This window comes from Diceros bicornis, chromosome 19, assembly GCF_020826845.1.
Source record: "Diceros bicornis minor isolate mBicDic1 chromosome 19, mDicBic1.mat.cur, whole genome shotgun sequence".
Lineage (NCBI taxonomy): Eukaryota > Metazoa > Chordata > Mammalia > Perissodactyla > Rhinocerotidae > Diceros > Diceros bicornis.
Window position 1 is genome coordinate 31200792 of NC_080758.1, and position 130093 is coordinate 31330884.

The window sequence follows — 130093 nt, forward strand, 5'->3', positions numbered from 1 at the left end:
GGCATGGAACCAGTAGACACCTGAAGTAAGGAGACTGAGATGTCAGTGATTTTGAGCATCTGGCTGAGATCAGCAAGTCTGAGGATACAGTGCACAGGCCTAGGGACCAGTCCAAAGCAGCCATGTTACAGCAGAGATTAATGGGGTCCCAGACACAGCACTAGAACCTGAGCACAAAGACCCGAGATATCCCCCCGCCCCTTCCCCCTACAACTAGGCTGTGAGAGCGCTCTCACATAAACCCTGGTGCCATTTTGAAAAGAGCAGAAGAAGACAGAGGAAATCTAAAAGACTTAGCAACATTGTTTAAAACAGAAACAACTGAGATACCAATAACTGTCAAGTTTACACACTGAGTATATTTTCCAGGTTCCAACATTAAATCAGGGTGACAGTAAACTGTCGATCTACTGCCACTGGAAATTGAAAAGTGGAATGCACAACTGTTTTACCATGTGAAACTAAGCTGTGTTTAGAGACGATCTGCCTACATGTGTAAGTTAATGGCTAAAGTGATAGAAATGAATCAGGGTAGCTGGGTGTATCAAATTGGGGTTCTAGTAGGTTCTATGGGAGGTGATAGGAGAACTGGAACGAAACCGAGAATAGGTAAAATGAAATGTTGTTGTGCTACTTATTGATAAAGGGGACAAAAGAACAAGATGAAAGACCACTAACATTTGTTGAGTTCCTACTACATGCCAGGTACCACACCTGTGTCACACCTGGTAGATGTTCAATAAAATGTTTGTTGCAGAGATGAAGAATCCTCACTCTTCATTCTGCAGAAGAAATGAAAGCTCAGGAAGATTAGGTGATTAACTTAAGGTCACCTGAACCCAGGTTTGCTGACTCTGATTCATGTTTACCACTGCTTAACAAATCATCCTGAAATTTAGTGACTTAAAACCACAATATTTATATTTCTCACAATGCTGTGGGTAGATGGGGCTCAACTAGGTGGTTCTTCTGCTAGTCTTATTTGGGGTCACTCATGTGGCTGTAGTCCGATGGTGGCAAGGGCTGGAACACACAAAATGCCTTTACCCAGGTCTTCTTTCTTGACAGGGACAGCTGGAAAGCCGGACCTCTCCATCAAGTCTCAGGGCCTTTCCTTCTCTATGTGGTCTGTCCAGCAGAGTAGCTGAACTTCTTATAAGGCAACTCGAGGGCTCCCAAGAATGCAAAAGGCTGAGGCCTGGAAATGGCACAGAATCACTTCTGTCGCGTTCTATTGGCAAAAAAGAGTCACAGGCCCAGCCCAGTTCATTGTGGGAGGAGACTATACAAGGACCTAATACCAGGAGGAAGGGGTCATTGGTGGTCATCTTTGGAGACTAGCTACCGCAGGTGATCCTGGGACACCAAGCCCTTAATCTTCCCATTACTTCATGCCACGATGAACACCCACAAATAGAACATGACTAGATACTCTGCCTTAGAGAGATCATTCTGGCAGTGGAGAGAAAGGTGTTTTGGAGAAGGGGAAACCAAAGGTTTTGCAAAAGTCCTGAATTAGGTAGGATGGTGGTGGTGGTGGTGGTCAAGACCTGAACCTAGGCAGGAAAAGTGAACCTAGCAAATAGGCCAAAAAGAAGGAAGATATGGTCTCTAACACGACGCACTACAGATGGCCCATTCTGGGCAGGCAGGATTATGAAGTATCGGGGAGACAGTTTAGTCAAGAGATGGAGGTGAGGAAGCCAAAGGAATATTTTTAGTGTTTACACCATGTCCCTATCTAATCATAAGTGTTTGTATCTCACTAACTGAAGTGCACTTTTCTTCGGCCACCCCTCTAAGCTAGCAAACTGCTTCAGCACAGCTCCTTTATAACCAGAAGACTCAAATCTACTCAAAGTACCACTGTGGTGACTCTCAGGCTTTTTGTATTTAATCCACAAAAATCTGCATTTACATAATTTACTTATATACTACATATATTTGTATCCATATTTCTCCATGTATACATGTGTATATTTATACATACATGTATACATATGTAAGTTTGGCTGAGACAAAAGTTTCACAAATCAATACCCCTCCTCACTCTATGTGACATATTATTATTTCCTATTCTCTTTCATCCTATGTTTTTAATGCCAGCCAAGAATGTCTAAAGTCACTCTACAAGCCATTAATAGACTCCAACTTCTCCTTTGAAAACTGCTATCTTAGTAGATAAGCCCCTGTAATCCCAGGAATATTTAAGATTAAGTATAGAAATAATGAAGTAAATCAAAGTCACAGCATTAATATTTTCCATTACATTTTGGAATCACCTAATTTGGTATTTATAAAACAGAATTTAACATACTGATGTATATAATAGATTAGTTTTGCAATTCAATTTTAAAATGTGGAGTAACTGATTCAGACTCAAGGTTATAAGTGGATATATGTAACAGAATGTAACCACATTTGTAAGCAATACTCAGATTATGCGTTTAAGATTTACCAACCATCTTTTTTAAGATATTATGTTTTAAAAGTGAGCTCAGTACTTGGATTTTGTTTGTCAAGTAACTTAATTGCTTAAGAAAATAAAATATATTAAATTTATAAATGCACTTCAGTTATGGGAATTTAAGTTTAAAACCACCCCCTTAAAATGACTTTAATTTACCAGCATGTATACTACTTTAGGATAACCAAGTTTTGGATTTGCAAAGGTAATTTCAAAATAGTCGCCTGAGTGCCCAAAAGCCTCCCTCTAGGACATGGAAGCAGCTCCGATCCATTCGGAGCCAACTGGGTGTTAAGAGGCGAGCAACACGTGGCCCCGCAAAGGAGCTGGGTTCTGCTGAAGCAGGGGAACGAGAAACCGACCTGGGAGGAGGCGGGATCGTCTTCCTTTTCTACTTTGTCTCCGGCCACCCTCAGTTTTAAAAATAAGTAAAATACAATGTAACAGTACGAAGCCAGCCACCAAGAGTCACGATTCCTCAGGGTCTGCGCCAGAGCGCCCCAGGCTCCGCTTCCGTCCCAGAGAGGAAGAAAAAGCGCGCGGCCACAGGGCTCCTGGGAGGGTCGTCCCCGACTGGGAAGCGGGGACAAAGGGGTTCCGGGAGCGTGGGGAGGATGGAGGGGTCTGGGGCCCCAGGTCACAGCTCTGCGGAAAGCCGGGTGGGCAACAGTTTCTGCCGGGGGATGGTCGCCGCGGCCAGCGCGGGGCCTCCCGCCCGGGTGTCACCGAGCTCTGCTGCCCGTAATTTATATGACGAAAACATGAGGGATTGGACTATTATTCAGAAAAGCGCCTTTCCAAACCATTCTGCGGCCTGCAGGAAGAGACCAGTCCCGCGCGTCCCCGGTAAGCGCGCCCACGCCGCAGCAGAGGCCGGAAGAGGCCAGCCCGCGCGCCCGCCACCCCCGCTCCGGGCCATACCACCCCGGCGGATTCCCCCTCCGAAGGCCCGGAAAGGTATCGCCCCCGGCCTCTGATTGGCCGACGGCGCGGGGGCGTGGCCTACGGAGCCTGGTTCCGCGCGCCAGAGCCCGCTCGCCGCATTGCGAGCCGGGCCAGGAGCAGGCGCCATGGTGAGGAGTGGTTGCGCGTTTTGGGGGAGGCGAAGGCCGCGGTGCGGGCCTGGTTGCGGGCCAGGGCCGGGTCCTACCCTGCGAGCGGGGCCAGGTGAACGGGGAGGCCGCGCTGACGCTCGCGCCCCGGCTCCGGTTCCAGGTACTGCTGCACGTGCTGTTCGAGCACGCGGTCGGCTACGCGCTGCTGGCACTGAAGGAGGTGGAGGAGATCAGCCTGCTGTTGCCGCAGGTGGGTGAAGTGGGGGCCTCGCCGTCCGCGCTGCAGCCCCTCCGGCCGCGGGTACCCCAGCATGCACCGCGCGCTCCCACGTGGCTGGCCGCGCGTTGTGGGTGCTCTGGGCCAGACAACTCCAGAGCAGGGGGTAGTTAGCTGCAGTCGTGATTAGAATCTCGTTAGGAGCGCTTAGAAGTAAGTCTCCCCAACTCCACTCCGTACCGATGAAGCAGAACCGGGACTTAGGGCCCATGATCGGTTCATTTTTAAAGAGTTCCGTTGGTTCTGATGTGCGTTCAAGGCTGAGAACCGCTGCTTTACTGCGCCCTAGAGGCAACAGCGAGGGAAGGAGACCATTCATCCTTTCTCCCCCCAGGTGGAGGAGTGCGTGCTCAACTTGGGCAAGTTCCACAACATCGTTCGTCTCGTGGCCTTTTGTCCCTTTGCCTCATCCCAGGTTGCCTTGGAAAATGCCAACGCTGTGTCTGAAGGTGAGTAGGCCACCACCAAGTATTGTTTCGGAGATAAAGTCAAGATAAGGGATCCTGCTACTGTTTTCCTAGGGGAGCTTGTGATGATATTTGCTTTCCTTGGCTGGATTGTTCTAAATCTGACATGTGCTGGGCGGTATTTAATGTGTACAGAATGTATTTGAATCTTCACAGAGCTCAAGGTCTGGGGAATATGGTAGGCTAAATGTAATAATTAAAGCGCACAATCCAGGGTGAAGGCTTTATTTCCCTGTGGGCGCTGTAGTGATAAATGATACTTAAATGAAATCTGGTAAGTGAGGCTGGTTTAATGCTAAACCCAATCAACTGTGGTTTTCTGCTACTTTGTTCAGTTGATTGGAAAGGGCAATTCTGATACATAAAAGCCAAGAAAAAGAGGTTGGTCCCAGAAGGCAAATCAGGTATTACTTTCATAGTGCTCCAGGGTGTTTTAAGCTTTCAGTTATGTATTTCACTGAGCTGTTGAACCTGAGTCCTGTTCCTCCCATAGTTGATGAAGGCTTTGCAGTGATGACTTGAGTCTGTCAATCCCCTGAGTGCAATCACTGATGTCTCCATGTCTCTGAGCAAAGCCTGAAGGGGAGGGGTCTAGGCAGGCCATCCCAGCATGCTCTGGGAGACTACTGTAGGATCAGTCTGTCACTTAAATCAATTGAGGGGACAGGATCCCTTTTATGATTCAAGCATCCTTCAGCTTGGTAGTGGGAGCTCTGTTCTTTGCCCTGAGGTGTTGTTCATGAGGATCTCCGCCTGCTCTTGGAGACTCACCTACCATCCAAAAAGAAGAAAGTTCTCTTGGGGGTTGGGGACCCCAAGATTGGTGCTGCTATACAAGAAGAGTTAGGATACAACTGCCAGACTGGAGGCGTGATAGCCGAGATCCTGCGAGGTGAGACCGTCATCTGTTAGCATTCATGCCATTGTTCACATCTTTGAGGGGGGTTCTGGAAATTTATTTTAGGGTGCTTATGGTTGCTTCTGGGAAGCCCTCCTGCTTGGCTGGTGCCCGTGGGTGCAGAAGCTAGCTGAGAGCCCTTTTTTGCTCACAGTCTTGCCCTCCTCCAGGAGTTCGTCTGCACTTCCACAACCTGGTGAAGGGTCTGACTGATGTGTCTGCTTGTAAAGCCCAGCTGGGCCTGGGACACAGCTATTCTCGTGCCAAAGTTAAGTTTAATGTGAACCGGGTGGACAATATGATTATCCAGTCCATTAGTCTCCTGGACCAATTGGATAAGGACATCAATACCTTCTCCATGCGTGTCAGGTAAAGTGCAGGGGCACCTCCTGAGAATGGGGTCTTTGGCTTGTGGTTTAGCTAATTTGGAATCCTGAGATCAGGACTGGCTCCTGTGGGTGTAACCATGTGGGGTGGGGCTGGGCCTCCTGATGCTTACCACAGGCTGTGTTCTTACACTGACTGTATAGAAAGAGGAGGCAGAGTGAACCCACCCCATATACACCTCAGCCCAGGCCCTTTGCTTGGTCTGTATTGTGAATGGGGGGACAAGGAGTTGAGGTTTTGAATCTTGACTTCTTCCCCATTTCCTCCAGGCAAAGAGTAGATGTGGAGAGGGCTAAGGCTGTAGCTTTATTTGAGATGGCAGCTGAGCCAGGGAGTGATTGTGGTTCTCTGCAGGGAGTGGTATGGGTATCACTTTCCTGAGCTGGTGAAGATCATCAATGACAATGCTACGTACTGCCGCCTTGCTCAGTTCATTGGAAACCGAAGGGAGTTGAATGAAGAAAAGCTGGAGAAGCTGGAGGAGCTGACAATGGATGGGGCCAAAGCTAAGGCTATTCTGGATGCCTCACGGTCCTCCATGGGTCAGTATAGGGTCTGGCAGCCAAAATAAGGTATGGGGCTCTGAGTATCTGACTCCTGCATTCACACTTGGTGTCCCTTAGGCATGGACATATCGGCCATTGACTTGATAAACATCGAGAGCTTCTCCAGTCGTGTGGTGTCTTTGTCAGAGTACCGCCAGAGCCTACACACTTACCTGCGATCCAAGATGAGCCAAGTAGCCCCCAGCCTGTCAGCCCTCATTGGGGAAGCGGTGCGTCACGGGGAATGCAAAAATGGGGGATTGAGGAATATTACCGTGTATATCCAAACCTGCTGTATTTCCTGACCCACCATAACTTCCCCTGATTGCACTTGATGGGAAGAGGTGAAGCAGGGTTATGCAGTTGGTGGGCTGGCAATTCTAGCTTCTCTAATTCCTTGAATCCTTCTCCAGGTAGGTGCACGTCTCATTGCTCATGCTGGCAGCCTCACCAACCTGGCCAAGTATCCAGCGTCCACAGTACAGATCCTTGGGGCTGAAAAGGCCCTGTTCAGGTACCAGTGAGGGCACCTGCCCACACTCAGGTGCCACTTCTGGTGCCCACTGCTTGTTTGGGGATCACAGTGATGGCTGACCAGGGCTCCCTGACCTATACAGGCCTCTGCTATGGGGGTGATGGCCAGTCCTGGTGTCTGAGTGATTCCCAGGGCCCAGCAAAGGGACCAAGTTTCCAGGTCAGCGACATTGGATGCCTTCCCTTTGCCTCTGGGAGCTGTGGGTTGGCATGAGGTGGGGTGAAGACCCGGCCTGGCCTGAGGCTTACTCTGGAAACTGGGGGAAGAGGGGAGGGAAGGAGTTGCCGTGGCTAATGAGGTTGAAATTTCTGATCTTAAAGTCTCCACTGAATATTTTTCTCCCAGAGCCCTGAAGACAAGGGGTAACACCCCAAAATATGGACTCATTTTCCACTCTACCTTCATTGGCCGAGCAGCTGCCAAGAACAAAGGCCGCATCTCCCGATACCTGGCAAACAAATGCAGTATTGCCTCACGAATTGATTGTTTCTCGGGTATGGGTGGGGCGTTGGCAATTGTGAGGAGAAGGGGCTGGGAGGGAGGGGAGGCTGGCTACCTTAGCAGCTTCTACAATGATGGCAGTATTTTTCGTCAACAGCAGTTCACCTAGTGAGTGTTGAGACTTTGGGTCTGAGTGAAGCTGAGGGTAGAGGGAACGGGTAGGGAGTAGTTTGTCCTTGTAGGGGCTGACAGGCTTTGTTTACCCATATACACACACATCCAGAGGTGCCCACAAGTGTATTTGGGGAGAAGCTTCGAGAACAAGTCGAGGAGCGGCTGTCCTTTTATGAGACTGGAGAGATTCCACGAAAGAATCTGGATGTCATGAAGGAGGCAATGGTTCAGGTCAGTTTGGGCTTTGCTAGGTGGGGGAGAACAACAGCTGGCTGTTGGAGGTGATGAACTATCTTAGCCTGACCTGGTAGAGTGGAGGCAAAAAACTGATTTAATGAGCCTGATCCAATAAAGCCAGAAGGGGGACCTAGAGAGCCAGAGGTCTTGAGAACCTTTTTAGCACTTTTCTTTGGCCAGGCAGAGGAAGCGGCTGCTGAGATTACTAGGAAGCTGGAGAAACAGGAGAAGAAACGCTTGAAGAAGGAAAAGAAACGGCTGGCTGCAATTGCTGCCCTCGCGTCTTCAGAAAACAGCAGTAGTACTCCGGAGGAGTGTGAGGTCAGTAGGCAGGTCAGCCCTCAGGCCTAGGCATGAAGATCCTAGGTTATATTTCAACAGAACAGAGGATGTGCTACCACAGGTCATGGTCAGGTCCAGACTTTTGGACTGAAATAGGGACCTGAAACATCAAAAACGACCTCTTGATTCTATAGGAAGGAGATAGGTGCTGAGAGAACTTGCTCAAGAGCCCAGAGAGCTGGTTGTAGTACACACCAGTTCCCTGGGCAAGTGTGTTCTGTCCTCGGCTGCCTCCCAGGAGTCTTCAACAGGGGGTAGTGTAAATTCCTGCTCTGCTTGTCAGACGACGTGGCCAGACGTAGCATTTCATAGTGGGGATTGGGGCAAGGAGGTCTCCAATGTCCTAGGTTAGAATCACTCTCCCTGGGATCTTCTCATAGTGCTCAATTTGCCAAATAGTGTTTCAGGGTCCCTTCTGGAACTTGGCATGGCAGTTATCTAGTGACCAGTATGGTGGGGAACTTTTGTAAGTTATTCAGTGGGCTTAGATAACCACATGATCTCCCCACGTTCTAAGTGGGAGTTGTCTTTGGGGTAGATTTCCAGAGTTATATCCATATAGTTAACCATCCCAGAAACACTGGCCAATTTTAACAGCATTTCCACCAGTCTTTCTGCCCTACTTAATTGCCGGAATTTTAAGGAGGTATGTGTGTGTTCACACAATGATGGATGACACTGTTCCATGCCCCTTTGCCCCTTTAGGAGACAACTGGGAGACCCAAAAAGAAGAAAAAGCAAAAGTTCCAGGAGGCTCCTCAGGAGAATGGAATGGAAGAACCAGCTGTCTCTTTCTCCAAACCCAAGAAAAAGAAATCTTTTTCCAAGGAGGAGCTCATTACTAGTGATCTTGAAGAGACAGCTGGCAGTGGAAGTCTTCCCAAGAGGAAGAAATCGTCCCCCAAAGAGGAAGCAGTTAGCGACCCTGAAGAGGCAGGAAATAGGAGTGTCCCCAAGAAAAAGAGAAAATTCTCTTCCAAGGAGGAGCCACTCAGCAGTGGACCTGAGGAGGCTGCTGGCAGCAAAAGCAGCAGCTCTAAAAAAAAGAAAAAGCTCCAAAAGCTATCCCAGGAAGATTAGAATGGACATCCCCTGGGGTGGCATAACCCACAGTGACATTTCCCAACAACCCAACCATCCCCTATACCCCAATAAAAACAAATTCATAAGAGTCAACATAACATGTTTTATTTGACACCTTACAAAGGTGTAGGTGGGACCTATGGGCGGGACAGGGCATCAATGACAGCCTCAGTGAAGTCTTGGCAGGTAGCATAGCCACCCATGTCAGAAGTTCGAACCTGTGGGGGAGAATTGTCATCATCCCTGTGGCCTGGGCCCCATCCCTAACCACCCCCCAACCACCACCTAATAAACAGTTGCCTAAGGAAGCCAGCCCCAGGACAACCTAGGCTCTGCCCAGAAGGTGATTATGGTCAGGTTAAGGGCTCTTCTCTGGTCCACTGTACTGAAGGGAGATGTAGGTAGTATGGTCCTTGTGAGGTTGGAGGGACTAAAGGGCTCTAGCCCCCATAAGGGTGCAGGTGGCCGATGACAGACTTGATGAAGTCGGTTGTGGTGCTGTAGCCGCCCATGTCTCGAGTCCGCACCTACAGCCACCACCGGCAAGAGCCGTGGGGGAGAAGAGAAGAGAGCCCATGAAGGGGGGTAGGGCAACGTGATGGCAGTGGGATCCAAGAAGGGGTGACACAGCAGAGAGGCAAGGCCAGAAAGAAGAGGCAACGCAGCAGAGATGCAAGGAGGCGGCCAGGTTTGGAAGAGCCTGGGCCCATCCACTCCTGTCTTCTGAGAGCCAGAGCCACTATTAGAGGTGTGCTGCAGCCTGGGCAGGATGGGAGGCTGAGCATGAAGTGAGATGGGAAATGCAGATCAGAGACAGGATGAGGATGCCTTAAAGGAAATGAGACAGAGACCAGGTGGGAGGAAAGATGAGGGCAGGGGAATGCAGATGAGGATGGGCTTTCAGGTGTGGAGAAGGTACTACCAGTGCCTCATCCTGCTTGCTACCGCCCTCTGCTCCTCCATCCTCCATCCTCTCCCCCAGACAGACAGCTGCAAGTTCTGCATGAAGATGGCCCATAAAAGAGCCAAGGGATGGAGCAGGAAAGAGGGAAGAGCAGATGGGAACTAAGAGACAAAGGAGATCAAGAGGATGCAACAGCCAAGAGAAGGGTGAAGAACAGCCCTGAGAGGGACGGGGGAAGACCAGATAGCAGATGTTCTGGGGACCTGGAGGGAAAGGAGGCCCCAATTCAGGTTCCCCAGAGAATAGCGACAAGGCCCTGAACCCCACAGCCTTTCCAAACTCACCTTGCCAACTTTGATCACCTTCTTCACAGCATCGGCAATCAGGTTGGAGTGATACTCGAGACTGTCAGTGTGGACAGGAGGAAACTGAGATTCCCTCACATCGTCCCCGACTTCCCCACCTGTGCTCCCCGTTACAACACCCGTCCTCCTCCCCAAGCCCGCCACGACCTACTTAAGATGCCGAAGCATGTTGGAAGCCGACAGCAGCATGGCTGTGGGGTTGGCTATGTTCCTGCCCACTGCCTGGGCAAATGGGTGCCGGGCGCCCTGTGGAGAGAGGGGCAGACCAGTCACTGGGAGCAGACGTTATGCAGAGGCTGAGGTCAGGGAAGGGCATTAGAGGAGAGGTCAGGCCAGGGACACTAAGAAAAGCCATGGAGGGATGGGGAGCGGGAGCAGGCCAGGGTCACTGAGGAGAGGGATGTAGTGGGGGGAACTATCAGGGAAGACCTGAGGTCAGAAGGGCATGCAGAGAGGGCTGAGGGAGGAGAGGACCTCACTCACCGTCTCAAAGACTGCATACTCTGCACTGTAGCTCTCACCAGGGACAACACCAGCTCCCCCAACCAAGCCAGCAGCCAAATTGTCGATAATGTTCCCATAGAGATTGGGCATCACCAGCACATCAAACTGGTAAGGGTTCTGCACCAGCTAGGCGGCAAAATGTGGGCATGGGGAAGAGAACTAAATCCCACTCCTGCCCTCCCTCAGCACAGTGAGAGTGGAGACATAGGGAAGGCCTCACCTGCATGCAACAGTTGTCTATGATCATTGTCTCAAACTTGATTTTGGGGTACAGTTCAGCAACTTCCTCACAGCACTGCAGGAACAAACCATCCCCAAGTTTCCTGTCCATGGGCCAAAGGAAACAAATTCAGCCAAGAGTGCAGGGGGCTACTTTCCCAGGATCCTACCCCAGGCAAAGCCATGTCCCTCACATGATGTTGGCCTTGTGGACAGCCGTGACCTTGCTCCGCCCCTTCTTAGTGGCATAGTCGAAGGCGAACTTTGCAATCCGCTGAGATTTGGTTCGAGTGACAATCTTCAAGCACTCAATCACGCCCCTTGCACTCTGGGTAAGAAGAGAGAAGCATCTGGGTGACACTGGAAACAAGGGAAGGAGGAGCTATGCCTCTCTCCCACCTTCACCCCTGCCCTCCCCAATTTCTAGGTCCTAACCTCATGTTCCAGAGAGCTGTACTCCCCTTCTGTCTGCTCTCGAATGATCACCAGATCTAGGTTGTTGTGTCGAGTCTTGTACCCAGGAAGTGACTTCACGTGGACTACATTGGCAAACAAGTCCAACTTACGCCTGGGGGTGGGGCAAAGCCATCAGCACTATGCCTGGTGCCCCAGTACCCCTCTGACCCACGGCCCCTCACCACCTACCTCAGCCGCATATCATAGGAGGCTAGTTCCCCCTTATACTCCATCGGGGTGTGGATCTTTCCTGCATAAACAAAGGGGGAGGGGGTATCAGGCACAGGCCAAGCCTAAGGGAACTCATACTGGGATCCAATCCTCTCAGTGACATAATGCAACCCAGACTACCAACTCCCACTCCCAAATCAGTGACCCTTAAATGCCTGTGGAAACAAGGGGCAAAGAAGAAAAATGTAGTTAAAACCAGAAACATCTGTCCACTGTTTTCATTTTAGTCACCATGTTTAATTTATGTTGAAACTTCAAAATGTCTTAAAAAGGGAACAGATGATTTTTTTCCTGTTATCAAAGAGCCTGGGTTTAATAGGTTGAGAAACAATGCTAGGAGATCTGTGACCTTTCTTGATGTTTCTGTGTCTTCCTATTTGACATTTTTTCAACCAAGACTTATTGAATATCAACCATGTGTCAGGCACTAGGGCTATCAACCAAAAAATACAACACACAACTCCTGTCCTCAAAGGGCAAACAATGCATTGGGGAAGACAGATAATATGAAAGACATGATAAACACCATGGGAGAGGTATTAACGATGTGCAAAGGAACATAGAGAAGACATTCCCTTTGGTAATATCAAGAAGTGTCACAGAACAGCTGGCACTTCAGCCAGACCTTAGGTTAAATGAGCTTAGTAGGTTGAATAGTGACTCCCAAAATGATATGTCCAAACCCTAACCCCAGACCCTGTAAATGTGACCTTATTTGAGAAAATAGTGTTTGCAAATATAATTAAGGATCTTGAGAAGAAATCATCCTGGATTAGGATGGGCCCTAAATCCAATGACAAGTCCTTATTTGTCACTGAAAGAAAGGGCGAAACAGATACACAGAACAGAGGAGAGAAAGCCATATGAAGACAGAGGCAGAGACTGGAGTGATGCATCTACAAGCCAAAAATACCAAGGAACACCAGGAGCCACCAGAAGCCACCAGTAGCTGGAAGACGCAAGGAAGGATTCTCCCCTAAGCCTTCAGAGACAGCCCTGCTAACACATTAATTTCAGAAGTCTGGCCTCCAGAACTGAGAGAGAATAAATTTCTGTTATTTTAAGCCACCAGGTTTACGGTAATTTGTTACAGCAGCTCTAGGAAACTAATAGTGAGTAAAAAGGATTCTGACAGGTAGCATCAAATGAAGAACATTCCAGACAGAAAGAACAGCAAAAGTTAAGATAGTACGTGTATCTGTAAACTAACACAGTCTAGTGTGACCAAAGCACAGAACAAGTGTTGTGGAAACAAAGACAGAAAAGCTGAGTGTCAGCTTATAAAGAACCTACTTTCCTATGCTAAGGCTGGGCCTGGCAAAGTCATGCTGGTCTTTCCAAGCGAAGAGATGTAGAAGATGGACTGTAGGGGCAGAATTGGAAACCAAAAAATCTAATGAAGGGAAGCTGAAAGGAAGACAGAAAAAAAGAGGCAGCTAGAAGTGGTATTCTAGAAACACAATTAACAAGACTTGATGACCCATAATGTAGTCCCATGACAGACCCCCAACTCTTGGAGCCTTCCTGCATAGACGGCTCACATGACCTCGCAACTCTTGGGTTCCCAACAGGAAGGAACAAATGGCCACCAATCAGTGGTGGGAGCTCAGGAGAGTTAATGTATTAGTATGTGCGGAGAGAAGCTTAATGACCATTTATTTGTTCACTTGATTTTAAATAACACATGGGCGGGACAGCAAGGGAGTACACGTACCAATGATGGCCACCTTGTTCTCTTTCATGGAACTCAGCACCTGCTCCAGCTTCTCCTCAGACGCCATATTCTGCACCTCGCTTAGGTGATGCTCCTGGAACTCCACTGGGACAGAGGCAGCCTTCAGGAACAGGTCCCCAAAATCGCAAGGTCAGAATCGAGTAAGTCTTTTCCAACCCACTCCATCGTCCCTTGCTGGCTGATTCCCCCAGGCCACTCACCTTGAACACCTCCTTGACAGCGTGCATCAGCTCAGGCCCCACGCCGTCTCCTGGCAGCATAGTCACGGGAAAGGCGCCCTCCACCCTTACATCCTCGGCCTGCAAGCGGGGCCATCAGAGCTAGAGCTGGGGCGGGAACAGGGGTCCTGGGGGGAAAGAAGGAAGGGGGAAGCCCGGGGAGGAGGGGACAGGGACATGGGCGAGACCGGAACCTGACTTGAGTTCACCTGGCTCCGCGAGGCGGCGTGCGCCACGGCCGAGGCACTGAGGCTCCTCCATGCCCCGGGGTTCGGGGCGGCAACCAGCGCCTGCCACAGAGACACACAGAGACACCCGACCTGTGAGGTCGGGTCTGGGACCCCCGGACCCCGAATACGGCAGTGAGCCGGGTACAAACCCGCTGCTCCCCCGCCCGCCCCCGGCCCGGCCTGCCCCCGGGCCTCACTCGGGTCAGCCAGCGGACACCACTGAGAGCCGCCATGTTCCCCGCAGGAGGTCGCGAGGGAAGTGACGCCGGAAGCCGGCGCGGCCCGGCACGCTGACTTCCGGTCCGTCATGGGCTGCCGGGGGTTCTCTTTCTTCCTCCAACCAACGTTTCATGTCCGGTGCTTTTCATCCTTGTCGTTCATCCTGCCTTACTCACCTCTTCCCCTGGAGGCTCACGGGAGACACAACCAGTTTGTCCGTTGTTTTATTTTCAGTCACCATATTTATGTTGAAACTTCAAAATAACGGTAAAGAAGAATATGAGATTGTATGTTTATCAAATGAGGATCTGATAACAAGTTGAGAAACAATACTGGGGAATCTGTCTCTATGTTTTTGTGTCTACGTGTTTCTTATTATTTTAACAGATTCTCACTGACCATTCATATGTCAGGCACGAAAGGGGTTAATGAACACAACACAGCCCATGGGAGCAGCTGTATGCCTGGTTTCCCCTTCAGTCTCCTAGCCTGCCCCCTTACTCTGAATTAACCAAGTTTCCTCATTGTTTTTTCCTATGTGGTCTTGTTCTTTGGTCTGACATTTGTTTCCCTAATGGTGTGTCCCAGGCCTGAACTCCCCTGAGCAGGACCAAAAGTGGAGACAGAAATTACTTTGAGCATGTAAGTGTAACTAAAGGGGAATTTTAGACTGATTTTTTAAATTCCAATCACATGCTGTTTACAAGTGATAGCCTAAAAACAAAATGGCACAGGAGGATTTGCCTAAGCCAGTATTCTGGAAGTGTGGTTTGGGTCACATGTCCCAGTGGACCAGGGGCACTTGTTAAAAATGCAGACTTACGGGTCCTACCCCAGACTTGCTGAATGTGAATCTCAGGATTGGGGCCCCAGAAAGTACATTTTTAGTGGGCTCCCCTAGATGATACACACTGAAATTTAAGAACAACCAGCTAGGTTCTCTGTGATTCGTGTACCTCATCCATCCCAAAAGGTGCAGGGCAGTCTCCCAGCCCAAGGGAGGGAATGCAGTGGTTCTAATCTTGGGGACCAAGCACAGGCTTTGTGCCTCCTTCCCTCCATTCCTTTAGGCAGGGGATTCTCTACAGTAGTAGGATGAAAAGATTTATAGATTTAAAGATTAAATAACAAATATGTAAGAGTCTTGAACAAATGAAAAGTGCTGTGCAAATATAAGGCTACTATAAGTATTATAGTTAATATAACACATTAATATATAATATTTATATAAGATACTCCTCAATCTCCACTTATATATCCCATGAAATATCAAAACCAGAGAGCATCACCATCTTGTTCCCGTAGAGACCCTAGTCGCAACTTGCACACTGCCATTGCCATCCACTACCATTTTTCTCTTCCAAATATGGCTCTTTCTGATGAAGAAAAAGTGGGAGATTTACTCTTTTTAAAAACCGTATTTCATGTTACTTTAGGAAATTTAGAGTGAGAAAGAAGAGTGATGTGCCATCTTGATCCAATCTCTTATAATAATCTAATTTTCATCTCAGAAATTATCAATTTTCCTAAGGGTCACTACAACATTATTTCCATCTCTAAATTCTGCACAGACATGAGCCCAGCCTGACACTCAGACAATATCTGCAAACTGATATAATGCTATGTGGCTGTCAGCATGGTAAAAAAGACAGATGAAGGGTACCAATTGACCCAGGAGAAGACGAGATGAGACCATTATTGTCTAAAGGCCATTGTGTTCTCCCTGTGAGCTCGGCAAGCTCTTCTGGCCTTGAAGTCCCCATGAACGCACCTCTCATACTGCCTGAGAATGAGGACGTTCAGTCAGGACCCTTGAAAAGTTTCTTAACCAGTCTCTTGGGCAGGAGAGGGAAGTTAAATCATTTTGTTCCTTTTAACTGTTATGGAGCATACATGAGTGTTTGGTGTGAGGCTGGGTGAATTGAATGTCAGTTTCCTAGGCCTACAAATCCTCCAGTTCAGGGGTCCACAGAGCCTCCAGGTGTCCATGAGTTTAAATCAGTGCCATGAACTTGAATGGAGAAAATCCAAAAGTCACATCTTTATTCTCACTAACCTCTAACTGAGATTTAGCATTTTCTTACCTTGTGAATATAGAATGAAATTACAGTGCTACCTGTGTACCCTTGACTTTGTCACTAAAAAAATTATATTTCATATCACATTTCCTTTGTGGCAGATATCTTGGAATATCATTTCAAATATCACTCTCATTCCTACTTTGACATTATTTGACCCAATGCTAGATTTTGTTATTTGATACATTAATAAAGCAGCACACATAGTACTATATTACAAGGTTGCTTTGTTATTATTATATATCAGTATAATCAGTTTCATCTGTAATCCTGTTTGTTTTATTTTATGCATTTAAAAGCCTTTCCTAAGAAGAGGGCAGGGAAAGGAGCTCAGCGAGATGTGGCCTCAGCTGGAGTCTACCTCAGCTTGATCTGGGGAACTCTGGAGCACAAATGATGTCTCAGGGTTGTACCAATTTGAGGCAAAGCTTAATAACCCTGCTTCAGACCTGCATGGCCTGATCTCCCAGGCATCTCTGGCTCTTGGAGGCTCCATCTGGCCATGGACAAGCCTCCAGAGAAGGGAGTAGCTGTGAGCAGTTAATGACCAACACCTGAAGCAGTTGGGGCACTGGATGCACCAGCTGGGAAAGAGGATCTGGGCAAGGCAGCTCCTACCCTGCGGAGGTGAGAATGAACGTGGTGCGCTGGGACACAGTGAGGAGAGCAGACGTGTTTAAGGAGATGAGGTACAGTCAGGAGTAGTGAGTAAGAATGGTGCAAGTTCTAGGGCTGAGAGAAATGGAGAGGGATTTATGAGCAATACTAAGGACCCCTTGGGGATGGTGACCATGAACTTATCATGGTACAATTGTGTGTGATTTCATGGAGAGAACCAACACTTAGTTTCATCCAAAAGTAGTATTTTGCCAGAGAGAGGTACAAGGGAGTTGAGGGTGTTGGCAAAGTGGGATCAAGAGGGAGATGAAGAGAGTCAAAAGAGACCTAATGGATGAGCAGGTGAGAAAAGGATCAAAGACCCCAAAGTATTCAAAGAGTAGTGCTCATGGGAGTCATTGAGCAAGTAAGATGGAAGGAGAGGAGGGTGTCTCCACCCGCAGTGTTGGAAGTGGAGAGAATGCCAGTGATAAAGAAGTCTCAGATAGGACTGTGGGAGTGGATGCCAAAGAGAGCTCAAGGAGAGCCCTGCAGAGGAGGACTCAGATCCACAATATTGGGTGGGTCATCTATGTCACCATGGGAGTCACCCAGGATAGTGTCATTAGCTGAGGCAGGGGAAAGACTACAATCCGAGCACCAGAGTCTTCTCTCTTTTTTTTTTTTGTGAGGAAGATCAGCCCTGAGCTAACATCCATGCCAATCCTCCTCCTTTTTTTTTTTTTTTGTCTTTTTCTCCTCAAAGCCCCAGTAGATAGCTGTATGTCATAGTTGCACATCCTTCTAGTTGCTGTATGTGGGACACCACCTCAGCATGGCCAGACAAGCAGTGCATGGGTGCGCGCCGGGGATCCGAACCCGGGCCGCCAGTAGCGGAGCACACGCACTTAACCACTAAGCCACAGGGCCGGCCCCGCCAGAGTCTTCTCTTGATGAGCAAGAGAGACCAGGAGGTCAGAGATGTCAGAGAAGGAGAAAGGTGATCTCAGTGAATGGGAAGAGCCCCCCAAAAGTAGAACTTCTTTTTTAGTATAAATTTTAATTATATTTATATTACATTTTTTATAATTATATATTTATATAATTGTATTTATATTAGTTTTAATATAAAGCTTTGCTTGGGTTTTGTGTGTGTGTGTGTGTGTGTGTGTGTGTGAGGAAGATTGGCCCTGAGCTAACATCTGTTGCCAGTCTTCCTCTTTTTTTTTTTTTGCTGAGGAAGATTAGCCCTGAGGCAACGTCTGTGCCCATCTTCCTCTACTTTGTAAATGGGACGCCACCACAGCATGGCTTGATGAGCGGCACGTAGATCAGCACCCAGGATCTGAACCTGGGCCGCTGAATCAGAGCATGAGATCTTAACCTCTATGCCACTGGGCTGGCCCCTGCTTGGGTATTTTTAATTAGACAGTAAGTAAATGATTACATTCCTTTTTTAAAAAAATATTATAAATAGGGCCAAAGTTTATTACCACTTCAATCATAACCCCCAATCCTTCTGCCCTGTCCCCAGAGGCAGTTATTCATCTCCTTCAAAACCTTCTTCCTCTGCATGTACACCCTCCTACACACACAGAGAATGTATAGTATTGTATTTAGTGTATGAGTGTGTGCTTCAGAATAAATGGTTTCATACTCTATATACTTACTATCCTATAATTTATTTTTTTCACTCAATACTATGTCTTAGAGATCTAAGATACCATGTCTTAGAGAATGAGCAGACTCATTGCTTTATTTTGCTGCACAGTATTTTATAATATGAATTTACTAAATTTATTGAGCCTTTCTTAAGTTGATGGACACTTGGGTGGTCTCTAGTTAGGGCCATTGCCAGCAATATTTCTGTGTCTATCCCTGTACGATTTTCTTTGTACACAGGATAAATGTCACAAAGTGCCCCCAAAGCACCTGTACCCATGTATATGTTTCAGTTACGAATGTGTTCTGCTGCAACAAACAGAAAACCATTAAGCCAGTAAGGGTTGTTTTTTCCTCCTCACTTCTGAAGGTAAGGAGTTACTCAGATTGGTTGAGTTGCTTGGACCCCCTGGGATCCAGGCTCTGTTAACTTTCCACTCTGCCATTGTGTTGTCTGATAGCTTCATCCTTGGTGCCTCATACTCACAATGTTACTGCTGCAGTTCTAGACATCACTTCTGCATTCAGAGCTTGAGAGGGGGAGAAAGAACAGTCCCAGCCATATCCAGTCCTTATCAGAAATGTAAAATCTTCCCCAGAAACACTCTCAGCAGATTTCCATTTAGGAATCACAGGCCAGAACTAGGTCCCTGACCACTCATACTGCAAGGGAGACTGGAAGGAAGGGAAGAGGTTTGTCCTGACTGGATTAGACTAATTCTTCACACTCTGGCTGCACATTAAAATCACCTGGGGAGCTTTTAAAAATTACCTGTTTGGGCTCTACTACCAGAGGTTTTGATGTATTTGGCTGGGGTGGGGTCCAGATACTGGTGTTTTGGTAAAGCTCCCTGGATGACTCTTAAAGTCGAGCAGAGTCAAGAACCAGTGGCTTACACCAATCATGATCCTTCACCTGGGGCTGGGCAGGTGTATCAATAGGATTAGATTCAGCTGCAGTGACAACACACAACATACCCTCGGCCTAAATGAGAGAGGGGTTTCTTTCTTGCTCACATAAAAGTTCAGTGAGAGTTTGTTCAGGGCTGGATCGGCCCTCCACGGTGGCAGAGGCTCAGACCTGGTTATCCTGTTGGTCTGCCTCGCAAGGCCTCCATTCCCAAGGTCATTCAAGATCCAAGACAGTTATTCCAGCTCCAGCCATCATGTATGCATTCCAGCTATCAAGAAGGAGGACAGGGAAGAAGAGCAGAGGCCCCCAGCCCTGTAATGACGTCCTGGAAGTTGCACGTACCATTTCTGCTTACGTCTCATGTGATATGGAAATGTGTTCATCTTTTCCTTCAAAGCTCTAGCTTTTGCTTCAGAAGGCCTCCTCTTCCTTAAGATGATGAGCATATTCTCCAATATTTCTTCTAATGCTGTTATGGTTTTCTGTGTTTATATGGTTTAGGTCATTAATTTATCTGAAATGTAGTTTTGTAAAAGGTGAAAGATAAATACCTAACTTTATTTTTTCCAAAAGGTTAGTTAACTGCCCCAGTATCATTTGTTATCTTTCATCCAGATAAGAAATTCTACCTTTATCAAATACTAAATTCCCACATATATTAAATCAAACCATGTGAAACTGCTGATGTCTGTCACCTCACCCAGCTTTATTTTCTCAATTATACCAGTGGTCACTACTGGATGTCTTATTATGTATTTGTGGCTTTTTTTTTTTCCTTTGGTGAGGAAGATTGTCCCTGAGCTAAGATCTGTGCCAATCTTCCTCTACTTTGTATATGGGATGCCACTACAGCATGGCCTGATGAGTGGTGTGTAGGTCCACACCCAGAATCCGAACCTGGGAACCCCAGGCTGCCAAAGCAGAGTGCACTGAACTTAATCACTATGCCCCGGGACGGACCTGTTTTTTCTTTTTCTTTCTTTCTTTCTTTCTTTCTGTCTTTCTGTCTTTCTTTCTTATTGGCCCTGAGCTAACGTCTGTTGCCAGTCTTATTCTTTTTGCTGAGGAAGATTGGCCCTGAGCTAACATCTGTGCCCATCTTCCTCTGTTTTGTATATGGGACGCCGCCACAGCATGGCTTGACCAGTGGTGCGTATGTCCGCGCCCGGGATCTGAACCTGCGAACCCCGGGCTGCTGAAGCAGAGCACGTGAACTTAACCACTACACCACCAGGCCAGCCCCCCTTATTATGTATTTTTTGGTTTATTGTCTTTGTCTCTCACTTAAATCTAAGTTCAAAGAAGGCTGGGATTTTGTCATTTTCGTCAACCGCTGGCTCATATGTATCTGCTGGTTGAATGGATAAAATTTATCCTTGAGTATGTTAATATATATTGATAAAACTTCTAATATTGAGCCATCCTTATGTTAGAAAAGCCAGGTTGGTTATGACATATTATTCTTTAAGTATACTGGCCTATTTCATCTGTTAACATCTATTTAAGACTTTTACATCTGTGATCTTAAAAGAGCTTGGATTTCTCTTTTCTTTGCTTATGTTGCCATCCTCCAGTTTGGACGTCAGGACTGAGAAGCAGGACTTTTAAAAAAGAGACAGATGCAGGCATAGCCTGGAAGTGGACATGGGGGAGGAATATTGGGAGAGGCAATTGGCCACAAGCCCTGAGTGTCCCCGCACCTTCTTTCTGGGTATGCCAAGAAGGTCAAGGCCTACCTGCTCTTTGCCCATGCCATTTCTCAGGCTTGTCTATGCAGTGAGCAACCTTGAGGAATGAGATATCTCCCTCTAGGACAAAGAGCAGCCTTGCTTATTTCCTGCTGTAAAAGAGGTGGGTTCCCCGAGCTCAGTGTTCCTCAAATGCAACACAAACCCACTGCATGCACAGCATCTACTGGGGCCCTCCACATTGCCCCCGTGGGACATGGGGGGCAAGGAAGCCAATGTAAACACTATGCATATGCTGCTTGCTGTGCCATAATGAAGTCCTTTGTCTCTGACCCAGGAGTCTCATCTTGGCCAGTATCCATGAAACAGTAAGAGGTTATTCACCTATCAGCAAGGTAGATTCGAATACTAGACCCTGACAGTTTTAGCAATGAGAATGGGGTGCTGACAGAGACCTAGCTTTGTGTAAGAGGAAGGACAGGATCCCTGGACCAGATTAGGGGATACGAAAAGACTCCCTGGCATATGTTAGTGAATCCTTTCACTCAAATGGTGGGCAGCAGGGCAAGGATGGCTAGGGCGAGGGTCTCACACTGTCCTACCTGTTAATGAGGCTAAGCAGTGAGAGGCAGGGTTGAAACAAGCCACCTGAATGGTGCTTTGGTTCTTCCACGCAGGAGGTGGAAGGGATGGTATGACAATGGGGCAGCAAGCCCCACAGCCCCACCCAAAAGGCAATATGAATGTGGCTGCTGAATCCGAGTCCAGAGCTGAAATACATGGTATCAGCCATGATGTCTGAAATAGAGCTTTAAGTGAACCAAAAACATTTCAAGTTTATTAGGTTGAGCCCCACAAGGGGCCACTCAAACCCAAAGTGAATGAAAAGTCTTGCTTACTGGCACAGACCTGCCCTCTCCCCTCACTACTCCCCCTCAGCTGCTCTGATGAAAAAGTGGAGTATGCTGGGACCTTCACGGGGGCAAGGGCCTCAAAGGTTTGTAGCTCTGTTGGACCCAAGCACCTCTGATGAACCCATGTCACCATCTTACCCCTTCAACACGCAGGGGTGGCTGAAGGCACCAAGCAATGCAGTGAGGAGCAGGGGGCAAAGTGACCCCGGGCTCTGGTGCCCCCTGGACTGACGCTGGAGGTATACGGGGGAGGAAGCGGCAGCATGCCAACCCTGAAGCCAGAGGCCAAGAGAAAATAAAAGCTTCCCAGCTGCCCTTGGGGCCTAGCCTCCCCCACCATCCAGCACTCCCCCCCCCCGCCTCCCACTCCCTGCTGGAATAGCCTGATCTCCTGTAGCTGTTGGGATAGTTCCTCATCCACACACTGAACTCCTTGGTCTGTTTTCCCATAAGGTAAAAATAATCATCCAATTTCAACAAATGGGTTTTGAGCAAAGTTTGCAGTGGGGAAGGGGAATTAAAGTGACTCTGTAGGTGGGTCCTTTGGGCCAATTCAATGTACTTTTGGAGTTTCTACTGCTGAATGTATAACGGTATTGATGTTTGTACAGGCTTGTATTGGGAATGCCCATAAGTATCAGAGAGGGTTCGCCATTTCAGAGACTGCTGCGTGTAGAGAGATGATTCCTGAACCCCCTGGAATGGTCCAGAAGGAACTGCCTAGGTTTGCTAAAGGAGAAAGGGAAACCGGAGAAATACTCAATGGCTCCCAGATTTTTGAGAGGCCATTTTCCAGCACAACAGCGCCACCTGCCCGACACAGTCACCAAGCACATCCCCCTTTATTTATTTATTTATTTATTTATTTGTGAGGAAGATCAGCCCTGAGCTAACATCTATTGCCAATCCTCCTCCTTTTTTTCCCCTTTTTCTCCCCAAAGTCCCAGTACATAGTTGTATACCATAGTTGCACATCCTTCTAGTTGCTGTATGTGGGACGCCGCCTCAGCATGGCCAGGACAAGCGGTGCGTAGGTGCGTGCTGGGGATCCAAACCCCGGCTGCCAGTAGCGGAGTGCGCGCACTTAACCGCTAAGTAAAAGAAACCTACTAACTCATTACAGACCCATAGAGGTCCTGACACTTCTCCAACCTGATGTTCTAATTTTGGGATGGGTCAGCTTGGATTTGGTGGCTATCGAGGGAAGGGCACAAAAGGCCTGTTACTCAAATGGAAATGCTATATTCAAGAGCACAGCTGGCCTAGCCCTAACATTATCTGGGTTTTATGTGAAAGAATGGCAGCAATCCCTTTGAGGGACATTCCATTCCTCACTTCATCCCCTGAAGCAAATCTGCTAGCTCAATGGGGCCCTCAAATCACAGAGGGTCCCCTAAGTGCCTGCCTGGTTTGCTGGTGGTTCAGTAAGCTGACACCTGATGGTATCCACATTCAACTTCAGTGCCAACTATGCAGAATCAAAAGCAGGCATGGTCGTTCTTCTCAATGGGCAGAACTCAAGACAGTGCTGAGTCCTGGCCAACACTTCCCCTGATGAACTTGCTACATTTTTACCACCTTTTGTGCTTTGCCAATGTCTTAGCAGTTTTGTCTGCAAGACTAGCAGATTAAAGATTCTTCGGAGCTGCAAACTGTGGAAACAAATTCAGCTGCCAATCAGACAGCGTGGATCACTCATGTAGATGCCCATGGTAAGGGCCCTTCTCTAATAAGACCAACTGGAATCAAGCTGCTGATACAACCTGCACTGCCCATACAACCGCCATCACTGCCTGGATCCATCATCGCGCCAGACATGGCAACATATCCATCATCATGAACTGGGCACAAAGTAAGGAACTGTACGTTTCTGATGCAGAAGCCACCACTACATACCAGACTTGTGACGCCTCCCAAAAGTGGAACTGTTTGTCTTACAGTAAACAGGCCACATTGCACGGGGCATTGCTCCTGATGGCTCCTGGATGATTGACTACATCAGACCTTTGACCCCGTCTCTGGACAATAGTCCTCACTGCTGTGGGCACATTTTCAGGTTACAGTGTTGCTGTTCTAGTCTGAGCAGGCAACTCTGGCCACACCATTGTGGCCCTTGAAACTAAGCCATGTCAAGTTTTTGGCTTTTCAGACCATCTGTAGTCTGACAATGATGCACCCTTTGTTGCAAAAGCCACCCAACAATGGGCCAATACCCGATGGCCATGCCATGCTCTCTGCCATCTGCAGGCATCCGGTGTTATTGAGCACTGGAATGGCCTCCTCAAAAATAACTAAAAAAATTTCTGACTATCTCCTTCATCTCCTTTTGGTCCACACACCTCAGTGAGGCAGTGTGGTCACTGAATGCAGCCACCCCCAGACAAGGATCATCTCCTCTCTGCCATTTCCTGGGTAATGATCAGGACAAAAGGGGCGGAGGGCTATACAGACCTATTCTGAAGATTTGGGACTCTGACCTTTCCTGGGCATGGTGCTTCTTTTTTCTCTCCTAACAACAACCCCAGGCCAGCCTCAGGTAGTGGGTGTTGGCCCGGCAAAAGTAGGCCTAGGGGATTCAAGATGAATTCTGATCTAGACACCTACATTCTCCTAATGTATTAACATGATCCTAGATCATAAAGGTGATGACCATGTGGTTCAGTACACTGTTTGCCAAGTTCCTCTACACTGGCCCACAAAGGCCAAGATGGGAGATAGAATGGGTCTCTGTAAATTTTGTCCCACTCACACCTGGCCCCTTCAGACAAAAGGTCAGGGTATGAGTAGGGAAACACTGGAGAAAAGATGAAGATATAGCTACTGGAATGCAACATGCTGCTCTCGTGGCTATGGAGGCTCAGTGGGAAGACACTTTAGATGCCAGCAGGTGCAAGGAGGGGGGACCGATTAATGTTTCCTTTGTCCTCTGGATCTAGCACTACAGCCTGGCAAAACCATCACCCAGTTCATCTGAGTCAAGCAACAGCTGCAGCTGGCAACTGACCCCTTTGGGTTTGTCATCCTGTTCACGAGCTATGGAAACAGAACTCATGTGGGCATAGCCAGTCCCAAACTATTTGGTTGTGCCCTTTGCCATCAATGGCAGCTCCTGAATATGGAACCTCCCCCTGCCCGATACTTGTACAAACACACCATCCAGAACAACCTTGTTTCAATCTGACTGGTGCACATACATGTACTTTTCCCATCACTGAATAGCCTTGGTTCATGTACGGTAAATGAGGTTGCAACTATTTGATGACACTGCCCACGTGACTTAACCAAACCATCGTAATGATGATGCAAATCAGATTTAACACCAAATCTTGAACTCGAGTGACATGTGACCCTTCGGGGTATATGTTTGTATGTGGGCCGTGGAATGTCTCTCCGTTAGGGGTGGAGATTGCTTTTTGGCCCATCTGTTGCCTCCTATAATTATTGGCAATGACATCAAAGATCAGCAGATTTGTCTAAAACTCACCTGTGAGAATTTTAATGGATAATAACCTGGCTTTAGACTATATCCTGTCTGTCTGAGATAAGACCTACTGATCCCCTTGAGACTTATTCACAACTGACTAAGTGTGGGACCCTGGGGGGCATGTCGAAACCAACACTTCATCTTGCTGCTTGAAGTTCTATGGATAGTAGCAGAGACTGGAGATGGGAGCTCAACTTTCCTGCCAAAGTGCCCCCCATTGGCTCCCATTGTGTCATTATTCAAGATTGAATAGCTCAGCCTAGATTTGGGGAATGGGATGGATCCTGAGGTAAAACTAACGCCTGTAGTGTGGGTTTTTCTTGAAGCAGTTGAAGAGACCTTAGGAGTCAATGGGAAGGAAGGCTAAGAGCTGAGGCATACCCACCAGGAAACCTTCAGGGATGGCCCTCACCTTTTTTTTCTTCATGGTACGGTGCAAACAGCCATATTCAGTGCATGCTTTAATTTTTCAATTCTTCCTATATACTTTAATTCCCTCAGAGGTCTCGACAAGAAGTGGATCCAAGTACCTGCCTGGCTCTCTGGGACCTCCAGGGGGCGCTACGGCCCAACACACAGTCTGACCAAAGGACCCTCTGCCTAATGCACCAACTTGGGTCTGTTTTCTAGGCTGTTGCACCTCTTTTTAGAGAAAAAAAGTGAGAGAGGGAGGAGCACTGCTGATTTTTAAAGTATCACTTTAAGGCCCAGGTCTATAGGAAAAATTCCAAGCTCCTCAGCATGGCATGCTAGGCACGAGCATGATGCTCCGGGTGCTAAAACCTTCCCCCTTGAAGCAAGCGCAGTAAGCCCGCTCATTCAGCTCTACTAGTCTTCACGTATGCTGATCCTCCTGCCCAAGACACCCTTCGCCCCCTCTCAGGCTCAGGCCCTTCTTCTGTGCTGGTCCTGATACTCGCCCCTGCCTCTTTAACAGCCAGGTCACTCTGGAGTGACACTGAGTGTTTACAAGTCCCCCACACCACACTGTGGAGCCCATAAGGGCATGGCCTGTGTTTTAGTCTTTGCTTATTCACTAGCACTGTGCACACGACAAGAGCCCTTCCTGTGGATTTGAGCACGAATGTCCATGACGGAGAAGGGTGAGGTCAGAGGCTCTGGGCTGGTGGGCCAGGGTGACCCTCTGCTTGGGCCAGATGGACTCGCATTCTCTGCGTGTTTGGACCCAGCCTCCTCTATCTGTCACTACCACCCCTCCAGCTCTCTGTGGCCACAGCCACAGCAGGCCCCCAAATCCTTTTCTCACGGAGAAGCCGCAGCAGTTTGAAAGGAGAAATTTACCAAAGGAACCAAAATAAATAATGCAAAATAAAAACTCACATAGAGTTCCAAGAAACAGACTTGCTGAGTCTAAAGCAGAGATACTTAACCTCTGACCCCAAAGACTGACGGAGAATTGGCTCCCTGGCCTTCTACCTGCTGGGTCCAGTTGGTGTCCTCAGCACCCAGAGGCCTTGCCCCTTGGCTCAGCAGCTCTAACCCAGAAGCCCTTCTCTGGGGCTTTGGGCCCTGGGAAGCCTCAAACACCAGCCTGGGTGGTTTCTTTCTAGTCCATGTGGTTAATATAGAATAGAAACCCATACAGGTCAGGAGCCCGTCCAGCCTGGCCTTAGCTCAGTGCCACTTTCCTGGGTTGACTGACTCTCCTTTCTGCCCCAGGTTAATTCTGAGCACCTGTCCCCCAAATCTACCTTGGGAAGGGTCTTCTTGAACCATGAAGATTGCAACACCAAAACCCTTCAACTATCATGAAAAGGAATGTGGACCCCGTTTCCTCCTAGAGAAGAAAGGTGTTGTAGAAGTGAGGGCACTGCAGCTGGAGGGGACAGCTACAGCAAAGGCATGGAGCTGAGCTGTGTTTGGGAAATAGCAAGATCTTCTGTGTCAGGCAAGCAAAGGACTCACACAGCAAGGGAATGGAGGGCAGGCTGGCAAGAGACATTTGGATCAGGCACCAAAGGGCCTAGAATGTCCCTAAACTGAATCCCTAAATGTCTACTTGGGGAGCCATGAGAGACGTTTGGAAGTTTCTAAGCAGGTGATGGCCTGCTTTTAAGAACCATGGCAGGAGGATGGAGGGTGGTCGGGGGTGGGCAGCTGGGGGCAGGGAGATAGCTAAGGAGGCTGTGATCAGATTGGGGCAGATCTCTCCTCCAAGCAAAGGTGGAGTCCGGTAGAGGCCAAGTAAGTTTCACAGTTAAAGATACACACTGTGGGCCCAGGATTAGGGAGAACGACATGAAGGGAGAATCCTTAAGTCCTGACAGAGAGGTGGCTGCAGACAGGGCGAGGAAAGTATCTGAGATGAACTCCTGGGCCCCAAGCCTGGAGGGCATCAGGAGGAGGTACCATGGACAAACAGGGAGCCAGGAGGAAGAGCTGGTTTGTGAGGAGTGGGCATGAGTGGGGCAGGGGCATGTGGAACTCAAGCAGCCCCACCCCCAGCCCAGGGGCAGAGCTCTTTGTGACAGGGACCCTCCCTGGAGGCAGGTGCTCCCCTCCTCCTCGAGGGTCAAGCCCAGCTCTGTCCTCAGCAGTTGATGTTCAGGACTGACACAGCAGGACAGAGGCCCACACTAGGAAATCACTTCCCCAAAGACGGCCTCTGAGACTGCAGAGGAGCAGGAGTTCTCTGAGGGGAAAAAGGGAGAAGGAGCATGGCACAGGAGACCGGGGCGCTCAGGGGGGCAAGAGGAGAGACAGTGTGCTCTGGTCGTCAGGATGGCCTTCCCAGATGTGTGTGGGAGGAGGAGGGGAGAGCCTGATGCTGCAAGGTCAGAGGGCCTGAGGTGGAGAGAAGTGCAAACAGCGGCATAGCTGGAAGGGAGCCAGACCACTGGGGCTTCGGGAGCGGCTTACTGGGGGCTGGCAAGTCATCCTTGGTGGAGCGTGCCTGTGGACTTTCTCAGAAACAGGGCGGGCATAAGTTGGAGGAGGAGGCGGGGACAAGAGGAGGGTTCTTTTAAGAATGAGGACGTCTAAGCAGAGGAAACACGGAGGATCAAGACACTGAACAGATCAGATGGGGCAACACCAGGAGGTGCAGAAGATGGGACTGTGCAAAGAGGGCCTGAGTCCACATGCTTCTCCAGGTTGCAAGGAGAGAGAAGAGAATGGGTGAAGAGACCAAGAAAGGACCAACAACACGGACAGCTGAGAGAGACAGCAGGCTTCTGCCAAGATTCCCTGTATTCTCTCCATCAAGTAGGTAGGGTGTCTGCTGGAAATTTAGAGCCAGGGGCAGGTTTGAGGCTGAAGAGAGGGGTAGAGCAAGAATGGAACAGCTTTGGGGGGTTTCTCCAGAGCAATGCTTCCCAAATGTAATGTGTACACAAATCACTTGGGATCTAGTTACAAGACAGGTTCTGATTCAGCAGGTCTGGGCAAGGCCTAAGATTCTGCATTTCTAACAAGCCCCCAAGTAATGCTGATGCTGCTGGTCCAGGGACCACACTGGGAGAAGCAAGGATTTAGAGAGTCAGATAAGGAGATGGAGAAAGAGAGTGGCATAAGAATTCACCTTGAAGAGAGACCTACCTTTGATCATCTCACCTGAGTTAAAAGCTGAGCCCTTGAGAAGTCTGGGTGGGAGTGACAGCCCCCTGCAGGTGATGGGAAGGGGGGCATGGAGAGGGAGGGATGGTAACAGAGGTCAGGAGAGGAGTGGGGGGACCTCTGGCCCAGCAGTGCCCCTGGGAACCCTCAGCTGGGTCCATGTGGGGTAGACCACGAACTGCACACTTGGAGGCCCCCAAAAGAGGATGGGAGTCAGTCAGTGCAAGAAAGTGATATTCCGGGGGTATCTGAGAGTGAACAGCAGGGAGGGCAGGCCACCTCGGTGCTGTTCTGCAGGAAACTGCTGGACTCATTCTGGGCTTGTTCAAAGCCTGGCCAGGACACACCAGGCCAAAATGTGGAGAGAGAGGCAGATATGACTCTGCCCCCGGGGTCAAGGGCCAGATAATTTCTGTGCCAGGAACTAATAAAAGAGGAATGAAATCTGAAAGGGAAGATTCTCTGGCTGGGGAGAAGGAAGTGAGTTGGGCTCTGAGCCCTAACTCCAAGCCCTAAGTATGCAACTTGCAATCAAAAATCGAGAGGTTTCTGAAAGGCACAGGTTGGAAACGAAAAAGCTTTAGGTTTAGGCAACCCAGGGACGGGGACTAGGGATGGGGGTGCAGGGACGGGGCTCAGCGTATCCGGGGCCCAGTTTGAGAGAGAGGTTTGAGTCCTAGGTTGAGGTTAAACCGAGGGCAAGATCGCCAGGAGAAATGCGGGAGGGCAGCCGGGGCGAGCAAAGAACATCAAGAGTAAAAGCTTGGAGGCGTCAAAAAAGAGCAGCAATTGCAGCAACAGGGCTTCGGCGGGGAGAGGACGGCGGGTACTTGGGAGAGGGAGAGGGGGCCGAGAAGAAGCCAGAGCTTCGTCCGGTGGCGACCCGGAGGCGGTGGCGGTTCTTGAGCTTCAGCTGGGCGCGCCCGCCGCGCATCCCCGTCTGCTCCCTGCCCGGGCCTCCCAGCCGCCGCTGGTCCCTCCTGTTCCTTCCCGCGGCCTCTGCCAGGCCGCAGCCCCCAGCCCCGGCGACCGACTCGCCAGGGTCCGCCCCGCCGCGGCAGCCCGGGCCCGGCCGCTCCTCCCCCGATGATGTCACGTCCCCGGCCGCCCCTCGGCCGGCCGCGCCGCCCCGCCCCCGCCTCCCCCGGCCCCCAGTCCCCTGGGCCCGCCCGCTCCCGCCATCCCTCCTCCCGCCTGCGCTCCCTCCCTTCGGCTCCCGCTCCCCCGGGAGCGGCGGCGGCGGCGGCGGGATGGCCCGGGCCCGCGGCCAGGCCCCGGGGAGCGGCGGTCGGCGGCGGCCGCGGCGGGGCGGCGCGGGAACCGGGCCCCGGGGGGAGTCGGCCGGGCTGCTGCTGCTGCTGCTCCAGGTGCTGCCGCCCGGGGCTGCGGCAGGGCCGGGGCGCCGGGGCACGCGGGGCGCCGGCGGCGGCGGCGGCGGCGTCTGCTGGCCCGGCGCTGCCCCTGCCTTTCCCCGGGACGCGCGGCTGCTTCTGCTCCTGCCGCCGCTGCCGCCCCTGTCGCCGCCGCCGCCGCCGAGCTCCGCGCCCGCCGCCTCCGCCTCCCGGATGGTAATCAGCGCCCCGCGCCGGCGCCGCGGGCGGGCGGGAGGTGGGGGCGGCGAGGGGGAAAGGGCGGGCAGCCCCGCGCCCCCGCCTTGCCGAAGGCAGCTCCCGGGGCGCTCGGGCCCCCCCTCCGACGACCGCGGCCCTGGGCAGCCGCCAGAGCGCGCCTCTGGGGCGCCTCCGCGCGGACCGGGTGCCGGGTCCTCTCCCGCCCTCCCCGCCCCGCTCGCAGTCCGCCCGCTGGCGCTCAGGCCGCGGGGGAATCCCTCCATCTCCCCGCCCCGCGCCCCGGGAGGGGAGGGGACAGCGCCGGCGCTCGCGGACCCGCTTTCTCCGAGGGAGCGCCCAAGAAGCTAGCGCGCACTGAGCCGCCGGGACTCGGCAGCGCGCTGCGCTCCTGGAGGCGCCCGGTGCCGTCGGGTCCCGCGGAGCTGAGACGCTCGCAGCCTCAGCGGGACCGGATCCCCGGCGGGGAGGGCGCCCACCGACTGCGCGCCCTTATGTTCCCTGCGCAGGACGCTCTGCCCCGCGGCGGGCTCAACCTGAAGGAGGAGCCGCTGCTGCCCGCCGGTCTGGGCTCGGTGCGCTCCTGGATGCAGGGAGCGGGCATCCTGGACGCCAGCACCGCGGCGCAGAGGTAAGCGCTCGGACGGGAGCCGGCGCGCTCGGGTTGGACGGCTCCGCACCGCCTTCTCTCAGCTTGCTGAGCTGCTGGGGCGAGGGGTGGAAGGAGCCCTAAGTCTGGACAGTCCCGGCGAGCTCTCCCGCCCACCCTGCCCTGAGCGCCTATGCTTCCTCCTGAGGATGTGGGGCGGGCCGGGGCGGGGCTTCTGCCTCCACTCCCTACTGTCCGGGCTCTTATTTCCGACTGGCTCACCGGCCTGGCCGTCTGCGGCTCTAGAGGAGGAGGTGTCCCAGCTGCCCAAAGTCCCTGAGCCGTGACCCACAACCACCAGCTGTCAAGAAGAGCCAACCCCTCCTTCCTGGGCAGTCCCAGTGCCTCTCCCTGTCCAATTCCGCTGCTATCTGCCAGGAAAGACACGAAATCCAGCCCCCTTTGTGCTTTCCCACGCCCCTCGGTGTTGGAGGATGGGGGGTGTGCAGAGCCGGAGGGGAGAATCAGCTGGGGACTGAAGAGTGGGGAAGAGATGAGCTGGGCAGTTGGCTTGGCTTGAATGATGGGGGCTGAGACAGGGGAGGGCCGCTCAGGGCCGCCTCTCCTCGAGGTGTTTTTCTGATGGGTCCTGCGGGAGGCAGGGGGTCCCTGGGAACCCAGCACCCACGCCCATCTCCTCCGACTCCTTTAAAGGAGTCTGGGCAGGGGCCTGGGTGGGGGATGGACTCCCAGATTTGGAAAGGAAGTTTAAAGGTTTGTTGATCTGTCTGCCCTAATACCTGGGCCCTGGGCTTTTTGTACCCTCAGTTGTGAGCATGGGGGGAGGTTAAGACAGCCTACAGGGAGTTCTCAGTGGTCAGGACTAGAGAGGTGCTGCCTCTGCAGACAGCTGGGACAGGAGGAGCTGGGCTTCCCAGAGGTCTGAGCAGCTGCTTGTCCAGCAGCCTGAAGGGATTCTGGTGGGGGGTTGCCGGGACAGACCAGGTGCAGCAGCCGGGTCACACCTTCACATCCCTAGTCCTGTTCAGGGGACACCACTCATAGTCCAACCCCAACTTCACCCCTTAAAAGACACATACTTCATTCCATATGTAAAGCTAACCAGTGTTTCTGCGGTCCTGTCCTTCCACGACTGTCAGGAGGGAGCACTGGGGGCTCTCTCTGGAGCTCATCTCTTCAGGAAGAGAAAGGGTCTTGCCTGTGAATTAATTTACACAAGTTTTACTCATGATATAACTATATTCCAGGAAAACTGGAAAATAGAAAACAAAATCCCACCTCTCTAATACAACTACTGTGAACATTTTCGTGTATTTCCTTCCCATCTTTCTGCCCATTACCATGTTTTTTCTTGTGCTATGCATACAGTTCTGTATCCTGCCTGTTTTTCTGTTGGTTCTGTTTTTTTTTTATTTAACTTGAGGTGGTCAGTTTCTTAATGGGCCCCATCTTCTCTACCACGGTGGTGAGAGCTCCTGGTAAGAGTGGGTCGGGAGTTCCAGTGGGGTCTCTGGGGTTTAAGGTTCCTATTTCTCTCCCACCCTCGCCTGTGTCCCTGCCCCGAGTTAGCAGGTTTGATGAGGGGGAAGCAGATGTGAAGGAGGCAAGTGCCCTTGTAGCCTGTGTGGGTGCAGAAAATGTGGGGATGAGGCTCCTCCCAGAGGATCAGGCCACCAGCAGTGTTGTCTGCACATGGGGGGATCTTTAGTGAGGTTGGGGTGTCCAGTCTGAGTCCCCAGGGCCACATCACTGGGACTCAGAAGGCTTCTCCAATTGGAGGAGGGGCATTTCTTCAAGCCTGGGCTGCTTCTCTCCAAGTCTGGAGACTTCTCTGTCTCAGGACACAAGTTGGGAGCCCCCCAACATTTGGTTACCTCTGGGCCACCTCCTTCCATAAGGGAGCAGGCTAATCCTTTCTCCTCATTCTTCCCGAGGTTGCCCGTCATCTCCCCCGTTTGTATCTTGATCCTTAGTCGGTTCTCTGCCCAGGTCTTCCCATCCTCCAACAGCAACAACAAAAATGCTTTTCCCTGTCCCCACCTCCCTCTTCATCCTCTGCCTGGTTTCTCTCCCTCTGTTCTCTGAGAAACTTGCCCAGGAGCACTCCCCACCCCCCCACCCCGCAAGGCAGTTGTCTTTGATGCCTTCCTCGCCTTTGCCCCAAGGCCACCTGGTTATCAAGGCTTCTGGACGTTCTCTTTGGGTCCTACTCCTCATCTCAGTGCCCAGGGCCAACCTTTAACAATGACACACCCTTGCCCTCCACCACTTTCCTCCCTGGCTTGAAGGTTAATCTACCCCGATTGACCACCTCAGCCTCCTAGCCCGCTGCCCCAGCCCCAGCCTCTGACCACTCCCCCAGAACCATCTGACATGCACCGGGGACCACAGCAATATTTCCAAAGAACTCTTCTCTGATCATGTCCCTCCCTAATTAAAAACTTCAGCGACCCCCCCGCCCCCACTTCCTCCCAGATATTCAGCATTTAAGGCCCATCACAGTCTGACCCCGAACTTCCTTCCAGCCTCTGTATGATACTTGGCATCCAGCAATGTTGGAGAATTAGCTGTTTCTCTTGAAACAGTTCCTCTGCCTCCAGCACCCACACACCCACTGAATAAAGTCTTATAGCCTCCGGGACCCACTCCAACCAGCACCATCTCTCTTTGTGCCCTCCCACCCGTCCCCGGGGAACGGTTCTTAGTACTGCCTGAGGATGCTCGCCACAGGCCAGAGTCAGCTGTGCCCTGCCTGTCCTGGGCTTCCTTGCCCAGCCAACCTGCACCTTCCCTTAGGGCAAGGATGGTGGCTCATTCATCCTTGTTAGCACAGCACCAGGATAGGCTTGAGCAGTCAGCAAGGGGGCAATGAGTATCTGCTCAAGGAAGCAGGAGTGCATGTTAGATGTTTCCCGAATCCCTTTCTGTTGGACTCCCCTTTCCACGTTAGTGGTCTCCAGGACCTACCTGACCCCAGGAACCAGATACTGGAGCAGCTACTGCTCCCTAGCTTTACAATGCCAAGGTTTTACAGAAGAGGGAGAAGAAGGAGAAGGCTCAGAGCCTGCTAAGACCAGTGAGGGAGGCCCTGCCAACAGGAAGGAAAGTTCTGAGCAAAAGAGGAGTAGGGAGAAAAGAGGGGCTGCATACCCTTACATTGGAGGCAGCAGGGAAGAGAAGAGGCTGGTGTAGATGCAGGCTGGGTCGCCCTAGTAGGGAACTCTGCACAGGACCCCTGGCCAAGCTGTGACTGTCCCTACCCTGGGCCAACAGGACTTTATCTCTGAGACCCATATCCCAACCCCAGCCCACCTTCCCCAGACCCCCTGCAAACCTGCATCCTCTTGCTAGGGTGCTCAGCACAGAAGTAGCTCCCCTCTCCTTCTGGTGGGATTCTCAGCCTGGGAAGACCCCTGGAGGACCCAGGCCAGCCCTCCCCCTTGAGCTGGTCCCAGCGCACTAGCAGGGCCCTGAGAGGGAAGCCAGCTGGGGCTGCCTTTCCTGTAAGCAGCTGCAGGCTAGCCTCCCTGCTAGGAAATGCTTTTGTTTGCTTTAATAATTAATGGCGGCTCCTCAGCCTGGGACCTGGCAGGCAGGCCTGTGGGTGGGTGGCGAGGGGGTGGGCAGAGAGAAGCAGGGTGGGCAGTCTATAGGTAGAATTGAGGGCAAGGGGAAGAGTGGGAGAGCTAGCTAGTGAGACACCCCCCCCCCCCCCATTCAGGGACCTTGATGGCTGAGACAAGTTCCTGAGGCAGGTGAGCAGAGCAGCTGCTGGGGCCGTGGGAGCAGGGGATATGAAGCAGCCCCAAAGCCTCCTCCAGCAGGCTCCTCTGGACACAGGTTCTTGGCAGCTGCATTGTTAAAGGGTGTGTAACCCTGTGAGCTGCTGCTTTTATCTTTCCTGGTCTGTGGCACAGCCAGGCTCTGGGCAGAGCTGGGCCGATAGATCTTGGCTGGGGCCAGGAATGCCAGACCCAGCTTGATGATTATCAGCAGTCCCAGGGGCCCAGGGGATGCCTGCAGGGAGAGCAGGGACCAGTGGGATGCTTGGAGGAAGAGAGGAGGCGGAGGAAAGGAAGTGGGAACTGATGCAGCCATGCCAGGATGGGGAAAAGAAGAGCTGGATTTAGCAGAGACTTTAGGAAAATCTGAGACAAGGGATGAGATGCAGGAGACATACACTTTTTGCTCCTTCCACCTCCTGAGAGGGTCAACAAAGAGCCTCCTCCCATTGCTAATGACCTCAGGGCTTGTCCCCATTTCCCCAGCGTCTCAGACTCCAAGACGGATCAGGCCCAGGCCAAGGCACTGCTCAGAACCTTGGGCTGTCAAGGTAGGCAAGAGTTAGGGTTTGGTGGGGGCTGGAGGAGGCAGAAGGCCTGTGGGTGCCTCTGGAGGGAGACCAAAGCTCCAGCCTCAGCCGCTGTCCTCTGTGGGGTTGGGATGCTTGTTTTAAATTGCTCATAGTTATAACAAGCACGTAGCAAGGATTTAAGGAGCCACAAGCGGCCTTCTGAGCAGAGAGCAGAGACCGTGAGGGGGGTATTGTCTCCACTAGACAGCTGTGGCAGGGTCTAGGGGTTGCTGCGTGAAACGCCCTGGGGCATCCTGCTCAGCCTCGCAAAGGAGCATCTCCAGGGACCCGCTGGGTGGCCCCAGCAATAGCAGCCAGACAACTCTGCGGCCCCAGCATGTCCCCACATGCATCCCGCTGTACTCTGGAGCACAGGCCACCTGAATGGCCCAGGCTGTGAAGGTCAGGTGGTCCTTGGTGTCGACTTTAATCTGGATTCCCAGCTCAGTCCTCAGGAAACCCATGCACACCGTGCTTGCTACAAGGCCGGTGTCCTCCAACCAAAAAGTAGCTGTACAAACCGAAGCTTTTCTGTCACCAACAGTCTCCTTTAACTTTTGGGCTATTTCAGAGCAGAAGATGGGGAGGGGGTGAGTGAGCCATGGTGGATATATGAAAATGAGCATTGCCTCCTCCCACATCCGGGTTCTTTGGTACAGGAGCAAATGCCCCACCACCTCAGCACACTCCGGAGTTGATAGGAAAGTGTTTTGAACATTTTGTTGAAAACAATCTTTTTAAGAAAGCAAAGAGATGTGTTATTCATTTTGGAGTCATACAAAAGTGGTTAATGTGGCTGTTGTCATCACTCAGCTGCATTTACCTGAAAAAGGCGTTTATGTGGCATACTTTGTGCACTAATGATGCTAAATGAATGAGATGTTTCTGAATTATAGGCTCCAGTAATCCATGTACCAGGTGAGGCAGTTCTTATGCATGTCTGCCAAGCTGCACTCAGGCCCTGGGCTGTAGCCGTGCTGGCTTCCATCACACCACAGGCCTCTGGATGGCTGGTGGTTGGTACCCCACCCTCATCCACTCAGGACTTGGTAAAGGGTCTGCTTCCCCTGCCGGCATCTGCTTCCTAAGACTTTGTGTGTGTGTGTGTGTGTGTGTGTGTCAGGAAGATCAGCCCTGAGCTAACATCCGTTGCCAATCTTCGTTTTGCTGAGGACGATTGGCCCTGGGCTAACATCCGTACCCATCTTCCTCTACTTTATAACCCACAGCATGGCTTGACAAGCGGTGCGTTGGTTGCACCAGGGTTCCAAACCTGCGAACCCTGGGCTGCCAAAGCGGAGCACACGAACTTAACCACTCTGCCACCAGTCTGACCCCCCAAGACTTTCTTAGGCTGCCAGAGCCAGCTCTGCCCACTTGCACACCAGGCCAGAAGTACCTGAGAAATGAAGCCCCAGAACCGATGACTGACTGGAGTTGGTGGATAAATTCCCCAGCTCCCTCCCCCAGCCCTCTGGGTGGATAACTCTGAAGCACATGTCCTAGACTGTTTCCTGAGCTCCCCGTGGGATTGAACTGCTGTTGCCCACAGTGGTAACTTGTTGATAACACACCCTTTATGAACTGCCTTTCCTTTCTCCTTCTCTCTCCCTTCCCACCCCCACCAGTGTTTCCTGGAATCACCTCCCACATAAACTGTTTGCATTTGCAACCTTGTCTCAGGATCCACTTCTAGGGAAACCCAAATAAAATCCTTGCCTCTCCAGACTTCAGGGCCTCTACTCCTGCTTCCCTTCTTTCTTTTAGATGAAGGATTCATATCAGTAGACATCCTTGCAGTTTCTCCCCACACCCCAGTGGTTGTCTTGGGCAACCCCACCTTGGAGACCACAGAATCAGAGACATCAGCCTTCATCCCCATCTCTCAGTCTCTAAGCTGGTGTGAGAGCAGACTGTGCCCCAGCTCCCACCTGCATCCCATACATCTGCGCCCGGGTGTGCCCAGCAGGGGCTTCCAGAGCCCTGGGCATCCCCTGTGTCTATGTCCTGAGTTGTTTGTGCGCATCTCTATGTTCCTTTCTTTCTGTTCTTTAATGTTGGTTTGTTTTCTCATTATAAGACTGTCAGCTATTCCCAAGGGGAAAGTTCCCCCCCCCGCAACTTTGGGGCTTACAGTTCCATCCAGGGATGTCACTGGGCACCTACTGCACGTTGTGGGTAGGTGCCTGGGGGAACCAGGAGAAGGAAGGCATAGTCCAGACCTGCCTCCGGGCTCTCGACAATGTGCTGATCCTTCTCTCATCCTCTGTCTCTCGTTCACAGGAAATATTATGTGTCTTTAAAGCTATGCCTTTTCTCATTTCACCTTGATTGTCTCACATGTCCGGCAGGGGTATGAACTGGGTAAACTGGCGATATTCACAGACCAGGAGCAGCCCTGGTGTGCCCAGCATGGGTCTTACCTGTTCTGCAGTCCTCTCCTGGTCTGTATGGGGCTAGGGCTCTTATTCATATCGTTCTGTTGTTATTCATGATAGTGGTCGTGTCCAGGAGCTGTAAACTAGCCACCTCTATCCCATTGCCTTATGTGGATGGGTGTGAGCCTAGGAGGATGGTTGTGCCTCAGACCCACTAAGCAAGTTGGGGAAGGGAGGATGATGCTGGGCTGCCTCAGGGGAAGTGGAACTGAGCCTGACTCCACTGCTGGGTAGGGCACAGGCATGGGAGGCAGTGCAGCCCCTTCATGCCCCCCAACTGGCAGCACTAGATACTGGTCCACAGACCTAGGCAGGGATACCTGCTCTCTTTCCCCTCCCTGTGTGCCCTGACCTGTCTCCTCAGGAATCCCCTCCTGCAGGGAGGGCAGGCCCTGTGAAGGGAGCTTGGCTTGGGGCTTAGGCTAGACTTCCCAGGTCTGGTCCTTAGGAGCCTGGTAGGAGCCAGGAGGCAGCCAGGACCCAGGACTGACTGATACTTGCCAAGAGGGATGGGTGGGAGAGAAAGCTCGGGTCAGCATCACTGATTTACTCTTGGCCTGGGAGTACAGGGGTGTGTGTAGAAAGGGTATGTTGAGTGGTCTAGGGGATTGTGTTATTGCTCAGCGTCCACCCCTCCTCTGCTAAGTCCTCTTCCTTTCTCTGTACCCTCCAACCTTGCTGTCTGAGAGCCTTCCAGGCGCCTTTCCTGGGTTTGATGGCAGAATAAAGGGCAGAGTGATCTGGGATGGTTCCATAAGCCCGCCCGCTTCTGGCTTTCTTTCCCCCCAGGTGGTCCTGGAACCTGTCCCTGGGAGTTTCTGTTCCCCTCTAAGTTGGTCCTGGGGGCAAGAGGGAGGAGTTAGAATTGCTGCCTCATTATCATATTCATCAGCAGTAATCAGGGACCTGCTGTGATCAAAACCCTCTGCAGGCCTCCCAGTCTCTTGGCAAATGGGAAGCAGAAGGGTCAAGGCCTGGACTTGAAAGGACCCTAACCTGAGGGGGAGGGGAGGGGCGGGGAGAGGAGGGAATATGGAGGGAGGATGGACGTCCCTGGAGAAAGGGACATACGTAGAAAGGACCTTTGGTAGAGAAGAAAAGGTGTTGGTTGCCCCCCTCCTCCTCTTGATCAGGGACAAGCAAGACTCATCACTTCTGCCTGTGAAATCAGCATTTCACATGGACCACTGAGGCTCCCAAGCAGGCTTTCAGGACGAGGAACAATGTTCATTTTATTGTTTATGTATTTACTGTAATCTGTGTAAGCAAAAACACAACAAGCCTCTCAAGCCCATGACATCCCAGATATTATAGCTTCACATGAAATCAAGTAAGTATAAATTGATTTAAAATTATATGGAAAAAAATATTAAGTAGTGATGAATATGGCAGATGTTGTCACAATGGCATGTCCATGATGGGACTCTGGTCTAAATGGCTCTCAAGGCAGTTCCACCATCCTCATCCTCTCCTCTGCATCCCTGCAGCAGCCTCTCACTGTTCCACCACGCTGCGCACTCCCCGCCTGCAGCATCTTCTAAGCCCGGCCTGGCTTCAGAACCTTCTGCAGGCCTTTAGTCGTGTTATCCAAACCATGTCCCTCAACAAAAGTGCTCTTTAATATAATAAGCATGGTGTATTATTTATCTATTGCCACATAAAAATTACCCCAAAACTCAGCAGTGAAAAACAGCAAACATTCATTATCTCACACAGTTTTGTGAGTCAGAAATCAGGGAGCAGCATAGCTGGGTGGTTCTGGCTCAGGGTTTCTTATGAGGCTGCAGTCATCTGAAGGCTTGACTGGGGCTAGTGGGTCTGCTTCCAAGGTGGCTCACTCACACAGCTGGCAAGTTAGTGCTGGCTATTGGCAGGCCTTAGTTCTTCTCCGTGTGGACCTTCCATAGGGCTGCATGAGTGTCCTCACAACATGGCAGCCAGCTTCCATGAGAGAGAACAAGGCAGAAACCACAATGTCTTTTATGACTTAAGCTTGGAAATCATATGCTATGATTTTTGCCATATTCTATTGGCCACACAGACCAATCCTGATACAATATGGGAGGGGACCACACAAGGGCATGACTAGCAGGAGGCGGGGATCATGGGGAACCATCTTGGAGGCTGGCTACTACCCATGGGGAGGACCAACCTGAGCCAGGTCTACCGGTGTCCACTCCTGGAGGGTGTCCCAGGGCCCCCATATACACTCATGGATGCTAGGAAGCCACATTTCCCAGCAATTGTGGCCGTAGCACTCTTTTGTAGAGGGAGGATCTGGAGCCATGAGAGATCTAAGGAATACACTTTGGAAGACCTTTGCCCAGGGAAGAAAGTCTAAACTCTGGTTTTTATGTCCCTGCATAGTCTGGCACTTCCCATACAACCTTTTCTCTCCTCACTTCACTTTTTGAAATCTGTGACACTGACCCTCACACCTATGGCCATTTCTTATGCTGTTTCTTCTGCCCTTTGCCTACTGCACTCATTGAACTCCTATTCCTTCCTCAAGGACCAGGGAAAAAGCCACCATCTCCATCAAGTCTTCCCCTCATCTCTCACAGAAAGAATTCATTTCTTCCTTTGCTTCTACAGCTTTTTCTATAGTAATATCTTTTGGGGGCCCCCACCACTTTGCCTTGTGTTACAGCTCCCTGTGTGTGTCTCCCCTCCCCTTCCAGGCATTTGACTCTGGCCCCACTTGGTGCCATGTGTCCAGTGCTTGGTACATCACTGGGGCTCAGGAAAGATTCGGTGAATAGGACCTTGGTTCTTCTCTTCCCCCTGCTCTTGCCCTGGCCTTGCTTCTGGGAATCATTCCTGCTAAGCCAGGAGAAAGCCCTGGGCAAGGCCAGACCAGAAGGTCCTCCTGCCCAAGAGAGCCAGTGGCTGTCTTTCCCAAAGTGTGGAGGCAGGTCCCTCTACACCTTGGGAGGGCATCCCCTGCCTTCAGCCCTGGCCCAGGGTCCAGTCTGGGCAGACTAATGGCTCTGAGCCAGTTTGATGTGTCTGAAAGTTTGATGGACATCATCATCTCCCAGGCAACGCCGCAGGGTCACGTACACAACCATGAGCTGGGGTACAATGAGATATTTGTTCCAGAGCCTCCCAGCTGCCCCTAGATCCCTAAAGGGCAGTCACAGGAGCATCTGGTCAGTAAGATGGGCTGTTTGTACATTTGGGTTTGGACATCACCCTTTCGAAATGTGGGGCCCAGGGAAAAGCCTGGGAGGGAGTCTGGCAGGGATGCCTCTGTTGCCACCTGCTGTGCCACTTGTTCCCAAGGGAGCAGGCTGGGGTGACCTTGGTCCTGAGAGGCCTCTGTCTGGAACTGAGATGGCCCTGGCAAGGGTGGAATGGGCCCATCTAATTTGATTTCTTGTCCAAACTCTTGCTATGTCAGAGCCAAGTCCTGACCAGCCCACCGACCTGGTCAGAGGCAATGGGGTCTTTCTCTCTGGAGGGCATATCTGGTAGTTTCCAGCTCCTTTCCTTCCCACAGTGGCGTGGGCCTGGCACGAGCACATTTTGAGAAGCAGCCCCCCTCCAACCTCAGGAAATCCAACTTCTTCCACTTTGTGCTGGCCATGTACGACCGGCAGGGGCAGCCCGTGGAGGTGGAGCGCACAGCCTTCATCGACTTTGTGGAAAAGGACCGAGTGAGAGGCTTATGGGCTCACTGGGATGGAGCATGGGGTGGGGCAGGAGGGCTTCAGAGACCCCCCTTCCACTGGGGCAGATGAATGGATAGATGGAGGAGTACAGAAGGGGGGAGGGGAATGGATGGAAGGGTGGGAGGAGGGTGAGGTCAGGGAAGAGGGTTGGGTGGGGGTGGCTAGAGGATCCCTAGCATTATTGAGCATCCTCCCCATCCTGTCCCTGCAGGAGCCTGGGGCTGAAAAGACGAACAACGGGATCCATTACCGCCTCCGCTTGGTCTATAATAATGGTGAGTGAAGCCCACTGCCCACTGGGTACCACAGCACCATGCAACACATAATGCCCCACTCTCAGGGCTGAGGAGGCCCCTGGCTGCAGGTGGGGAGGGTGTGAAGCATGGTCCAGTCATCAGAGGCCACAGGTGCTCCCCATACAGCAAGCCCCTCTCCACCTTCCCACCCTTAGGTCTTCGGACGGAGCAGGACCTCTACGTGCGGCTCATTGACTCCATGTCCAAGCAGGTGAGCCAGCCCAGGGCATGCTCAGGCCTGTCCTACCCTCCTCTCAGACCCATCTCCCCCATGGTCTGAGCGAGCCTCCGCATCTCTGCCCTTGTCTCCCCAGTGCCGTCATCTCTACTGGTCCAGCTCCCCCAGTTCTCACCCACCTAGGGATGTGTGGCCCTTGACCTCTGGTCTAGAAAAAGACAATATTTGTAAAAAGGCCTGTCTTAGGTCACTTTCCCTAGAAGCCCAGCCTAGATGGGGATTCAGGTGTATGAGGTTTATTGGGGTGACAGGGAAGGGGTTCTCAGGAGAAGCGGGGAGGGAGGGAAACGGGACAGGGCAGGGGATGCTCAGCAAGAATGGGGTTTCAGCTGGAGCCTAGCCTCAGCCTGATCCACAGGGAGCTCTAGAGAAGGAATGGTATCAGAGTTGTCCCCTTGAGGCAAGGAGGCCAAGATTCATACCCTGTATCAGTCAGTCAATGGCTGGAGACCACTCCCAAGGGGAGAGTGTGACTTTCCAGACATTTTTAGGGGTGGCAGCTCCTATCTGTTGAAAGCAATTCTCAAGAGAAAGCCCTTAGCAGCCAACGCTAACCACAGCTGGGGGGATAGGTGCACTGGTCCAGTAAAGGGGTCTGGGTGGGCCCCCAGGAGCTTCTACTGCAGACACTCAGCACCTTGCTGAAGTGGAAGATCACAGGAAGGAGGCTCAGAGGCCAGCATAAGGAGCTCAGGGAGACTGAAACCTGAATAAGCCCTAATGGATCCTGAGGAGGCAGGGCCACGAGCCTCAGGGCTTTTCAGAGAAGTTGTACTTGCTGGTAAGGAGGGAGCTGAGTCTCAAATGTGCCCATCAGTGGCCTGGAATGCAAGGTGGAGACTTGGGCTTTCCCACCCAGGCAGGGTCTTCTGGCAGCCTCTACCCCATCCCAGGGCAGAGGAAGAAATGGGTTGTTTCTAGAAAGCCTGTGGTCACCGCAGTGTGGGATGTAGACCAGGCAGTGGCAAAGTGGGATTGTGTCGGGGACAAGTGTGGAAGGGGTGGGAGGAAGTCCAGAGAGAGAGGGACCCCACCAATGAGGGATGGCTGAGAGGCCAGCCAGGGGGTTATCAAGTGGGAAGCCAGATTTGCAGTTTAGGTAGCTCACTCCTTGCTTCAGGGCAGAGAGTGGAGGCTGGGGGACTGGTGGGGAGGCTGATCCAACAATCCAAGGGGGAGAAGCTGGCCTGGGCTGGGGAGGCGGTAGAGATGGGGAGAGAAGCTGATTAGCTGGTAGTGATAGCCTAGAGGGACCATGCTTGTGAGCAGGAGGCAGAGGTCCACTAGGGGCGTGGGAACAGTAGAGATAGGAGTGTGCCTACCCCACCGGCAGCCTGGCCTTGGTCCTTGTGGTCTTGGGCACCTCCTTGGCCCCAAGTAGAACTGGCTGTGGACAAACAGAATCTGTAGACCTCATGCCACTCTTGCCCACCCTGGGAGTGGTCGTGGTTTGGGGAGCCAGTCTCCCAGCTCCTGCTTTGCACTCCTGGGCCTCCCAAAGAAAGCTGGAGGGCATGATCTTCCCTGGGGGCAGGACCATCTCTCCCCCTACCCTTGGGCTTGAGAGGAGCCTCCTTCCCCTGAGCTGTGAATTTCCCCCTCCCCCAGGCTATCATTTATGAGGGGCAGGACAAGAACCCCGAAATGTGCCGAGTGCTGCTCACCCACGAGATCATGTGCAGGTGAGAAGGGCTGGGTCACTTGCACCTTGTCCCTTGGCCAAGAGGTTGCCAAGGACTCTCTCCCACCAGGCCCTGCCTCCTTGTGCTGCCACCCCATCCCCCTCCCTGCTGCTCCCTGGGGAAGCCTGGTGGGGGAGGCAGGCAGGGAGGAGGGTGGCCCCTGGGCACAGTGCTGGCTGAGGAGAGGGTCCTTGAGGCCCCATTAGCCTGGCCTGTTTATGTGGCTTCTCCAAGTGTTTCTGTTAGAGGCCTCCTGCTGCTACTGGGAAGCCTAACTAATAAAGCCCCGGGGGAGGGCTGGCTGGGGAGGTGGGGGCAGGGTCTGGGCCTCCTGGAGTGGCTCTGAAGCAGGAGGGAGGAAACTTTGCTGCCTGCTAGTGAACCTCAGGCCAGCTCCCTCGGTGGGGCGGCGCGGGATGAGGAGGGGTGGAGTGGGATGAGGTGGAGTCTGGGGAAGACAGCTCTTGGCTCCCTTTCCCCATTACCTGAGAGCTTGGCATTTCTAGGTAAGGTCTCCCCAGGAGATGCCAGACAGACAGGGTCCTCGGAGGTAGTTCCTCATGCATTGAAAAGAGAATAGTGTTCAAAAATCTGGTTGGGACAGTTCCTACCTTTGGGAAAGGTAGTGACAAGGAGGGGGCACAAGGGGGCTTCTCGGGTGCTGGTTATGTGGTATTTCTTGGTCTGGGTGCCGGTTACATGAGTGGGTTCACTTTGTGATAATTCATGAGCTGCCTGCTTACCCAATTGAGCTGTACAGAGAGCGGAAGAGACCGTGTAAGTGGCCAGTACCTGCCCCTTCCTGGATCCTCCAGGAGCAGCATGCCTTTGGGACAAGGGATTCCTGGCCAACCTTATCCCCACCAGCCCTGGGGGATAAGGTTGGGGGATAAGGCTCTCCAGGTCCCTGCAAAGGACCCCACTGCCTTTCTCCCCAGACCCCTGGGAGTGAGCCCTTCTGGCCCAGGGACTCCATACCCAGAGACAGAACATCAGCATCCTCACCCCGGAGCTACACACACACACACACACACACACACACACACACACACTCACACACATGCTGTAGTCTCCCTCTCCTTCACTCCCTTCAGGGACTCCATACCCAGAGACAGGACATCAGCATCCTCACCCCGGAGCTACACACACACACACACACACACACACACACACACACACACTCACACACATGCTGTAGTCTCCCTCTCCTTCACTCCCTTCCTCCGTCCCTCCCTCCTTATCTTCCAGCCGGTGCTGTGACCGGAAGAGCTGTGGCAACCGGAACGAGACGCCCTCAGACCCAGTCATTATTGACAGGTACGGGCTGCGGGAGCGGGCCTGGGAGCTGCAAGGCCAGGGCGGCTGGGTTCAGTCCCAGAGCGCTGGTGGTGGCTCCAGGGAGGAACGGAGCAGCCCACCCCGCCCCCCACCCCCATGTTGGTGGCTCTGAGCAGAGAGAGAAACTGTCAGACACCAGGGAGCCGCCAGCCAGGGCCCCCTGAGTGAAGCCCCTCGGGGCAGACTGTCGGGGGCTGGGCTTAGGAGCTGTGTTCGCCGACAGAAGGGGCCGGGAAGGGCCGGGGAATGGGGCGGGTAGAGGGGAGTTGTCGGAGTAGGAAGTGCGCCAGCGCCCAGAGAGAGGCTGCGGAGGATGGAGGGCTGGCGGGGCGTGGCGGGGAACGTGGGGTTCTGGTCTCGGGTCCACCTCTGCTCTGTTCGACTGGACTTCTCTGAACGTCTGTTTCCTTCGTGTGAAAACTGGGGAAATACTTGGCAGATTTCAGTCAAAGGATTGTCAAGGTGATGCAGGTGAAAATGCATTCTCCCACCATGATTTTTTTAAGTTCTTTTATTTCTTTTTGCATAGGAAATGCATATATAAGGTACACAATTCAAAAGATACCAGAGAGTAAATAATGAAAAGGAAGCCTGCCCCCACCCCTGTATAGCATACTGTACACACTTTTTTGTACTTTCCCTTTATTTTTATTTGTAACAGTATATCTTAGAGATCATTCCGTATTGGAACATAAACCCTGCCTTATTCTCCTTTTAATAGATAAAACATTCACAAGGTGCAGAAATTCAAGAAGTTTAAAAGGGTTTACAGCAAAGTTGACCACCTCTGCCTCTGACCTATCCATTGCCCTCCAAATAAGCAGCCATTGTTAACAGTCTCTTGACTATCCTGAGACAGCCTGTGCATAGGCGAGAAAATACAGATATATATTCTTTTTGCACCTTTCCCTTTATTTTTATAAAAATGTTGGCATACTAAATGTACTTCTCAGCACCTTTCTTTTTCTCTAAAAAATACCTATCTGGGAGCTTATATGAGGACACAAGAAGACTCCTTATTGTTTTTTGCTACTGCAAAATATTCCATTGTATGGACGGACTGTAATTTCTTTAAAGTCTCTATTGCTGGACATTTGGGCGGTTTTACTCTTTTTCAGGGATAAAATACACTGCAGTGAATTGCTTTGTCCGTGCGTTATTTTGCACACGTGTGAATTCATATGAAAGGTATTACTAGAAATAGAATTGGTGGGTCAAAAGATATGTGCGTTTGTAATTTTGATAGTTATTGCCAATTTACCCTCGTAGAGATTATACCAATTAACATTCGTAGCAGCAATTTTAGGAATGCCTGTTCCCCACACTGTGGCCAATTAAGTATGTTGTTTATTCATTCAACAAATAATTTTTTAATATCTTCTGTGTGCCAGGGCCTCTTCTATATGCTGTGGATTAACCAGTGACCAAAATAGACAAAACACCTTGTGTTTATGGGCTTACAATCTAGTAGAGGAGAGAGACATAAAGTAACTGAATGAATAAAATGTGTGGCATGTTAGACGGTCATAAGGGCTAAGGATAAAAAGAGCCATCAGGGAAGATCAGAGAGTGCCCAGGAAGGGGTGTTGCAATGTAGAGTATTTAAGGAAGACCTCACTGATAACATTTGAGCCAAGACCTGAAGGAAGTAAGGGAGTGAGCCATGCATGAATTTGGGAGAAGAATGTTCTTGGCAGTCATGTACCTGGTGTGCTTAAGGAACAGCAAGAAGGCCCAGGTGATTGGAGTAAGGGGGATAGAAGGGGAGATGACATCAGAGAACTAACAGGTGAGGCAGGAGGAAGGCAAGATCGTGCAGGGCCTTGTAGGCTGCATGTAAGCCATGCTTGTGGGCCATTGTAAAGACTTTGGCTTTTATTCTGAATGACATGGAAACCACTTGGGGGTTTTGAGAAGAATGATGTGACTTGGTTTATATTTTAGCAAGATCGCTCTAGATCCTGTGTAGGAGGCAAGGGTAGAAGGGAGATGAGTAAGGAAGCCATGACAGTTATCTAAGTGAGAGATGATGGAGGCTGAGACAGGGATGTTAGAGAGGAGATGGTAAGAAGTGGTTGGATTCTAGATACACTTCATAGGAAGAACTGACAGGATTTGTTATGGAAGGAGAAACAAAGTGACAGAGAGAGAAGTCAAAGACATCGCCAAGGTTTCTGGCCTGAGCAACTTAGAACGATGGAGTTGCTGTTCACTGAGAAGGGGGAGGAGCAGCTTTGGGAGGAGGGAGATTGTGAGTTTGGTTTTGGACGTATTATATTTAAGATGCTTACTAAACATCCAAGTGGGGATGTTGAAAAGGCAGCTGAAAACATGAGTATGGATCTCAAGTGAAAGGTCCAGGCTGCAGATATAAATCCGAATGAATGAAATCATCGAGGGAATGAGTGTTGATAGAAAATAGAAGAGGTTCAAGAACTGAATCCTGGGGTGTGCAGTATTTAGAAGTCATGGAGATGTGGGACCAGCAGAGGTGAATGAGAAGGAGCAGACAATGAAGTAAGAGGGAAATCAGGGGAGTGAGGTGTCCTGGAGGCCTAGATAAGAAAATATTCCCCAAAGGAGGCAATAGTCAACTGCATCAAATGCTGCTCATGGATATGATAAGAAGACTAAGAATTGACCATTAGATTTAGCAACGTGGGGGATATTGGTGACCTCAACAAGAGCTAGTTCAGTGGAGTAGAGGGGCAGAAGTCTGATAGGAGTAGGTTTGAGAGAGAACAGGAGAGAGATTAGAAAAATGACTAGAGAGACTCTTGAATTTTGCTCAAAAAGAGGTCAAAGAAATGCGGTGGTTGCTGGAGCACGGTGTAAGGCCAAGAAAAAAAGATAGCTGTTCACGTGCTGATGAGAAAAACTAGTCAGAACTGCAAAAATGATGATGCAAGAGATAGAAGGGAGAATTGCTAAAGCCATGTCCTTTAGTCGGCAAAGGATACAGGATCTTGGGCACAGGACTGATTTTAGCTGGGAGCATAGACACTTAGCCATGGAAACAGCAGGCAAGACAGAGAACCTGGGCACAGACGTGGGTAAATGGGTGTCTCCAGCGTGGAGCTTGCAGACATTCTCTTCTGATTGCTTTGTTTTCCCAGTGAATTAGGAAGCAAGGTCAACAGTTGAGGATGAGGATGGAGAGGGCGACAGTAGGGCATGAAGTAGTTGTCCTGGAGAGTGAATGACCATGGGAAGCTCGTGTGATTGCCAGGCAGCACTAAGGGCCCATCTGGGGTTTGTGGTCATAGATTTCAAGTGAGAACTTTCTCCAGCCATGCAGAGCTGCACAAATGCAGGTGCAGAACAGGTGAGTGGTGGCATATTACCAGAGTTAGGGATTTGCCAGGTGAGTACAATGAAACATGAGAAGGCAGGAGAGTGAAAATAGTATGCAAGGGGAGTTACAAAAATGGAACAAGGGGTTTAAGCCAGGTAAGGAGAGGAGTGTGGGAGAGTGAAGAGAAGGCAGGATGAATGAAACATAGATTCTCATGGGGCCAAAGGGACTAGAAGGGAGTTGAGCTGGAGGTTAGAAGGTGGTTAGAGAGTGGGTTGCTTGTAGATAGGATTATTCAGGAATTTATTGGTAATGTGTGGCCAAGGGAGGGTGGAGACAAGGTCAGTGGAGGAGAGATGCTCAGGGAATGGAGAGGAGAATGTGTTGGAAGAATCATCCATCTATATTGGTATTGAAATCACCAAGAATTATGACAGGACCAATGTTAAAGAGCACATATAGTGATCCAGGAGTGAAATCTTCAAGGAGTAAAGGCAAGTGATCTCAGGGTTGAGAAATGACTGCGACAAGCAGTGATTGCTATAGGTTTTTTTTTCCATCTTTCTCCATCGTATAAATGAACTGTGATATCACAGTGAATTCCATTTCTCTTACGCTGAGGTTGAGCACACTTTCATGAATTTAAAGTCTATTTGTATTTCCTTTTCTGTGAAGTGTCTGTTCATATCTTTTGCTTATTTTTCTATAAAGAATTGGCTTTTGTTATTAATTTGTAGGACTATATATGTATTAGGGAAATTAGCCATTTGTCATGAGTTGTACATATTTTTTCCTAGTTGGTTGTTGTCTTTTAACTTTTCTTATGGTGAAACTTGCCCGATTCCTCCATCTTTTAAGTACTCTGGATTTTTATCATATTTAGAAAGGCCTTTCTCATGCCAAGATTATTTTTAAATATTTATCCTGAGGTTTCTTCTAGTGCTTTTATGGTTTCACTGTTTACATTTAAATATTTGATCCATTAGAACAAAATTTCATTATATGTCCAATATGATACATACAAAAGAAAAATATAACAAAATAGAAATAATGAAGCATAATAATCAATGTACTCCTGTGAACCTACCAACAAACTTAAAATTCCACTGAAGCCACCTCTATGTTCCTTCCTGGTCTCATACCACCGCCTACCCCTCTCCTAAGGTAGTAAGTAAATTGAGCTGTGTGTTTATCATGACCTTTCTCTTTAAAAAATAATTTACTACAGATTGTATAATCTTAAACAATATGTTGTTTAATTGTGTTTAACTCTATAAAAATGATATCACATAGTAGTAGTCTTCTAAAATGTTTCAATTCTGTGTTACATCTCTAAGATTTTTCTATGTTGCTATATTTAGCTGTAGTTTGTTGTATTGCATTTTTGCTGTGATAAGCAAAGCTGCTGTGAACATTCTTGTTTGTCTCTCCTAATTTGAATAGGTACAAGAGTTTGCTTAGGATATAAACCTGGGACTGAAATTGCCAGGTCATAGGGTATGGTCATGGTCAACTTTACGAGTCATTGTCAAACTGTTTCCCAAGGTAGTTGTGCTGAGGAACACCCCCACCCACACTTATTGAGTTCCTGTTGCTGCACATCCTCACCAACCCTTACTATGTCAAATTTGTTAATGTGTGCCAGTCTAGTGGGTGTACAGGGAATTTTCTGGTGGACTTAATTTGCATTTTCCTGGTTACTAATGAAGTTAAACATTTTTTTTATCTGTTTATTGGTTTTTGCATTACCTTTGTTCAGTAGATGCTAAAGTCTTTTCCCCATTTTTCTTTGGGTTGTTTGGGTTTTTTCATATTGATTTTAATGGTTCTTGTAGATCGTAGATACTGATCCTTTGTCAGGGAAGTATATTTCAAGTATCTCAATGTAGTTGAATTTATAATATTTTCCTCCTGGTTTTTACTCTTTATTTTATTTAAGAAATCTTTCGCTATGCCAACTCATAAAGATATTCTCCTATATGTTCTTCTAAAGCTTTCATAGTTTTTCCCGTTTACATTTAGGTTTGTAATCCATGTGGAACTAATTTGGGGGCATTGTGTGAATTAAGTAATCAGTGTAATTATTTTTACTTATATATCACTAATTATTTCAGTATCATTTATTAAAATGTTCATCCTTTCCCACTGAGCTGCAATACCATCTATGTCATAAATCAAGTTTCCTTCTATTTGTGGGTCTGTTTCTGGAATCTTTACTTTTATTCCTTTGATCTATTGTTAATTCTTGTGCTAATATCACATTGTTTTGATCACTATAGCTTTATAATAACAATATAGACAAGTATATAGGGCAAGTCTCCCACCTTCTCTTGTTCTTCAGGGGAGTATTGGCCTTTTTGGCCTTTTGTGTTTCCATATAAATTTTAGAATTCACTTATAAAGTGCCACACCAACTCACACAGACACACATATCTTTGGGGACTTTGATTAATATTACAATTAACTTGTATGTCAATTTGGAGGAGAATTTACATCTTTATGCTACTGAGTCTTCCTATCCGTGAATATGGTGTATCTCTCCATTTATATAGATCTTCTTTAATGCCTTTCAATAAAGTTTTATAATTTTCTCAATAAAGGCCACATACACTTACCATTTTCATTCATTCATTCATATTTATTGAACATCTACTATGTACCAGGCACTGTTCTAGACTCTAGAAATACCAGAGTAAACAAAGCAGACAAAAATATCTGTACTCATGGTGGGAGAAGACATAGGGGAGATGGGCAATAAAAAATAATTGCAAGTATGTTAGAAGGTGATAAGTGGAAAAAATAGAGAAAAATAAAACTGATCAGGAATTTGAAGGTGGGGGAAGTGCAGTTTTAAATGGAGCAGTCACAGTAGGCCAAATTGAGAAGGTGAAGTTTGAGGAAAGACTTGAAGAGGTGAGGAAATGAGCCATTCTGATATATGGTATGGGTAGCTTATTTCTAGGTACAATTTATATTTTGTTGCTATTGTAAATTATATCTTTTGGTATGTTTTCTCTTTGTTGATAGTATAGAGAAATGCAGTTGATATTTACATGCGGATCTTTGTCTTTAGATTTGTTTTGTTTTGTTTTTTAGTATATAGACAGGCATCTTATGCAAATAATGACTTTTGTTTTTCCTATCCAATCCTTATGTATTTCTTTTCTTGCTTTATTGCACTGACTAGAACTTCAAGTACAGCCTTGAATATAAGCAGTGGTAATGGGCATTCTTGTCTTGTTTTTGATTTTAGAGAAAATGCTTCCATTAAAACCATTGTTAACTGTAGCCATTTGGTAGCTATACTTCATTGAGTTAAAAAAGTTTGGTGAGAGTTTTTAGGTTTTTGTTTTTTTTAAATCATGAATGGATGTTGAATTTCACGTGTTGCCTTTCTCTACAAGCATCAAGTTGACCATTCGGTTTTTCTCCTTTAAACTATTAATGTACTGGATTTCATTAATGGATTCTCTAATACTAAATTACTTCTGGTATAAACCTAACTTGATGATTTACTATCTTCTTTAAATGCTGCAGGATTTGCTCTGTTAATAATATGTTTAGGGTTTTTACCTTTATGTTCAACCATAATTGACTTGTAATTTTCTTTTCTTATAATGTCCTGGTATGATTTTGACAATCAGTGATATACCAGCCTCAAATAATTAGATGGGGCATGTTTTTTCTTTTAATATTTGCTGAATGAGTTTGTATGAGTTTGGAATGATTTGTTCCTTGAAAATTTGTTATAATTTGCCTTGAGTTTTTGGGGAATGAGGAGGAGAACATTTTTAAACCATTGATTCAATTTTTTTAATGGTCATAGAACTATTTAGGCCTTCTATTTATTTTTTGCTCTGTTTTGGTTAGTTATATTTTTTAAGGAATTTGTACATTGTACCTAAGTTTTCAAATTTGTTTCCAAAAAGTTGTTCGTAATGTTCTCTTATCTTTTTGATCTCTGCTGTATCTTTAGCCGTGAACTTTTTCCATTCCTGATATTAATTGTTTGTATCATATCTTTCTCCTTGATAAGTTTGACAGCAATTTGTCGCTTTTATTAGTCTTTTCTAAAAACTAGCTTTTAGCTTCATCAATCTTTTCCTAGTGTGTGTTTGTTTTGCATTACATTCATTCTGCATTTATCTTTGTTATCTCCCTTCTTTCATTGGGTTTATTTTGTTGTTTTTTTCTAATTTCTTAAGTTGGATGCTTAGCTCATTAATTCTTGGCCGCCTTCTTTACTAGTATAATCATTTAAGGCTATGACATTTCCTTAAAATACTACTTTTCCTGTATCTCACATTTCCATATCTCATATTTTCATTATCATTCAGTTCCAAAGGTTGTTAAATTTCTCTCATGATTTCTCTTTAATACATGGGCTATTTAGAAGTGTGTTTCCCTGTTCTTTATTTTTTAATTAACTTTATGAAGTATAATTGATATACAATAAAATGTGCATAAAGTATACAATTTGAAAAGTTTTGACATATGTATACACTGATAAAATGATCACCACAATTGAGATACTGAACATATCCTTCATCCGCAAAAGTTTCTTCATGACCTCTAGGAATCTCTCCCTCTCTCCCCTTACCTCCATCTTCAGGTGACCACTGATCTGCTTTCTGTCATTATAGATTTGTTTGCATTTTCTAGAGTTTTATATAAATGGAATTATACAGTATCTGCTTTTTTTGTCTAGCTTCTTTTGCTCAGCATAATTATTTTTTTGAGTTTCATCCATGTTGTTGTGTGTATTTATAGTTCATTTCCTTTTATTGCTGAGTAGAATTCCATTGTATGAATATAGCAAAATGTGTTTGTGCCTTCATCGCTGGATAGACGTTTAGGTTGTTTCCAGTTTTTGGCTATTACAAATAAAGCTTTATAAACATTTATGTGCAAGTCCTTGTGTGTACAAATGCTTTCATTTCTCTTGGATAAAATACCTAGGAGTGGAATGGTTGTATCATATGGTAAGTGTATGTTTAACTTCATAAGTAATTGCCTGTTTTCCAAAGTGGTTGTACCGTTTTACATTCCCATTAGCATGAGAATGGTCTTTTTAATATTAGTCATTCTAATAGGTGTGTAGGGGTATCTCAATGTGGTTTTAATTTGCATGTCCCTAATGACTAATGATGTTGAACATCTTTTCAGGGGCTTATTTGCCATCTATATATTTTCTTTGGTGAAGTGTCTGTTCAAATCTTCCAACAGCACCCTTCTTCTTTTCTGGATTGTGGGAGTTCTTTATATACATACTGTGGATAAAAGTCAGATATATATTTTGCAAAAAATTTTTCCCAGTCAGTGGCTTGTCTTTTCATTCTCTTTAACAGTATTTTTTGAAGCGCACAAGTTTTTAATTTTCATAAAGTCCAATTTATAAATTTTTTCTTTTGTGTATTGTGCTTTTGGTGTCATAGCTTAAAAATCTTTGCCTAACTCAAGGTCATGGAAAAGTTTCCCTTCTATAAATTTTGTAGTTTTAGGTTTACAATCCATTTTGAGTTAATTTTTGTAGATGATGAGGGGTATGAATTCAAGGTGCTTTGTTTTGTTTTGTTTTGCAATATTCATTTGTTCCAGCACCATTTCTTAAGCTAGCCTTTCTCCATTGCATTGCCTTTGCTCCTTGGTAAAAAAAAATCTGTTGTTTATATATGTATGGGGTTATTTCTGGACTCACTATTCTCTTCCGTTGATCCATTAGTCTAGGTTTATGCCAATACCACACTGTTTTGATTACTGTTGCTTTATAAGAATTCTTGAAATCTTCCAACTTTGTTTCTTCATTGCAACTTTGTTCTTTGCATTTCCATATGAATTTGGGGATCAGCTTGTCAATTTCTACAAAAAAAGCCCATTGAGGTCTGATTGGGATTACTTTGAATCTATAGATCAATTGGGAAAATTGATATCTTAACAATATTGAGTCTTCCAACCCATGAACAAGGTATATATCTCCATTTATATCAATTTTCTTAATCTCTCTCACCAATATTTTGTAGTTTTTAGACTTCAGATCTTTCACATCCTTTGTTCAAATTTATCCCTTAGTGTTTCATTGTTTTGATGCTATTTTAAATTTTAATTTCCAATTGTTTGTTTCTGTATATAAATATGAAAGGTTTTTGTATATGGATCTTGTAGCCTCCTTAAACTCACTTATTAGTTCTAGTAGCTTTTTAAAGAATCCATTGGATTTTCCTTATAGACAATCATGTCATCTGCAAATAAAGACATTTTATGTATTCCTTTCCAATCTGGATGTGTTTTACTTCTTTTTCTTGCCTGATTGTACTGCTAGACTTTCCAGCACAATGTTGAATAGTAGTGGTGAGAATGGATGTCTGTCTTCCTCCTGATCGTAAGTGGAAAGTACTTAATCTTTCACCATTATGTATGTATGTATGTATTTATGTATGTCTGTAGCTATAGGTTTTTCATAGATGCCTTTTATCAGGTTGAGGAAGTTCCTACTATTTTTAGTTACTGAGAGCTTTTATCAGAAGTAGATGTTAGATTTTGTCAAATGCTTTTTCTGCATCTATTGAGATGATCATTTTTTGTTTTCTTTTTTGATTTAATATTATGCATTACATAAATTGGTTTTCCAATGTTAAACCAACCCTACATTTCCCAGATAAACCTCACTTGGTCATCATGTATTATCTTTTTAATATACTATTGGGTTCAATTTAATAAAATTTTGTTTAGAATTTTTGCATCTATGTTCATGATGAATATTTGTCTATAGTTTTCTTGTGATTTCTTTTTCTGGTTTTGGTATGAGGTATGCTGGTTCTATGAGGCCACAGAATGAATTGGGAGGTATTTCCTCCTCTTCAATTTTTGGGAAGAGTTTGTGTAGAATTGGTATTACTTCTTCCTTAAGTGTTTGGTAGAATTAACCAATGAAGCCATCTGGGTGGGCCTGGAGTTTTCCTTGTGGCAAGTATTTTAACTATAATTTTAACATCTCTAATAGAATAGGTTATCTACTTCTGGAATAAGCTTTGATAATTTGTGTCTTTCAAGGAATTTGTCCATTTCTCATAAGTTGTTGACTTTGTTGGCATTAAATTGTTCATAATATTCCCTATCCATTTACTATCTCTAGAATCTGTAGTGATATCACCACTCTCATTTCTGATTTTGGGAAATTGTGTCTTGTCTCTTTTTTTTCCTGATCAGTCGGGCTACAGGTTTATCCATTTTATTGATCATCTAAAAGAACCAGCTTTTGGTTTCATTGATTTTCTCCATTGTTTATCTGTTTCCTATTTGATATTTATTAGTTCTTTTCTTCTGCTTACTTTGGGTTTAATTTCCTCTCCTTTTTCTGATTTCCTAGAGTGGAAGTTAGGGTCATTGATTCAAGATCTTTTTTTCTGTCTAAAATAGACTTTTAGTGCTGTATATTCCTCCCTAAGTACTGCTTTAGGGGCATACTACAAATTCTGATATGTTATATTTTTATTTCCATCCAGTTAAAAATACTTTTGGGGCCGGCCCAGTGGCATAGCAGTTAAGTTTGTGAGCTCCGCTTTGTCGGCCGAGGGTTCACAGGTTCAGATCCCGGGCTCGGACCGACACACTGCTTATGAAGCCATGCTGTGGCAGCGTCCCATATAAAGTGGAGGAAGATGGGCACAGATGTTAGCCCAGGGTCAATCTTCCTAAGCAAAAAAGAGGAGGATTGGCAATGGATGTTAGTTCAGGGCTAATCTTCCTCAAAAAAAAGAAAAAAATCTTCCTAATTTCCCTTTTGAGTTTTCTTCCCATGTGTTATTTAGTTTCTAAAAATTTGGGGATTCTTCTAGGACTTTTCCATTTTGGCTTTATAATTTAATTCAGTTGCAGAGAACATATGCTTTGTATGACTTGAATCCTTTTGAATTTATTGAGACTTGTTTTATGGCCCAGAATATAGCCTACCTTGGTAAATGTTTTGTGTGCACTTGGGAAGAGTGTGTATTCTGTTGTTATTGGATGGAGTATTCAATTAATATCACACAGGTTAGTTGATAGTATTGGTTGACTCTAGTATAACCTGGCTGATTCTCTGCCTATTTATTCTGTTATTGAGAGAAGGGTATTAAAATCACCAACTATTATGTTGGATTTGTATATTTCCCCCTGAGGTTCTATCAGTTTTGCTTCATATAATTTTAAAAACTGTTATCAGGTGCATAAATTTTAGGATTATTGTGTCCTTTTGTTTAATTGACTCCTCTATCATGAATCCATGACATCTACTTTGATAATAATATAGCCATTCCAGCTTTCTTTTTTTTTTTTTTTGTGAGGAAGATCGGCCCTGAGCTAACATCCATGCCAATCCTCCTCTTTTTTGCTGAGGAAGACTGGCCCTGGGCTAACATCTGTGCCTATCTTTCTCCACTTTATATGGGACGCTGCCACAGCGTGGCCTGACAAGCAGTGCATCGGTGTGTGCTCAGGATCCGAACCCGGGCTGCCAGCAGCGGAGCACACGCACTTAACTGCTACGTGACAGGGCCGGCCCCCCATCTTTCTTTTGACTAGTATTAGTGTTAAATCTTTTTCCATTTTTTTACTTTTAATCTATTTGTGTCTTTATATTTAACATGCATTTCTTGTAGACAGCATAGAGTTCAGTCTTTTTTTTAATCCAATCTGATAATCTCTGTCTTTTAATTGGGATATTTAGACCATTTACATTTAATGTGATTATTGATATGGTTAGGTTTGAGTCTGTCATTTTGATATTTGCTTTGTATTCATTCTGTCTCTTCTTTGTTCTCTTTTTCTTTTTTTTTTTTTCATTCCTTTAGACTATTCAGGTATTTTTTTATTTTTCCATTTTATCCTCTTTGTTGGCTTATTAGCAAAACTCTATTTTGGGGGCCAGCCCAGTGGCGTAGCAGTTAAGTTCACATGTTCTGCTTCAGTGGCCTCGGGTTCACCAGTTCAGATGCTGGGTGCAGATCTACTCACCACTCATCATGCTGAGGTGGCGTCCCACATAGAAGAACTAGAAGGACCTACAGCTAGGATATACAATTATGTACTGGAGCTTTGGGGAGAAAAAAAGAAAGAGGAAGATTGGCAACAGATGCTAGCTCAGGGCCAATCTTCCTCAAAAAAAAAAAGTGTCATCAGATTAAAAAAGAAAAACTCTTTTGTTATTTTAGTGATCATTTTAGGACTTAAAGTACACGTCTTTAACTTATTGCAGTCAACCTTCAATTATTACCACTTCGTGTGTAATATGCTATTATTGTCCTGAATTTTATTTTTACATGTTATAAAATCCACAATACATTGATATTATTTTTGTTTAAACAGTCAATTATTTTTAAAGAGATTTAAATAATATGAGGGCCGGCCCCATGGCTTAGCGGTTAAGTGCACACACTCTGCTGCTGGTGGCCCGGGTTCGGATCCCGGGCGCGCACCGACGCACCGCTTCTCCGGCCATGCTGAGGCCGCGTCCCACGTACAGCGACTGGAAGGATGTGCATCTGTGACATACAACTATCTACTGGGGCTTTGGGGGAAAAATAAATAAATAAAAAAAATTAAAAAAAAACTTTTAAATAATATGAAAAATATCATCTATATTTGCCCTTATAGTTACCATTTCTAGTGCTTTTCATTCTTTTCTGTAGATCCATATTTCCATCAGGTATCGTTTTTGTGATGCCTGCTTGAAGGGTGTCTTTTAATATTTCTCGTATTTTTTGAAAGACATTTTCCCTGGGTATAGAATTCTAGATTGACAGTTGTTATTGTTGTTGTTTTAAGATGTTTCTCCACTGTCTTCTCTCTTGCATTCCTGATAAGAAATCTGATGCTATCATTATCTTTGTTCTTCTGTACATAACATGTCTTTTATCTCTGGCTTCTTTTAAGATTTTCTCTTTATTCATTTTTAGCATCTTGATTATGATGTGCCTTGGTGTAGTTTTTCTTCATGTTTCTTGTGCTTGGGGTTCATTGATCTTTTTGGATCTATGAGTTTACAATTTTCATTACATTTAGAAAGTTTTTCACCGTTATTTCTTCAAATATTTTTTCTGCCCTTCCCTCCTTTGGGGACTCCAGTTACCCAAATACTAAACTGCTAGAGGTTGTCCTGCAGCTCACTGATGATCCTTTCATTTGGGTTTTTTTTTCTTCTGTTTTTCATTTTGGATAGCTTCTACCACTATGCCTTCAAGTTCACTAATCTTTTCTTCCGCAATGTTTCATCTGTTGTTAATTCCTTCAAATATGTTTTTTGTCTCAGACATTGTAGTTTTCATCTCCATGAGTTTGATTTGTATCTTTTTTATATCTTCCTTGTCTCTACTTAAAATTTTTTAACATACCAAATACAATCATAGTAACTCTTTTAATGTCCTTTTCTGCTAATTCTAACATCTGTGGCTATTCTGTGTCAGTTTCTATTGATTAATTATTCTCCTCATTATGGGCCATATTTTTTTGCATCTTGGCATGCCTGGTAATCTGTGATTGGATGCCACACATTGTGAATTTTTCCTTGTTGGGTGGTGGATATTTTTGTGTTCCTGTAAATCGTCTTGAGCTTTGTTCTGGGATGCAGTTATGTTACTTGGAAACAGTTTGGTCTTTTTGAGTCTGGCTTTCATGATTTATTAGATGGTTTCACAGCAATACTCAGTCTGGGATAATTATTCCCTACTACTAAAGGAAGACCTTCCTGAGTACTCTACCCAATGTCCCAGGAATTATGAGTTTTTCCAGTATAGCTAGTAGAAACAGGCACTATTCCTATTTCTATGTGAGCACCAGGACTATTCACTCTACTCCTTTTGGGTGATGCTTTCCTTGGCCTTGGGTAGTTTCCTCACATGCATGCATGATCAGTACTCTACTAAGTACTCAAGGGGAACCCTCCACAAGTTTCTGGTTTCTCTTTCTATGCACCTCTCTCCTCTTTGAGACTCTGTCCTATGAAGTCTAGCTACCTTGGTTTCCCTGGACCGTCAGTTTCGTCTTCTCAACACTGGGAGTCTGCTGAGTTCTGCCTCAGTTTCCCCTCCCTGTGCTGCAGCCTGGAAACTCTCAACGCAGTATGCTGGGACATTTGTCAGGTTCACCTCATTTATTTCTCATCTTTCAGGGATCGTTATCCTTTCTCGTCTGATGTCTATTGTCTTGAAAAATGTTGTGTGTATTTTGTCTGGTTTGTTTGTTTTATTTTGTTTTGTTTTCAGGCTGCAGGTAAACATGGCCTCTGTGAATCCATCTTGGCTGGAAGCAAAAGTGTGCTTCCTAATTTCCAAACATGTGGTATTTTTCTAGTTATTTTTGTCACTAATTTCTAACCTAATTGTGTGTCTAATAGGGTCTACCACTTTATATATGTCCATTAAATCAAGATTGTTAATTGTGTTGTTCAGATCTGTCTTTATTCATCTTTATCTTCTTGACCTATTATCTTCTTGAGACATGAGGTTATAATCTTACACGTGAACCTTCAGCTTATCTTTGTCAGTTTCATCAATATTGATATATATATTATCAATATGTTAACATTTATAATTAATATATAATTAGTAATATATATATTAGTGACTTTTATGAAGTTGGACAAGTTTTAAAATCTTATAGCTTTCTTCTGAGTCAAAACTTTATTGTTTATTGACCCTTTATTTCTAATATTTTTGCTTTAAAGTCTACTTTATCTGATATTATTTAGAGACTCTCCCAACTTGCTTTTGATTATATTTGCCTCATATACCTGTTTCCATTCTTTTATTTTTTTTGTGAGTAAGATCGGCCCTGAGCTAACATCTGCCAATCCTCCTCTTTTTGCTGAGGAAGACTGGCCCTGGGCTAACATCCGTGCCCATCTTCCTCCATTTTATATGGGACGCTGCCACAGCATGGCTTGCCAAGTGGTGAGTTGGTGCACACCCGGGATCTGAACCAACAAAGCTCGGGCCGCCGCAGTGGAGCATGCGCACTTAACTGCTTGCGCCACTGTGCCGGCCCCTGTTTCCATCCTTTTATTTTGAACCATCATGTGTCCTTATGTTTCAGATATTTCTCTTTTAACAGCACATTACTGATTTATTTTTAAAAGTGTAGTGTATTTTTTAACTGGCAAGTTTAGTCCATTTACTTTATTGAGATTATTAATTTATTTTAACTATTTTATACCATCTTACTTTGTACTTTCTATTTGTTCCACTTCTATGTTTCTTTGTTTTCCTTTCTTATTATTTAAAAAATTGAGTATTTTGTTTGGTGTAATGTATGTGTTTCTGATTCCATTTTTCGCTTTACTGGTTTAGAAGTTTATTCACTTCATTTCTATTATTTTAGTTGTTACCCTCAAAATTTACTGTATAGTCTTAACAAAGTCATAATTCCTTTCCTGACTAGTATTAGAATCTTTGACAGTGGTGTGCTGGAGCTGGCTCATACCGGTTTGTGAGAGCTCATTGTTAGCATCTCTTCTCAACTCCATGTTCACTGACATCACATTGGTAGCTTGAAATCAGCCATGAGCAGACATACATATAAGCATAGAAATCAACAAACATTATAAATCAGGGGTTTTCCCTCTCTGAAAATGGTAGTTAAACATTTACCACTGCACCACTGATCATAGACCATCCTATTACTCCTGCCCTATTTATAAGCCGTGTAGTCCAGAATTTTAATTCTTTTAAAATTCCACACACATACATTGCCATTATTCTTTTTATTATATGTGAACAATTTTTCTTTAGATTTACCAAATTTTTGCTCATGTTTTCCTTCTTGCGTCTCACAACTTCCTGTGGGGTCATTTTCTCTCTTTCTGAAGTACATCTTTTAGAAGTTCCTACTTTAGTGAAGGTGTATGGTAGTAAACAGCATGCTCACTTTTACTATAATGTCTTTATATCACTCTCTTTCTTGGAAGATGGTTTTCTTGGGAACACAACTCTAGATTGATAGTTATTTTTTACTTAGCACTTTGAAGATATTTCTATTGTTGCTGTTGAAAAGTGCTGCATAGTTGTCATTCTTTTGTGGGTAAACTCTCTTTCCTCTCTGGCTGTATGTAAGAGCTTCTCTTTGTCTTTGGAGTTCTTCAGTTTCACTCTAATGTGCCTAGGTGTGGCTTTTTTTTTATCTTCCTTAGAATTTGTTGACCTACTTGTATCTATGGATTTATCTCTTTCATCACTTCTGGAAATTTCTCAGCCTTTGTCTAATGTTACATCTCATTCATATCCTCTCTTTTCTCCTCTGGCACTCCAAATGACACTCCAATTTAGACCTTTCATTTTATCCTTCATATATCCTAAACAATTTTATATTTCTGACCTATTTTTCCCTTTGTACTGCATTCTGGGTAATTATTTTTTTATTCATCTTCCAGCTCACTAATTCTCTCTTCAGTTGTATCTAAACTATTGTTTAATTCATCCAGTGAGCTTCTAATTTCAGTGATTTCATTTTTCATTTCTAAAAGTTTTATTTAGTTCTTTTTCAAATATGTCTGGTTACTTGGGTGGTCTCTTGTTGCTTACTCATTTTCTTTTAATTAACTTTTTTATTTCTTTAGAGTTTTTATGGTTATTTCACATTCTGTATTTGATAATTCCAATATCTGAAGTTCTTGGGGTTCTAAATCTGTTGTTCATTATTTCTGCTGACTCTCATTCATGATGACTTGTTTCTTTGTTTGCTGTTTTTGTTGTTATTGTTGTGGTAGTGATGATTTTAGCTCATATTTGGTTCAACCAAATCTGGGCCAAAATGGGGTATGCTTTCCTCTGGAAGCATTTGTGTTTGATTCTACCAGGAATAAGGCATGCTGTCAACCTGGGACCATTCTAGATTTCTCAGAAGATTCAAGGCCCTCGTCTGAGGTGAGGTGGTCCCTATTCTTCATCCCAGTGTTTATATTGGCATTTGCCACCAGTACAACCCTAATATTTATGTTAGCTCATAACTCATGGCTCTCACTCAGATTTCAACTCACTTTTTTTTGTTTTTTAATGTCCTTAGAGATTTTCCTTACTTTTTAGATAAAAGCTCAGGATCTAGTTGTATTGGGAAGGCACTTCAGGACATGTAGTCTGCCATAATACTGGCAGAGGAAATCATCCATTTGGAATTTACCCTGGTGAAAGGTAGGAAATATGGGTCCGCCTATATTTTTTTCTGATAGCTGCCAGTTGTCCTAACAGCAATTATTAAATAATTCATCTTTCCCCACCAGTTGTATATGTCACCCATGCTATATTATAAATGTAATCATGTGTATTTCTGGACTTTACATTCCTTTTTCATTATTCCATCTATTTATTCATGTGGAAATATGATGCTGTTTCAATTTTTGAAGATTTATAACATGTTTTAGTAACTGGTACATCTAATAATCCCTCCCCATTACTCTTAGGTTTTAGATTTTTTCCAGCTATTTTAAATTTTTTTTCATACTAACTTTACAATTAAATTGTCTAGGTCACCAAAAAACTACTTCCTGATGTCATTTTAAATAGTGGTAAAAAACACATAACATAAAATTTACCATTTTTACCACTTTTTAATGTACAGTTCAGTAGAGTTAAGTATATTCACATTGTGGTACAACATATCTCCAGAACTTTTTCTTCTTGTAAAACTGAAACTCCATACCTATTAAACACCACTCCTCATTCTCCCCTCTCCCCAGTCTTGGTGGCCACCATTCTACTTTCTGTTTCTATGAATTTGGCTACTTTGGATACTTCATGTAAGTGGAATCATACAGTATTTGTCTTTTTGTGACTGGCTTATTTCACTTAGCATGCTGTCCTCAAGGTTCATCCATGTTGTAGCATGTAATAGGATGTCCTTCCTTTTTAAGGCTGAATAATATTCCATTTTATGTATATACCATATTCATCCATCAGTGGACATTGGGATGCTTCCATCTCTTGGCTATTATGAATAATACTGCTATGAATCTGAGTGTGAAAATATCTCTTTGGAACTCTACTTTCAATTCTTTTGGATATATACCCAGAAGTGAGATTGCTAGATCATATGATAGTTTTTAAAAATTTTTTGAGGAGCGCCATACTGTTTTCCATAGCAGTTGCACTATTTTACAATCTCACCAACAGTGCACAAGGGTTCTGATTTCTTCACTTCCTCCCCAACACTTATTTTCTTTATAGTAGCCATCCTAATGAGTGTGAGATGATATCTCATTGTGGTTTTGATTTGCATTTCTCTGATAATAATTGAGGTTGAGCATCCTTTCAGATGCTTGTTGGCCATTTGTACATCATCTTTGGAGAAATGTCTGTTGAAGTCCTTTGCCCATTTTTTAATTGGGCTGTTTGTTTTGTTTTTGTTGTTGAGTTCTGGGAGTTCTTTATATATTCTGGATACTAACCCCCTATCAAATAATAATTTGCAAATCTTTTCTCCCATTCTGTAGGTTTCTTTTCCACTTTATTGATTGTGTGTCATTTTTATTCAGATTATGTTTAATTCAGATTAACCTGGTGGAAATGTAATCTTTATGATGCTAAGTCTTGAAAGTGCTGTGTAAAATGTAATTCATTTATTGTATGAGCTGCAATAGGGAGAGTTTTTCAAATCTTCTACTTCCTCGTTGATCTTCTGCCTAGAAGTTCTATCCATTATTGAAAGTAGGACATTGAAGTCTTCAACTATTATTGTTTATCTATTTCTTCCTGCAATTCTGTCATTTTTTGCTTCATGTATTTTGGAGCTCTCTTATCAGGTGCATGTATGTTTATAATTGTTATTTCTTCCTAATAGATTGACATTTTATCATTATAAAATGTCCTTCTTTGTCTCTTGTAACAATTTTAACTTAAAGTCTATTTTGTATAATATTAATAAAGCTTCTCCAGCTCTCTTTTGGCTAGAATTTGCTTGATATACCTTTTCCAACCCTTTTATTTTCAACTTATTTCTATCTTTGAATCTAAACTATGTCTCACATAGACAGCATATAGTTAGATTATGTTTTTTAAATCTATTCTGCCAATCTCTGCCTTTTAATTGGAGTGTTTGATCCATTTACATTTAATGTAATTACTGACAAAGTAGGATTTATGTCTACCATTTTGCTATGTGTTTTCTATCTGTCTTCTGTATTTTTTTTCCCTCTATTCCTCTATTACTGGGTTTTTTGTGTTAAATGGGTATTTTCCAGTATACTGTTTTAATTCCATTGTTGTTGGTGGTGGTGGTTTTACTATATTTTTGAGTAATTTTCTTAGTGGTTTCCCTGAGAATTACAATTAATATCTTAATTTAAAACAACCTAATTTAGATGAATATCAACTTAATTTCAATGATCTAAAAACAATGCTCCAGTGTAGCTTCATTAATTCTCCTCTTATTTGTTATATCATTGTCAATCATATTATGTCTTTACATATTATAAGCCCATCAACACAGTTTTATGATTACTGATTTATGCAGTTTTCTTTAATAGATTTCATTTTGTGTGTGTGTGTGAGGAAGATCAGCCCTGAGCTAACATCCATGCCAATCCTCCTCTTTTTGCTGAGGAAGACCGGCCCTGAGCTAACATCTATTGCCAATCCTCCTCCTTTTTTTCCCCCTTTTCTCCCCAAGGCCCCAGTAGATAGTTGTACATCATAGTTGCACATCTTTCTAGTTGCTGTATGTGGGACGCCACCTCAGCATGGCCGGACAAGCGGTGCGTCAGTGCACGCCCAGGATCCAAGCCTTGGCTGCCAGTAGCAGAGCGCACACACTTAACTGCTAAGCCACAGGGCCAGCCCCTAATAGATTTCATTTTTTAGAGCAGTTTTAGGTTTACAGCAAAAGTGAGTGGAAAGTAGAGAGTTCCCATATACCCCCTGCTCCCACACATGTGCGTTTTTTTTTTTTATTAGGTAGGAAAGCAAAACAGTTATAAGCAAAAATACATTTATAATGTCTTTTATATTTAACCACATAGTTACTTTTACCAGTACTCTTTATTTCTTCATGTGGATTCAAATTACTGTCTTGTGTCCTTTCATTTCAGACTAAAGGACTCCTGTTAATATTTCTTGTAGTAAAGATCTGTGGGTGATGAATTCTCTCAGTTTTTGTTTATCTATAAATGTCTTAATTTATCCTTCATATTTATTTAATTTTGCTTAATTTATCCTTCAGGTTTGAAGGATAGTTTCCTGGATGTAGAATTTTCTGTTGACAGTCATTTTCTTTCAGCACTTTGAATATGTCATTCCACTGTCTTCTCACTTCCATGGTGTCTGATAAGAAGTCACCTGTTAATCTTATTGAGGATCCCTTGTATGTGATGAGTTACTTCTCTCTCTTGTTTTTTCTCATATTTTTTCTTTGTCTTTGGCTTTCGACAGTTTGAGTATCATGTGTCTATGTTTGGATCTCTTTGAGTTCATACTACTTGGAGTTCATTAAGCTTCTTGGATATGCATAATAAGGTTTTTCATCAAATTTGGGATGTTTTTGGCCACTATTTTTTCATTCTTTCTGCCGCTTTCCCTTTCTTCTCTCCTACTAGGACTGCCATTTTGCGTATGTTGATATGCTTGGTAGTGTCCCACAACATCTTAGACTCTTTTCATTTTTCTTCATTCTTTTTTCTTTCTGCTCCAGAACTGGATGATTTCAATTGACTTGTCTTTAAGTTCACTGATTTTTTCTTCTGTCAACTCAGTTATGCTGTTGAGTTCCTCTAGAAAATTTTTGTTTTAGTTATTGTACTTTTCAACTCCAGATTTAAATTTGGTTCTGTTTTATATTTGTATCCCTTTACTGATATTCTCTATTTGGTGAAATATCATTATCATACTTTTCTTCAGTTCTTTAGACATGGTTTCCTGTAGTTCTTTAAATATATTTATAATAGCTGATTTAACGTGTTTGTCTAGTAAGTCTAACATGTGGGCTTTCTCAGAGACAGTTTCTATTGACCGCTTTATTTGTCACATATGGGCCATACTTTCCTGTTACTTTGCATGTCTCATAATTATTTGTTGAAGACTGTATATTTTAAAAATATAATGTAGTAACTCTGGAAATCAGATTCCTCTTCCCAATGGTTTTTGCTTTTCCTGTTGCTATTTGTTTGTTTAGTGCCTTTCCTGGACTAATTCTATAAAGTCTGTATTCCTTGTCATATGTGGCCACTGAAGTTTCTGTTTAGTTAGCTTAGTGGTCAGCTCATGATTGGACAGGTATTTCCTTAAATACCTTGAACCAGTAAATCTTCAACTTTTTGCCAAAGGTTCTTTGTGTGTTGGGGCATGCCTTTAATACTGCAGCAATTTACAACTCTGCCTTAACTTTTACTTCCTGCTTATGCAGGGTTTCTAGGTCAGCCAGAGATGAGAGGATAGGGCCTTCTGAGATCTTTCCTGGGCATATGCTCTTCCCTGCACATACACATGGCCTTCTAGATCTCCAGGAATATATAAGAGCTTTTCAGAGCCCCCATGAATGTCTCATTCCCACATTGTCCTTTAAAATGTTTGGCCAAACTCTTGTTGGCCCCAACTGGTATCACTGCATCAAGCAAAAGCAATGTTAAATAATTGCCACTGGTTGTTTTCAACCAGCACCCTGAAGATAGGGCTTTTCTCCCACTAAACAAGCTCTGAGTCAGGTCAAATAACAACAATTCCTGTGAATGGGGCCGTCAGGCAGCTGCCAGACAGATCAAAAATTGACGATTGTCTGGGGATACAGCTTGTTGAGAACCTCCAAACCCAATCTGTCCCTTCTAGTAGCTGCTAGGCTGCTAGTTTTCACAACTACCATGGTTGCAAGGCTGCTGGTTTTCAAGGCTACTGCAGAGCTGGGGAGAGGGGGATGGGAATAGGGCAAATTAAAACACTGCAAAGCTCTCTGTTCTTACTAAGATTCAGCCATTTTTCTTGAATAAATACTCCTTGGGATTGTTGCAAACTTTTTGTTAATTTTCAGAGTTCTGAAAAAGTTGATTTTGACAGTTTTTGCCTATGTTCCTGTTGCTTTATGGCAGAACAGATTTTCAGAGGTCTTGCTCTGCAATTCTCAAAGTTCCATCCTTGCAATTGATATTTTTAATCTAAGTACAGGATTTTACATTGTTTCCTGTTAAAAGTGATTTGGGGGCTTTGGTCCAGCATTCATCCTGTCACAGTAATTTTGACTCTTTGATTCCATTATGAATCAGTGAGCGCCTGCTGTGGGACAGGTACTGTGGTGGGTGCTTGGGAGAAGACAGAGAAGTTTAAACAAGGATTCCTGCCCTCTGAGAGCTTACAGAGCAGTTGAGGAGACAAAACATAAGTATGTAAGCCTTTACATAATGATAAGAGGAAATAGAGAACAATGTAAGGCTTTAAGACAACACTATCCAATAGAACTTTCTGCAGTGATGGAAATGTTCTGCACTGACAAATATGGAAGCCAATAGCCACATGTATCTATTGGGCACTTGAAATAGAGCTACCGTGACTGAGGAATTTTACCGTGACTATTTTACTGTGACTATAGCTACTATGACTGAGAATTTTTATTTAATTTTAATGAATTTAAACTTAAGTAACCACATGTGGCTACCTTATTGGACGTAACAGCTCTAAGACTAAATATTTGCTTGATTGGCCAGGATGATCCTGGTATAGGAGTGAGTGGGGAACATTCCCTCCCATAGGAGGCCTACAGCTCTCCTTCTCTGGGGTGGACAGGAGCTGTGAGCTATGGACACTCTCTGGCATTAGTTGTGCCTGGTGCACAGTGGATGTTGTGCAGTGACACTGTTGAAACAGATTGTATCTGAGCCACCTGGCAGAGGTAAGCTCTAGTCTACCCTGTTGTGGACAAACTTAAACCCCAGTCCCTAGGTCAGGCATAACCTGACAAATACACTTTGATGAGAAGGGGTTGTGGAGCTGCAAAAGAATCAGCCCCACTTCCTAACCCAGTGGTCAATGCAACATTCACTATTTTTCTCCACAGCCACACAACAAGCTCACGATAGTGTCCGTCTCCTTCCCGCCTTTCCAGTAGGGTCTCTTTGTTCCTGCACTGATGCTGTAAGCACAGGCTTCTGTTTAGGGCCCATTCCGGCAATTGCCTTTGAGGTCCTGCAACATCCCTGCTGGGTCAATGCTGAAGTGAGACTGAGGTTTTCTCTGTTGTTTGTAGAATGAACTGCACTTCCTTCCCCTACCCCACCCCATGCCAGCTTTCAGAGCTGGGAAAATTTGAGGGAGGGAGAAACAGAAGGGGTTAATGAGAGATACCCTCACGTGCCCTGGGAATCATGTGGGCTGAGATGCCAGTTACAAGGACAGGGTCCCCAAGCCTCTCTTAATTCAAAGCAAGGACTCAAAGGAAGACCTCTGAGCAACTGAAGCCAAGCTCAGGGTCAGAGTGGCCTCCATGCTGAGGCAGGAGTGGAGCTGAGGACAATGTCCCCAGAGGATATTGGAGGAGAGGGGGAGTGCAGGCACAAGGAAGCCTGGAGACCATAATAGGTGGAGTGGGAGATGGCTAGTGAATGAACTGTCTGCAATTTGAATGATGAATTCTCTCCATAAAGTGAAGGGCTCTTCAGGGTTTGAGGACTCAAGCCAACCTGGAGTGTCTGACTATATGACTCGGAGCAAGGCCTCACCTCCCTCAGCTTCAGTTTCCTCATTTGTAAAATGGAGCTGACTCTTAACCCTAGCTAGTAGGGATGCTGTGAAGTTAAGTAAGATATGTTTATGTAGTGCTCAGCACAGTGCCTACCACAATATCATTTCATACCCCACCCCGCCTCACCCTGATTGACCATCTTAGAGGGCAAGTGCAACTGAGCCTAGACAGCAGCAGAAAGTCAGTTAGAGCCAAGGAAGAACTTCCTGACTCTGACCACCGCCAGATGAGCAGGAGAGGAGTGTGAGCCTGTGCCAGGGGCCCTAGGAGGTCTGGGCTGGGAATGGGTCCTTCTCTGGCCTGAATAGGAAGAGGGCTACACTCAGCCTTCTGTCTGTTCTCTCTGCCCTGGATCGCTTGGCACACTGTGGAAGGTGCCGGGCCTTACCAACCCCCCACCTCTGCCTCTCTCATGATTCATAAATAGGAGATGCCAAGGTCTCTGGCTTTGGAGCCTGATTCATCCGCCCAAGGCCAGAGGAGCATACAACTTCTTCTTCCCTTCAGTCTTGGGACCCCCGTCTTCTCCTTTATATCCCCAAATTACTCACAAGCACACCTTCCTCCTCTGTGGCTGTCTGCCCATCTATCCCCCAGTCCCCCATCCTATCTTTTCTCCATCCCTCCTCCTCTTCTCTTCTTCCCATGGAGTGCGATATTCTGCATTCACAGAAGACTCCCTGGGCTGGGGGGACATGCAGGGATGTGTGTTCAAATGGGCACAAATGGACTTCATGCTTAGGTGACCCACTGTCACCACTCCAGCCTGTCCCTGACACTCCACATGGGGTGCCCAGAGGCCTCCCATTAGCAGCCCCTTCACCCTCCTCTCCTCCCCTCAGGCCCCGTAGGGCAAAGTGGAGTCACCACCACTCTTCATGGGCAGCTGGGGGCCCCTTAGCAGTCTCTCCACCTCCTCTCTCCCTCTCCTCAGGCCCCATGCCCAGCCCCGAGGTTTGGAGAGCCTAGTAAGTGCCCTATCAACATGTTAATCAAATTACTTAGGAGCTAAAATTGACGCTGTTCATTAATTATACAAGATTATGCTAATTGTGCATGCAAATGCATGCAGGGGAACAGAAGGTGTTCAGGCGCATGGTGGGCCATTAGCATAGAGGATGGGGTGCCGGTGCATTGGCATGCTAATGTATGCGCCCTGGCTATTTATAGTCCCCTAGCCCATCTGCACTGCAGCCACCTCTGTCCCAAGTGGGGATCATGGTGGGGAGGCCAGGGCCAGGCCTGGCAGGTGGCTATGGCCCAGGGAACACTGGGCCTTGGCTGCTGTCCCAGACCAAAACCAGGAAGTAGCGTGCGCCACCCTCACCGGGACCACCCCTACCTGAACCTGGTCTATTGCACCAGCTCCCCATTCACCATCCCTTCTCTGGCCTAGACCCTTTGGTGCCTGCTTTTCCCTGGAGGCAAAATGACTCTTCCAAATGACACAGCCAATAAGGCACCTCCTGCTGACTCCCCATCACCCACAGGGTGCAGATCCGCATGATTTGGTACCAACCCCCCCAGGCCCTGGTCCACAGCTGCCCTCCTCAGTCTTGTCAGGCACCACTGGGAAAGTGTACTGCGCATGCCACCTGCCCCTTGGTAGGGCTGTTACTCCCTTCGCATGAAGAGCCCCTGCCTCCTACTTCTCTTTGAGGGAAAATGCCCCTGATCCTCCAAGACCCAAAATACCCAAGATCACATGCGACCTCTAGGAACGCTTCCACCTGTCCCAGGCCGAGTGGCTGCTGCAGATTACACTTGGCAAGTTATCTTGCCGTGCCCACCACTCTATCTTACGGGTTGTACTTGGAGTTTCTCTCTTTCCTGCTGGATTGTAATTTCCTTAAGATTTTGCTCATCTCTAGATTCCACTGCCTGACACATAGGAAGTGTTTAACACATCTTCTTAAATGGGTGTATTGAATGAATGAGGCATGAATGGTCCAGCCATCTGTACCCTCCTCTGTCCTTGAGCTGGAGGCAGGGAGCAGCAGACAATGAAAACAGCGAAGAGCACAGATCCTGCCCCAAAAGATGTTCTATTTCTTCGGAGCCTCATGAGCTCAAAGGCAAGCCCTTTGGGGTGAAAATTAGCAGAAGATACCCCCTCCCCACCATTTCCCCATCCTAGGCTGCAATGCCAACTTTGGACTTGGAAACAAATATCTAGTTTTATTCTGCCCTTTGCTCTCAATCTGCTTTCTTTCCCAAGGCATTCGTTCACAAGATACTCTTGTTTTGAACACCCTGTGCCAACCCACATATCCATTCGCATCACTTCCTCTTTCTAGATCTGCACTGTCCGATACAGTAGCCATGAGCCACATGACTATTTAATTTTAAATTAATTAAAATGAAATGAAATTGGAAATTTAGTTTCTCAGTCACACTAGCCACATTTCAAGTGCTCAATAGCCACATGCGGCTGGTGGATATCATTTCGGGAAAAGTTCTATCGCACAGCACTTGTAATCTAGACATTCATTTCCTTGCTCCTGACAGTCTGTAGTTGCAAGCACTCTTGGGCTCAGTCCAGCTCTTTCAGTTACTAACAGCTTTCTCTTTGGAAGTGGGAACATAATTTCAGCTCTAAGTAGGTATCTCATGGGGATGTGGGGAAGAAAAAGCTGGTGAAAAGCTCTGTGACCTGGTTTTTTAGGATGAGATTCCTAGAAGCAGAGCTGGAGATGGGATCCTTGTGAAGTGATTTATTGGAGGAGAGCTCTCGGGAGAAAAGGAGTGAGGGAAGCAGGATAGTCAGGAGAAGGAGCTTAGCAAGGAAATGGTTTCAGGGCCGGCCCCGTGGCTTAGCGGTTAAGTGCACGCGCTCCGCTGCTGGCGGCCCGGGTTCGGATCCCGGGCGCGCACTGACGCACCACTTCTCCGGCCATGCTGAGGCCGTGTCCCACATGCAGCAACTAGAAGGATGTGCAGCTATGACATGCAACTATCTACTGGGGCTTTGGGGGGAATAAATAAATAAATAATTTAAAAAAGAAATGGTTTCAGCTGGAGTCTAGCGTCAGCCTGATCCTTTGGGAGTCCTGGAGCATGAATAGAGTTGATCCTCCTTGTGGTGTCAGTGTATCTTGGGCTGTGTGTTGCTGGTGGAGAGTATATGATTAGCTGAGGATAATTCTCGGGTAGTGGGGGCAGCTGGGAGCCTTTTAACAGGCAACACTCACAGCAGCTGGGGTGTAGGGGAATCCTGGCAGGCACCAACCCACCGTATGATACCTGGACACTGGCTTCCAAGGAGCAGCTCCATCCCATTCTTCTCTCCATCCCCTGAGAAGCCAGAGTTTAACAGTGGACTCACATCAGTCACCTCCACATTTCCCTTATCTGTTGTCTCTTTTGAGTAAAACACTGTACTAGGGGAGCTTTCCTTATGCAATGGTGTCACCTCTGAGAAGTTATGTATAAGTCAAATGTTTGTACTTAAGTCATATTCAATCCAGCACTTGCTTCTTTGATAGGAAATATTCCATTGATAAGGAAGATTCATTTTAATTTCATCTTGAGTTGTTTTTAAAGATTTTATTTATTTATTTTTTCCCCCCAAAGCCCCAGTAGATAGTTGTGTGTCATAGCTGCACATCCTTCTAGTTGCTGTATGTGGGACACGGCCTCAGCATGGCCAGAGAAGCAGCGCGTCAGTGCGAGCCCGGGATCCGAACCCGGGTCGCCAGCAGTGGAGCGCGCTCACTTAACCACTAAGCCACGGGGCCGGCCCTTGAGTTGTTTTTATAGAGTGGAATAAAAAGCATTTATAGAAGTGATTAGGAAGGCTAGACTAAGTTCAGGATGTGGTAAAGGTAGGTGTGCGGGTGAACTGCTCTTACCTTTCATTTAAATCATAGGCATCAGGCGCCGGCTCCATGGCTTCATGGTTGGGTGTGCACACTCCGATACCAGTGGCCCGGGTTCGGATCCCGGGCGCACACCGACGCACGGCTTGTCCGGCCATGCTGAGGCCGCGTCCCACATACAGCAACTAGAAGGATGTGCAGCTATGACATACAACTATCTACTGGGGCTTTGGGGAGAAAAAGAGAAAAAAAAAAAGGAGGATTGGCAAAAGATGTTGGCTCAGGGCCTGTCTTCCTCAGCAAAAAAAGAGGAGGATTGGCATGGATGTTAGCTCAGGGCTGATCTTCCTCACACACACACAAAAAAATCATAGGCATCAGAGTCATGATTCATAACTACCACACTTTAATTACTTTATTAGCTGGATGGCCACTGTTCACAGCTCTTCATCTGGTCTTTTGTTAAACGTTTTATTATGGAGAATGTTGAACATGTAGACAGAATAGAATAATGAACCACATGTACCCTCCACTGAGCTTCAACAGTTACCAACTCTTGGCTCATCTTGTGCAGCTAATCTTTAATACCGAATATCTCAGACTGAGACCAGCAGTCACAACAGCCAAAGGCCCAAAACTGGAAGCAAGGGGACCTGAGTCTCCTTTGCAACCCTGATGAATTTGTAACCTTGAGGAAATCCCCATGAAATAGCTGACCTGATCCCTGCACAGCAGGCTTCTCAGGGCTGCTTTGGAAGGAGGGCTTGCTCTACAGTCCTGCAGCACCAGCCTTGTGGCTGGGGCAAGGTTGGACTCTGAGAACCCCACTTAGATGGACTTTTCCATGACTCTTATCAGTAACAGTGATTCATAAAGTCCTAAGTTCATATCTTGACTTTGGCATTTACTGTGACTTTGTAGCTTATTCTTGCTTATCCTCGGTTTTCTCATCTGTAAGGTGGGGATGATTGCAGACCTACACCACCTCAGTATTATGAGGTGATTAAATAAGATAATGCAAGTGACAAGCTCAGCAGAGTTCCAGGCACTTTCGTGATAGATTAGTGCTTGATAGATTAGACCCAGATCACTCTTTAAATTTTTTTGCCTTGTTTTGTATTTTATTTGTAACTCATGCTTATAGTTATGGTGTTTTCTTCCAGTCATTCTAACAGCAGCTCCTGGACTTGACCCTTGTCTTACCATCCTTTCTGTGAGGCCCAGATGAGGAGACCATGCCCCCAAAGAGCCTCATGGCCACAGTGGGGATGGCACTGGGCACAGGTCCTGCTCTGACCCAGGGGGCATCCTAAAATGCTCACCCTCCATAGGGGTCTCAGGTCAGCCGGGGCTGTGGGCTTGGCCTCCTCTTGCTTCCCCCAGCCTGTGGCCCTGCCCAGCCAGGGAAAAGGAGCTTCCCCAGGCTCCCTCCCAGCCCCATAGGGCAACAGAGGTGGGGGGATTGCTCAGAACCCCCCATCGCCTACACACCCCAACCCCCCATCCCCCACCCCCACCCTCTGCTCCTCCAGGGTTGGGGGGAGTGCTTCCCTGGTGACAAGCAGGACTTCACAGACCCTCAAAAAAAGTGCACATCCCTTCCTGCCTCAGGTCCCTGTAAGGTGTCCTGGGCCCCTCACTTACCCAGACCCTGCCCAGGCTCTTTTCTTTCCAGGGGAGCACAGTCCCTCAGTTTCCACATCCACATGTGTATTTGTCTCTCTCCGGCTCCCTTCCCACCAGGTTTGCTGACCCTCCCCAGTTCCCAGCCCCCACATCTGGCCTCCCTGCAGATATGGCTTGGAGGATCTGCTGCCCCTCCTTTCTCCTCCCTGACTCCACTCTCATCCTTCCCCAACTGCTCTGGGTTCTCCTCTACCCCTCAGGGTGGAACAGAGTGTCACCCCACAGGTGCCAGCCTATGGAGAAGTCTCCTGGGCTTTCCTCACGTTATTCCCCCAACCCCAGCCCTCCAGCCTCTAGGAGTATGGATGCTGTGTCTGTCTCCCAGTGATGGGGAAAGAGAGGCCCAGAGCCCTGCCCCAAGGCTGAGGGTAGCCAGGCACTGTTGGGACAGGGGAGAGTTTGGGCACTACTTCCGGTTCTCCTAGACCAGAATGGAAGTCCCACAACTCCAGGCCCTGTGACGCAGCTTCTAACACTAGCCTTGGAGGCAGTGGATGCCAGTCACCCTTGTTAAAGCATAATCTTCAAAATGTTAGAAACATAATTCTCATACAAATTGTTACTGAGCATGTGTTGAAGTTTTCTATAACTTATTAATGAGAGAACCAGCAGGATGACATAGCTGCGTCAAAGAAGGCTAAGAAACACTGACATATACATTAGAGAGAGAGAGAGAAAGAGAGAGAGAGGTGAGGAGGGGAGAGGGAGGGAAGGAGAGGAAATGGGATATGTGAAAAATACCTGAATATGATTGCCAAGTTACAATCATAACTAGATAGAAAGCTAGTTAATGTTACAATAAAATGGTAACCTTTAGGGCTAATTCCTCTACCAAACAGAAATTATTTACTTCTCCTCCCCAAAAATTAACACCTAACTTTACCGAGTCTGGGCCCCAATCAATAGCAAATACAAGTCAAAGTTACTTTCTCCTAGAGACTCAGATAACTTGTAGGTGGCTCTGTTAACACTCTAGAGCACCGTTGTCAATATAAATATAATGCAAGACACATATGTAATTTTAAATTTTGTAGTAGCTACATTTTAAAAAACAAAAAGAAACTGGTAAAATTGTGACAATATATTTTATTTAACCCAATATATCCAAAATATTATCATTTCAGCATGTAATAAATACAAAAAATTATTAATGAGATATTTTTACATTCTTTTTTTTCTAACTAAGTCTTTGAAATCCGATGTGTATTTTACACTTCCAGCACGTCTCAGTTCAGAATAACCAGATTTCAGGTGCTCAATGCCACACAGGGCTGGTGGCCACCGTGTCGGATAGTGCAGCTCTAGAGCACTGGTTCTCAGACCAGCATCACCCAGAGGGCTTATGAAAACACAGATGGCTGGGCCCCACCCCAAGAGTTTCTGATTCAGTGGGTCTGAGGTGGGGCCTGAGATTCTGAATTTCTAGCAAGTTCTCAGTTGATGTTGATGCTACTGGTCTGGGCACCACACTTGGAAACTACTGTTCCAGGATGACTTTGAAAGGACTCACGGTCATCTTTTTGCCTTATTTTCAAGTTGTGGATAATTTTTCTTAATACCCCTGAGGCTTTGGCGGGTAGCAGTAGCAGTAGGCTCTCTGGAGAGTGTTTGCATTGGTTTGGCCTTGGACTGAGTGGGCCGCCAGCTGGGAGAAGCTCGTGGACTACCAGCTGGCAGAGGGTGAGATTTCAGCAGCTCTACCAGTGATGCCATGACTGTGTGTGGCTCTGAGCTAGAGGTTCAGAAGGAAGAGAAAAGGGGACTGACCCTAAACACCCCCATGGAGGGCCCAGGCCTTGTGTGCTGCTTCTTACTCAACACCACTCTGCCAACCAGGCTCAAAAACTGAGATGTTCTGGGGCAGGTCCCCATAGATGGAGGTGCTGGCAGGGCCCTGGGGCTCTCAGGAAGGGGTGGGCCCCGAAGCCTAGAGTGGCTAGAAAGGCTGGCCAGACAGAAGGTGGTAATTGGTGTAGACGCAAAAGACAAATAACCTATAACTTATTTCTGCAAATAAGTTATGCTGGAAAGGGAAAAGGTGAGAAGACCTGCTGAGCAAGAGCTATGGAAAGGATGGAGGCGGCTCCCCCAGGGGGAGCCAGGACCCTGTAGGAAACAGCAGCCTGAGGCCTTGGGAGGTCGGAAATAAAGGATGTCCTAGAGGCAGCACTGGAAGGCACCACGGCAGCCATGACCATTGCTGGTTCATGGATGAAGATGGATGCCAGAGATGCAAGATCTACCCCAGGTCTCACAGTGAGTCAGTGCCTGGGCCAGAGCCTACATCTCCAGCCCCATCTCAGGAACCCTTCCTCTGGATTCTGTAGGTTTAGGAGTGGGGTTGGGTGCAATGGGGTTGTGTGTGGATGTAAGGGAAGTGCGTGTCATCTATGGACGTTCCCGTGCTTGGTGCATCATCAGTGATAGCCAAGGGTTAGCATTAATCCCCTTCAGGACAGGGTCTGTGTCCTATCCCGGTGCTTTGCCCTCCTCCTTCCAGCACCTTGTAAAAGACTGAGCACATGAATATGGAATTTAAATGAACTTGTATGCACCGTGTGTGATTAGGGTGTCTATACTCTATGTCATATAAATGTGGGACGTGCATGAGGTGACTATTGTGGGCATAGGGGTGTCTACACCATAGGTGTCTTATCCCATGTCTTATTGTATCTTATAAGTCATACTGGCATATAATGCAAGATGAATGGAGTGTCTACACTGTGCAGGTGTACTGTTTGGGAGCATTTGCAGTGTCTACACCTTGAGGTGACCTATAGGGGTATATAGGGCATCTCTACTGTGGTGACTACCGTTTGGGACATATAAGCTGCCTGCACTGCAGGGTGTCCTATAGGGGTGTATGGAGTGTGTACATGGTGGCTGTGTACTGTTTGAGGTCATACAAAATGTCTGCACCTCAGAGTGCTCCGCAGGGGTGTACAGAAGGTCTACACTACAGGAAAGTATTTTGGGGGGAGTGTCCTCTGTGGATGGAAATGCGTGCTGATGTAATGTCTCTATGGAAAAGAAACTAAAGGGGGTTCCCAGAGGGGCACCTATTGTGTGGGGGAATATGACAGATGCTGAAGGGTCAGCACAGGGACAGAGGCAGGGCCCATGGGGAGGTGCATCTCCAGGAAAGTGACTGGTGGCAGCACCCAACGAGGGACTTCCCCCCTCGGACACTTCTGTTCCAGGTGTCCCAACACTTGGAGACCTCCTCTTTGGGGACTAGCTTTCAGAGCCTGTAACAAATCTTCCTATGAATGTGAATTTCATGTTTATAGACTTGGAAGGCAACTCTAATGAGCTAAATAGATGTTCAAATTTGGGGTTCTAAACCAGAGGGGAGTGGTAAAATGAGGAAGCTGACCAGAGGAGCTCATAGAGTGGCCTAGAAGGCTGTGCCACATGCCCGGACCCTTGCAGACTTGAGCTCTGCACACTACAGTTTGTAAAGGGCATCTCCCCAGATGCTCATAGAGTCCTGTAGGGGCTAAGACAGATATTGATAGTACCCTGAGTTTACTAAGAGTATAAAACTAGAGCATCGGGGCCGGCCTGGTGGCACAGCAGTTAAGTTCGCGAGCTCCACTTCCACGGGCCCAGGGTTCGCTGATTCAGATCATGTGCATGGACCTACCCGCCGCTCATCAAGCATGCTAAGGCGACGTCCCACATGGAGCAACTAGAAGGATGTACAACTATGACATACAACTATCTAGTGGGGCTTTGGGGAGAAAAAAGAAAGGAGAAAAGTAGGAAGATTGGCAACAGGTAGCTCAGAGCCAATCTTCCTCAAAAAAAATAAATAAAAATAATAAAAAAATAAAACTAGAGCATTGTCCAGGGTTACCTCACTGGTGCATGGCAGGACCGAGGTCCACCATCCCAGCCAACTGCCTAGAAGGACTGGAGGACCAAGTGCTCACGCGTCTGTCTAAACAGCAGTCTCATCACTGCATATACTGCTTTTTCCTAATTCCTGTATGTGAAAAGGAAGGTCTTCCCTGTGTATCTGTACAGCGTGTCTGACAGGTACACCTGTCAGATGTGTGTCTACGTGTGTCTATGAGGGGTATCCACTCTGTGTGATTAGGTTTGTGCTCTGTGTGTAATGGATACAAAATGTGTGGAGATCTGTTTCAGGGGGGATGTGCTGGGCCAGGGCATCTGCTATGTGTGAGCGAGATCTGCTGCGTGCGAGGGGGATCTGCTGTGTGCAAGGGGGATTTGTTGGGGGGATATCCTTGCTTTATGTGATGACTATACAGTATTTGCGATGACCATATTGTGGGTGATCATAGACAATATAAAATGGTGTATTCATATATATACTCTGTGTGTTCCATATTCTTTCAGTGCATATATTATGTAGGATAGGCACACACTGCACATGAGGGACACAGACTCTGTGTGTGAGTAGTGTGCCATGTGTGTGATGAGTACAGGCTGTGTGTGGAGCACATATTGTATATGCTCCTGTGAAGGCTATGCCCTGAGTGTAGTGGGTACACACTGTGTGTTATGGCTATATTTTGTGAATAACAGAATATAAGGCATATGCAGTGTATATAATGGATATACTGTTTATGACAAGTATGCATTGTGGGGGTGATGGGTAAACTCTGAGGGAGGGATATGCTATGGGATATGAATGCACTATGTGTGATGGGCATATACTATGACAAATATGCAGGGTGTGGGATGTTTACAAGTAAGTGTGAGTTCCTGCTACATATGGAGTATACATTGTGTGATGGGCATAACTCATGAGTAATAGGTATACACAGTACGTATAATGGACATACTCTTTATGATGAGTACAGTTGTGTGGATGTGATGAGTATATACTTTGTGGGACAAATAAGCACTGTGTGATCTGTACACCATGGGGGCGTATCTGTGTAGTGAAGTAGTCACTAGGACTGGTCTACTCAGTGTATATCAGACACCCAGTGTGTATGCATCTCGTGATGGGAATATGGGGTGTGAGCCTGTGTGTGAGCAGGCAGAGGGGAGACACCCTGCTAGGAGGGGGCATGGCAGGAAGCAGTTGGATCTTCATCTGTTTCCAGAATCCCCAGACCCTTGAGCCCACCGACCACACTGTTTCAGGTTCTTCCTCAAGTTCTTCCTCAAATGCAACCAGAACTGCCTAAAGAATGCGGGGAATCCCCGAGACATGCGCCGCTTCCAGGTGGGTCTGGGGAGAGGGTTCCCCCCTGCAAACCCACCCTTTCCTGATAGTGGGGGGAGGGGAAGACTGTCGCCCCCCACCCTGGTAAAGGCCCAGGGCAGATCTCTGCCTGGCCCTCTGCTTCAGGGCCTGGTGCCTGCTGGGGGTGGGGCAGCTCCATCTCAACTTATGCTGGCTGCCAGGGGAGGCTTCATTAGAGTCCCACTTAAGGAGATGCTAATTGTGACATTTTTACATGATTAACGACCCAGCTAATTTGCATAGCGTGAAGCAGAGAGCAGCTGCCCTTCGCACATCCCCAACCTGTACACCCCTCCCAGTGAAGAGTGGGGGCGGTGGGGGGGAGGCAGCCCCAATTTCCTCCCAAGGGTGGGGGCTCCCACTGATGGGTTCCCAGGCTAATGCTGCCCCCACATCAAAACTCTCAATCCTGCTTACCTAAGACCAATTCCTGCCTTGGAGTCCCAGGGATACAGCCTGGGGGGTGTGTGTACAAAAACAGTAGCCACTCTTTGCCCAAGGAGCCAGAGTTTTTTCCAGGATTCTTGATTTTTCTAGCTCCTGGGGGTCAGTTCCCCTGGGGAGCGGGAGATTGTGCATCTGTGGGTGTCACCTGATCCAGCTGACCCCCTTCCACCAGCTCAGTCCCTGAGGGGCTGAAGCTCTTCCTGTGCCAGTGACCCTGAATTCCAGCATGCAGCCACCGGCCTCAAGTTGCTGGTGCCCCACATCAGTCCCCTCTCGGGAGCCCCCGAGGGCCCCAGCCAGGCTGGCCTCGGCTCTCCCCGCAGGTGGTGGTGTCCACGACGGTGAGCGTGGACGGACACGTGCTGGCCGTGTCCGACAACATGTTTGTGCACAACAACTCCAAGCACGGCCGCAGGGCGCGCCGCCTGGACCCCTCCGAAGGTCAGGACGCCCGGCCCAGCCCCACCTTGGCGCGGGCCCAGCCAGCCCCCGGTCCCCACCTTGGCGCGGGCCACTGACCTGGCTCCTCTCCTGCCTCCCAGCTGCCACCCCCTGCATTAAGGCCATCAGCCCCGGGGAGGGCTGGACCACAGGCGGCGCCACCGTCATTGTCATCGGCGACAACTTCTTCGACGGGTTGCAGGTCGTGTTTGGGAACGTGCTTGTGTGGAGCGAGGTGGGCCACCCCCGCCAGTCTCCCCCCGGGCCTCGCGGCTGGGCCCTCCCGTCACGGCTGGGCCCTCCGCTCGCCGGGTGGGAACAGCAGGCCTCCCCTCTCCCCTCACAGCTCATCACGCCCCACGCGATACGGGTGCAGACGCCCCCGCGGCACATTCCCGGGGTGGTAGAGGTGACCCTCTCCTACAAGTCCAAGCAATTTTGCAAAGGAGCCCCGGGCCGCTTTGTCTACACAGGTAAGGAGTTGGGTTGGAGGAAGTAGCCCCACTGCGCAGGAGCCCAGGCTCTGAGTTAGCTGTATCTACCTTGTGGCCACGCCCCCTAAGCAGCTGCTCCCCCCTATCCCGAAGCCTATACCCTGTGACGACTCCTCCTCTCGCGGAACCTTCTTTCCCTGTGTTCTTCTCCGTTCCCCTCCCTGCCCAGACCGCTCTCTCATTCTTGGGCCTTCTTGCCAGGGCGTCCTCCCTATCCCCCTCATTCCCCAGGGTCTAGAATATCTCCATGGGGATGTTTATTTCAAAGATGCCCCCAAATAGGCTCGCTGCTCCCCAAATCTTCCCTGGGCCTCTGGGTTCCCCTAAGCCACCCAGGCTCACTCTGCATGCACACGAACATACACACGCACACCCCTTGCACGAAGCCGGGGCGAGAAGTTAACACAAGACATGAGTGAAAGGCATTCTCTGAAGATGCGGCATAAGAATCCCCCATCCTGGCTCTATTTGGCCATTGGCGAGGACTCTCTCCACCTCCGCCCTCCGCCTTGCCCCAGCCCAAGCCACTCACTTCTCCCCAACCCCAGCCCACCCAACAAATATTTACTGAGCCCTTCGGGGGGGCGCTGGACACTCAGTAATGACCCTATTTACTGTCAGGGAATTCCAGTCTAAAGGGGGGAAGCTGAGCAGTGAACAGGGTGGGGTGGGTGGAGTTACAGGTGGAGAGGCTGGCTGTCAGAGAAAACCTCCAGGAGGGCATGTGGGCTAAACTGGGCTAAGGTGGGTCAGAGGGATGAATAGGGAGATAGAGATGGGGGAGGAAAGGTGTTCCGGGAGAAGGAATCCAAGTGCAAAGACTCGGAATAAAGAAAATTCTCTACACTGGGAGTTGGAGAAGATAGGTAAGGCTTTGAGGCTGATGAGTTAGGTCGATGGGCCAGGCTGCCGGAGCAGGGAGAGGAGGAGAGGGGCAGGAGGGCTTCTGGGGGGCCTGGTCAGGAGGCTGCCAAGTCCTCCCGAGAGGCTTGGGTGTGGGCCAGTCCCTTCCTTGAGGAAACACACAAACCTCCAGTGGTCAGATGCTGCTGAAGGTCCACATGAGCTGTGATAAATGGAGACTGTTGAGTTTTTTCTTTTTTACAATAAATAATTTGCTCCTGATAAGACCAAATGCAGACAGAAAACTCTCCCTCCAGTCCTGCCCCTAGGAATATAGACGCTAATATGTACATACAGTTTCCTTTTTTCCTAATCACAAGTGGGATCCTATAATGCATGTGTGTTAACGCCAAGCTCCTGACACAGGGCTTGGCTCAGTAAATGAATGAGCAAAGAAAGGAACTGAGGAAACTTCCCAAAGCTCGCTGACCCGTGTGCCCGGAGTTTTCCGAGAGGTTTGGGCTGGGCTTGGTGGAAGGGATCTGCAGCGAGGCCCCTGTGCTGGTTGCTTGCGGTCTTGCCCTGGGCGCCTGGCGCTGGGAGGGGGCTCCTCCCAACGCAGCCCCTCTCCCCAGCCCTGAATGAGCCCACCATTGACTATGGATTCCAGAGACTACAGAAAGTCATTCCCAGACACCCTGGAGATCCTGAGCGGCTGCCCAAGGTACTCAGAGGGGCACGGCGGGGCGGGGATGAGGGTGTTGTGTGGCCGAGGGGGCTGGGAGGAGGATGCTCCCTGCCCCTCCGCCGCCCCCGGGGGCTGCCCCTCCGTCCCGCTGTCTCCTCCCCTGCCCCCAGGAAGTGCTGTTGAAGCGGGCGGCCGACTTAGCCGAGGCTCTGTACGGAGTGCCCAGCAGTAACCAGGTATGGCGCTTCCGCCCGCCTCCTGGCGCCGCCAGGCCCGGGGCTGTCCCCCTCCCGGCGCCTGCGGCTGCCTCGGCCGTGCCCTGCTCTTGTCTTCGCAGGAGCTCCTCCTGAAGCGCGCGGCGGACGTGGCCGAGGCTCTGTACAGCGCCCCCCGCGCGCCCGCGCCGCTCGGACCCCTGACCCCAAGCCACCCGCACCCCGCCGTCATGGGCATCAACGCCTTCAGCAGCCCACTGGCCATCGCCGTCGGGGACGCCACGCCGGGGCCGGAGTCGGGTGCGTCCCGCCGCCCCCTCCCTGCGGTCCCCGGCGCCCAGACGGCCCCTTCCCCGCCGGCGCTGCGCCCCTGACCGCCGCTCTCTCGCAGGCTATGCGCGCAGCTGCAGCAGCGCGTCCCCCCGCGGGTTCGCGCCCAGCCCCGGCTCGCAGCAGAGCAGCTACGGCAGCGGCCTCGGAGCTGGCCTCGGCGGCTACGGGGCACCAGGCGTGGCCGGCCTCGGCGTGCCCGGGTCCCCTAGCTTCCTCAATGGCTCCACGGCCACCTCACCCTTTGCCAGTGAGTGTCCCCTGCCCGCGCACGGAGGGTGGGACCGGGGCCCCGGGGAGCAGACTGGGGCTCAGCCCTGCCCCCTCTCAGCTCTTGGGGGAGGCGGAGGGTTTCTGGCGCCTGTCCCTTCAGGGTCAACCCTGGCCTTGCCCTCGGGAGCCAGATCAGCCCTCTCTGCCTGTGACCTCTCCCTGCGTTGGGCACCTGCGCCTCAACCCCACCCCAGCTGCACATCCCGGGGCCTTGGGGCCGGAGCAGTTCTTGCCCCTTTAGCTCTCTTTGCTGACTCCAGTGGTACACATCGCTTCTAGTACTTCCCTCCCCCTGAAACGGGCTTTAATGAGCGGACGTCCGGCTGAAGCCTGGCGGACCGCCGCCGTTCCATCTTATGCCAGGACTTCTCGAGGAGGCTGGTGCCCCCTGCCGGAAGCCTGAGGGAACTCAGGGCTCGAGAAAAGTGAGCTTCCACCTGGCTCCAGGCCCTGCAGGAGCCTTGGTCGGCGAGGCAGGGGTCGCAGGAGGGAAGATGTGGCCCCCAGCGATCTGGCTGGCCGGAGCGAGCGAATTTTGTGTGCTCAGACAGCTGGGTTCACAGTTTGGGTGTCCAAATCAGGAGCTGTCTGACATTCAGCAAGTTGCTTTACTTCTTTGAACTTCAGTTTCCTCTCTGTAAAATGCGATCAGTATCACCCCCTGCCTAAGGTTGTTCTCAGATCTGAGTGTTCCGCTGTGCATAAAGAGCCCAGGCACAATTCAGAAAGAGTGTATGATTTCCCAGTCTCAGCACTGACTGTAGGCACTAACCATCCTCTGGCTTCTTGAGGTGGGCAGCTCAGAGCTGGGTGGATGGGCACAGAGCTTTTATGCTTTTAGCGTTTTGCGCTGCCCTCAAGTCCCTCCTTCCAATACCAAATTCCAGAACAGCCTGTTTACAGCTCCTTATAGCTTAGCTATTCAGCAGACATTTATAAAGCACCTACTGTGTGCCAAGCATCAGGCTTGGGGTTAACTCCACCCCAGCTCGCCTGCAGGGAGCCTCCCTATCAGTTGGAAGAAAGGTTGTACCTCGAGTCTTGGGAGACACTGCTGAGCCAGAGGAATGAGGAAGGCTGCCCAAGAGGAGCTGGTTGTGGCTTTTCCTGGATTCCCTTGCCTGTGCCCTGTCTTATGTCTGCTATTGCTGAGGATCAAAATATCTGGCCCATGCCTAGCCTTCCTGAGTACTGTTCTTTCTGGCTGTGGGCGTGAGACTGGCTCTCTCCTCGTGGCCTGTGATCCACTTCTAGGACTCGAAGCCTCATATGCCAGTGTCCACACAGGTCATGACCCTCTCGTGTCCCTGCCAAGACCCGATCTCTCCTGGCCCTTTGCTCAGGCCAGGCTCCACTGCTCCCACTTCCCTTCAGTTCTGGGAAAGCACTCTTACAACCTCTCTCTGGGTGCCCCTCGGATTTGAAACTGGTTGGGGCTGGAATACCAGCCCCTCCCCACCACACACAGTGCTGTCAGTGGAGGAGCACACTACCCCAGTGGACAGAAGCCAGCCCAGCTGGGGTTTCCCCATGCAGCCAGAGGATTGAGAATTCTAGAGCTGCTTAAGCACCACATCAGCTGGGGACATCCTGGACTCACCCGAGGGTCCGTCCCACCTCCTGATATTGTCTTAACCAGTGCTTACCCAGATCCCCATCCATTCCCCGTGTGCACGTGCTTTGTGGCACAGCTCCAGGGGGTCTCATTCTCATTGAGTCTGCCAGGACATGGCTGGAATGACCCCCAGAACTGTTCCAGATGGGGGGTCTGGGGTTGTTTGCTTGGGCCTCCCCTTAGTCTTCTGCTTTGGCTGCCAGCAGCCCTGGACTGACCTGCAACTCCCAGTACTGCCCAAGCTACAACATGTGTCTGCGAGCCCCAGGCCTTAAGAGATAGAGTACATTTTCTGGCATTAGTCTCAAGCCCTCCATGGAGCTTCATGGACCTCATCAGCTAGCTGTGAGCATTGTCTTAAAGGAGATGGCGATCCATGAGGCTGAGAACATTTGGAACAGGGACAGCTGTTGAAGGCATCATTGTATGGGGGTGGGGAGGGCAGGGGCGGCTCTGATAGCAAAGGCAGTCTTCTCGGGCTATTGGTTTCTTCCAGGAGGTCCCCACCCCCACCCCATTGCCAGCTGCTTAGACAACACTCAAATCACAGACTTATTGGTCTTCAGAAGAAAGAGGCAGGGAATGGGGTTCAGATGAGGATGTAGAAAGGGGGATCCAGAGATGCCCTGGGCAGGAGCCCCCAGGAGAGGAGGCTGCAGGAAAGAGGAGCAGGCAAAGCCCATGTGCAGGAGGCTCCCGGGCTATTCCCAGGAGAGCAGCCACAGCCCTAGATGGCTAGGGGGTTGAAGAACAGGAAGATCTGAGGATGTAGGTCCCTACACCTTTCTTTAAAATTGACAAGCTGGAAGAGAGAGATGCAGGAGGGCTCCAGGACCCTGGCTGGAGACAGCAAGGACCTGCATTAAGCTGGCAGAGAACAGAGTGCCCGGGGTGGGGGGTAATTGGTAAGGGGAGCATATTTGTGGAGGAAGTTAGGGTGCTCATCGCGTGAACTGTGATTCTGGACAGAGAAGCCTTATAACAGGAGCCTGTGTGAAGGACCTAAACTTCATCGCCGACCACTTGCCCCAGCTCTGCTATGAACTCTGATCTTTGACTCTAACTGTGGTACCCCAGGACCGGTAAATGTTTGTTAGCATCTCGGAATCCCAGCAGTTTTCAGCAGGAAACCTAACTTGTTCCTTCTCTCACTAATCCTTCATCTTTGGGGACACCTCCCAGTATTTGGTTTTGTTGGATGTTCTAGTTTTGCTTTCATTTTTACCTAGTCTGATCCTGTCACCTCCAGCCCTGAGAAAGGGTCTCCAAAACCCCCAAAAATGCAAGTACTGGCCCAATACCCCAGAGGCTCCCAGCTTGCCTCCAGACCCTACCTTGTGCTGGTCTCCCCAAAACCCTCACAGCCCCCAGTGAGGTCTGAGCCTGGTGCCTGGGTCAGCAGCCCCATGGGGCCCACTGCCCAGACCAGGGCCCTGACCCAGCTGCTCACTCTGGTGCTGTCTCCCTGTTGTGTCTCCCACTGCCTTCCCTGCTGCACCTGCCCCTCCCCGCCCCGCCCCGGAGTCATGCCCTCTAGTCCCCCACTGGCCGCTGCCTCCTCCATGTCCCTCCCGGCCACTGCCCCCACCACCAGCGTCTTCTCCTTCTCGCCTGTCAACATGATCTCCGCTGTCAAACAGAGGAGCGCCTTTGCCCCCGTGCTGCGCCCGCCCAGCTCTCCACCTCAGGCCTGCCCCAGAGCTCATGGAGAGGCGCTTCCAGGTGAGTGATCCATGCTGCCCCACTGGGGCCTGGTGGAGCAGCTGGCCTTGAGGTGCCCACTCCGGCCACATCTCACCAGAGCCTCATGCCGGTTGACCAGTTCTCCCTGGAAAGTGCAAAGGAGGGAGCTCTGCAGGGTCCAAGGAGATCCATCTGGACCCTAATTCCCTGGACCTCACAGCTTGGAGTGGTCACCACTCTGGATGCTATTAACTGGGCCCTTGGCCAAGGAGAAGGAGACTCAAATCCCAGTTGAAGAAGATCTGGAAACTACCCTAAGCCCCCACCCCCATCCAGCTGAGCCCAGAGCAAAGACCCAACACTCGGAGCTGGAGGAACCCCCCCAACGTGGGCTGCCTGCCTTTGACCTGTGCCTCCCTGTGTCCACTGGAGGGTAGCACACACCGTTGTGAGAGACTTGCTCACTCGCTGATGGAAGAGGACTAACCTTAGATACCGCTTAGCCCAGCTTTCCCTCCCCCATTTTACAGCTAGGGAATTCTGTACAGAGAGGGAAGTCGCCCCTCCCACACCCACACTCATTTGCCATTTATCAGTCTCCCCCGAGTCAACATCTAACTTAGCAAAGCCAGGCCCTAACCAGTAGTGTATAGCAAGTCAAAAAAAGTCACATCCCCTAGAGTAAGATGACCCTTAGGGTGGGCTTGTTAGATAATGCTCTTGGATGATTTGAAAGGACAGACAGTCACTTTTTGCCTTGTTTCCAAATTTTGGATAATTTTTCTTAACTTAAGATGTCTGGAGCTTAAAATGTGAGGGGTGGGGAGGACAGAGGGCTGCTGATTTCTCCTACCAGCAAACCTTAGGAGGGGGTCAGGCAGGGGCCAGGGGTGGTGGAAGTGATGACTTCTGTGGAGATGTGGGAGGAAGACAGGCTGCTACTGTATTTTTCTCTCGGTACTCCTGGAGGCTGACCTCTTTCCTTTCCTGTCCTGGTACTTGGCCATCTGCTTCCTCACCTTGAGACAGGCCCTCTGAAGGAGGCAGGGCTGGGAAGAGGAGCCCAGAGTCATCTCTCTCAATGGAGGAAGCTAGGGGAGCAAGGGCTTGGGGCTGCGCCTCCTAAGAGGTCTGAGGGGCACGCCTCACCTAACTCTCTGCAGTGCTGGCCCCAGGCCAGGGCGAGGGGTGGTTGACTACCTTCAAGGCTCTTGATCACTCTGCCCTCAGAAAGTGCTATATGCCCTGCATGCTGTCCCCAGCCCAGAGAGGGATAGGCAGATAAGGTCCCCAGGCTACACGTGGCTTATGGCTTCTCTCCTTGGTTACCACAGACCAGCCTTTTGAGGATTCTGACAAGTTCCACTCTCCAGCACGGGGGCTTCAGAGCCTGGCATACTCCTAATTGCGGTAGGTCTCTGGCTGGGTCTGCCTCCTCCCCTGGCCCTGGGTGGGCTCTCTCTCCAAAAGACCTTAGCAGGGACAGGGAGCTGGGGTCCAAGTCTTCCTCTCCAGGTCCAGGCCACATAGCCCACCCCGATGGCCCAAGGTGAACAAGTGGAGAGAAGTGGCTTCCTGTCCCCTTGTAGCCAGCCTTCCTCCAAGATCTTCTTCTTTCCCTCCACCCGCTAGGTCTGCAGGTGTTGCCTCTGCTGAGACCAGACTGGAGGTCCCTCCAGGATTCACACCCACACCCTGGATGGCAGCACAGACAGATGCAGGGCCAGCGCTGCAAGCAGACCTCAACCCATGGGCCTGAACGAGGAGAGGCCTTCCTCCCCGTGCTCAAGGCCCCCAAGTCCCACAGGCTTCTCTCACCTCCCTTTCTTGGGGCTGATCGGAAGCCCAGCACTGTGCTGATGCTCTTGGCACGAGAGCATCCTGGGGAGGTGCTGCGATGCCGGGCCTCCCTCGCTAGGTCGGTTCCTCTGGAGGAGAAGCACCTTGTGCAGACCAAGGGCATTGGGTGACGGGAGCACGGGATGGGGACTGTGGGAGAGGACAGCTCAGGGAGAGGCGGCCCGGGAAGGTCCTGCTTGCATCTGGCCCATCTCAACCAGCCCTGTATCCCAACTCATCTCCAGGGCGAGGGGTGGTGCCCAGCAGCCTCAGGAGGCCTGCCCAGGCTCCCATGGAGCTTCCAACGGCCGCTTGACCCCGTGGCTGCCCCACTCCTTTTGAGACCTGCACACTCACGCTTGCCACATCATGAGTTCCAGTGGGGGCTTTGGACATGGAGGGTGCAGAAGAGGGGGTGCCAGGCCCCTGAATTTTGGGTCTTCCCCATAATGGATGTCTCATGGACTCTGGCCCCCACCCACACATGACTCTGGCTGGCCCCATAGAACCATGGAATGGATTCAGCTGCCCCTGACCTCACACTCCACTCTGCTGAGGTTGGAGAGAACAGAACAATAAACACAGATGCAGGTGGCCACCCAGCCTCTCTTGTCTGCTTTCTTGGCGTGGGTCTGCTTTTCTCAGCAGTTCTGCAGCTCTCATGGGGCCCCTCTAACCATGCCCCTGGGCAGTCTTCTTGCACCCTAGCCTTTTCGAACAGCCCCAGAGTTCAACTGAGCAAGTGTCCCCTGCCCCGTGTCTGCTCTTGGGTACTGTGGTGGGGGTGAAAGCAGGCTGGTAGGCCTGAGGACCCAGGATGCAGGCTCAGCCCCAAGAGCTCTGGCTGAGAGCACAATCTGGCCACTGAGGACTCAGTCTCCCAGCTATTTGGCCAGGACCAGGGTGGGGGTTGTCAGAAGGACATTGCTGGGAACCGGAACAGAGCACACCAAACACTACCCAGATGTACAGAGGCTCAGAACTGAGCTCCATCCTGACTGGAGGCTGCAGGGCCTCACCTGGGCTGCATGAGGCAGCCTTTGGCTCACAGGATTGCCTATTTTGAGTCACCCCCACCCTCCTCCCTGGGCCTAGGCACCTTCTGCCTCTCCTGTCTCAGAGTTTGGGAGGAGGGGTAGTAAAGAGGAAAGACTCCCAGGCTCATTTATTGCCTTCCCCCCTCCCAATGAGTCCCAGTTATCCCCCTGAGACATGTCCCCTAGACCCCAAAGGTCTAGCCGTCTGACCCTGGAAGCCATTTTTTTGACCTACTGTCCAGGGAGCCCAGTGTCCAGCCCCAGGCCTCAGGCCTTCCTCTCTCTCCTCCTGGCAGCACTCCTTGGCTCTGGCCTCTGGAAATCCTGTCCTTTCCTGACCCATGTGCCCACGCCCTGCAGCCCTCTGGACAAAGACACTTGCCAAGGCAAATGTGCTGGTCCTCTCCGTCAGAGGCCTCCACTTCCTTCTCTTGTGTTCTTGGCCAATACCTGGGATTCATCTCATCTGGAACCCACGACAAGGGTAGCTTTTGGTCATCCTGCCCTATTCTCAGTGCTCACCTGGCCTCCCCCCTCAGTTCCTGCTTCCAGCCTGTGTTGCAGGGCCCCAAAGCCTGCCAGCCCACACCCTGCTGCATTCAGGCTCTGAGCAGTTCCCACTGTCCAGGGCCCTCCCAGGCTGGGCACCCACAGAACCCTAATCTGTACTGGACACAGATGGTAACTGGACGGTGATCACACTCTGGTTCCTGGGATGCGTCAGGTGCTGTGGTTGATATAAATGAGATGTGATATCTGTCCTCAGAGATCTTACAACACTGTGCTCCAGTCATCATGTGAGTCAACACTGCCCGCTCCCTCATCCACAGCAGGCAGAACTAATCAATTATGAAGTTTGCTATGGACTGAATTATGTCCTCCCAAAATTCGTACACTGAAGCCCTAACCTCTTCTCCCCATATGACTGTATTTGGAGATAGGGCCTTTAAGGAGGTGATTAAGGTTAGAAAGGTCATAGGCGTGGGGCCCTAATCTGATAGAACTGGTGTCCTATATGAAGAGGAAGAGACTCCAGAGCTCTCCACCATATGAGGACACAATGAGAAGGTGGCCATCTACAAGCCAGGAAGAGAGTCCTCACCAGGAACCAAATCAAATCAGCTGGCACCTTGACCCAAGACTTCTAGTTTCCAGAACTGTGAGAAAATAAATTTCTGTTGTTTAACCCACCCAGGCTATGGTATTTTATTATGGCAGTCTGGGATGACTAATACAGTGTTCTTTCCCACATGTCTTAGTTTTGGTTCCTCCAGAAGCAGAACCTGGGACAAATTCCCTGCTGGAGAAATCTGGGAAACAATATAGAACACACCTCAGAGTTTACCCACTCAAGGGACAAAGGATCTGGGATATTGATCCTCCAGCCCTCACCTGTCATTGCCTGAGGGCTGCTCCCAAGGGATTAACCCTCTGGCACTTCTGGCCTGCCCCTTCCAGCTGCAGAGCAAAAGCCACCAGTTAGGCTTTTGTTGTACAATGTTGAAAGCAAATTCCAGAACAGTGAGTTGAGGGGATATGAGCAAGGCACCAATAGCCTCTGCCATGCCTCAGAACCCCCAGGATCACAGAATCCTTTTCAAAACAGCCCCTGATTAGAGCTGTCACTTGAGATGAAAACTATTAACCAAATCTGGTAAATATCACACCAGACCTTTTTGTAGCCAATAAATCAGTCATGGGTCAGTACAAGATGAGCCTGCAAGCAAGCCTGAGCCTGTGTCTGGGTCTGCAGCACCTCCAACAAAGCAACAAGGGCATCTTCTGGGCCTCGTAGACAGAACACCTCCCTGGACTTCCCACATTCTTTAGTCTGCTCCATTCGCAGTAGCTCCAGCAATCCTGAGTCTGAGGATGGCATTAAGCCAAGTGGCAGAAGCTCGGTCTTGATCTTACATAAACCTGTATGGAGACCCCAGTGCCCAATAAATCCTATTAGATAACCAGGTCTTAGTTTAGTGACAGTCTTGAGGCCTTGTACACAAGGCGGAATTGATTGGTTCATGGGGATTGACCCCTATAGGTGCTGGACATCCCAGACCAGTGATTCAAATCCTAATCTTGGCCCCAATGCCTATGTTCATGTTGGTCAGGGTGGCATCATTCACCTGGAAAGAAGGTTGTCTTAGTATGGATTCCTCCCAGGAGCAGAGCCTGAGACAAGGATTTGAGGTCATATGGTTTATTTGGGAGGCAATCTCAGGAAGTACCAATGAGGGAGGAAGGAAGGGAAGCAGGGAAGGGAAGGAAGCCCAATAGAGTGTGTTATTGAGCAAGTTACTACTGTGGGTTTGCTGGAGCTCAATCACTGGGGAACTCTGGGGAACCATATTAAATACATGCCTCAGAGATTTCCCTCAGGCAGCTAGCGTATTTATACACTAACTTCCATCAGTCAGGGGTTGAGGGCTTCTGGAGCAGTGGGAGGGGAGCACTACCTTCCTGGCACTACCAGTTGGCCCCCTGGGTGGTAAAACAGGCCTCAGAAGCTAGAGAAAGCTCTCAGGCAAAGAGAGGCAGGTGCTGGCAAATGGAGTCAGACAGGTACACACTGAAAAGGTAAAGATGAAGGGATGTGGGTGGGGCACAACTCTGTCTGCCCTGGAGGTGGTCCCTGGCAGACAGCCTGTAGAAAAGGAGGCTGGTTTTTCCTAATTGAAGTAAGTTTAGACTAGGCATGAATTTTCCTTTATCTACAGGTCCCACCTCTCCTAGGACTAGGTGACAGAAACTCACCCCAGGCTGTTTCTAGTTGAGGTACCAAGATGCCAGGTGACAAACAGAACTTTCTCAGCATCAGCCCAACCCTGGGCTTTTTTTCCACAGGGCCAATGGAGGTGGGGGTGGGATGGGGGTCAGACCTTTGGTTGTTTGCCCTTCAGAGAGAGAGAGAGCATCTCTAGGAAGTCCTCTGCTTTCTCCCTACATATGTTTCCCAGCAGAACCTGACTGCTGTGTTCTACATCCTTCCCTGGGGATCGGACAGCCTCTTGGGCTGCATTTGGCTCAGACAGGACCCATTCTGGACAGGCCTCTCTGATTCAAGGGAAGCCAGACAGCAAATTTGACCAGCCCTGCTGCTGACTATTCTGCAAAACTTCCTTTTTCCCCCATCCCCACCCATATTGGTGGGGCCTTTAGCTTCTTCCAAAAAAGAAAAATCTCCCAGAAAAATGGAAACTGCTGTGCAGTGGGGAAAGGATGGTCTTTTCAATAAATGCCATTGGGTCAAGTGGATATTCACATGAAAAAATTAAACTTGACCTCTACCTCACACCATACACAAAAATCAGTTCCAAGTGGACTGTGGATCTACATAGGAAAGCTAAAACAATGAAGCTTCATGCCCTTGAAGATAGACTAGAAGCCTCTTGCTAGAGTGACCTCCAAGGTCTATTTCCCAACTGTATGGTCAACTTTAGACTAAGGCAAGCATTGAATATTTGAGGTAGTTCAAATGGACCCCAAAATCTCTTTTCTCTTCCCTAGGATAATTTTTATAAATAGAAAAAAGTTCACAGATCACAGTGTCTTTCTCCTCTAGAAGAGACAGGCTCTTCACAGTTAGTGATTCTGTGAGCTCCTAGCTCCCGAACCTAGAGTGACCACCTTCTCCTTCCCCAACCACACTTTCAAGGCTATAAATATACCTTCGAGCGCCTTCCTCTGCTACCATCTCAGTGGCAGTAACAACACCCACTGGATGAAGGAAGAGAATGAGCCACCTCCTTGAAGCAACCAGCCTTGAAATTCGGTGTTCGCAAGAAGACCCCCAACATGAGGGTCCTGATTGGTGTGGGGCATCGGCCACTCCTGTGGACTCAGACCCTCCGGTCACTTCTTCACATTCCCCTTCTCTTTACTCTCATTATGAGATTTTGATGACCAGAACTTCTTCATGATATGTACTCTAAGTTGTCAATTTTTTCTTTGTGATTAGTGCTTCTTGTATCCTTTTAAGAAATCTTTACTTACCCCCAAATCAAGAAGATAATTTGATTTTTTGTGCATGATATAAGCTAGGAGTCGATCTAATTTTTTTTTTTGCATGGATGGCCAATTGGCTCCACACCATTTATTGAAACGACCATCTTTTCCCCCACTGCACTGCAGTGACATCTTTATCATAAGTGAAGCATCCATATATGTGTGAGTCTATTCTAGATTCTCTATTCTGATCCATTGGTCTTTTTATCTATCTTTATACCAATTCCACGCTATCGTAATTACTTTAAACTGATAGTAAGTTTTTATATTCAGTACAGCAGGTCGTCCAACTTAGTTCTTCATGATTGCCTTGGCTATACTTGTGCTTTTGCATTTCCATATAAATTTTATAATCAGTTTAATAACTTCTATTTTTAAAAAACCTGCTAAATTTTCAGTGGAATTGCATTAAATTTATAGATCAATTAATGGAGAATTGACACCTTTAACAGATTGAATATTTCAATCTGTGGATATTGTATATTCCTCCATTTATTGAAATCTTTTGAAAGTTCTCTTAATAGGATTTTATAGGCTTCTATGTGGGAGTCTTATACACCTTTCATTTACTCCTCAGTATTTGATTATTTTATGCTATTATAAATATATCATTTTCTTAATTTCATTTTCTGTTTGTTGTGGGTATATAGAAATACAATTGATTTTTGTACAATAACCTCGTATCTAGCAACCTTGCTTAGCTCACTTATAGCAATACTTTACCAAGATTATCTTGAATTTTCTTAAGTACATAATTAAGTCATCTGTAAAGAAGGACAGTTTTATTTCTTCATTTGCAGTCCTTATTTCTTTTATTTCTACACTGATTGGAACCTCCAATACAGTGTTGAGTAGAAGTAGTGCTAGTGAACAGCTTTGTTATGCTCCTGATTGCAGAAGGCAAACTTTTAACATTTCACTATTATGTATCATGTTTAGTTTTATACATATCCTTCTATTCTTAATTTTCTTTTAAAAATTTTAAATTATGAATAGATACCAAATTTTATGAAATGCTTTTCTGCGTATATTGAGATAATCATGTGATATTATCCATTATTTTGTTAATGTGCTGAATTACACTCATTATGTGTCTAATGTTAAACAATTGCATTCACTGTCCTATATGTTTAATGGTACACTCCTGTATCTCCTTTACCCAGAGTATACCAACTGTTAACACATAGCCCCATCTCCCCTCTTTGTACTACACACCCAGGAGGCACCCGTTGGCTGTCACCTTCCTCCCTTCAAGAAGCTAGGCTTCTGGGAAACAAAATGCAGAGATCTACAGACCACCTCAGTACTTCACCCTGCCATGCTATCTTCTGCTATCTTCTGAGAGTTGGGGAGGGAAAAAAAACACAAGAGCAAACACGAATCAATCTCTCGCTAAGTCATTCTACCTCGATTCTAACCTGTCACTCCCCAGCTGGACTCAGCTCTGGGTTCCCTCTACTGGAGTTCCAGAAGAGCATTTGTGGACTGTCTGTCCAGGAGCCCCCGCCTCCACTCACTTCCTGAAGGGGAAGGTGTGCAAACCACCCCGCCTTGCCTTAGCCTTGGCGAGGGAGCACAGAGTGGCAGCCCCCAGGGTGTTTGGGGGGTCTTGGGTTTAGAGCTGCAGGGACTGCCAAGGAGAATGGGTGGGAGGGTTCTGAGTGCACAGACCGCCCCCACTGGAGACAGAATGGAAGAGACTTCATGACTCTAAAGATAGAGAAGAGGCTTCCCAGCACAGTAGTAACAGAAACAAGATGGTTTTTGCACATTTCTTTTGGCTATTTTATTCCTTGACAGAGAAGGAGCCAAGTGTTTAAAAGGGAAAGGAAAAATGCTGTCAAGTAGCACTGTTCCTTGGGCCCCAGCATCCTGGCATCTTGGTTCTTCAAGTCCTTTCCTTCCCCACCCCCTGCCAGCGTGGGAGTGAAAGCTGCTCCTGATGTACCCTTGGCTGTGCAGTGGGCCCCTCAGGCCAGGCTGCCAGAGCTCCCGGATGAGCTGGGAGAAGCTGCTGAGTTGCTGGCAGAAGGGAGGTGTGGATGCTGCCCCATGGCGGGGTTGTAAAGTCCTGTCTATCCAGCACTGTGGCCAACGGCCACTCCATGGCCGGGCAGCCATCCCATGTGTCCAGTTCCTGAAGGCCTGCCTCAGGATGGAGTGTAGGGCAGGAAAGCCCTCTGGCCTGGGTCCTTGACCTGCTGCCTCTCTTGAGATTCCACCCCCCTGGGAGCCTGGCCCCCCTCCACATATCCACCCTCTCACCTACAGCCTGAGTCCACTTTCAAGTGGGTGGGGGAGAGTTTGGTCACTTTCCAGCTGGCACCCACTAAAGCCCGGCCAGTCTTGGCTTCTGTGGTAAAAGGTGGTTTGTCTGGGCTGTTCCCCAGGCCGTTCTTGGAGCTGGGCCTAGAGAGCCATCTTGCCAAGACAAATTGTGGCTGCTGGGTGGAATGTGGTAGAGTGGCTGCTGAGCAGGCCCAAACCTGACAGGCCTGTCAATGGTGTCCCTGCCGGTTCCACAGCATGGAGCCCTTCAGAGTCCCCAAGGTCAGGCCAGGCCAGAAGCAGGTACCAAAGACTGCAGGCATCTCTCTGCCCCATTCTGAGTGAGGTGGGGGCATCCCTTCTCTTGATCTCACCTGAAAACCAAAAGCCCACAATCAAGCCTCAAGGTTGACAGAATTCCTCCAAACCCACTTCCTCGGGGGAGAAGCTTAGTAGCAGAAGGCGGGGGAGAAAGAGGTGCTGGGAGGTGTGTGTGCCTCTGTGTGTGTGTATGTTTGGAGTGGGGGCTGCCAGAGCAGGAGAACGAGCCCCAGCAAGTCTTTTTCTTCCCTCAACACAGCCCGGTATGAGGGGGCTACATTGCCATTAGATCCCCCCCTTTATTCAGCACTTGCCGTAAACCCATTCCCTTAGGTGGGATTCCCTGAAAGGAGAGCCTGAAATGGGGATTTGGGGGCACATGAAAGTGCTCTCTGGCAGAAAAGGGGTGAGGGTGGGGGAGCTAGAAGGTGGAGTCTAGCGTGATCCCCCAGGGAGCTCTGGAGCATGAAGGACACCACAGTTGGACCCTCTTAGTGGCAAGGAGATGGCTATAATACCCCTGTGCCAGTCAGTCATTGGCTGCAGGCTGTCAGAATGGGGTGAAGCATGTAACGCATGGGTCAAGTAGCTCCCATTTGGCCAAGAGCAGTATATGGGGGAAGGGGGCATCTGTGAGTTATTAGCAGCCAACACCTCCACATTAGGGGATGAGTGCACTGGTTGGGAAGGAGCATCTGGGTAGGACACTAAGGACATCCACTATACCCATCTATCTAGTACCTCCAAGAACAGGGACTAGGCCTTCCTTTATGCACCACTCCTTGGGTGGCAAGGACTCCTCTTCTGTTTCAAGAGGGGCTTATAGAGAGTGTCCGGGGCTGTTGACAAACAAAGGGCAGGGATCCACCCAGGGAGATCAGAAGAGGTTCTGCAGAGCTCTGCAGCAGAGATGGACATACAGCTGGTGGAACAGTTGACTCAACAGTGGTCACTCATTGGGAGGGTGATGGGTGGTGTCTACAATACTCTGCTGACCCAGGGCTCCCCAGTCATTGCCACAGATGTCTCTGAAAGCTGACCCACCCTCTTGGCCTGTCCTTCTCTGCCTCCTCACCCCTGCTACCCAGGTGGGCTTCATTTCCTTTCTCCTCTACCTCCCAGATCAGGTGACCCTCAGCCCGTCCCCAAGGTAGGGGGAAGGGTGGCAGTCTTGCTGTGCCCCTAGTCTCTTTCCTAGTTATCATCTTGGCATCAACTCCTGCTTCCCTCAGGCCGTCCTTTTTGCTATTCAAAAGCCAATTTCCAAAACAAAACAAAAAATACTGAGCCTGCTCTGTTTTCCCCTCTGACCTGCTGGGATAGTGATCTTAATTCTCCTTTGGGCAATGTGGACGCTACTGACTGACTGGGGGAAGATCACAGAAATGAGAAAGGAGAGAAAGAGGGAAGTTCAAAGGGATGCAGTGTCCAGAGGGTAGAGACAGCAGGGGGCTCTGGGAAGGGAGCCTGGGCAGGGGGCACTAACAGGAAGCTGATGGGAGGGAGCACTAGAAAAAAATAAAGGATACGTGGAAAGCGCTTTATGCACCAAAAGACAAACTAATAAAACAAAACAAAAGAGCAATAGAGACTCTCACTTGTGAGAAGATGGAGTAGATGTACTTTTCCCTATTCCTGCTGCTAAGTAAACTTAAAACCCTGGACATTATATATAAAACAAACATAAAAAGACTCTGAGAGGTGGAGAAAAGGGGAAAATCTGAGGACCTCAACATCTGAGGAAAGACATGGCGGTGAGTTCCATGGGTTTTCTTTTTGCCTTATATATCCCAGGTTTGGAACTGAAGAAGCCGGCAACCCAGAAAGACCAACGGGTACAAACAACAACAAAAAGCCTTAACAAAAACCTACTCTTTCTAGCCAAGAGACCAAGAAAGGAGCAACCTGCTAAGACAAGCTTTTAGATAAAAATGTCCCTACTCCAGCCAAACCCTTAGAATAAATTCTGGCCCCACCTACGCCCACACCAGCAAATGCCCAGTGGGGAACCTAAACTTCCACCTTCCCCTGACTGCGATGGGATACCCCAACACCCCTGCTGGAGTGACATCAGAGAAGACCAAGTAGAGAGCTGAGACTTTCATCCCTGCCGGCTGATAATGAGGTCTCCTCCTGGCTCCCCCTACATGTTCTCTCTGGCTTGTCAGTGAAAACCATGTAAGGAACCTGGATTTCCACCCCACTCATCAGTTACAAGGGGCCTCTCATCCTCCCCGCTGGGATAGTGTCAGGAAGCCTAATGGAGAGTCAGGACTTTCACCATGGCCTAGAGGTAGCAAGGCTACTCCTCCACCATGGTGTCACTGGAGACCACACTTGGAGCCAGACTTCCCACTGCCGTCCATCAGTAAAAAAGAGCACCTCCATCTCCAGCTGTCAACAGAGGTCAAGTGAGAAACTTGGACCTTGTACCTCCACCTGGCAGTTCCCCCTACTTCCCCTGCAGATTGGTGTCAGAAAAAGCCAGTTACAATATAAAATTTAAATAAGATCTAGAGGGGCTGGCCCCGTGGCTTAGCGGTTAAGTGCGCGCACTCCGCTGCTGGCGGCCGGGGTTCGGATCACGGGTGCGCACCGACGCACTGCTTCTCTGGCCAGGCTGAGGCCGCGTCCCACACACAGCAACTAGAAGCAAGTGCAGCTATGACATACAACTATCTACTGGGGTTTTGGGGGAAAAAATAAATAAAATTAAAATAAATAAATAAATAAATAAGATCTAGAGTCTCATAACATAATGCAAAACTTTCCAGGTTCCAGTTGAAAGTCATTCATCATACCAAGAACCAGGAAGATCTTAAAATGAGAAAATACCATCCATAGACGCAACACCTAGAAGACAGAAGTATTAGAATTATCTGAGAAAGATAAAGCAGTCATGATAAAAATGCTTCGGCAAACAATTACAAATACGTTTAAAACAAATGAAAAATAACCTCAGTTAGGGTCAGTCCCGGGGCGTAGCGTTAAGTGCGTGCGCTCCGCTGCTGGTGGCCCGGGCTTGGATCCTGGGCACGCACTGATGTGCCGCTTGTCAAGCGATGCTGTGGCGGCATTCCACATAAAGTGGAGGAAGATAGGCCGGATGTTAGCTCAGGGCCAGTCTTCCTCAGCAAAAAGAGGAGGATTGGCATGGATGTCAGCTCAGGGCTAGTCTTCCTAACACACGCACAAAAAAAAAGCAAAAGAAAAAAAAAAAAAAAGAACTTTGTAACTTCAAAGTTCCAAGAAATCTGAGGAGTTGGGTCACTATATTGGGTGTGCTCCCCTGATTCTTCTTCTTGCACATAGATTTTACTAAGTGATAGTTTGACACTGAACTGTGAGCCTGTGACCTTTATTTCCTCTACGCTGCTTTCACAAACTTGGGGGCATTTAACTTGAGACTTACCTCTCATAGGCTGAAACCACCTTTGTCTTCTTCTCCATGGATATTAAATATTTCAAGCACATGGTAGTACACACGGTGTCTTTGTACAAGTTAGAAAAAGATAACACTTCCTCAAGTAAAAAAAAAAAGTATGTCATATTATTTATTTCTTAACAATGATAATTAGGGCAAACTTACAGAAGCACCTGTTTCCTCCCAAAACTGAGAGCCCTTTATGTCATCTAGTATATGGGCTGGAGCAGTATTTCTAGATGAGAAATGTGCTGTCTCCAGAATCCAAAGAGGCCACCAGGCATTGTGCTCTTTGTGGTGGGAGGTGCAAGATGCAGCAGTTAGTCTCTTACTTTGGAGGGGATATCCTAGCATGCCCTTGATTAATGGATCCCACAAAACTTCATTGAAGTGGCAGTTCCCAGAATCCTCACAGGGCTCATTTCCCACCATCTGGTGTGCATGTGTCTTACCAAGGCCTGTAGTGTGCTAGTAATGTCATGCTCATCATGCCCAATTGGCATGATGTCAGCAATGTAAAGAACCATTGTAGTGTTCTGCATGATGTACAGATGGTCCAGACATCTTCAAACTAGATTATGATAGAGACTGGGAAAGTTAACATACCTAGGGCAAAACTCTAAATGAATATTCTTGACCATTGTACATGAATGAGAACTGTTTCTGATCCTCTTTTGTAATTGGGATGGAATTCTAATATGGAATTCACCATATTAAAAACTAAAAAAGGAAAAAAAAAACTTTGATCATCTCAATAGATGCAGAAAAAACATTTGACAAAATTTAACATCCACTCCTGATAAAAATTCCTAGCAAACTAGGACTAGAAGGGAATCTTCTCAAGATGATAAAGGGCATCTGTAGAGCCTAACAGCTAACATCAAACTGAATGTTTCCCTCCTAAAATTCACGAAGGAGGCAAGGATGTCTACTCTCACCACTCCTGTTTGTGGTTTCCTGTGCTTCTTTGATCTGCAAATTTATGTCTTTCACCAAATTCGGGGAGTTTTCAGCCATTGTTTCTTTTTTTTTTGGGGGGGGGGTGAGGAAGATTGCCCGTGAGCTAACATCTGTAACAATCTTCCTCTATTTTGTATCTGGGAGACCGCCACAGCATGGCTTGATGAGTGGTGTGTAGGTCTGTGCCTGGTATCTGAACCAGTAAACCCCAGGCTGCAAAAGCAGAGCGCGTGAACTTAACCAGAGTGTGCAAACTTAACCACTACGCCACTGGACCAGTGCCTCAGCCTTTGTTTCTTAATTCCTATTTAATATAGTGCTGGAAGTCCTAGCAAGTGCAATAAGGCAAGAAAAAGAAATAAAAGGCTTAATATTTAAAAGAATAAATAGGGCCGGCCCCGTGGCTTAGCGGTTGAGTGCTCCCGCTCCGATGCTGGCGGCCTGGGTTCGGATCCCGGGTGTGCACCGACGCACCGCTTCTCCGGCCATGCTGAGGCCGCGTCCCACATACAGCAACTAGAAGGATGTGCAACTATGACATACAACTATCTACTGGGGCTTTGGGGGAAAAATAAATAAATAAATAATTAATTAATTAAAAGAATAAATAAAACTATGCCTATTTACAGAGGACATGATCATCTATGCAGAAAATCCTAAGGAATCTATTTTAATAAAAGCTCCCAATACTAAGAAGCAAGTTCAGCAAGGTCACAAGATTTGAGATCAATATACAAAAATCAACCATATTACAATATACTAGCAATAACAGCTAGAAAATGAAATTTTTTATTTATTTTATTTATTTATTTAAATTTTGAGGAAGATTGGCCCTGAGCTAATATCTATTGCCAATCTTCTTCCTTTTTTCCTTTTTTCTCCCCAAAGCCCCAGTAGATAGTTGTATGTCATAGTTGTACATCCTTCTAGTTGCTCTATGTGGGACACTGCCTCAGCATGGCTTGGTGAGTGGTGTGTAGGCCCGCCCCCAGGATCCGAACCAGGGAACCCTGGACAGCGGAAGCAAAGTGCACAAACTTAACCACTACATCACTGGGCCAGCCCTAGGAAGTGAAATTTTTGAAAATAGTACCTCTATTGGTTTGCTAGAGCTGCCACAGACTGGGTGGCTAACATAACAGAAATTTATTTTCTCCCACCTCTGGCTGTGAAGTCCAAGATCAAAGAGTTTGAAGATTTGGTTTCTCCTGACACATCTCTCCTTGGTTTATTGAGAGATGCCCTTTCACTGTGTCCCCACATGGCCTTTTCTCTTTGCATGCACTTCACTGGTGTTTCTCCCTCTTTTTATAAGGACAACATTCATATCAAATTAGGGTCCACCCATCTGACCTCATTTAAACTTAATTACCTCTTTAAAGGCTCTATCTCCAAATATAGTCACATTCTAAAGTTCTGGGGGTTGGGACTTCAACATATGAATTTAGGGGGACATGATTCAGTCCAAACAGTACCATTCACAATACCTCAAAAAAAACGAAATACTTATATATAAAAATCTAGCAAAATATATGCAGGATTTGTATGCTAGAAACTATAAAATGCTAATGAAAGTAACCAAAGAAGACCTAATAAAAGGGAAAACATACCATGTTAGTGAATTGGAAGACATAGTACATTTCGAATGTCAATTCTCCCCCAAATTGACCTATAAATTAAACGCAATTCCCATCAAAATCCCAGCAGGATTCTTTGTAGATATAAACAAGCTAAATCTAAAATGTATATTGAAAGGTAAAGAAACTAGAATAGCCAAAACAATTTTTTTTTTTTTTTGGTGAGGAAGATCAGCCCTGAGCTAACATCTGCCAATCCTCCTCTTTTTACTGAGGAAGACTGGCCCTGGGCTAACACCTGTGCCCATCTTCCTCCGCTTTTTATATGGGACGCTGCCACAGCATGGCCTGACAAGCGGCGCATCTGTGCACACCCGGGATCCGAACCCGGGCCACCAGCAGCGGAGCACGTGCACTTACCCACTACACCACGGGGCCGGCCCCCCAAAACAATTTTTAAAAAGAAAAAAAAGATACAGGATTTACACTAGTCTATTTTTTGTAGGGATTTTTTTTTAGTTTTTTTATTGTAATAAAATTTACCATTGTAATCATTTTTAAGTGTACAATCACTGACATTAAGTACATTCACAATGATGTAATGCTGGGAGTACCATCTATTTCTAGAACTTTTTCATCATCTCAAACAGAAACACTGTACCCATTGAATAATAGCTCCTCACTCCCCCTCCTCCTACTACCTGGTAACTTCTACTTTCTGTCTCTATAAATTTACCTATTTTCGATATCTTATAGAAGTGGAATCATATAATATTTTTCCCTTTGTGTCTGGCTTATTTCACTTAGCATAATATTTTTTGTTAATAAGCTTTGTCTTTATTGGAGCTTGTGTCAGAATTTCATTCCTTTTCATGGCTGAGTAATACTCTACTCTATGTGTATGTTACATTTTGTTTATTCATTAATTTTTAGATGAAGACTTGGGTTCTATCTACCTTTTGGCTATTGTGAATAATGCTGCTATGAACATTGGTGAACAAGTGTCTGTTTGAGTTCCTGCTTAAAATTTTGGGGGGTATATACCTAGGAGTAGAATTGCTGAGTCATTTGATAATTTTATGTTTAACTTTTTGAGGAACCACTAAACTCTTTTCAACAGCAGCTGTAACATTTTACATTCTCACTAGCAACACAAAGGTTCCAATTGCTCCACGTCATTGCCAACACTTGTCATTTTCCATTTTATTGATAAAAGACATCCTAATGGGTGTGAAGTGCTATGTCATTGTGGTTTTGATTTGCACTTCCCTAGTGACTAATGATCTTTTCATGTACTTATTGACCACTTTTATATCTTTTTTGAAGAAATGTGTTCAAGTCCTTTGCCTATTTTTGAATTGGTTTGTTTGGTTGTTATTGTTGAGTTGTAGGAGTTCTTTATATGTTCTGGATATTTAAATTTCTGTAAATATTTTCTCCCATTTTGTGTATTGTCTTTTCACTCTCTTGTAGCATTACTTGATGCACAAAACTTTTTAACTTTGATGAAGTCAAATTTATCTATTTTTTCTTTTGTTACCTGTTCTTTTGGTGTTATATCCAAGAAATCATTGACAAATCCATTGTCATGAAGATTTTCACCTGTTTTCTTCTAACAGTTTTGTAGTTTTAGCTCTTCAGTTTAAATTTTCAAAGCCTTTTGAGTTAATTTTTGTATATGGTGTAAGGTAAGGGTTCAACTTCATTCTTTTGCATGTTCATACTACCCAATTTTAAGATGTGTCGTAAAGCTACAGTAGTCAAGACAGTGTGGTATTGGTGAAAGGATAGACACATACCAATGCAACAGACTAAAAATTCCAGATATAGACCCACACAAAGATGGCCAACAGATTTTTAGCAAAGTTATAAAGGCATTTCAATAGAGAAAGAACAGTCTTTTCAACAAAAGATGCTGGAAAAACTGGACCTCCATATGCAAAAAAATAAACCTCAACTTACGTCTTGCAAATATAAAAATTACTCAAAAAGGGGTTATAAATCTAAGTGTAATGTGTAAAACTATAAAACTCTCAGAAGAAAACATAGAAAAAATCTTCATAATTTTTGGTTAGTTCAAAGAGTTCTCAGATAGGACGCAAAAAGTACCATATATAAAAGAAAAAATTGATAAATTGAACTTTATCAAAATTTAAAACTTCTGCTCTGCACAGAACACTATTAAGAGAGTAAAAAGATAAGCCACAGATTGGGAGAAAATATTTGCAAATCACATATCAGACAAAGGGCTTGTATCCAACTCTCAAAACTCACAAATAAGAAAACGAACTACTCAAATTTTTAAATGGACGAAAGAACTCTCTTTTTTGTCCCATGTACGTGATGAGTCACTTCTCTCTTGCCTCTTTTTTTTTTTTTTAAAGATTTTGTTTATTTATTTTTTCCCCCCAAAGCCCCAGTAGATAGTTGTATGTCATAGCTGCACATCCTTCTAGTTGCTGTATGTGGGACTCGGCCTCAGGATGGACGGAGAAGCGGTGCCTCGGTGCGTGCCCGGGATCCGAACCCGGGCCACCAGCATCGGAGCGCGTGCACGTAACCACCAAGCCATGGGGCCGGCCCTCTCTTGCCTCTTTCAAGATTCTCTCTTTGTCTTTTGACAGTTTGATTATATGTCTAGATATGGATCTCTTTGAGTTTATCCTGCTGAGAGTTCATTGAGCTAAGGCAAAAATATAGGAACAGAAAAGTGATCAGTGGTTGGCCAGAGTTGGAACAAGAGGAGAGTCTGAATACAAAGGGACTGCACAAGGGAACTCTTTATGTCTGTGTCTATGGTGGTGGTTACAAGAATCTATGCATGTGACTCATTGAAGTGTACATCAAAAAAAAGCAGATTTTATTGTATGCAAATTTTTAATAAATGAAAATGGATACTTTGTAAGTACATAAAATGTTCACACAAAGTTTAACACATATTTTTAAGTGAACACCAGTGTACTCCCACCAGGTAGGGGAAAAGAATATTGCCAAGCACTCCAGAAGCCTGCCATATTCTCCTCCCTAATTGTTGCTCCATCGCTCCTCCCAGAATCAATCACTACCCTGAATTTTATTAAAATCACGTCCTTGTTTTTCTTTATTATTCTATCACTCATGCATCCATAAACAATATAATTCAATTTTCCTTTTGTGTTTTGCTTGTTTCACTCAAAATTGTTCTTGTGAGAGTCATCCATGTTGTGTACAGCAGTTGTTTATTTTCGCTCCTGTATACAATACCATTGCATAAATGTACCATATTTTATTCTCCATTCTACCCTTGATGGACATCTGGGCTGATTCCAACTTGGGTCTATTACAAATAAAGCTACTCTAAGCATTCATGTACAGGTATCTTTTTGCACATGCGTAAGTGTTTCTCTATGGTATATATTATACACCCAGGAATAGGGGCACATGTGCCTTCAGTTTTACCAAATTATGCTAAAGTTTTCTTCATCTTGTCATAGATGTCAAGTGGAATGCAAAAGTAAACACCTCTAGTGACACATGGTGCAGACACAAAAAAGGATTTATTGGAGGAAACTTCTAGGCAAAAAGTCAGGAGAATGCATATAATGCCCCAAAGTCCCTTTATCCAAAAGATAGCTTGCTAGGCCAGGCAGGGCTGATCTCACTGTTAAAAGAACTCCAGGAGAGGGGTCCCATTGTCATGCCGCTTTACATATTATGAAGAAGGTAGGAGGGACCTGGGAACCCCTTGACAACTATGTAACAGAGAGAGCTTTCTGGCCAGGGAAATTTCTTGATAGAAGTGGGAAAAATTCAGAGCTTGGACATCACCTAGGGGAGATCACATGCCACTTTAGTTATGCTGAACTAGCTGTTTCTAGGCTACCCAAGGGAGAAGGGAGAGAGTCACTGGAACCTTCCAGCAGACATACCTGAGTGTGCTCAGTTAATCATTATATAATGTCTCTGTCTCTGGTAATTTTCTTTGCCCTGAAGTCAACTTTATCTGATATTAAGTTAACCACTCCTGATTTCCTTTGATTAATGTTTGTGTGATACATCTTTTTTCATCCTTTTACTTTCAAGGTGCCTATATCTTACATTTGAGGTGAGTTTATTGTAGTATATAGTTGAGTCATGTCTTTTAATCCACGCTGCCAATAAGCTGTGCACTGTTCATTATGTATATTAATCTTCGATGAATAAAATCAAATCTTTTTTTGGAAAAAGTGATGTTGTACAAAAGGAGTTGGAGGTGGGGAGAAAAGGAGCAGGGAGAATGGAAATGTAGCACTAAATTCCTCATAATGACCTGAGATTGAAAATAAGAGAGAGAGGCAGAGACAGACACCTCAAGAAACACAAACAATACAACAGCCCAGCGCTAAGCAGGGTTTACATAACAGGGGGCTACATGGATGTCTTTATGCCATATTTTGCCTGTTAGTATTTGCCCTGTTCCTGCCCTTGCAAGCTCTCCTCTGAATTGCAGTGGGATGGGAGCCTGGAAACTACAATTTGTGGGCTTCTTTGCAAGCTAGTTTACAGTTAGATTTTGTCAGTGGACTTCAGAGGTTGGAGATTAGAAAGTGGAAGGAAGGGAGAAATTATTCTGCTTCTGGCTCTAGCCATGGCAGGGGAACACAAGTGATCACAGGCAGCTACAGGTGATTGTGGGCTCCAGCACCAGCATCAGCAAACACAGGGTTATCAACGCCAGACCAAGGGTGTCATCCTCCTGATTTCTAGGTAAAACTTCTTTCTCCCTTTTTCTCATCCAGCTCTTCCAACACCTTTATATCCAATGCCCAGCATTAAATTTCCCACTGCTTAAAATACCTAGGGTAGGTTGTTTTCCTGGCAAGATACAGACTGACACATAACTTCCCCTTTAGTCTGAAAGAAACTATTCAAATCCTGTCATTTACCAACTCTCCAAAAATGGCTGGTGAAGCAAATTCAAACACTGTCAGCTGTTCTCTTTGGTTCTCTCTTGGAGCTGTCCCTGCCCATCCCCCCAAGTTGGCGCACCTCCCACCTAAACTCCGAGAACCCTCGTCTCTACCCCTTCCTCGACCGTTTGAGTCCCCGTTGATCTGCAGTGCTGTATTTCACTCCCGTGCATGTAACTTCCTTGTCTGTGCTCCCACAGCACCCAGCCTCCACCTTGGCATACCTTACACTGAACATACCCTCTCTTGACTGGAAGCCCCAGGAGGTTGGGTGGGCACCAGGCATTATCCTCAACGCTTGGCACTGAGCTGGTGCTTTCAGAATGTTTAACTACACCATAATGGCACCTGCTACAGAAGTTGATGGTTGATGAGAGGAGTTGCTCTGCCAAGCCCTAGGTTCACAAAGAACCCAGGTGGGATCCTCTTTCCACACTATTTCTCCAGAAGTCAACTGATGAGAGTATGCAAGTGTGTGCAGAATAGGATCAGGGAGGATTGGGAGCTGAGCCCTGGCGCAGGGGGAGGACCTGGGATATAAAGACCAAAGGAAGATTGGCTGACGTACCAAGTAGCTTTAATGAGTCCAAGCACCTCTTCCCCCACTTTGTCCCTCCCTCCCCACTCCCGACCCCCCTCCCTCAGTTCTAGACAGGTCCAGCCTGCCCAAGGCTCTGGGGCTCTTCAGCTGGAGGTGTTAATCCTTCTGTCCCCTCAGCCGCTCCAGCCGCCTCCGAAGGTCTGGGGGCACCTTTGCCCCAGCTGCCAGCAGCTCTCGAAGTCTCTGTTTGGGAGTTTTGGTGAGGCGGAAATTGCAGGGCACGGGGCCCTCTTCAAAGGTGACCCGGCAGTTCCGTGTCACTGTGTGGTAGCCCTCAGCACTGGCAGTCACCATATAGTCCCCTGGGGTCAGCAGGCGCCAGTAATCCCCGCCCCACGCTGAGAGGAATGAAAGGCAAGATCAGGGTCCAGTGATCCCCAGCTTCTGACCCAGCCTAAAGCCCGCCCACACCTCTGCCATCCCTTCCCCCAGACACACACCCGTTGTCACATCATGGTTAATCCCGTCCACAGCAATGACAGCATCAGCAATCCCGAGCTCTGTGTCCTTGTCCCGCACAACTCCCGCAATGCCCATGCGCACCTGTGTGGGGAGAGGTTATCAAAACCCTTTCCCTTCTGCACGATAAGGTGACCTTCAGTTCGTTTTCTGGCTCTGTTCCTCTGCAAACTTGAAAACGGTGGTATGTCTACTATTCTTCTAGGTGACAATACGCTGGCAAAAATATCTCCTGATTGATCAAATTGCATCTGGACTGGAAGAACGATAAATACCTGACAGGAAGGCATATCTTGGGGCTTCCCCAAGTTCAATGACCCTTATTACTGGGCTTGTCGTTTTAGAACCCTTGGAAATTATACCTACAGAGCCATTGCAAGAGACATGAGTTCCTGTGGAATACAAAGCATCTATGCTAGGGCACTTCCTGCACTTGCCTAATGTGAGACTTTTCTGAGAACAGCTCTCCTGAGAGTAGTTCTGGGACGGTTCTATGGACCACCGCCCAGACTGCCGGGGGGTCTACTCCTACGGGCTAACAATGTCTGATGCCACCCTGCGGGCAAACTGTGCTTCCTGTCCTACATCCCTCCAAGTCAATCTGATGCCAAGTGCAACCCATGGCATCTGTGAGTCAGAATGTTCACCTGCACCTTAGGAGACCCCCTGAGGGGAGCTGCAACCTGCACCGAGAGCAGACCTGTCAGGAGTGACTCCGGCAAGCCGGGGGTAGGGGGATTCGGATCTGACCTGTTCCAGGTAGGTGAGGAGGGCATCTTTGTTGTTCTCCCACTCCTGGGGCAGCTCATTCTCGTGAGGGAACTTGTCACAGGACAGCTCCACAGTGACCTCAAAGCAGTTGGTGTGTAGGTAGCTGAAGTCATTCATGCCTGGGGGTACCACAGACACTGGAGCCTAAGGGGGCAGGATGGGAGCCCCGCCCTCCTGGTGCCCTCCTCTGGGAGACACTTCCCGGTGGGAATTGACACCAGTGCTATACGTGACAGCAGACTGTCTTATTGGGGCAGGGTTAAGGGGACGGGGCTAACTCCAGCCCCAGGCACCTACTCCCAGGGACGGTGTGCCAGTCAGCCCCGTTGATGACATTGCCATGCAGGGAGAAGTCCTGGTTGTGGCAGGGTCGGCGATCTGGGTCCTGCATGACCCGATTAGTGCCTGCATAGACGGTGCTGAGCCAGCGAAACACGGTATCATCTGGGGTGGGCGTGAGTTCGCGGGCAGCCCACGGGGTCCGAGTCATGTCGAATGGGTAGGACACCACGAGCTCACCCCCGTGGAGGTTGGCGCTCAGCACAAAGGGGATCCGCTCCATCCAGTCGATCACTGCCCGCGTTTCAGGAGCCACCTGGACAGGGGCAGGTGAGGAGTGGCGGGAGACAGAGACAAGGGCCCCCACGGTGGCCTCCGCCACTGCCCCCAGAATACTCACAGTGGCATTGGGCAGGGTGTAGTAAGCGGGCAGTGGCAGGTGATGGTTGGGGACAGTGTCGGGCACCAGCCCATCATCCTCTGCTTCCCAAAGTGGTGTGTTGAGGTCAGCAAAATTATGGTTAAGGTCAATGCCCTGCTTGTTCCAGCGGCCCTCTGCCCAGCCCACCAGCTCCGAGCCCTGCCAAGGAAGGGGCTTGTTCAAGCCAAGCAGGCTCCGGGCACCAGGGAGGAAAGGGCAGGGTGGCCCTTGTGCCAGGCGGCCTACCCGGCGGAAGGCAGTCTCATAGCCATCAGGGTTCATGGAGGGCAGTAGGTGAATGCGCGTCTCGGTGAGCAGCCGGGTCACCCGTGGGTCCCCTCGCAGGAACTCACGGCACAGGAACTGCATCAGGAGCAGGAGCAACTCCCGCCCCAGGGCCTCATTCCCATGCATGCCGGCCACGTAGCGCACCTCAGGCTCCCCTGGGAACACACAGGGGCTCGCAGCTGGCTCAGACCCACGGCCCTTCCCTGTGCCTACCTCTCCCCACCTGACCTGCCAGTACCCAGCTCATGCTCCCCAGGCTGGTCCGACATTTCCATCACATACAGCTTCAGGCCCTGGTGGCTCTTCCCGATGCTGTAGACGCGGGTGATGTTGGGGCACTGCTCGTTCACCTGCTTCATCAGCTGGGGCATGGGAGGATTAGACCCGGGGGTCAGAGCACATGTGGCCGTGGAAGGACTTACAAAAGCCAGTGGTGGCTCACACAGATGGGGGCACCATGGCACGGTACAGGAGGGGAGCAGGAGACTGGAAGGACGGGTCAGAACAGGGGAGGCACCATAATAAGGGAAACTGAGGCAGAGTTTAGGGGTCAATAGGAGAGAAGGGTGAGACAGCAGGGGAGAGAGGGGGCCATGAGGGCAGTCATAGCATGTTACACCCTGGTGGGAAGGGGACCTGAGATAGGCAGCTCCTCCCTCCTGGGTCAGAGGGGTTATATCTGACCTTCCTCATGGCCTTATAATTGTGATGCCGGAAGTCCAGAGGATCAAGGGATCCCAGCGCAGGGGCCTCAGGGAATAGGTCATTAGGATCTGGTGGAGAGTTAAGTTCATGGGGAAGGGTGCATTCACAGTGGAGGTTGTACCCTGCCCATCCAGCCTTGTCTGACTGCCCACCTGAGACCGGGCAGGCCAGGATCTCTGCCCGGAGGCAAGACGTGCCTCCCTCGAGCCAGGTCTGGGGCAGCAGGCGAATGAAGCGGGCCACCTGGGGCTCAGGCAGGAGGTTCAGCACTGGTGTCTCTGGGTCTGAGTTGGCAGGAAATACCTGGGGACATCAAGTCCTTTGCTGGGGCTGCTCGAATCCCAGCAGCCTGGCCCAGAACCCAGGGAAGGAGCTCAGGCCTCCAAGCTCACCATCAAACCCACCCTGGTGGGCTTGGCTGGAGACTTGCACTCTGCGTCAAACATGGACCCTCTGCGTCAAACATGGACCCTCTGCCCACAGCCCATGCCACTGGGAGCCCTAGGCAGCCATGCTTTCTGGTTTGGTCACAGTTCATTAGACCAATATGGCCGGCCACAAGGCTAAGGAGCAGCCCATCCTAAAGCTGGCCAGGACCCCACACTGTAGCCTGGTGTAAAAGGGGTCCATGAGGGCCGGCCCCGTGGCTTAGCGGTTAAGTGCGCGCGCTCCGATGCAGGCGGCCCGGGTCCGGATCCCGGGTGCGCACAGACGCACTGCTTCTCCAGCCATGCTGAGGCCGCGTCCCACATACAGCAGCTAGAAGAATGTGCCACTATGACACACAACTATCTACTGGGGCTTTGGGGGAAAAATAAATAAATAAATAAAATTAAAAAAAAAAAAAAGGGGGTCCATGAGATGGGCAGATGAGAAGTGATGCAGGGAACAGAGGCCCATTGCCAAAAGGAGTGTTCCAGCAGGAGGCTATGGCATGAAGTGGCACCCATCCCATGGAGGAAGTATTTGGGGAGGATGCAGGCATGTTCCAAAGCAGGCTGGCTCCCAAGGCTGCCTGCTGGTGGCCACCCATCCTGACAACATCCCCCTTTCTCCTGGAACGCCCAACTGGGCATCTGTTCCTTGTCCTCAGAGGAGCCCCAGCGCAGCCCAGCACCCTAGAGTGGGCTGGGTGCCCAACTCCCAGCAAAGAGGGCCCCAGCAGCCAGGGGACCACTCACCGCATCCATGCCACTGCTGCGGTTCCTACTCCCCCACCAGGTCCGACTGTCATTGCTAAACTGGACCTTGTATGATGTGACCCAGTCGTACCTGGCAGGAGAGGTGGAGGAGATCATCAGTGGCCCCCAGGACACCCACCTTAGCCCTCCTGAGTCTGTGCATGACTTTCCGGCCTGGGGCTAGCCTGCCTCACCTCCAGATAGAGTTCCTGCCCTGTGTGATAACGCCCGAGAAGCGGGTGGGGTGCGTAGCATCCACCTGAAACCATGGCTCGGCATCCTGCTCCTCAGCACACCAGGCCCCATCATATAGATCACCATCCTCCAGGCCTGACTGTGGGCACAGAACATGGTGATGAGGCCACATGGGCAGTGTGGGGTGGGCCAGGATGGGGGAGTAGGGACAGCAGGGAAGAAGGTCCTAGAGGTCGCCTTGCTCTGAGCCAGGGGTGCTGACCTGGATGTTGAGCCGCCCTCGGTGTGGTCCAAGACCAAAGGACTGGCTGCTGGATGCCTCGAGCTGGTTATCTGTAACTCGCAAGGACTCCAGGCCCAAAGGGGGACAGCCTGGGGCAGGGACAGAGCAGTGAGACAAGACCAGAGAGTCAGGGCACGTGGGAAGCTGAGCCTCAGCTTGTGCACGTGCTGGGCAGGCTGGGGGTGTGCCTACATCTATGAGGCCAAGAGCTACATTAGTATGTGGCCCTGTGGCCACAAGTCTGGGCAGGGCCCTTGGAGGGGTGGTACCTGGTTCTTGCTTTTCGGGGAGGTCAAGGGTCTCTGCAGGGCTGGTGGTCACTGGAGGCCTATCAGTCACCAGCGGTCTGGGGCGAATTAGCTTCTTTCGCTTCTTCATAACAATCTTCTTCTTTTTGATGATGCGAAACTGGACATGTTGTTCTGAGGTCCCTGGGGACCAGGGAGGCACAGCTCCAGAGGAGGGAAGAATGGCAGATAGAGAGGTCTGCCAGCCCAAGAAAGCATGCAAGCCCACAGCAGCCCCCCTACACACACAAGTTTCTAAGGACCTCAGCATGGACTTAAAGGTCTACACAGTCTGACCCCAACCAGCCTCTCCAGCCACTGCCTTGGCTCCTTCTCCTTCCTGATGTGACTACATGCTTGGCCAGCCTCACCTCTGACCCTCCCCAACAAAGAGCTACACCCAGCCACTAGGAACTATTTGGTTGCTCCAAAGAGCTGAGTTTGGTTCTTTACCTCCAAGCCTTTGACCTAGCTGTCCCCTCCCCATCATATCACCCACCACTTCTGATTTTATTATTTAATTCCCATTCTTCCCTTACATCTCAGCCCAGATGCCCTTCAAGGAGCCCTCCCACACCCCAAAGGCCCTGTGTCACATCCACCATTGCTTCTGCCCTCTGGGCTGAGATGTCCTGTCCTCAAATCCACGTCTGCCTGGGTGTTCAGGCTTTCCAGGGCTGGGCCTGTGTCCCAGGTCCCCACCCACCCAAACTCCACAGGTACCTCCAGAACATGCTGTACACTTTCATGTCTGGTTCCCTGTGCCTGTGCACAAACTGTTTCCTTCTTGGCTGCCCTCTCTCTTCAGCTCTTCCTGATTCAGAAATATTCACCCTTTAGGACCCAATTCCACTGGCCTCCTCTGAGAAGCCCTCCTTGACTGCCATCCCCTTGCCTTCCTCCTCTATGCTCCCACATCTGAGAAGTTGGGAAGTTGGGCAGCCTGCCTGCCCCCATCGCCCCACCCCACCAGACAGTGCCCCATTCCTCCAGGCAGCCTCAGCAAAGAGCATTCTTCCTCCCTTTCTCTTGCTCTTTCCTTCCAGCCCCTGCCCCCAAGCTCTCTCCTACACAGTCTTGCTCTGCACGTTTTAGTCTCAGTGCCTTTGCACCTCTTTCTCCCCTGCTCCCGGCTCTGGTCTCAGTTTTCTCATCGGTGAAAAGGGAAGGTTTTGGGCTGGAAGAGGCAGCATCCCACTGGCTTCTGTCCCAGGACTGCTGACTTGGTCTGGCCAGGAACTGGGGCTGCTGAGTCAGCAGCCATTGCACCGGGCAGGGAGTGTGTGTGTGTCAATGTGTGCGTGTGTCTGTTGAGGCGGGGAGCGGGGCAACCGACTTGCCGGAGAAGCGGCCCTCGGGCCCGAGCTCACCGTTATTCTTCTCTGCGGGCGGCTGTGCCGGGCTGCTCCGCGGGGCCGGGGTCGAGATCGGGGCCCCGGTGGTCGCGGGCGGCGCGAGGCCCAGCACGGAGGTGCTGGGCGCCCCCACACCCACGCCGACGGCAGGCGCGAAGGCGGCCAAGGCGAGCAGGAGACCCCACATGGCGGGATCCAGAGGTGGGACGCGCGGGGCTGGCGGCGGTCGGTGGGTCGGTCTCTTCCTGCGGTGCTCTGGAGCCCCCCGCCCCTTCCTGCCGCCGCCGCACGCCCCCTGCGGCCTCCGGCCCGCCCACAGCCCGCTCGCTGGCCTCGGACCCGGGAGGGGAGGCGGGGGGCCGGGCGGAGCGAGCGGGGCGGACCCCCGAAGGGCCGCGGGGTGCGGCCGGGCCGCCGGAGCCACCGACCCTGCCCGCCCTCTCCGGCCGTCCGGAGCTCACCAGCCTCACTCGTCCGCTGCCCTGTACAGTCTGCAAAGGCCCTCGGCACCCTCGATTTCACTCAATCCTGCGAGGCGCCCGTCCCACAGTGGACACCTTTGTATCGTGCACCATGCCAGGCACTTTACACGTGGCCTCTCAATCAAACTTCGTTTTACAAACTGGTAAACTGAGGCTCAGAGCGGCTAATTGACTTGGCAAAGGCAGCAAAGCTGAGAACATAGGGGAGGAAACTACAGTCCAAGAGGGAAATCCGTCCACAGCCAGAGGCACCCTGATAGGACGGGTGGGACAGAAAGAAGACTAGGGGAAACCCAGGCGGGGATGGGGGACCGGAGGAGGGCTGGCCCTCCAGGAATCCTTCTGATGGACAACCCAAGGGGCCCAGCCAGAAACGGCGCCTCTCACCACCCCACCCCCACCCCCGGCCCCGCCTCTCCCCTCTCCTTTCCCTCCCCTCCCCTACTCCTTCGCTTGCCCAGCTGCCACGTTCCGGGGTTACATAACCCGAGGAGAGGAGCCCGAGCCGATACCAAGCAGTTGGAGGGGCCCAGGCTTGATGCGCGTCCTGCCCTCCCCACTTCCTCCCCCGCCCCCGCCTCATTCTCTTCCCGGAGCCCGCAGCCCCCGGTCTCCGTTTGCGGGACTGCTCCAGATCCGGGGATTCCAGAGCGCAGGACCCTGGCCATCCCCCTGCGAGGCCCCCTGTGACTCTCCCACGCCAGGGTCGCCTCCCCGGAAGGAAGGAAGTGCGTCCACTGTGCGCCTCTGGCCGGTGCTTTGTCCTTGCGAGGAGCCTGCCAGGGAGATACCGCCATCCCCACGTAAGAAGCGATGCTCAGAGTCGGCCAGAAATCCTCAGGAGTGCCCGAGGGCCCTGAGCAAATATTTTTTGCAGGGCCATTATCTATGTAAACGATTTGAATCACCCCAGATGAGCGTGTCAGCACCATTCTAGCGGCCCAATCTCACAATCTCTCGAAAGAAATACCGCGCAGCATTCCTGGAACTAAGATCCAGCACCAGCAGGGACGACCTCATAGACGCGAGTCCCAGGGCTCCTCAAGGCATCTGGTCCACCCCACGCACTCTGGGTAGAGACCCCCCGAAAGGGAGTAACCGGGACAGGGCCCATGCAGGTCCCGCCCTCCACTTGGAGCACCCTGCCTGGATGGCACTGCCAGGTCCCAGACACCAAAGAGGGACTTAAAAAAACCCAAGGAAGGCGCGCCAAAGCGGAGGCTCCCTGATGTGCAGAGCTGGATTGGGGGCAGAAGGACCATATTTCCCAGGCCTACGCTTCACAGGGATGGGAGGCCAGGAGAGGCTCCTGTAGACCGAGAAGCAGGCCTGAACAGGTCTTGAGGGCTGCTCCCACTCCCCTAAAGCCCAATCTGGCCACTTCCCTGTCTCTGGCCCCACCTTCATCCAAGATTCACAGAGGGGTGTAAGGGGTTTGACTGGGCACCCGGCTAGGAAATCTCAGCCTCCTGAGGCTCCCACCCCCTCCCAGCCACTTCCCCACACAGCGGCCAAGTTGTGCCAAGTTCCTCCTGGCTTAAGTCTCTAATGGGCTCACCTGTAAGACCCTTCATGACAAGATTCTTCCCCACCCACACCTTTCCCACCTCATCTCCCTGTGCTCGCCCCTGGCTCATATCTCTCCAGCCACACTGGCATTCTAGCTGTTTCTCCAATGCACCATCCCCATCCAGCCTCAGGGCCTTTGCACTGGTTCACCAAGTTTGCATCCTCATCATTCAGATTGCCTTTCAATGTCACCTGCTTCCAAAGGCCCTCCCTGACCATTCTGACGAAAGTAAGCCACACACTCTATCCTCTCACTCGGTTTTATTATTGTCTCCAAGGCACTCAACACTATCTGAGATTATCTTGTTTTATTTGTTATGTGTTCACTGTCTGAGTCCTCCCACCCACCCAGCAAGAGGTAAGCAACCCTCCAGAAGAAACTTTTGCACCTAAATATTCACAGCTGCACCTCAGGGCCTACAACAGTGCCTGGTCTCTAGTCAGCGCTCAAAAAGTACGTGTCTAACATATTCAACGTTAGAGGGGACCAAGCAGGGTGGAAGGAAGCTAGTCCTCCCCAATAGCGCCAGGTTTTGCAGGAGAGAAGATGGCAGGTCATGAACTAGGAGACCCACCCCCAAAGGAATTGTCGGGATGGGGCATGCTGCTCACCTCCCGCAAATCTCTTAGGGACTGCCAACTGCGGGATGCTCGTTCCTCTTGTGTCCCCTGTGCCCCTTTATCCCCCTTCTCACTCCTCTGTACCCCTTGCCTCTCTGGGCTATTGCAACCTTTAGGGCCCTTTCATGCCCCTCTATGCCCCCGGAACCCCTCAGCACCTTCTCACATCCCTTTATAACCTCCTCATCCCCTCATGCCTTTCTGCGCTCTCAGCCAGACTGCTGCCTTTGGCCCTTGCCACTTGGTTACCTGGGGCTGCAAAGGTGCCAAGCCTGGAAGCATGTTCTGGAGGTGGCAGCTCCAAAGTGGCAGCAGGAGGTTTGCAGCCAGGTATTGGCATAGCCAGATCTCTAGCCCCGGGAGCCAGGTGGAGGATTTTTCACGGCCTCATGAGGATAAGCATGTTGCAAAGCACAACCGAGCAGGACAGAGTCAGACTGGGTGAAGACTCCTGCCCAAAAGGGATTTCGGTTTAAGGGGTGGGCTGGAAATTTCCTGCCAACTCCCCAGTGTGGTCAGGTGTCTGGAAGTGGAGAGGATAGATGACTTTGGTGCCACACAGGCTTAATTTCACATCCCACTTCTGCCATTTACTTGGTTTGGGTATCCTTGGATAGTAATCTCACCTCTCGGAGCCTCAGTTTCCTTATTTGTAAAATGGGAACAATAATAGCTTCCTCTCAGGGTTGCTGTGATGATGAAGTGATCTAATATGTGGTTCCAGGGGGCCCCTCAGTTAACTAGATGAATTAAAGGTGAGGAAAACAGCTTAATACAGTCCTCTTGCACCCATGTACATGGATGGGATAAAACAATATCAAGAAAAGAAAGGAGGCTATGTGTCTGGCTGCACAAATAGAGAAGTAGTGGAATCCACTGCCTGCCTGTGCCTCCTAATCTCCTGTCCCTGGTGCTGAGGCAGAACTCAATCCCTGCTAGATGCTCTCCCTATGATGCAGGTGAGCATTGATGGGGACTCGCCATTGATGTGGCACCTGGATGCACAAGAAGGCATCTCCCCACATGCCCATCCTTCCCTCACCACCACCTCCCCCAGCTGTCTCTCTTTTGTACATCAATATCTTTGAAAGCCTTGCTCCTCAAAGTGTGGCCGAGGACCAACAGCACCAGCATCCCCTGGGAGCTTGTTAGAAATGCAGAGTCCTGCCCCAGACCTACTGAATCAGAATCTGCATTTTAACAAGATCCCCAGAGGATTCAACCCCAGGAGATGCGTGTGCACATTACAGGCTGAGAAGCACTAGATGGAGATTTAGAGCACCTCCATCTAAAACGCATGAGATTCACACCTTCTAAGTTTGATGGTATGTGATACCATCACTAGAAATTTTATCTCAAGCCACAAGAGTACATCCACATAACGTTAGGAAATTGGTATATCACTCATCCTGGGAGAGTATATTCCTGATCTCTACAATATAACCCTATATTGATTTGCTTTTTTTAACTAAATCATTTTTATCAAAATACTACAGAATATAGTTTCCAAGGTAAATCACATGTAGGCTTGTAATAGAAGACTCTTTTCTATGCTGCTCCATTCCCAAGTCAACCACTTTTAATTCTTTTTGTTATTTCTCCTTGTATTTACCTCTATGCTTCTATTGTTATTTCTTGATTTTTCAATTTAGATGTTATCTGTGGATTTCCTGCTATGGAATTAAGGATTTAGCTTTCCTACCACCCTCCCCACCACACACCCCCAAATACACAAACATTTCCCCTCCTTCCATCCTCTCAAAAGGGCTAACTCACTGGAGTCAATATTCAGTGCTTATACTATGACCATGTAAACATTATCGCTCAACTTTTTGTGTTCCCTGGAGTTAGTAATTACTTTGTTTTATCATTTGCTTGGTTTTCTAAGCATCAATTGCTAATCTAATCCCAAAGCCTCCAACAGAACTTAACATTTATTTTGAATATGTCTAAAAACAGCAGATAATCAACCTCATTTTCTTCTGGAGACATCCCTGCTGGAGCATCTATCTTTTGATTCCAGGCTGGGTTACTTGCTTTCATCACCTGGGAGCACAGCTGGCATCCCAGGCCTTTCTCATCATCCCTCTCCTGTGTTTAGCCTCATTTCTTGAATCCCACATTGTCCTCTTTCTCAGTTTAATTCTCCGTTTTGCTGAAGTACATCCTCCAGTAGCTTCCTAAGAAAGAGTGTATGCAAGGTCAACTTTTTGAGAAATTATGTGGCTTAAAATGTCTTTATTCTAGCCTCACACTTGATAATCATTTGCACAGATATACATTTCTAGGTTAGAAATCATTTTCTCTCAGAATTTTGTGGGTATTGCTTTATTGCTCTGGGAAGAGCCAGAGTAAGGGCAATCAATGAATGGTCCCATCATTGGCTCTATAGGCTGTTGAGCCCATCACCACCAAAGATGCCAAGGCCACCAGGCTTGAGTCTTTGGACAGGGCCCACTAGAGGCAGATATGCAGCCTAATTCTTGCTCTGTCTCCTCCTCTCCTAGAGGCTGTATGGCCACTGTCCTCCTCCTCCCACCCCCATTAGTTTTCCTTCAAAGTAGGAAATGTGGACCAAGATTAAGTTCTTTCAATTATGATCCATTTCCCTCTTGCCTCTCAAGTCACTAAACTGAGATGTGCTGGAACCTCCATAAGCACCACCCATTTACAGATTATCAGTGGGGATAGGTTTCTTTTCCAGGTGACCAATCCCTTCATTACATGTTCATTTTCCTTAATTTCATTCTCAGAGGGTAACCTTAACCTCCAGTTTGGGGGTTACTATGTTGTAGCCTTCTTACATTCACATCCTCTACGCCATTTCTCGAATCTCAGTATCCACCTCCCACAAACCATAGTGTTTAGAACACCTAAACAACCCCTCCTGCCCCACCCCCATTTAGCAGGTCACAGGGGAGCCCAGCCCCAGAAAGCCTCAGGTTGCTTCCTGGCAGAGCCTATCTCTGCATTCCAGGGCTGAGTCCTGAAAACTCCCCTACAAGGGCCCACAGGCACCATCACCCTACTCTCAGGGGAGAGAGCTGGGGACAGAAAGATTGAATGACTTGCCCCTGGACACACAGCTCTAGGAACCTACAGAACAAAGGAAGCAGCCCTTCCTCCCTTGGTCAGCTGCCCATGTAGTGATGGGGTTAGAATGCCTTCCTGGCAATTCAGATCCCCAAGGGAGGGCCCTACTGCAGAGAATTAGCTGAGGCAAGACGGTGAGTCTCACTTCTCAGAAATTGCTGACCTCCTTCTAGCTAAGCCCCACCTAAGCCACCAGCTGCTTATGAGGCCGGAACCAGCAGCAGTCCCCTTCCTACCTCAGGGCCCCACCTGGCAATAGGTCACAATGTCCCAGCTGCCCAGTCCCAGAATGGCTGATCGAAGTGGGAGGAGGTGAGAAGGGTTGGGTGGGTGGGTATGTGGGGAGGGGGAGATTCCCAAGGAGCCCAATTTCCCACTCCCTGAGCTCACCCTTGAGTGTCTGTCAGGGTCCCACCCCCTACCACACTCCCACCCCCCACACTCCCTCCCAGCACTAGTCTTTCCTGTAACCTTCACCTCCTTCCATGACCCAGGGCTGCTTACCCAGGCCCAAAGCCCTTGCTTATCCTATCCCAGTCCCCCCTAGGGTCTTGGGTGCTGGGAAGGGGTCAGGTAGTCCAGTGGGTCCATGCGTGTCCCCCTGGGTCCCTAGCCCAGCCCAGCTCCTGGACAGTGTCCTAGGGCTGGGGGCACTGGGAATGACAATTTGGGCAGTCTGCTCCACGGCTGGCCCAGCCTTGCTGCTGCTGCTGCTACTAGTCAGCTTCCTGGCCTTCGACCTGCTCCACAGGTAAGTAGACAGCAGCCTGGCAAGTGGGCAGGTGTAGGCAGGCGAGCAGGTGGTCAACCTCTCGAAGCCCAGCTGCCACCATCTCTCTCCACAGGCCCACAGGTTCCACGCAGTCACAGCACACACTTCTCACAGGGGGCCAGAGTCACGGGGCCGGCGAGGGGCCAGGACAGCAGGAGGCTCTACTTCTGCCGACAGTGGCAGTCACGAGACGACTCAGCCTCCAGGAGGCTCTGCTATTGCTGCTCCTGGGCGTGCGGCTGCTCCTGGGAGCCCATGGCATGCCCTTGGCCCTGCTTGGCCTGGCTTTCTGTCTTCATCCTTGGGCCTGAGTGCCCTCCTGAAATACACTGGCCATGCTGTTTCCTCAGGCCTCCTTTCCTCCATCCTGGGCTGGGCAGGCAGGAGGGTACCCCTTTATTCCCAGCCTGACCCTCAGGGGACCTCCAGCCCCACAATATGGACAGCGGGTACCTGGGTCTGAATCTGAAGGCAGGGATAGAAGGCGAGATAAGGGGTAAGGAGCCCAAGGCCGGATGTGGTAGCCATCTCAGAGCCTGTGGCTTGGGGGTGGCCATTCTGGCTTCCTTTGTAGCTCTAGAGAATGGGTGCCCAGAAAGACTTGCAAGAGAGCAGAGTGGGACTGGATATCAGCCAACAGGGCAGGGACAGGAATCCAGAGAAGGCTTCACAAAAGAGAGCATGAGAATTTACATCTATGGGCTTACCAGGCTCCCCTGCCAGCCTGGAGGGTCCATGGAGAGGGGCTCAGGTGAGCCTCATACTCTGGAGTGGCTCTTCTCTTGGCTGGACCCCACCCCAGCCCGGGTCACAATGGGGCTCCTCTGGGGAGGGTAGGAGCGAATGAGAGTGGGGGCTTGCCTCTGGCTACCAAGCCGTCCCGGGCACTGCAGGCAGCAACATGACTTAGGTGGCTCTGCCCAGAGGTAAGACCCAGGCCCCAGCTCAAAGCCTCACCCCACCCATGCTGGTGCCCTCCTGACCCCTGCACCCCCTCCTGCCCTGAGGACCCAGGCATCTCCAGGATTGCTCCTGCAGCTGGCCTGGCTCTCTCCCCAGGTGCACCAGCCGTGATGCAGCAGCCGCGAATGGAGACAGATGCCACTGGGGCCGGCGAGGGGCCACAGCCGGCAGTGCCCTGGTCGGCTTGGGTCACGTGGCAGGGCTGGGTGCACTGGTGCATGTGCCGCATGCCCCGGAGCTGGACCCAGTGGTGGACCACATCGGGTTGGCGGCAACCAGTGCAGCGTGTGCTGTGGGGTCTAGAGGGAATCCTCTACCTGCTGCTGGCCCTGATGCTGTGCCATGCTCTCTTCACTACTGGCTCCCACCTGCTGAGCTCCTTGTGGCCTGTCGTGGCTGCAGCGTGGAGCCATCTGCTGCCGGCTGTCCTGCTGCTGGTGCTCAGTGCCCTCCCCGCCCTGCTCTTCACCGCCTCCTTCCTGCTGCTGTTCTCCACGCTGCTGAGCCTCGTGGGCCTCCTCACCTCCATGTCTCACCCAGGCTACGCTCAGGACTTGGACCAATAGAAGGGCAACCCCATCCCGCTGCCTGTGTCTGTTGAGCCCTGGCCTAGGGCCTGAGGCCCAGGGGAGAGGGAGGGCAGTGGGACCAGGGCCTTCCTGCCTCAGCAGGCCCTAGACCTCCAACCTCTAGCACTGGTTGGGTCACGCGTGATGTTGCTGGAGCCGGCAGGGTAGATTAGCCTGACCTCTGGGCACCTCCATCAAGTTGACGCTGCAGGTACTTGGTGTAGGGGCTCAAGGGCTTTGAGAAGAGGGGACAGGGCAGAAGGCTTAGCCAGGGAAAGAGCTCGGCCAAGCCACCAAGAGCTCCCACATGGGTGTGGTGACACCACTGGGGCCCCCTTAGCAACTGGCACCATCTTTTTCTTGCAGCTGCTCTGCTGTCTCAGCTTCAGACTCATTGAGAACTTCTACCTGGGTACCCCTACTTGCCATTCCTGTCACCAACCCCTTCTTTTCACTTCCTCAGGCTCTAGAAAAGGCCCACTGACTGAAACCTAGCTGAGAGAGGGCTGGCCAGAAGCCCCATGAGACCTCAACTAACTCACCTCCCAGACCTTTCTGCCCAGTCAACCCTCACTCCCTAGACGTCCTACGTCCTGCTCAGTCCACATCCCTAAGTCTGGGAAATGGGCCAACTAGGGTAGTGAGGGTCCCAGAGAGTACCTAAGCTTTAAGACTCCTAAAGTCTGTTATCGAAAAACGAACAAGACGTCCTGTTTCACCCACCTACACAATGTGTGGCCCTGGCCAATCAATTCTTTTGAACCTCAGTGTTAAGTGGGTCCTGACACTGTCCTGGGGTTGTTGTGAGTCAAAGGCAATACCAGTGTGTGAAGTACTTTGTAAAGACCAGAAAACTGTAAGATATTGTCTTGAACTCTAAGAACATTCTCTAGGCTCAAAAGGTCTTTTGACCCCGAAGGCCATTGAAAGAGCAGGAAGCTTCCCTAGGCCTTCAGAGAAATGCTCTGTCATGGATACAGTTTGGGCTCTACGATGGTAAACAGAGGATGGATGGGAATGGACAAGATGTTAAAGGTCTTATGCTATGAAATCTCAAAACGTGCAGATGTTGAACTCTTCTGATTGTGAAATGCTTGGCTGGGGCTTGGTGCTAGGAGATGCTTGCACAGCTGTGTGAGTGGGGAAAGTGTAGCCCATGGGTTTCTAAAACCAACCCAGCAAGCTGTTCACATCACCAGGAAGGCCTTGGAAGGTGGCATCCCTTGATGCCGAGGATGCTGGCTGTTCCCTCTGCTGACTCGCCAAACAAAACAGTGAGTGACCAGTCATTACCGAGTAAGCACATGATAGACAGCTTTACCCACAGCTAAGAACCACCCACCTGACTCCAAGCCACTCCTGACCCTCCTGACCCTCCCCAGCTCCCCCCCAGTCCCAACCCCACTGTATATCTAACCCTAAAATCCTGCTCCTAAAGCCCTAGACCCAAAGTCCCCCTCTTCTGCCACCTAAATATTCAGGGGCTGGGGACCAGCCCCTAGAACCTGGGTTCATTTTTGCCAAAACCCATTTGCTGTGGAGTTTCATAACCCTGCATGCCACTGGCTAGATGCCTTTAGCATCAGTGCCTGAAACCCCAGGCACCTCCTTCCTGTTCCCTTGTGGTTCTCTCTGAAATAAGGCCTGGTAGTGAGCGCAAAGCAGAACTCGGAGGTGGCATAGCCTCGTGGTTAGTGTGGGCTTTGGTGTATTAGCTGAGGCTGGGTTCAAATCCCAGCATTGTCACTTTCTAGCTCCACGGCCTTGTTGGAAATTGCTAAGCCTTCTTGAACTTCATTGTCTTCATGGGTAAAACAACGGCAAAAATGCCTGTCTTGGGCCGGCCCCGTAGCTTAGCGGTTAAGTGCGCGCGCTCCGCTACTGGCGGCCGGGATTCAGATCCCTGGCGTGCACCGAGGCACCGCTTCTCCAGCCATGCTGAGGTGGCGTCCCACATACAGCAACTAGAAGGATGTGCAGCTATGACATACAACTATCTACTGGGGCTTTGGGGAAAAAAAAAAGGAGGAGGATTGGCAACAGATGTTAGCTCAGAGCCGGTCTTCCTCAGCAAAAAGAGGAGGATTAGCATGGATGTTAGCTCAGGGCTGATCTTCCTCACAAAAAAAAATTAAAAAAAAAAAATGCCTGTCTTAGGGCTCCTGGCATGTGGGTGAAGTTCCTGGACTGACTCCTCACACCACTAACTGTAGCCATGCTGTTACTATTCCATTTTAGAAATGAGAAGTCAGCCTCTTGCCAGTGGCACACCTGGGCTGTTTGAGTCCTAGTCCACTCTAACAGCTACTAATGGGAAAGCGATGGAGGAAATACAACCTAACTGAAGACTCCATGGCTTCCCAATGCCTGTTCTTAAAGCTCCTTTCAGAGGCCAGGATGCTAGTCTTGGGTCCATCATAGACTTAGCCGTGCATTGCTGGCCAGGGACATCACTCTGGAGCCTTGGGGCCATTCTGATTAAGGGAGAGAGGAGGTTTTGGCCCAGACCAGACACACTGGGGGGCTGGATGTAGGCAGGAGCAAGGAGAAGGCCTTCTTCCCTTACATAAATACATACCTTCCACCCTCCTGCTCTGCTGGTGTGGGGTAAGGTGTTACAGCCATCCCGGAGAACAGATGGGCAATACTTATCAAATTAGATCAACACATACCCTGTGACCCAGCAACCCAAAATGAATTCTCAGAGGCCCATAAGGGCCTTGCTCCTCAAAGTGTGGTCCCAGGACCAGTAGTATAGGCATCACCTGGGAGCTGGCTAGAAATGCAGAGTCAAAGGCCCCACCCCAGGTCTGCTGAATCAGAGCCTGCATTTTAACAAGATTCCCAGGTGCTACACGAGGACACTAATGTTTGAGAAGTGCTGCATAAGAGGGGATGTGTATGAGAATGATGATTGTGCTGTTATTGGTGATGGCAGGAGATGGGAAAGGTAATGAGCACCGTGGAGAGGAGGCAGCAGGCAGTTAGAAGGGGCGAAGCTACACTGATGAATCTTGAAATCTTAGAGTTGAGAGAAAAGAAACTGAAAGAGAAATAATACAATTCTTTTTATACAAATTTAAAATGCATGTCAGCAAAACAAGACACTTTTTTTTTTTGGCAAGAACACATAAAAACAAAACATAAACAATGGAATGGCGAACTCTAGGGGCAGCCGAATGGGAGTGGAGTATGCAGATAAAAAGGAATCAAGTGAGCGACCTTGCAGAGAGGAAAGAAAAACGATAGCAAGAACACAATTCCTGAAATTCTTTTAAATGTAGAAAAAGTCATCCCTTTAGAGTTAAAAAACCTAAAAATGCAAGCCTGGGGAGAAAGAACATGCTGGAATGAAGGAGTTGTAAGCCTTTCCGGTTTGGGCCAAGAAGGGAGAGTTGTTTGGCCTGAGTGACCTGGGCGGCTGGGTCTGTATCTTTGCCGGTCCTCCCCCACCCCACCCCCCAGCCTGCTTTGATGGGGGTGGGGATCCCGTAACTCGTGTGGCCTGGCCAGAAAAATAATCAGATCAAGCTGGAGGGGGGTGGGGTGGCATAAGGAACCGGAGCGGAGAAGGTGTCAGCCGCGAGGGGCCCTGCATCTAACAAAGCACAGAGGAGATCCACAGCTGCATACACATATCCTGGGGGCGCCTGGGAGCAGGAGCGCCCGGTAGGACTTTCCTCTGCCCCAAGGAACAAGGAGCAGTGAGTACGGCCGGACCGCGAGAGGGTCCGGGAGGGCGGCGTCAAGAGGGCTGATGACGCTGGGGGGCACCACTTGAGACGTAGTTGTCAGTGGCCACACTGGGGGAAGGAGAGGGGTCCGTGGAAGGAGGAGGCTGTGCGGCGCCCAGGGAACCTCTAAGGGCCGGCTGCGAGAAGCCGGGAGGGGGCATTCTCCCTCAGACCCCTGTGTGCAGGGGAAAGGCGGAGGCCGTCCTGGCTCGGGGGTGAGGGGAGCGGCTCCACTCACTGAGCAGTCGGTGGCCACAGAGGAGGAGGGTGGAGACCGGGTCTTGGGGGTGGGTGGCGGCCAGCACTGCGCGGGGAGGTCGCCCTAGGAGCAGGTGCGGGGTGCGGGCACCGCGCTATGCTCTAGGCTCAGGTGCGCGGGAGACGGGCCAGGTCGACGGCTGGAGGGCGTCGAGGCGGGCGCATTGACTGTGGGGGCAGAGCGGGGCAGGCAGGGGCCTGAGGCTGGGAAGGAAATCCCAAGCCTCGCGGGGGTCGGAGGGCTGTGCGCAACCACACAGGGAAGGTGCTAACCATCCCGGAAAGTCTACACCCCCGGAATCGCAGCTTGCTGACCCGGCGACCGATAGTGCAAGGCGCGCCCCCTGGCGGAGATCTCCAGCTCTGGGCATGAAGAGTCGGGTTTGGCTGGAGCGTGGGAAGGGAGGGAAGGAAGGAGAGGCATCTCACTGGCCAAGACGCGGCGCTGGGGCCGAGAGTAGATCCTGGGACTAGGAAGGGGCATCTCTGGCCCACTGTCATCACAGTGGCAGTGTCGTTGACTCCTGACCCCTTATTCCAAATCTCCAGCCTGGGTCCCCCAGCCAGAAACCTAGAGGCATCGAGGGCAGAGCTCATGAGAATCCTGGAGAAGGAAGGGCCCAGTCTAGCAGGCTTCAATGTATCTGGGACTCCTGGCCTAGCCCTAGTCTATTATCCCATTCCTCCAGAGGTAAAGAGCCATCTTTTGTGAGGTTCTGTCAGGGTGGGGATGCAACCAACTTGAGACAAGTTGTTCTTTCCTGCTGAGCAAACACCTCTTCAGTATTCTGGATCTTGCTTCATTTATACTGCCTGCTTACCTTTCAAATATTTTCCATCTTAAAAATAACAGAACTTGATTTAGGATCTTTTCCTTCTACCATGTTTTCTGGCCTGTGTCTTCAAATTTCTAACCAAAAAAACAAGTTTTGAAAATATGAGAGGGGCCACCCAGTGGCCTAGAAGTTACAGTCAGTGCACTCCACCTTGGGAGACCAGGTTCAGTTCCCAGCAGGGACCTACACCACTCCTCAGGGGCCATGCTGTGGTGGCAACCCACATACAAAATGGAGGAAGATTGGCACAGATGTTAGCTCAGGCGAATCTTCAAGCAAAAAAGAGGAAGATTGGCAACAGATGTTAGCTCAGGGCAAATCTTCCTCAGCAAAAAAATTTAAAAAATGTAATACTGTACACTTGCAAAATATTTGTAACATATATGAAAGTTGTGAAGCCTTCTAAACTGAAGGCTACCACATCGATCTAACAGCCAGATGTTATCAGAATAGGGCTCTTCCTGTGCGTTCATCTTCTGACCGTGCCAGCTGGAATTTCCAGACAATGGCATATGGAATTGCTGTTCATAGGCACCTTTGGCTTGACCCTGATTTAAAAGGAACTGCTTCTAAGGATCTACCATTAAGAATTATGCAGATTACTGTAGAGTTTTGCTAGCTAACCTTGATCCAGTTAACGAAATTCCTTCGCATTCCTAGTTTGCTAAACCATTCCTGGAAAAAACTCATCCTAGTTTCCTTTTAATTGACATATAGTTCACACACACATTTTACATTCAAGTAAAATGCACAAATCTTGAGGGTACAGATCAATGAATTTTTGCATAGTTGTGTGTGTGTCCAGGTAACTACCACCCAGATCAAGACGTAGAACTTTTCCATCATCCAAGAAAGTCCCACTATGCCCTTTCCCAATCAATCCTTTTCCCGGAATGGTAGCCACTATTCTGACTTCTATCACCATAGATTACCCTATTCTTGAAATCATATAGAACAAAATCATACAAAAGGTACTCTAGAGTCTGGCTTTTTTCAAGGTTATATTGTGAGATGTATCTATGCTGTTGCGTCTATCAGTAGTTTGTTCTTCTTTATTATTGTGTACTATCCTATTGTATGGGAAGACAACAATTTATTTATCCACTCTCCTGTTGATGGACATTTGGCTTGTTTCCAAGTTTTGGCTACTATGAATAAAATTTCTGTGAATATTCTTGTACAAGTCTTTTGGTAGACAGATGCACTCATTTCTCTTGAAGTGAAATTGTTGGATCATAGAGTATGTAAATGTTCAACTTTAGTAAATGCTGCCCAGTAATTTCCAAAGTGATTTGTACCAAGCAGTGATTCCACGACTTTTTTCAGCCTATCCACCTAATTCATTTTTCAGGGTTTCTGTTCTCTCCTGGTTATCAGATATGGTATTTACATTTCTGTTTCTCATTTTTACTTTTGCTTAGGTGATTTTTGAGAGGAGGAGGAAATACCACCTTTACTCTATCACAACCTCTTTCCTTTTTAAAGCCAAGAATGCAAGGTTGGTTTGACATTCAAAAAAACAATTAATATAATTCACATTATAAAACTAAAAAGTAAACAAAATCATTTCAATAGATGCAGAAAAGTCATTTGAAAAAATCCAACATCTATTCTTGATCAAAAAAAAAAACAAAAAAACAACCTGGAGCCGGCCCGGTGGCGCAAGCAGTTAAGTGCGCATGCTCCACTTCAGCGGCCTGGGGTTCACAGGTTCGGATCCCGGGCGTGCACCGACACACCACTTGGTAAGCCATGCTATGGCGGCGTCCCATATAAAGTAGAGGAAGATGGGCACGGATGTCAGCTCAGGGCCACTCTTCCTCAAGAAAAAAGGGGAGGATTGGCATTGGATGTTAGCTCAGGGCTAGTCCTCCTCACGAAAATAAACAGAACAAAACCTCTCAGCAAACTAGGAATAGAAGGAAACTTCAACTTTATGGAGGGCATCTATGAAAATCCTACAGCTATTCCATACTTAATGGTGAAAAAACTGCATACTTTTCCCTTAAGATCAGGAACAAAACGAGTATGTCTGTTCTCACCACTTCTATCCAACCTTGTACTGGGCGTCCTAGCTAGTGCAATAAAGCAAGAAATATAAATGAAAAGGAACACAGATTGGAAAGCAAGAAGTAAAACTGCCTCTATTCGCAGACAACAGGATTGCCTATGTAGAGAATCCAATGGAATCTATAAAAAAGCTACTAGAACTAATAAGTGAATTTAGCAAAGTAACTAAGATGTGTACATGGTCATGGTTATGATATAAGGTCAATTTACAAAAATCAATTGTATTTCTCTGTACTAGCAATGAATGATTAGAAATAGAAATTTAAAAAACAATATCATTTACAATAAAAAAATGAGCACTTAGGGGTAAATCTGACAAAAGCTATGAAAGATCTGTACACTGATAACTACAAAATAATGCTGAGAGAAATTAAAGAAGACCTAAATAAATAGATATATCTTGCTCATGGGTTGGATGACTCAATATTGTTAAGATGTCAGTTTTCCCCAAATTGACCTATATATTCAATACAATCATAATCAAAATCCCAGCATTTTAGTAGAAATTAACAAGTTGATTTTAAAACTCATATGGAAATATAAAGGACCTAGAATAGCCAAAATAACTTTGGTAAAGAAAAACAATGTTGTAGGATTAACACTACCTGATTTCAAGACATCATAAAGCTATAGTAATCAAGAGAGTATGGTATTGGCATAAGAAAGACAAATAGATCGATGGAACAGAGTATCGAGTCCAGAAATAGATTTACACACATACATACAACTGATTTTAGACAAAGGTGCAAAGGGAATTTAGTGGAGAAGGACAGTCTTCAACAAATAGTACTGGAACCACTGGATATTCATACGTAAAAAAATTTTTTTTTTAATTCATACCTTGCACCATATACAAAAATTAATTCAAAATAGATCATAGACCTAAATGTAAAACCTAAAACTATAAACCTTCTAGAAGAAAACATAGAGGAAAGTAGTTGTAACTGATACCGACTCAAGACAAGATTGACATGAGGGAAGCCATACTGTAGGGGAAAAAACCCTATTGTAACTTTGAATGACCTCTGACAAACTAACCCAGCTGGATATGCACCCTCCAGGAGACCTAACTGCTCTGTAGATTTTATGACCCCTGCTTGTGCATGTACCTC

The 130093-nt window shown here is 48.5% G+C and overlaps 6 protein-coding genes, 1 long non-coding RNA gene and 5 other non-coding genes across 21 annotated transcripts in view; 9 read left to right on the top strand and 3 right to left on the bottom strand.

The window, feature by feature from the left end:
• Positions 1-3300, bottom strand: part of LOC131418604 (uncharacterized) — a 9856-nt gene extending 6556 nt beyond the window's left edge. Inside the window, exons 1-2 of the long non-coding RNA XR_009222946.1 lie at positions 2830-3300; positions 679-782 (exon numbers count right to left, since the gene is read on the bottom strand). This is a non-coding gene — a long non-coding RNA (uncharacterized LOC131418604). The remainder of the gene's footprint in view (positions 1-678; positions 783-2829) is intronic.
• A 197-nt stretch (positions 3301-3497) lies between these two features.
• Positions 3498-9041, top strand: NOP56 (NOP56 ribonucleoprotein). Its single transcript, XM_058563067.1, has 12 exons — positions 3498-3540; positions 3683-3772; positions 4134-4248; positions 4997-5158; positions 5335-5533; positions 5906-6093; positions 6175-6326; positions 6510-6610; positions 6977-7125; positions 7356-7477; positions 7664-7804; positions 8531-9041. Exons 1-12 carry the CDS (start codon positions 3538-3540, stop codon positions 8903-8905), a joined length of 1797 nt encoding a protein of 598 aa, XP_058419050.1. The 5' UTR covers positions 3498-3537; the 3' UTR covers positions 8906-9041.
• LOC131418821 (small nucleolar RNA SNORD110) lies at positions 4772-4839 on the top strand. The gene has a single exon (XR_009223059.1). It is a non-coding gene; the product is annotated as a small nucleolar RNA SNORD110 (small nucleolar RNA).
• On the top strand, positions 5647-5778 carry LOC131418813 (small nucleolar RNA SNORA51). The gene has a single exon (XR_009223052.1). It is a non-coding gene; the product is annotated as a small nucleolar RNA SNORA51 (small nucleolar RNA).
• LOC131418819 (small nucleolar RNA SNORD86) lies at positions 6673-6758 on the top strand. The gene has a single exon (XR_009223058.1). It is a non-coding gene; the product is annotated as a small nucleolar RNA SNORD86 (small nucleolar RNA).
• Positions 7199-7269, top strand: LOC131418811 (small nucleolar RNA SNORD56). The gene has a single exon (XR_009223050.1). It is a non-coding gene; the product is annotated as a small nucleolar RNA SNORD56 (small nucleolar RNA).
• LOC131418810 (small nucleolar RNA SNORD57) lies at positions 7523-7593 on the top strand. Its single transcript, XR_009223049.1, has one exon. It is a non-coding gene; the product is annotated as a small nucleolar RNA SNORD57 (small nucleolar RNA).
• IDH3B (isocitrate dehydrogenase (NAD(+)) 3 non-catalytic subunit beta) lies at positions 8998-14036 on the bottom strand. Of its 4 annotated transcripts, XR_009222947.1 has the most exons (13): positions 13968-14036; positions 13750-13830; positions 13523-13621; positions 13302-13422; positions 11546-11606; positions 11336-11468; positions 11095-11228; positions 10902-11004; positions 10661-10807; positions 10329-10423; positions 10157-10217; positions 9234-9435; positions 8998-9126 (listed from the first exon to the last, which is right to left on the bottom strand). XR_009222947.1 is itself a non-coding variant. In XM_058563069.1 (12 exons), the coding sequence occupies exons 1-12, from the start codon at positions 14001-14003 to the stop codon at positions 9046-9048; spliced, it is 1152 nt and encodes a 383-aa protein (XP_058419052.1). In that variant the 5' UTR covers positions 14004-14036; the 3' UTR covers positions 8998-9045. The 4 variants fall into 4 exon arrangements, 3 of the variants coding, with proteins under 3 accessions (XP_058419052.1, XP_058419051.1, XP_058419053.1); XM_058563069.1 differs by lacking the exon at positions 9234-9435; XM_058563068.1 differs by having other exon boundaries at positions 8998-9435.
• A 16099-nt stretch (positions 14037-30135) lies between these two features.
• On the top strand, positions 30136-89271 carry EBF4 (EBF family member 4). 6 transcript variants are annotated; one of them, XM_058563071.1, is made up of 18 exons: positions 30137-30469; positions 30979-31100; positions 41374-41530; positions 41757-41820; positions 41997-42052; positions 43688-43761; positions 45010-45078; positions 79699-79780; positions 80572-80689; positions 80791-80924; positions 81036-81162; positions 82662-82750; positions 82885-82950; positions 83052-83229; positions 83321-83509; positions 86672-86869; positions 88165-88240; positions 88463-89271. In XM_058563071.1, the coding sequence occupies exons 1-17, from the start codon at positions 30152-30154 to the stop codon at positions 88233-88235; spliced, it is 2112 nt and encodes a 703-aa protein (XP_058419054.1). In that variant the 5' UTR covers positions 30137-30151; the 3' UTR covers positions 88236-88240; positions 88463-89271. The 6 variants fall into 6 exon arrangements, with proteins under 6 accessions (XP_058419055.1, XP_058419054.1, XP_058419057.1 ...); XM_058563074.1 differs by having other exon boundaries at positions 80791-80891; XM_058563075.1 differs by lacking the exon at positions 86672-86869.
• Positions 89272-107826: 18555 nt separating this feature from the next.
• Positions 107827-114271, bottom strand: CPXM1 (carboxypeptidase X, M14 family member 1). Of its 2 annotated transcripts, none has more exons than XM_058563079.1 (14): positions 114030-114271; positions 112642-112803; positions 112352-112461; positions 112089-112228; positions 111895-111985; positions 110866-111016; positions 110693-110781; positions 110247-110370; positions 109967-110163; positions 109700-109879; positions 109318-109615; positions 109000-109139; positions 108231-108333; positions 107827-108128 (listed from the first exon to the last, which is right to left on the bottom strand). In XM_058563079.1, exons 1-14 carry the CDS (start codon positions 114199-114201, stop codon positions 107887-107889), a joined length of 2199 nt encoding a protein of 732 aa, XP_058419062.1. In that variant the 5' UTR covers positions 114202-114271; the 3' UTR covers positions 107827-107886. The 2 variants fall into 2 exon arrangements, with proteins under 2 accessions (XP_058419062.1, XP_058419061.1); XM_058563078.1 differs by having other exon boundaries at positions 112642-112824.
• Positions 114272-120264: 5993 nt separating this feature from the next.
• Positions 120265-120862, top strand: C19H20orf141 (chromosome 19 C20orf141 homolog). Its single transcript, XM_058562148.1, has 2 exons — positions 120265-120530; positions 120625-120862. Exons 1-2 carry the CDS (start codon positions 120265-120267, stop codon positions 120860-120862), a joined length of 504 nt encoding a protein of 167 aa, XP_058418131.1.
• Positions 120863-121394: 532 nt separating this feature from the next.
• TMEM239 (transmembrane protein 239) lies at positions 121395-122080 on the top strand. Its single transcript, XM_058562149.1, has 2 exons — positions 121395-121462; positions 121546-122080. Exons 1-2 carry the CDS (start codon positions 121395-121397, stop codon positions 122078-122080), a joined length of 603 nt encoding a protein of 200 aa, XP_058418132.1.
• Positions 122081-130093: the final 8013 nt, after the last annotated feature.

Bases quoted from the DNA above. Each gene is read 5' to 3' on its own strand.
- NOP56 (XM_058563067.1), top strand. The intron at 7,478-7,663 runs GTCAGTTTGGGC...TTCTTTGGCCAG, and splicing joins TGAAGGAGGCAATGGTTCAG to GCAGAGGAAGCGGCTGCTGA. The intron at 7,805-8,530 runs GTCAGTAGGCAG...TTGCCCCTTTAG, and splicing joins GTACTCCGGAGGAGTGTGAG to GAGACAACTGGGAGACCCAA.
- IDH3B (XM_058563070.1), bottom strand. From the start codon at position 14,003: ATGGCGGCTCTCAGTGGTGTCCGCTGGCTGACCCGA. The intron at 11,005-11,094 runs GTGAGGGACATG...GCCCATGGACAG, and splicing joins GTCCACAAGGCCAACATCAT to GAAACTTGGGGATGGTTTGT. The intron at 10,808-10,901 runs GTGAGGCCTTCC...TTTGCCGCCTAG, and splicing joins TAGACAACTGTTGCATGCAG to CTGGTGCAGAACCCTTACCA.
- EBF4 (XM_058563071.1), top strand. From the start codon at position 30,152: ATGGCCCGGGCCCGCGGCCAGGCCCCGGGGAGCGGCGGTCGGCGGCGG. The intron at 31,101-41,373 runs GTAAGCGCTCGG...TCCTTCCCACAG, and splicing joins GCCAGCACCGCGGCGCAGAG to TGGCGTGGGCCTGGCACGAG. The intron at 43,762-45,009 runs GTGAGAAGGGCT...CTTATCTTCCAG, and splicing joins ACCCACGAGATCATGTGCAG to CCGGTGCTGTGACCGGAAGA.
- CPXM1 (XM_058563078.1), bottom strand. From the start codon at position 114,201: ATGTGGGGTCTCCTGCTCGCCTTGGCCGCCTTCGCGCCTGCCGTCGGC. The intron at 112,462-112,641 runs GTACCACCCCTC...TCCCTGCCCCAG, and splicing joins CCCCGAAAAGCAAGAACCAG to GCTGTCCCCCTTTGGGCCTG. The intron at 109,616-109,699 runs GTGAGTATTCTG...GCCCCTGTCCAG, and splicing joins ACACCCTGCCCAATGCCACT to GTGGCTCCTGAAACGCGGGC.
- C19H20orf141 (XM_058562148.1), top strand. From the start codon at position 120,265: ATGACCCAGGGCTGCTTACCCAGGCCCAAAGCCCTTGCTTATCCTATC. The intron at 120,531-120,624 runs GTAAGTAGACAG...CTCTCTCCACAG, and splicing joins GCCTTCGACCTGCTCCACAG to GCCCACAGGTTCCACGCAGT.
- TMEM239 (XM_058562149.1), top strand. From the start codon at position 121,395: ATGAGAGTGGGGGCTTGCCTCTGGCTACCAAGCCGTCCCGGGCACTGC. The intron at 121,463-121,545 runs TGGCTCTGCCCA...CCCCTGCACCCC, and splicing joins AGGCAGCAACATGACTTAGG to CTCCTGCCCTGAGGACCCAG.